The sequence below is a fragment of the Molossus molossus genome, unplaced genomic scaffold (assembly GCF_014108415.1).
Source record: "Molossus molossus isolate mMolMol1 unplaced genomic scaffold, mMolMol1.p scaffold_m16_p_4, whole genome shotgun sequence".
In the NCBI taxonomy this organism is placed as follows: Eukaryota; Metazoa; Chordata; class Mammalia; order Chiroptera; family Molossidae; genus Molossus; species Molossus molossus.
This window is the reverse complement of record NW_023425377.1, coordinates 21,793,457-21,936,132: the sequence shown is the minus strand read 5'-3', so window position 1 is coordinate 21,936,132 and position 142,676 is coordinate 21,793,457. Positions and strand designations below refer to the sequence as shown.

General features: G+C 49.0%; 2 protein-coding genes and 1 pseudogene across 3 annotated transcripts in view; 1 reads left to right on the top strand and 2 right to left on the bottom strand.

Moving 5' to 3' along the window:
- LOC118615245 (proton-coupled amino acid transporter 1) overlaps positions 1–41,175 on the top strand; it is a 41,483-nt gene extending 308 nt beyond the window's left edge. The window contains exons 2-11 of one of the 2 annotated variants that reach the window (XM_036240002.1): positions 10,048–10,195; positions 16,138–16,228; positions 17,067–17,155; positions 17,546–17,641; positions 19,646–19,730; positions 20,181–20,399; positions 24,721–24,819; positions 26,357–26,523; positions 29,800–29,969; positions 37,104–41,175. In XM_036240002.1, the coding sequence (XP_036095895.1) occupies positions 10,053–10,195; positions 16,138–16,228; positions 17,067–17,155; positions 17,546–17,641; positions 19,646–19,730; positions 20,181–20,399; positions 24,721–24,819; positions 26,357–26,523; positions 29,800–29,969; positions 37,104–37,375 (1,431 nt within the window). In that variant the 5' untranslated portion in view covers positions 10,048–10,052 and the 3' untranslated portion in view covers positions 37,376–41,175. Of the gene's footprint in view, positions 1–10,047; positions 10,196–16,137; positions 16,229–17,066; positions 17,156–17,545; positions 17,642–19,645; positions 19,731–20,180; positions 20,459–24,720; positions 24,820–26,356; positions 26,524–29,799; positions 29,970–37,103 lie in introns of those variants that run through there. The other variant, XM_036240003.1, reaches the window with a different exon arrangement.
- Positions 41,176–53,178: 12,003 nt separating this feature from the next.
- FAT2 (FAT atypical cadherin 2) lies at positions 53,179–120,885 on the bottom strand. The gene is made up of 24 exons (XM_036240143.1): positions 120,719–120,885; positions 98,515–101,791; positions 97,337–97,651; positions 92,645–92,703; positions 90,986–91,297; positions 89,830–90,040; positions 88,048–88,187; positions 87,165–87,446; positions 85,886–86,096; positions 79,691–83,749; positions 77,727–77,923; positions 76,830–76,983; positions 74,392–74,625; positions 72,739–73,122; positions 69,995–70,209; positions 68,874–69,011; positions 68,142–68,285; positions 67,642–67,839; positions 65,303–66,113; positions 61,882–62,027; positions 57,400–57,841; positions 56,612–56,765; positions 54,622–55,079; positions 53,179–53,992 (listed from the first exon to the last, which is right to left on the bottom strand). The coding sequence occupies exons 2-24, from the start codon at positions 101,768–101,770 to the stop codon at positions 53,460–53,462; spliced, it is 13,053 nt and encodes a 4,350-aa protein (XP_036096036.1). The 5' UTR covers positions 101,771–101,791; positions 120,719–120,885; the 3' UTR covers positions 53,179–53,459.
- On the bottom strand, positions 84,496–85,406 carry LOC118616359 (annotated as a pseudogene).
- Positions 120,886–142,676: the final 21,791 nt, after the last annotated feature.

Below are 142,676 nucleotides of genomic sequence, written 5' to 3'. Positions count from 1 at the left end.
TGTCCCTCACCCGGCTCCCTTGCCCTCCGTCCTGTTTGACAGGTGGAGAAACTGAGGCTCCGAGATGGGAAACCTCGCGGGGACGGCCAGCCCGGGCGGCTAACGCGCTTCCCGGAGGAGTCCGGCCGTCTCTGGCGAGTCCCAGGCCTCTGCGCGGGCCGCGGCCGCTCGCTAGTCGTGGGGCTCTGGGTCGTGGAGCGCCTGCACCGCGGGGACCCTGGAAGCCGCCCGTGCACCCGCACCCCGGAGTCGGGGAAGTCGAGGCCGCGAAGGGGTCGGGGCTGGCCGAAGGTCGCGGGTGAGGGCGTCGCAGCGCTGCAGCAGCTGTTTGCTCCCCACCGCACAGCCGCCTGCACAGCCGCCTGCAGGACACCCGAGCGGCGACGCGCGCTCCCCTTTCCCCCCAGCTCCGCGTTCTCCACCGCCCCCTGGGCGGCCCTGGGTGTGTCCTCTGCCTGTGTTCTCCTTCTTTTCTGCAGCCTCATCATTCCCTAGGTTTTGTTTCTGGCCGTCCTGCAGTTCTCTGTAAGTCATACCAAAATATGAAATAATCGAAGGGCGGGTAAGGTCCCCGCTGAGGCTGTGGGGAGCCCTGGCGTGAACCCCAAGCGCAGAAAGATCACCGCTTTCTTTTTTCCTGTAGCGCGTGGGATTTGGGGAGTAGTGGTTATCTGAGTGGATGTTTTGCAGCTGTTTGAGGCTTGCTGAAATAGGATCGCGGCGTGGTATCCTGGAAAGAACGGAGATTGGGGAACCAGGGGGTTTTGTTCTAGCTCTGACACTTGCGTTGCAGCCTTGGGTGACTTCCCGGCCTCGCGTGGGTTTAGGTTTCCCAGTCTGTGCAGTGATGGGGTTGAATCCCTAAGGACGTCTTCTGCTCTGACATTCCCTGCATATCTAGGTCTGTTTTCTAACCAGAGAGGTTTTCTCCCCAGTGTGCATGAATATCTTCCTTGTGACAGGGCTTAATCCAGTTGTCCGGGGAGCAGTGTCCCTAGTTAACTTCTTTCTTTCCAGGTAGCCATGAAACCCTTCCCCTCTTTCTTCCTGTCTCCGGACTATGGCCACACTCAATGATGACAGCAGAAAATGTTTTTGACTGTTTCTTTTCCTTTATCATTTTGTTATTTATTTTTTATCCTCACCGGAGGACACTTTTTCATTTTTTGTTCAGATAGAGCAGGAGGGAGAGAGAAGAAGAGAGAGAGAGAGAAACATCGACATGAAAGGGACACATCGAGTGGCTGCCACCTGCACGACCCAACCAGAGCCGGGGACAAACTGCAACCAAGGAATGCACCCCTACCGGGAACTGAACCTGGGTCTCTCTGGACTGCAGGCCGACACTCTAACCACTGAGACAAACCCGCCAGGGCTATTTTGTTATTTTTTTATCCTTACCCGAGGACATTTTTCCTTTTTTGTTCAGATAGAGTGGGGGTGGTGAGGGGAAGAGAGAGAGAAACATAGATGTGAGACAGAAACATCAATCTGTTGCTTCCTCAACCTAGGTATGTGCCCTGATGGAAATGGAACCCAAAACCTATTGGTGTACCGGACATTGCTCCAGAGCCATCTGGCTAGGGCTAGAACACATTTTCTTTAAAGATGTTCTTGAAGGCAGAAAGTAAGGGGACACCAATGGCTTGGTCATTTGCTCTGTGCTGGAGACTGATTGTATGGGCTAAAGGCTATATGCAACAGAGGCTGCTCTGATGATGGTATTAAGTTTATCTCCCTTTGTTTTCTGATTGTGCTGTTTATAATTGCCTGCTCTTGGGTTCTTATTTTCCCTTGACTGACTGTTCATTCGGCCCCATCCTTGTGGCAACTTGAAGTGCTCAGAACTGTCCTTGTCTATTTTTAAAACAATATGTTTTCTTTTTTAATTCTCATCCGAGGACATTTTTCCACTTTTTGTTCAGATAGAGTGGGAGGAAGAGAGAGAGCAAGAGAGAGAAACATGGATGTGAAAGGGACACATCGAGTGGCCGCCACCCGCACGACCCAACCAGGGCCGGGGACAAACTGCAACCGAGGTACATGCCCTTAGCGGGAACCAAACCCAGGTCTCTCTGGACCGCAGACTGTCGCTCTAACCGCTGAGCCAAACCGGCCAGGGCAAACAATATGTTTTTATTGATTTTTGATAGAGAGAGGAAGGGAGAGAGAGATAGAAACATGGATGTGAGAGAGAAACGTTGATCGGCTGCCTTCTGCACGACCCCTACTGGGGATCGAGCCGAAACCCAAGCCTGTGTCTGACCAGGAATCCAATGGGGACCTCAGTCCATGGGCTGATGCTCAGTCCACTGAGCCACACTGGCTGGGCTGTCCTTGTCTATTTTAAAGGCAGTGTAAGGAGGCAGATTCCATTTCTTTTGCAGTAGTCCAGAGACTACAACCAGGACCAGTGGATGGAAGTGACATAACGGAAGTGGTTTTTGGGTGAGCATAAGAACTTTCAAAGAATTAGCATTCTCTCACATTGCAACATAGAGCATAGTGGTGGTGGTTTGTGGGGTGGGGATTCCCGTCACCAAAGCTAATTATCACTGGGGATGTTGTAGATTAGATTATTGTGTTGCGTAGAAGGTTGGACTAGGTAAAGTTTTAAGTTTTCTTCCAATTGAGAGGTTCGGTGCAATTCTAGAACTGGACTTATTAGCATGTGGAGTATGAAGTAGACTAGATAGATGTCTACTTTTGGGAATGCTTTATTTGCCCCCCTTGCTTCAGGTAACTATTTTCATGTTAAGTACTTAATGCTTTTTTTTTTTTTCTTTCCAATACCCTCTTCCCCTCCCAGTGACTATCACTTCTTTAAATGCTTGTGTCTTCAAGGGTCAGACATTAAAGAGTCATTGCTCTTAATAATACATTTCTTCTTCCCACCTTGACCTGAATCAAGATCCTAGAACTGGGTTGAGTGAATAGACTTTAGTGTTTACTTTTGCTAGCATGGTTCTATTAACACCTTCCAGAATAGGTGACTAACCACTAACACCTAGCTTTTCTCTTTTTTCCATAGGAGAAACTCATACTGAGTCTGTTTCCCTCAATCTAGGCCTTAGAGGAATCGTGAACCTCCCTAACTTTGGCCAGACCTTACTGGCTGCGTCTGAGCACACAAATCTAGCCTCTGTTTAATGGGTGTGGGATCTAGTGGATGGGACATTTTCAGAAACCACATGATGTTGCATTTGGTGCTGGCTCTTTTTTACCTTCTAAACATTTCTCTTGGACGCCTTGGCACCCAGGGCCAGTTCTCAATGATCTTGTCGAGTAGGAAAGATTCCTCTGTGCTTCCCTTTTCCAAGAAATGCAAGAATCCATCTGCCTGGGTTACTGGGATGCTCATGGCACGTAGATCACCATTTTCATGTTGGGGACCTAGCTCAGCACCCCAGAGTGATGGAATGGAGGAAGGACTGTAGCGCTTAATTTATACAGTGAACTTTCTGACTTCCTGTCCTTGAACTTCTCTGAAGTAATAATTACAATTGCTACCATTAATGAGGGTCCATTATGGATCAAGCAACATATTTAACACCTTCTCTTTCTATTTCATAACAGTGTTGTGATGTAGGTATTATTAATATTTTTCAGATAAGGAAACTGAGGCAAAGGGAAATTAATTTGCTCAAGATCACCCAACTAAGTTCTGAACTCATGTATTTTTTATTATGCAGAAATCCCTCCGCAGACCTAATCCCATCCCAGTTCTGTTCTGAGGGAGATTTTAGGGAGGGTGGATCATTTATGGTATGGCAGAAAAACACTGACTAGGAATCTGGTATGCTGGATTCTAATTCCAAATCGTTAACCAGCTGGGATCTTGGTTTTCTCACCTCTAAATGGGAAGCTGGAGCTCCGTCTTCTATAAGTCACACCTGGTCCTAACACTTGGTGATTTTTATGAATGTGGGTGAACAGTGAGTGTGTTTGCCTATCCAGCTTCTTCTGTACAGAGCCTGCTGAGGTTGGCAGCTGCTTTGTGGCTGCCCTCACGCAAGACTCTTTCAGACAGGAGTCTCAATTTATGGAATGTACTTCTGTGGTAGGTTAGATGGAGTCCTTTCTGATGGTCTTTAAAAATAAATCATGTGGAAGTCAGAAATTCTCACTTTTCTCCCTGTAGACTGCACATAGCAGCATGATCTTCATCCTTGGCCAAGTCTTTGAATTCCAGCAACAGATAAGAGAAAATGCATCTAGAGAATCTGCCGCTTCTCTGGGTTCCAAAGTCCAACCCAATGTAATTGTTTGAGAATAATGGGTGACACTCGTAGTCTGCATATATCACCACTCATGAACTCTGGTAGGAGGTGTGGCCTGGGTGTATACATCATAATGAGACATAGTTGTTTTTAGTGCTTTATATAAATCTACCTATAATTGGAATCATCTGGCTGGTTAAAAATAAAATGCTCAGGTTGAGTCAGATTGGGCCTAGAAATCTGTTTTGTTTCTTTTTAGCAACTTTATTGAGATATAATTAACATAGCATACAGTTCAACAATTTTAAAATGTATGATTCAGTGGCTTTTAATATATGTAGTCACAGAGTTGTACAACCATCATGACAATCAATTTTAGAATATTTTCATCACCCCAAGAGAAACTATCTTAGGTATCACCTCCTAATTCCTTCTAACTCCCTACCCCTGGGCAACTACTAATCTACTTTCCCCATTCTGGACTTTCATATGAATGAAATTATACACTAGGTGGTCTTCTGTCGTTGACTTCTTTCAGTTAGAATAATCTCTTCAAGGTTCATCTATGTTGTAACATGTGTCAGTATTTCATTTCTTTTTATTGTTGAATAATATTCCATTGTATGGATATACCATATTTCATTTATCTATTTACCAGGTTTATTTCCACTTTTTGGCTATTAGGAATAATGCTGCTGTGAACATTTGTGTACAAGTTTTTCTGTGGACATACGTTTTCATTTCAATATATACTTAGGAATGGAATTGCTGGGTCTTATAGTAACTATGATTAGCCTTTTGGGGAACTACCGTACTGTTTTCCAAAGTGGCTGTGGTTTCAGGTGCACAATTCCACAACACATCACTGTACACTGTATTGTGTGTTTACCACTCCAGGTCTCCTCCCATCACCATTTATCCCCACCTACACTGTCCTCCACAGCTGCCCACCGCCCCCCCAGCCCCGCCTGGCAATCCCCACACTGTTGTCTGTGTCCATGAGTTTTTTTCTTTTTCTCGATCCTTCCAACCCCCACCTTCCCAGTAGCTGTCTCAGCCTGCTCTCTGTCTATGGGTCTAATAGTTTTTAGAGGATAATTTTCTATGTGTTTACAAGCCTATCTCAAAAATATTGTTTAGCTTTTGGTAGTGAAGCTAACTAACATTTTAGTACTGCCTCTTTCTCCCTCCTCTTCTTTCTCCTCCTCAGCCTTCCCATATGCCCTGAAAGAGACCTATAAGTACGTAGAAATGGATTCTCCCTCCTTGTTGGAATTGACCTTGCTTATTGTACTGAATTTGGAATAGAATCCAATGAGTAAATTCCTAAGTAGCTATCTTGAGAACGTGTTAGTATTTTCAAAAGTGCGTTTAGTATTTTCAGAAATACCACTCTGATAGGTGGGGGAGAGTTGCTCTTAAAGTGTTTTTATCAGTGATCCTCACTGGAAATTAAAGACATGTAAAATAAAACAAGTATGAGGAGCCACCCATTCATCTAAAACAGAAAAAAAAACAAATGATAAAGTCCAACATTGTCAGGATCATGAAGAGACAGTCATGTCCATATATTGCTAGTGACACTATAGGTTAGTTAAATCATTTATACGGTAAGAACCATAAAATGAGCCTGTTCACCTAGTTTTACACCAAGGATATGACTCAGAAATTAAGAACTATTCATGTGAATTCTTTTTAGCTGTGGTATAAGCTAGTTATTTGAAAAAAGAAAAACAAAACAAAACAAAAAAAACAGAAGCCCCAAATCTAACAATTGGGAGCTAGTGAAGCAAATTATTATATTAATATAATGATGTACCATTATATTACAATTAAACATTGTTACATGCACTATGTAGATTCAAGGAATATGAAATAAGTGGGAAAAAACTTAAGGAGAACATTCATAACTAAAAATTATATAAGGAAAAAGAAGAAAACTTATCAAGATTATACAGTTTATATTTCAATGCAATTTTGGTTGAATGTACACTTGAAGAAACACACACACACACACACACACACTTGCTACCAAACATGCAGCCTTTTCTTACTTAGTAGTTCACTCCTTTGGATCTAAATGTCTTATGGGGATTTTGACTTTGTGTTGATGGGCCACACATAATGTTCATTGTCCTCAAGAACATGAAGGACAAGCTTGTCTTGAACTCTTACATATTTCAACCCCTCATTTAGACAGTCAACAGGTTCTATTGTTAAAACCTCCCACATGGCAGGAACTGGCTGTTGCAGCAGTAGACTTGGGAACCAGGTTTCATCAAAGGGAGCCCAGGGGCAGGGTGTCCTTGGAGGCTAGCACTCAGTGGGGACAGCTAGAAAGCAAGAGGAGGAGGACTTAGTTGCTAGAAGGAACTTGAGGGAGTGACTGTACCCACCCTCTGTGGTACTTGAATCCCTACTTAACAGCTCTGAGAAGGGTTTCTGCTTGGACTTTTCCAGGGATGGGAAATATACTATGTCCCAGAGCAAACTATTCCATGTGGACTACTCCTTTTTTTCCCCCCTTTTTTATTGATTTTTTTTAGAGAGAGAGGAAGGGAGACGGAGAGAGAGATGGAAACATTGATGAGAGAGAACATCGATTGGCCACCTCTTGCATGTCCCCCACTGGGGATTGGTCCCACAACCTGAGCATGTGCCCTGACTGGGAATCGAACTGGCGACCTCTTGGTGCATGGGTCGACACTCAACCACTGAGCCACACCAGCTGAGCTGGACTACTCCTTTTGATAGAAGGTTCTTCCTTATGTCTAACCAAAGACCTGTCTCCCTTTACATTCTACCTACTGATCGAATTTCTGACTGATCTTTGAGGCCCCACAGAACAAGCCTTATCCACAGGACAGCTTTTTTGTTGTTGTTAATTCTTCCTCAAGGATATTTTTCCATTGATTTTTAGATAGAGTAGAAGGGAGGGAGCGAGAGACATCAATGGGAGAGAGACACATTGATTGGTTGCCTCCAGCACAGTCCCAACTGGGGTCAGGCATCAAACCTGCAACCCAGGTACGAGCCCTTGACCAGGAATCAAAACCTTGACCTTTTGGTCCACGGTCTGATGTTCTAACTGTTGAGCCAAACTGGTCAGGGCATAGGACAGCTTTTAATGGTAGTTTTTATGTCTAACCAACGACCTGCCTCCCTTTACTAAAGTTCCACCTCTCAAGTTGCCATTCCTCCGGGTTGATCCTTCTCCATGCTTCTAACCATTCCTCATTTAGTTGGCTCCCATCCCTTTCTTGATCCTGCTGCTGACTCCTGGCTGCACCGCAATTTGCCATTGTTGCCTTTTATGGTGTGCTACCTGGAACACAAAATACCATGCCTGGCAACACTGAACAGTGCTATATATCATCTACCAGAATCTCTCTCCTAGTGCAGCCTGGAATTGCATTGGCTTATTTGGTATCTATTATTATATCATTGACTTCTGTTAAGCTTATCAACTAAAACCCATATGTAACTTTTTTTTTTTCCTTTTCAACATTCACACAGTTGCCAGGCCACATCTCCCACATCCTGCCGTTGTTTCTTGGACTTTTAGATCTATAGATGTCATCCTCTTTTTGAGCAGTTTTCTTAGCAATACTTTGCTGTGGGTAACTTCAGGTTTTATACGCAATATAAAGAGGCACCTTTACAGTGTTTGAAATGAATTGAATATCTGTACCAAGTAAGCAACAGAGTGGTTTCTTGATTGAAGAGGAGGGATTGGGGAACTTGATGGGGAGGGATTGTATACTGTCTTTTCTCCTTCAGTAACACGCAGGATTCACTTGGAAGGCTCTATTATACAGACACTTTTGGTATATTGGAAGAGACTAAAAACTAGCTGTTGTTTGCATAAGTAATTACATTAGTTGGTTCCTGGAATATTAGAGCTTGAGAGTTGCTGAGAGATTTTAATTTACCCTTTCTGCACGTTTGGAAAAAAGACCCTAGACATATAAAGAGAATTGTTCCAACTTACTAAGCAAACTGGTGATAGAGGCAGCTTTAGAACCTAGGTATTCTAAATTACATAGAAGCTAGCTTATTTATTTTTGCCTGAATAGTAGTTTTCAACTACTTCACGATTTTTTTACCCTGGCCCCTTCATGAGCTTAACTGCCCCAGAGCTAGATGGCTTTAATTCCTCCAGCATGTGAGTGAATGACACCCTCTTAGATACTTGGCAAAGTTGCTCTGGTGGTAAAGCTGGGCAGGATCCCCTTCCTAGCTTCCAAGCTCTTTACTGGCTTTCTACTAAGCACTTTCCTTATGAGATTTGTGGGGTCCCATCTCCATTACAGTTGGTGGGAGAAAATAAGGTCACCCTGGATCACTCAGGTGCCAGGGTGGGGGCAGTTTGTGAAAAGTTCCCTGGTGCTAGACCTGTGGGGGAACTCAGTACAGACCTATCCTGTGGCAGCTAGTGTTGGGTGCATGGCATGCTGTGATGGCTGTCAGAGGTCCTGTCTCCTCACCGGTCTCTGAGAGGACATTAGACTCAGGGTGGGCATCCAGCTGGGGGAGCATAACTGCCCTTATAGGTAGGCAGTTATGCCAGTCTGCCAAGTGTCAGGAGGATTTTTATTTGTAATTTTTAATGTTAATATACCTTTTTTTAAATCACTCAATTGCAGATTCTTGGAGGTCAGGAAGTTGAGTCTTTTTCATTATAATATCCCCTCATGGCAACTGGCACTGTATTCAGTCGATGTTCCAGATTCAGGCAGAGTGTCAGGAGATATGTTCACTGCTTTGCTGCTCCCTGGCTGGGGCTGAGCAGGTCCCTTCATATTTTGGGGATTGATTCTTCATCTGTAAATTGAGCAGTTGGAATGACCTCTGAATGCTCTTTTAGCAATAGTCTCTAGGATTCTGGAGCCTCTCCGACTCCCAAAATGTACCCTTATGATTACGTACCTTAGAGAAGTCGGTCTCAGTACCATTATTGAGAAAGTCTGCCCAGGGGACACCACCCTCACCATCCTTCTCCAGCACACAACAGGAAGGGTCTCTTCTTTCACCATCTTTAAAAAATTGGCAAATCTGTAAAAATAAAAAGGAAGAAGGATTGTGGAGGGGAGCTATTGAGACAAGGGCCAGTGGTGAACACACTCGTGCTCCTGGGCTCCCTCTGTGCTGCTCTCGGCGGCCAGTTCTCAGGGTTCTGGCTGCAAGAAGAGACGGTGAGCGCCACTGACGACCTCCAGAGGGTGTGGGATAGCCAGAAGCCATGGCAGAGAGAGTCATCTGTGGCTTTGGGATCTGGTGGGAAGTTGGGACAGAATTGGGTCATCCGGAGGGTATTTCTTGAATGCAACAAGGTTCTTTCTCTAATGAACGCAGAGGAAAAATGGGATACAATTAAGAATATTTAGGTTCCTGTCCTCTGAGAGCTTGCTCTTGGGGAAAATGGAAGTAGATACCATTTAACTGTTGTTCAAGGTCCAAACAATTATCTCAAAAGAAGGGGTAGTTAATCTCAACCGAAGGATCAGGGAAGGCTTCCAGGAAGTGTCAGTTTACATCTTGCCTCACCTCTGCTCTGTCCAGGTGTGCTGTGACAAATTTAGAATCGGATGAATGTGGCACCAACTGGGAAGGCTGAATGTTAAAAGCTGAGTCAGCTCAGCCTGCCCATGTGAACTTTGTACCTTTTTCATTTTCATAAATACAAGCACTCACATTGTACTTAACCCATAGTGCAGCCGTCATTGAACTACTGTGACAATGGCTGCTTTTGCCCCAGAGCCCACCCGAGGCTTGGAGTTAAAGGCCCCAGCCACTGGAGGTCTTAGCACTGACCCTGTCCCCACAGCTACCATGTCCACACAGAGACTTCGAAATGAGGACTATCCTGACTACAGCTCCACTGATGTGAGCCCAGATGAGAGCCCATCCGAAGGTCTGAACAACTTCTCTTCCTCGGGCTCCTACCAGCGATTCGGAGAAAGCAGCAGCACAACGTAAGTAGCTGTTTCTTCTACCCTCCTGGGGGAAATTCACGTTCCTAAATTCTGCATTAGTAACATAGTATCTCTTGGAGTTATTTTTGCTCCCCATCTTCCCAGTTCCCCCACTTTATTGATGAAAATAAGATATAAAGAGGTTGGGCAATTAACAGTGCTGAGATTTGAGCTTCTTGCCTGCCACTCTGTAGTCTGTTTCTTTCTTTCTTTTTTTTAAAATATGTTTTTATTGATTTTTTTAGAGAGAGAGGAAAGGAGAGAGAGAGAGAGAGAGAAACATCAATATGAGAGAGAAATATTGATCAGCTGCCTCCTACACACCCCCTACTGGGGATCAAGCCAGAAACCGGGGCATATGCCCTGACCCAGAATCAAACCAGGACCTCTCAGTCCACGGGATGATGCTCAATCCACTGAGCCACACTGGTTGGGCTATAGTCTGTTTCTTATCTTTGTTCATTTCTACTGTGTTGGTCCTAGAAGGCTAGACCAACTCATGCTGACTAAGAGCATGAACATAAGAAAAACTTGTAGAGAGAACATTCTCTTAATTTAGAACCATGGGTCACCTGTACTAGAACCTCAAATACCTCTGAGCCCAATTGGAAGCCTCCTTTGCAAAGTTTCCCTCACACTTCTGTCACTGTCACCAAACAGCCAATTCATTTGGCTGAAGAAATAGGAAGAGGGAGGAATAACTTCTGCACTAAAAAAAAAAAAAAAAAAAAAATCAAGGGGTTAATAGAGGAGATCTGCTTTGCATTCTCTAAGAAGGGCTTATGTGTCATCCTTGGAAACTGAATCCCAAGGCTTATCTGGGCTGAGTTTGGCCCTCAGTTCCCCCAAATGTAAGATAAAATTGAGGACCTCACTGTGAAGCTATGCTTACTGTCTCATGCTTTCCACTCAAATGACATGATTCAGAGGAGCGTTTTCTATTCCATTGAGTTCTCCAACCAGGTCCCCAATCTCAGCAGACCCTGACATTTTCTTGGGCATCCCAGCATCCCATCCTTTACAGACCTTCTGTTTATTCCTCAAGCTTAGCTATCACCCTTTTTGTGTTCCCTTGTTGATCAAGTATGATTTATTGAGGGATCCCTTGTGTCCTAGACTTACGCTGTCCCCTGTGAAGGCCCAAGGAGACCATGGAAGCTTCTCTTGGAAGTCATTAATAGTGAAACTCCCTCTGGCTGTAATCTCTCCTGGTGTAGGGCACTTTCTCTGGTGAACTGGACTGTTCACATTAGCAGCCCCCTGCTCTCTGAGTTCTGCTCAGAACGCTTCAGTCTCTATAGCTTATTTATCTTGTGGCATGCTTTTATAGATTCCCCCCATTTTCTTGCATTGTTACCTGATGGAAAAGATTGCATAGAGCACAACTGGGAGCAGTGAGGACCATCTTTCCCATCTTTCCTCCTAACCTTTTCCATCCATGTGGCTTCCCCCAGGCGAACGAGCTCCAGATGCAGCCAATGACATGTGATAGCTTCCCTTCAGAAGTCACACTCATTATTGTGAAATATTTCTTTTAAACTTCTCTCTCTATAGTTCCCCTCTCAGTTTTTGCTCCTTGTTCTCAGGCATTAACTTGTTTATGCAATGTTTGCCATCTGGTCTAAATTTTCATTTTTAAAGAGACATCTCTGAAGTTCGATGAGAACCAGCTAGCAGTTTCAGGATGGTAGCTCATAGGTTTTATATGTATTGAAGCTAATGCATGCCTATTAGCTATTCTAAATGTTTCTTTTTTTCACATTGAGTTATAACTAGTAGTCAACCCCATATTATTTACCCTTGTTTGTTGGAAATTGAGCAAATCAGAAGATATCTTTCTTGGGCTTTTTATTGGGATGTTTTTCAGGGTATACTTTGTTCTGAGGGATGTCCTGCCTTCACTGTGATGCAAGATAGGTGACCCAAAAGCCCATCTGTAAGTGATGGCAGGTATCACAGTCCCATCATAAGGAGATAGTAACCTCAAGAAAAAGAGTCAACGGTATTTGTTGCCCACAATAAAATTTGAGCTTTCAATATTAGAAAAAAAACGTGTATCCAGCACTGTGAGCTTGGACAGCTCCCCTCTGCTTAAAGATTTTCTGAATGAGATCAGTGATGATATTAATAAGTGTGATTTTTTGACATTATATAAGGTAATATGTCATCATTTGGAAGATTTGTGTAACCCAGAGAACCAGTATCTTCCAAATGACCAAAGTGGGATGTTAGAAAATTGTGTGTGGGTAAAAAGATCATTCAAAGAGCAAAATTAACAGTGGGTTTTAATGTAATAGAGGATGAAAAGGTCAGATTCCACATTACAACTAACTTCTAAGAAACGACCACATGTTGAGTTTTGGTGTAGTATCAATAATGATTACCACAATTTTCTGAAGAGGCGATTAAAAGACTCCTTTTCCAAATACATGTCTGTGTGAGGACAGATTTTCTGCATACTTCAACTTAAACAACATATCACAGTAGGGTGAATGCAGTAGATGATCTAGCTATCTTCTATTAAGCAAGACATGAAAGAGATTTGCAAAAAAGTAAAGTAGTGCCATTCTTCTTCCATTTTATTTTTTGGAAAATAGAGTTACTTTTCATTAAAAATCTGTTATTTATTTATATTAACATGAAATATGTTTGTAGCTATTTTAAATGAATAAATATTTGTACAATTTCTTGGTTTTAATTTGTAATATAGTATATATATATCAGCAGATATAATCTATGTAAGCAAAAGCTATTTGGGATCCTCAGTAATTTATAAGTATGTTAAGGGATCCTGAGAGCAAAAAGCATAAGAACTACTGATTTAGAGCATAAACAGAGCCACAAAGATTTGCAAGGCTTATTAAGATGTTATTTGCCTTATTAACCACCTCTCGGATCCCCAGTTAAGACTTTGCAGTCCCTGGAGTTGAATTAATGATACTCATGATTTTGGGTAATCCCAGCTGTGGGCCACTGAGTAAAAAGAGTAATTTTGGTCAATTGCCTAGAATCCTGGTGTTTCAGAGCTGAAGGGACATGGAGAATGTGTTGTCCTAGTCCAGTCTCCTCACTCTGCAGACGGACAGCAGGCCCGAGAAGGGAAGGGAATTGTCATGGAATTAGTGTCAGAGTCAGGGCTGGAGGGACCTGATCTCCCACAACACCCAGCTCAGGCATCTAGGGGAGGGCTCTGGGAGGCAGCTGGGTTTGGTACAGTGCTTACCTTTGCCAAGATAGAAATTTTATTGGCTCATCATCCTCCCCATAATCTCCTGGTCACTGGCTGCTGATAATGGAGTCACTCCTGGAACCCTGCAGTCTGTCCTTAAGCTGTCTCCTCAGAACAGTCCAGAAGAACATTTAGCGTCTTGTTTTTATTTTATTTTATTTTTTTTTCCTCACCCGAGGATATTTTTCCATTTTTTGTACAGATAGAGTGGGAGGGAGAGAGAGGAAGGGAGAGAGAGAGAGAAACATCGACGTGAAGGGACACATCGAGTGGCTGCCACCCGCACAACCAACCAGGGCCGGGGACAAACTGCAACCGAAGTACGTGCCCTTAGTGGGAACCGAACCCGGGTCTCTCCGGACCGCAGGCCGACGCTTTAACCGCTGAGCCAAACTGGCCAGGGCTCAGCGTCTTGTTTTTAGAGTCGAAGCAGTAGCCTTAAAAACTTGGGGACAGGAAATTAGAGAAGTTTTCTTCTTGGAGGTAGAAGGAGAAAGGTTACCAGAAGTAAAATTCCTTTCCAGAGGATAATGGTGAGTCTAATATGGTCAAATAGCATGTGTTATTTGCTTTCTGTTTCTCCTGAATTGCAGAAATGTGTATAAGTATCATTTAGGAGGAATTTAGGTTATTTTCACAGAAGAATTTCAAGACAGTGCCAGGGGACACTGTGATCTGTGAGTGAGTCTGTGATCTGTGTGAAAACCATAATATTTATGACTTGATCCGTATCCTTTTGGAAGTAACAGAAGAATAGAAAATGCTGAAGACAAGGCCAGTCCTCTGTTGTCAGTCCTTTGATGAGTTCCCATTCCCTAGGGAAAAAGTAGGACTTCCTTGTCCATTCTCACTCCTACCTTAGTGGCTGCAAAGCCGGCTCACTCTTTCATGTTGGTGCCCCATGTTTCTCTCTAGACTCATGTTCCCAGGCCTGCCTTCCTCATTGGCACACTTACAAGCCCTACCTGCTTGCTGGGTTCTGCTCAGGACTCTCCCCTCTGAGCTCTCACCTGCCCCCTTCCTGGGCATTGTTCCTGGCTCTTCAGATCAGGATCTTTCTCCCTTGAGACATTATTAGTTTCTAGAGACTGAGGTCTGTGTCTGATTATTTATTTCCACCACTGCATTAACACAATGTTTACCCATGATAGCAATTGGCTGAGTGAAGAAATAAATGAGGAAGTGCGCGAGGCTTTACAATTACACCCTGAGGGGGATAGTCTGTATAACAGGTGAGGGAAACATCTGTCCTCAATGCAGATGGATAAGCCAGGTGATTGAAGGGGGCGTCTCTAATCCTAGTGGAGAATTGGAGAATTGTGTGGATTGCCCTTCTCTGTTATGAGTGAGAGCGGGGTTCTTGGGGCACTGCTGGAGTAAGCATTTCTGGAAACCCCCACGGAAAGAGATGTGGTAAAAAGCTTTATTTGTGTGAAGTTATATCCCTCGGTTTCTAATGTCCCAGTTCCCTTAAACTGGTCCCGGAAAATGTGCAACTGGGGATTCAGCAGAGCTAAAAGCAAAGCCAGCATCCAACGTTTCCGTGCCATGGTGGAGTTGGGTCTCAAGTAGCATCAGATTAGTTTCAGTCCACTCGTCCATTGTGTGTGGGGTCCACAGGGCTGTGAGCCGAGTGGGCGAATGCAGGGCTCGAGAGCCCCACAAGGCAGGATCAGGCATGAGCAAGCACGAGAGAACCAAGAGGACGGAACTCCTTTGTCAGGTGTTTAAATATCAAATCTTCCCAAGCTTGCAGCGGCCACTTCATTCTGGCCAATGACTTGTTTCCAGGTGTGACTGATAGGCAAGCATCTTCCCATGTCACCCAGACCTCACTGGGCATGCACCTAAACTGCCTCTGTCCAGCCCCTTCCCCCATGGATCTGTGGGAGCAGACCTGGAGAGTGTTAAACTGCAGTTTCCTGGCAAAGCTGTGTAAATGACATGCCTGTGTTGTCTGGCCTTCCCTTTGCTCCTTTCCCTTTAATTAGTAACCAGATTATTACAATGGTACCACTAGGACGCTGTGGCATTTGACTTTTTTTTTTTAAAGCAAAGTATGCTAGGGACTTCTGGCCTGTTGAGGTACTGTGTGACTTTTATTCTGTTCACTTCCCATAAAACTTTTTTTATTTAAACAGGAGAAAAGCTTTAATATGTGCACAAGGAGAATTCAGATAGGCATGAAAATTCCCTCCATAAAACTTTCTGTTAAGGGTTTGGGGCTTCCTTTTTTTATTTCCCCTGTTCTCTGATACTGGTATCTGCCCTACACAGTGAAGCTTGTCATCCTCTATTACAGGATGGGATCTGATTCTTTACAGTGGACAGGTCTGTGGTGAAAACCAGGCCCAGATACATTAGGGAAGGATAGAGTGCCTGGAAAGAATCCTACCAGTCCTCTGGTCTAATCTCCAAGAAAGAGGGGGTTCTCAGAGATGCCATAGGGAGCAGAGCTTATAGCCCAGTGGCTAGGAGAGTGAGCTTGGGGATGAGACCTCCTCACTGAATCCTGGTTCAACTCTTCGCCAGGTGTGTGACCTTGGGCAAGTTATTTCCTCATCCATAAAATGAAGTTAACACATATCTCATAGGGTTGTCCTGGAAACTGAATGAGGTAATACATGAAGGCATTTAGCACTGTGCTAAGTGCTTAATCAATTTAGCTTTCATTGTTGTTAACATGCCCTTGTCTACCTTCTTCCCACTTCAGATGGTTCCAGACTTTGATCCACCTGTTAAAAGGCAACATTGGCACAGGACTCCTGGGGCTGCCCCTGGCAGTGAAAAATGCAGGCATCTTGGTAAGGGTCTGCATCGGTGGAGGGAAGTTGCATGACATTTTTAGAATAGTGGGTTTTTAAGCAATTGTTTACTTCATTTAAAACATTGTAATGAAAGCCTTAAAAAGCACTCAGCTGAGAAAAAGAAAAATTCGGATGTTCATTTATCTAAAGATATTTATTGAGGGCCTTTTGTGCGCCAGGCTCTGTTCTAGGCTCGTAGGATACTATCAGTAAATAAAACAGATAGATTCCTGCCCTTATGGAGCTTCCTTTCTGGTGGGGAGGAGGTACTTGAAATAGCTCAGGCAGTTTCTATCAATAATGTTAACTAATGTGTTAGTAACAGAAGTCTGTCCATTTTCTACACAGTCCTTCCACACCCCATCTCTAGATGACCAACTCTGAGAATGTTTTTCTTTTATGATTTACTTCCTATAGACTCCTGTCCAAAGCCATCTGATTTTTGTTAGAGTTGGAGAAAGCTCAGAGATGTGGGGTGTCCTTAGCTGAGTGTGGTCTTTCTTGATCTGGTCTGGCTCTTAAAAGAACCTTTGCCGTCCCCCACACTCCTTAACCCATCTCCTTTTTGTAAACAGTCAGAGCCTTCTGTTCTGCTGATGGGCTACAGCCTTGGCACAGCCTTATCTTGTGTCATTCTCCACGAGATTAATTCTCTCGAAGGCATGCTAAGGTTCAGATGATGCTCGTCTCACCAAGCTGACCTCCACGATCACATTTCTGTCGTTGGGTAGTGCCTTAGTGTAGCATTTTTGATCATTTCAAATCCAGTCTGTTTGACTCACGGCTAATTCTCCTGCTTGTCTCTCCCTCTCTTGCCCGTAACACCTGTCCCCAGATGGGTCCCCTCAGCCTGCTGGTGATAGGCATCGTGGCCGTGCACTGCATGGGTATCCTGGTGAAATGTGCTCACCACTTCTGCCGCAGGTGAGAGCCCTCTGAGCCGCCTCTTGTCCTTTCAGGTTTCATTGCCTGAAAGGTCGCTGTGATTAACGTTGCCCGTTATTGTTGTGTCCTTTTTCATCCTGTGTCATCTGTCACATTTACTTATGTGCAGTGGACATAGTAAGTTATAATTTTATATGCTTTGTAATATTTACCTATTGAAATGGTTCTGCCAGACGGTTTTTAATTATAATGAAGGTAAATGTCCCGTTGACTTGCTACTTCTGATCCCTGAAAGCATTTGACCCAGGACTCAGTTATATCTCCGAGGTGACAGATGGGGAACTGGCCCAGGTCTCAGTGAGCTGCATTTGTTCTGTCATTGTCTAACCCACACACCCTGCCCTTCCTCTCTCCCGCTCCTCCTCCCAGACTGAACAAGCCCTTTGTGGACTATGGGGAGACAGTGATGTACGGACTGGAATCCAGCCCTATCCCCTGGCTCCGGAACCACGCACACTGGGGAAGGTAACTGGTTTCCTCTCTCATTGTGGCTGTGGACGCCCGGTGGTAAGGCCTTCAGATAGGGGGTGAGATGTGCGAGACAGTGTATGTAGTGGAAAGACCATCGTTTGGGTCAGTGAACTTGCGTTCCAGTTCAGCCTTTTGGTGCTAATCTCTGCGACCGTGGGCTCTGTGACCCCTCCCTTCTCTGGGCCTCAGTTCCCCCATCGGTAAAATAAGGGGCCTGGCCTGAAAGATCTCTATAGGTTGTTCCGGCTTTGACGGTCTATGAACAGGGATAATTCCCTCATTGTTCAACAAATATATATGAGCACTCTCTCTTAAGTGGTATCAAACAATTCTCAGTATAGGGAGGGGGAATTCTCTGAGATAAACTGTGTGGTCCCGGTGCTGCAGGAGCTTGTAGTTTTTCTAAGGAGAATGGGGCGTGAGAAGTTTGTGAACAAGGGATCAGGAGTAGTATAAACCAGTAAGAAGAAAGTGTCCTGAGCTATAAATACATGCTAGGCACTCAGAGGGGAGAAGCTTTCCAGATCTCTAGTCCGCTGTGCCGGATAGAAGTGCACATGGTAGGTGCCTTAAGGGCACTGGCAGGAGGAGGAGGACTTCGAGGAGGAGGGGAGGAGCTAGAACAATGGGGTATGTTAGGGAAAGATATTTCAGGAGGTGGGGATTCTTTTGGAAATTTTTCCTTATGGTAACTTGTCAGATGCCTGAAGGGAAATATCCCTTTTAGATATAGAGAATTGATACCATTCAGGGCTGAGTCCTTTAAAAAAATTGAATTACATTAAAACTATATTCTTCAGAAAAACTCTTTTTTTGTGGTTATAGGAAGACTTGCACCTTCACTCATTGCAAACTTCCTCCTGTGATGCAGGTTTATATACTCCTTTCAGCAAAATCATTTTCTGTGATTGGGAGAACCCAGCTTGCCCAGTGACCATTGTTGGTTGGTTGGTTGGCTGTTGATTGATTCTTCTCTCCCTCTATCCCTCCCTTTCTCCCTGCCCGCTTCTCTCCCTCTCTGTCTGTCCTTCTCCCTCTTCTCTTTACTCTTTCTTTCTCGCCCTCTTTCATTTTCTCCCCATGGCTCCCTCTGCCCCCTTCCTTACCTTCTCGCTCCCTTCCTTACTTGCTTTAATAAAATTAATGTGTACTCATGGTAAAAAATAATTTTTTGAACAAAATAAAAGGACATAAAGCAAAAAGTAAAATATATATACTGGTTACAGTTGTATGGGTATCCTTTGGATTATCTGTAGATATACAAACATGTACATGTTCTTAAAATTTTTTTTATAAATTGACCATATTATGCATACTGTTAGGAAACTAAATTTTTCCCTTAAAGGCCTTACTCATTTCTCTATCAGCCCGTATAGACGTAATGTATGCTTTTTAGCTACTGTATGCTGTTCCATTTAAGAACGGTCTATAATTTAACCATTTTTCTTTTGACGACCCTTTAGGTTGTTACCAGCTATTGCTGTTGTAACAGTGCTTCAACCAGCAGTTTGTTTGGGTACATCTGTTTCTGTGTACTTATGTGAGAGTAGATTGTTTCTTGGATTCAAGTTATAGAAAACGACTGTGAAGGGGTCCACACTTCCTGGCTATTATGCTGAGGTTCCCTGTAGCTTTAGAACAAACGGTGTGAGATGGGATAGATGGGCCATGGGGAGGGGGAGGTCAGGGGGCTGGGCAAGTTGTCCTGGTATGTGTGCTGTGCTCCGGCCCTTCCAGTCTTGGTATTGCCTTACCTCATGCAACAAGATGCCAGGAAGGGGACCTTGGAAACCACACAGATAGCACCTCTTTCACCTTCCAAAGCTCCAGACTGGTGGCACTTAGCACAATTTCTCCTTGCACCAGGGCACACTCATTCTTGTCACCTGATGGGAAGGGTCTTTGATGACTGGGGCAAGAGCACTGTTCAAACTGTCTCTCGGGGAGTCTTGCTTTATATCGTCGTAATCTTTGTATTCCTTCCTTCTCCACCTTCAGGCACATTGTGGACTTCTTCCTCATTGTCACGCAGCTGGGATTCTGCTGTGTCTATTTTGTTTTTCTGGCTGACAACTTTAAACAGGTGGGCCCCTTGTTGAGAGACAGAGAGAGAGAATGAATGAGTGAATGGCAAGAGATGAGTGAACTTTCTGTTTAGGATTTTTTCCAAACCAGTTTTTTAAAAAAGTAAAACCAGTTTTGATCAACAAAAGAATTAAGATTCTTTACTTGGAACACTTTACATAGAACAATGTCTTTTGTTTGATTTCATCTAAAGACCTAGGGCATTGAGAAACTAAAAATGTCTTGTCCTCCTTCCTGTCTTTAGGTAAGATATGGTCAAACCCAGCTCAATAATTAGGTTGCCATGATAATTATGAAGATCTCCAAAGACACTTCACCAACCACAGACTTCTGTATGGCCTTTTTCATACACTGAACAACATTAGTCAGGAACCACTTCTAGTGGGAAGTCCACTGACCACAGTCATTTGAGAGGCCTTTTCTATTTCTTGTCTTCCCCTTACTCTAGGTGATAGAAGCAGCCAATGCAACCACCAATGACTGCCACATCAATGAGACAGTGATTCTGACGCCTACCATGGACTCGAGACTCTACATGCTCACCTTCCTGCCGTTCCTGGTGCTGCTGGTGTTTGTTAGGAACCTTCGAGTCCTGGCCATCTTCTCCCTGTTGGCCAACATCACCATGCTGGTCAGCCTGGTCATGATCTACCAGTTCATTGTTCAGGTACAAGCCCAGGCTCTCTCCTCCCACCTAGTAACTAATCAAAGAAACAAACAAAACAAGTAAGTGGAACATAAATAGGAATATGTTACTTATGCGTGGTATATTTACATTAGGGGTTCTCAGCTTCAACACTATAGACATTTAGGGTGGGGTGATTGTTGTGGAGGGCTGTTCTGTGCCTCTTGGGATATTTAGCAGCCTCGCTGGTATCTACCCTCTAGGTGCTAGTAGCAATGCCTCCCCTCCTGCTGTGACAATGAGCATGTCCCCAGATCCTGCCAAACGTGACGGGGTGGGGAAGGGGGCAAAGTCACTCCCCTTGAGATCACTGGTTTACACTGTTCCCCAGTTAGACAGTTAATACATGGATCATTTTATGAGACTGGAAAATAGAGAAAAGTATTAAGATAAAAATAAAAACCAATTCTTCTAATCTATATTTAGATAAAATAATTCCCCACCACTCTAGTTTTATATTTGTCAAAATTATAAATCTAGTTATTGTTCCCCCTCCCGGAGCCCATGTGGGCAGGCCTGTGGGGTAATGCGTGAGAGGATGGGTATCTAGAGGGGTGGGAGGTCAGGCTGAGAAAAATGTGCCCTTAAACACTGTGGCTGTGGGCAGTATGTTGCATTTTGCCAGAACTTGAGAAAAGAACAGAGTGACAGCAGTTGAGTAAAAGTATAACTCTTTAAAAAAGTATCTAAATTTAATTCCTCTGCCCTGGCTTGTGTGGCAGAGGTGTGGCTCAGTTGGTTGGGTGTCGTCCAGTGCACCGAGAGGTCGCTGGTTCAATTCCTGGTCAGGACACATGCCTGGGTTGCAGGCTGGATCCCCAGTAGGAGGCTTGCAGGGGCAGCCGATTGATGTTTTGCTGTCACATTGATGTTTCTCTCTTCTCCCTTCCTCTCAAAAAAATCAATAAACTATTCTTTTAAAAAAAAAAATTTCTTCCCGCCCTAGCTGGTTTGGCTCAGCGGTTGGAGCGTCGGCCTGTGGTCCAGAGAGACCTGTGGTCCAGAGAGACGAGGGCATGTACCTCGGGTGCAGTTTGTCCCCAGCCCTGGTTGGGTCGTGTGGGGGGCAGCCACTCAATGTGTCCCTTTCACATAGATGTTTCTCTCTCTCTCCCTTCCACTCTATCTGAAGAAAAAATGGAAGGGTATCCTCGGGTGAGGATAAAAAACATATATATATTTTTTACATTGTCAGGTTGCTTTTTCTAAAAATTACTGATTTCATATAGACTCTGTTCCACAGCACCTAAGTTTCCCATCCTAGCCAACACTGGATATATCAGTCATTCTAATTTTGGTCAGTCTGACAGGTGAACTGGACCTCATTTTCACAGTTACCCACTGATGTGCTTTCTAGGACAACAGTGGGTCAGAAAAAGTAAGGACTTCTGTACTGAAGAAATGACAATGAATTAGGTTGTACTTAGTGAGCATTTACTGTTTTTTCCTTGTCCAAGTGAGTCAGATGGGTGGCAGATATTGACTCTTCTGCAGAATTATTGTTTAAAACGAAAAATAAACAGCTTTCCATGTCCCATTTTATTGTGAGACTGGAAGATGGACCTGTGAATGCACAGTGGATCATTTCCAGAGAGTTTTCCCCCTGCCTCAGCAAATTAAGTTAAAACAGAGAAGGGTAAATAAATTCTTGATTTAATTTTGTAATTAGAGATCTCAGTGCCTAGGAAATACTGCAGTGGACATTAAAGAGTGACACACAGACCACATGCATTATAAACTGGTGCAGGTAGTTGGACTGTGGTCGTGATGATCAGAGGGCTGGGATCGGAATATGAGTGTGATAGCATCTCAGTCCCAGTTGCAGGAAGTGTCTCACTCAGAACCGTTGTCTGTGCATAGGACAACCTGCACTTTTGGGTGAGGCAGTCCTGCTGATTTCTTGAGAGCAATTCTGAGCCTGCCTCTCGGCTCAGCCAGGCGGGGTGTTGTGATAAGTAGTGCTAGCTGCCCGTGGCAGATTGCTGGTTTGGCTGTGTTGAGCAGCTTCGTTTTGACGTGGCACGTAGCTAAAGATGTTCCCTCTGGGTCGCGTTTGTTGCTGCTGCTGCTGCTGCTGCTGCTGCTAACTACTGTCCTGTCTTGGCGCTTTGCTCTCTGTACCAAAGGATTTCACCGCTGTATGATATTCCTGAATTTTTACGTAATCCTGAGATGTACGTGGCTGGTGCTCTTGTTCCTTGTGCACATGCCGTCTTAGGAAGCCGACCGAGCTCTTCCACCAGAGCATGTTTTCCTAGAACAAATGGATGGCAGCACAGTTCTGAGCAGAATGCTTGCCCAGATGAGATTCGCAATAAATATTTTATCACTGCATATCCTTAATTCTGAGATGCATTTGTTCACACTTACAGTGTTTCCAAAATTGGAGTACATCTTTCAGTTCTTACATGCACTTAACAGCACTTTCTCAAAAAGCTGTTATTATAATTGATAGTGTAGAACTGAGGAGATAATATATTGATAGCTGATTTTAATTTGTATGTTTCTTTGCATGTTAAACTTTCTTCATTTAGGTGTTTGGGTTATAAGTCAGTAGCGATGATTAGATATGTAGAATTTTAAATTCCTTTTGCTGGTCTCATTTACACCACTATTCCCAGATGTATTCTGAAGTTCCCTCTCTGCTGCGTCAACCTGACCTGATGTGTGAACCTGAGCAGTAGTCATCCTCTAACCAACAGCTTGCTCCTGTTTCCAGGAACTTAAGTCACACTGTGACTCAGGGATAATTACTGGGTACTCTCACTCTCTTGTCTCATTGTATAGCAGAATTATCTATTGTTTGTCTTCATCCAGTTACTGAAATGCTTCTTGTGAAGAGAGCTAACTGATTTCTTAGCAGCGGTTCAGGAAAAAACGTATTTTTAAAATTCTTTATGTTTTAGGGAGATGATAGTATAATTACTTTGAATCCTTTCAAAGAGAATCCCATTGCAGAGATTAATATTAGCTCTTCTTTTGTTCACTGATATTATTCTGTCACACTGTTAGAACATGCCCCATGTTTATCTAAATGCCTCTGTAGTTAAATCAGTTTTAAAACATTGTAAAAGGCAGTTGCAAAGTCAATCTTTATTTCAGTCTAAGCCTTGTACACACATGGTTTAAAAAGCCAAATTGTAAAAGGACGCTTTCTGCTCCATCATTGCTGTCTGTTACTGGGTGCTGCTGTGCAGTGTGAACCAGTAGGATTCTGTGTCTGCATCTCCTTGCTTGGGTTGTATATCCTTGCATTCTACCTGCAGTTCACAATTGCCTTGGTTTTTATTTGCCTATTTTTTAAATGCTCTTTTTGCTATTTTTTCCCAAGTGTTTCAATACTCTTGTCACCTGTCAATAGTTTCCAAGTACACTAAACTTATTCATAAGAATTTTTTTAAAAAGAAAGAAAAGTAGGAAAAAAAGAGAAAAAGAACACATCTCAGAATTTACCATCTTCCCCTCCAGATTTATCTGTGTGGAGTGTTTATGTAGTTGTATCATAGTGAATACGTAAATTTAAATTTTGTATTTTTTAAATTATTATTTTGTAGGCAGTTTTTCATGTGCTACTTAGTTATCTTAGTTTTTACTTTTTAAATAGCGCATGATATTCTGTGGTATAGTTGATGTGAGTAAACTAAATATTCACTTGTTTGGAAACATTTAGGTTGTTTTTAATTACTAATAGCTTTGTTCAACTTATTTATTTATTTATTTTATCCTCACCCGAGGACATTTTTCCATTTTTTGTTCAGATAGAGTGGGAGGGAGAGAGAGAAAGAGAAGGAGAGAGAGAGAGAAACATCGACGTGAAAGGGGCACATCGAGTGGCTGCCACCTGCACGACCAACCAGGGCCGGGGACAAACTGCAACCGAGGTACGTGCCCTTAGCGGGAACCGAACCTGGGTCTCTCTGGACCGCAGGCTGACGCTCTGACCGCTGAGCCAAACCGGCCAGGGCTGTTCAACTTTTCTGTATTCCGATTTTTTTTCTACTTGATTAAATTTCCAAGGATGTGATTACCTAGGGAAAGAACGTGACTATTTTTATGCAGGCTTCAACACTGGAGTTTTTTATGGTACATTGGGCTAGTCCTTTCCCAAAGTAAGTAGGGTTTTCTCAGCCTGAAGGGAAAAAGGTACACAGGCTAAATGTCCCCCAATCGTTTGTCAGGTGTCAGGCCTTCTCCCTTCAGAGAAGCTAGGATTTAGGAAAAGTATGACCTGTCTGATGTTGGGATTCAGATCTTGAAGCTCTGTATGTATAGGCTTTGCTTTGTTTTATTTTCTCTCTTTCAGAGGATCCCAGACCCCAGACGCCTCCCCTTGGTGGCATCCTGGAAGACCTACCCTCTGTTTTTTGGCACAGCCATTTTTGCATTTGAAGGCATCGGGATGGTAAGAGCTGCACTGTGATTCTCTGGTGTCCTTGGTGTCCTTGAGGTCTGCTTTAAGGAATGCCGAGGAAATGCTATTGGAAATGGTTTGAGACTTAATGGCGAGTTAGTGAATAGCATTTCAGCGATTTCATTGATGTTCTCAAGTGTAATTTGAGAATGTTTACATTCAAACCAGCTCTTTTGCACACCCATCTTCTGCATGTACAGTAAGCAGTAGTACATGGCAATTAGGAATGCAGAAGTTATTCTTTGCTTCATTTCGTTAGCCAAGACTTGAAAACGGAGTCATTCTGTAATTAGCGCCATCTATTACTTCAAGATTTTTCTGTTTTTACAGTAGAGAGAACATTGCTATTTTGACCCTTAGTTTGGACTTGGGGGCTGTTGAGCATATCCGGGTAAAGTACCACTGCTCACTGTTCACTGTGCGCTCTCTGTGTTTGCACCGCAGGCCCAGGCCTGGCAGTCATGGAGGAGGGGGGCCCTGCCTGCTGTCTCTTCAGACTCCATAGGAGGACACTGAAGGAAAGCTTAGAAACTGACTCTGATTGGATGTGGATCAACTGTAGCTTGAGACCCTTGAGCTGGTGGCATGGGGGTTGAGGAAGGCCAGCTGGGAATGCAGAGCTGTGGCACCCCTCAGAGCACCAGGCTTTGGCTCTGGTGTCTGCTGGGGTGTGTCTGACACAGACCTGCTCTGCCTCGTGGCCACAGGCACTGGGGACAAAGGAGTGTATGACAAGGTCAAAGATAGTTTGTAGTCATTGTCCTGCCGTTGCTTTTCCTTATGGGTCATGCCAGAAGCAGTTAATGGCAGATTGTGAGATTGTCATAGTTATTCCTCCGGTCTTCCCTGTTCCTCAGTCAACCAATCCTTCTGTTCTCTCCTTTGCTTTAGTGAAGATTAAAGAACGTTCTCTGCTGTGAGGGAGGAGGCGGCGAGGGTCAATGGTTTGAAATAGGAGTCTGGAAACTGGGTTTTGTTATACATATCTGAGATCCTAAATATTCAAGATCCTTTATTAAATCATGCCACCCCAAGCACCTCGGTTTCTCTAACTTGGAGGTTTAACTTGTCACTGCTGGTGCCTACCCCTTGTGAGGTAAGGAAACAGTTTCTGTGGATGAGAGTGGCAGTTTTTCCTGACCCATGTGTTCTTTGGACAGGTTAGCAAAGCTGTGATCTCAGGTGAGGTACAGCTGGCCTGTGCCAGCACCAGCATCTGTTCCAGGTGGGCATGAGGCATTAGGGCCTGCTAGTTGCCAGGTGGCTGCATTCAAGGGGCAAAGAGAATGCCCAGCCTACAGTGGTCTCATAGCAGGAGGCAGAATGCTAGTCTGGACCAGGAGTCCTGGGTTCCAGTCCTGCCACCCTAACCTCTCAGGACTTTCCAGCAGAGACAATGAGCTGTAAGTCTCAAGCTTTGGGGAATTCTAAAGATAAAGAAATTACTTTATTTCTGAGAATATTACTTTTTTTCTTGGCCATTAATGTTCTTTGCTGTGCTTTTTCTTCTCTCTCAATACTCTTATAGGTTCTGCCCCTTGAAAACAAAATGAAGGATCCCCGGAAATTTCCAATCATCCTGTATGTGGGAATGGCCATCGTCACTACCCTCTACATCAGCCTGGGGTGTCTGGGGTACCTGCAATTTGGAGCTGATATCCAAGGCAGTATAACCCTCAACCTGCCCTACTGCTGGTATGTTGGGGAGGATGGAAGCCCGGAAGCACTAGATAGTTTTTAAATCACTGTAATAGGTCAGAATGTAGATCCTTTCTCCTACTTATCTCTTCAGTCAGCCCACTTCACTGTAGCCCACTGCTCCCATCACCCCCAGGCCCGCCCGTCCCTTTGTGGCTACTCACCGAGCCTTTTGACCCATCGCCCTGCCTGAATCTTTCATTTTATTTTTTACATGTTTTTATTGATTTTTTAGAGAGAGAGGAGGGGAGAGAGATAGAAACATCGATGTAAGAGGAAACATCGATCGGCTGCCTCCTGCACGCACCCCACTGGGGATTGAGCCTGCAACTGGGCATGTGCCCTGACCAGGAATTGAAACCTCTCAGTCCGTGGGACACCACTCAATTCACTGAGCCACATCGGCTGGGCACCTGCCCGAATCCTAATCCTTCTCCAGATCTGGGCTCCCCCTTCTTCCCCCTGCAAGCTGCCTAACACTCAGTCCAGTCACGTATTCCCCTGTTGAGAACTCCTCAGAGGCTTCCCCTTGCCTTCCTTAATGTGCCTCGGGGCCCCTCAGGCTCTACCCCCCGACCCCCAATCCCACTCTGTGAGGAGCACTTGGTCTAGGAGTCACACACTGTGAGAAACTGGTATTGCGCTGATAGCAGCTTCAAGTCTCAGGGGCCCCTTCTCTCCGCTCCCATAGGATCCCATTAGGATTCCATCCTAATTTTCATTCCATCGTGTTGTAATTGTTCGTTTACCTGCACTGTGATCTCCTTGCACTGTGACCTCTGTGAGGGCAGCAGCCATCCAGTTCTCCATTTTATGCTAGCATCTGGTACGATCATCATCCAGTGAATGAATTTAAAAAAAATTATTTTTCATTTATTGATTTTAGAGAGAGAGGAAGTGAGAGGGAGAGAGATGGAAACATTAATGAGAGAGAACATCAATTGGCCGCGTCCTGCTTGCTCCTCACTGGGGATCAGGCCCACAACCTGGACATGTGTCCTACCAGGAATCGAACTGGCGACCTGTTAGTGCGTTAATTGACATTCAACCACTGAGCCACACAGGCTAGACCAGTGAATGATTTTTGAACAAAAAGGAGGAATAAACACTGAGACTGAGGCATTAGTTCCCAGCTCCTGCTGTGCCTCTCCCGTGCAGTCCCTGACTTGGTGTGCTCATGGAGGCCTCTCACCGTGGATCAGGGGTTGTTGGGAGCCCTTCTGTGTCTCACTTTTCTTAACTCTTGGTTGCTGTATTATATGGAAACACTGAAACACATTGAAATGCTTCCTAACAAGGTAGATGCCACAGGGTGTGTTCTAAGCAGCTGTTCTGTTTTGGAGATTAACATTTCATGGTGGAGAATAGCTGTGAGCAGACACTGAGACGCTAGCTGAGTGCCCTGGGGATCAGAGTAACTTTTCGGCTGGTGGTTGATCTGCCTCTGTTTTTCAGAGCTCTGATTGGTGAGGCATTATGCAAGGACAGACTGAGAAAACTGAGAAAAATGTTTATTCAATAGTGTTTAGCAAAGGATACCCTAGTCAGCAACTGTCTGGGGGCTAAATTTGCTGTAGCTAGTCAATTGGTAGTCCTGAAATGGGTTGTTTTTAGAAACTCTTTCTTTCTCTTGCTCTCTGGTGCCTGCTTTTAAATTTCCAAATGTTCTTACCCTATCAAGAATCAGATGGTAGTTTGGCATAAATGGATCAGGTGCAGCAGAAGTAGCCCACGTACTCTAAAGCTGTAGGTGGGCATCTGTCTTCTTTCCTCTGATGTTTCAAACCCAGCTATACTAATCTTTCTGCCACCATTCGGTTGCAGTTTATTTGGCCATCCCTGCAGGTGACTATCCTGATTCCAGACTTCCCAGCACTCCAGCAGGCTTTGGTGCTACACTGAGTGTAATTACAGAGCCACCAGCTGATTTTTCCAAAGAGTGTTTATTATCTATTCTTGGAGCAAGTAAGACCTTTTGTCAAACTCAGTCTCTCCCAGGGTATTCTCCTGCTTCTAGCATAAGAACATCTAGGTATTCAGTTCAACCACAGAGAAATTCATTGCATATTATACACAATATAGTCCGCACTTCTAAATAGATTTCCAACAAATGAGGTGGGCAGCCAGTGTTTCTTGTTGCTTAACGCATGAGGGTCTGGTTTGATGTGGAGTTTTGCTTAGGGGCAGGGTGGTCTTCCCTTTAATGATTATGGGAGATCCATAGTACTTGTACAACTTTTTTTGTACTCCGCATAGTGCTAAGCATGGACTAGATAGAGATATCGCATGGTGAGTTAATGGTCTTGAGAAGCTACAGATGATGCAGTGGTAGGAAGACCGCTGCAGTGGGGTGGAAAGATGGATATGCTCCTGCCTTTTGGTCTTGTGTGGTCACCATCTGATTCTAGGGATCACTGAATTGGATGGGGAGGATATAAATAAACAGGCTTGTTATATTTAATGGTATTTAAAAAAATTTTTTTTCTTTTTGTTGATTAAAAAAAATTTTTTTTTCTTTATTGACTTTGAGAGAGAGAGGAAGGGAGAGGGAAAGAGATAGAAACATTGATGAGAGAGAACATCGATGGCCGCCTCCTGCATGTCCCCCGCTGGGGATCAGGCCCACAACCTGGGCATGTGCCCTAACTGGGAATTGAATTGGCGACCTCTTGGTGCATGGGTAGATGCTCAACCACTGAGCCACACTGGCCGGGCCATTTCATTGTATTATTGTTTTTACTTTTGAAAGGATATATGCCCCTGGTAAAGATTCCAAATGTTCAAAGGGTACACAGAAAATGTTAAGTTTTCACTCACCTCCTTTAGTTCCCATTTCAGAGGCAAACATATTAACCAGTTTCTTATATTTTCTTCTGGAGATGTTTCATGTGTGTGAGAGTGTCACATATATGTGTATGTGAGGAGGAATGGCTTTTCTCTTTTTAAACAAATTGTAGCACACTGTAGACACTGCACTGCTTCATGAGGACACCATGATTCATTTAACCAGTTCCCCACTGATTAGCATTTCAACTGGTTTCAGACTTTTGTACTTAAATAATGCTGCAGTGACATATTTTGAATGTAAGTTTTTGTGCACATGTGCAAATATATCTGCAAGATAAATTGTTAGAGATGAAATTGCTAGACACATGCGTTTGTGGCTTGGATAGATATGGCCACATCACAACAGGACTGCACCATTTTGCACTATTCCTGCTAGTATATGAGCGTGCAGAGTGGCTTTTGAATGTATCTGGGCTCTCTCTGCAGGCTGTACCAGTCGGTGAAGCTGCTCTACTCCATCGGCATCTTCTTCACCTACGCCATCCAGTTCTTCGTCCCAGCCGAGATCATCATCCCCTTCTTCGTGTCCCGTGTGCCCGAGCATTGGGAGCTGGCGGTGGACCTGTTGGTGCGCACCATGCTGGTCTGCTTGACATGTGAGTAGAACACGGTGGGTGGGGGGGTGTAGCCTTGTTTGTTTTTTCCCAAAGGGCACCCAGCCTCCAGGGCTTTCACAAGGGAGACCTTGCATTGTAGTGAAGTTGCCAGTCTTGGCATGCTCTCTGTGTCAGAGTTGAGGTGTGTCCAGATGGTGAGGTGAGTTGATGACATATATACTCTTATTATTTATTCTATCTTTAGAATAATATAGGACTCTGTGATTTCTTTAATTGAACCAGAATTGAGTGTTTAGGGGTAAAATATGTGAATGTTGTCCAGCTTTCACTCATAGTATGGGAAATCAGAAATGATGTAATTGGTCACCTGTTAGCAAGAGAAGGGCAGGCAGGAGACTATCCTCTTCAACCACCCAAGAAAAATACAGAGAACAGACTGGTGCCTATCCCAGAATGGAGCTTGTCAGGGGAACAGATTAGTACCTACCTGAGGATAAACCTCTTCAAGAGAATAGCCTAGTGTCTGTCCCAGAATGCACCTCCTCAAGGGAGCAGACTAATGATATTGCAGAATGCACCTCCTCAAGGGAGCAGACTAATGATATTGCAGAACGGACCTCCTCAAGGGAACAGACTAATGACATTGCAGAATGGACCCCCTCAAGGGACAGACTAATGACATTGCAGAATGGACCTCCTCAAGCCACCTACAGTTCCTTTTTGTGGTACTTCAAGGATAGTGGGCAGAAGCTTATCATTCTGGATATCTGTGTGACAATAACTCCCTGGAACAAGGAACTAAAGGCCTTTCCATGACTTTCTGATTTAATCTTGGGGAGCATTCCTTCTGAGGATTTATATCTGGGTGGGGCTGGTTAGGAGCTGGGCAGAGGGTGGACACTGATTTTTCCAGGCCCAGAGAGCTGATGGCAACCATGAATCTGACTTCTTGTAGCCTTTATTTGGTAGGCCTTCAGCCTCTGTCTAGTCCAGCCTATAGAAATAACAAACTTAGCAACTAATCGAGGGCAGCCTGCTGGCCCAGAGCTATTGCAAATGAAGGAAGGTGATTTATTTTGCTTTTCCAGTAAATTGCCTAAATGCATGCCGATAGGATAGTTGGATTCTGGTTTTACCTATCTTCCGCCAGCAGCTCTGGATGCTTTGATTCAGATATGTGTGTTTCTTCTGTGGTGGATTAGTCATAAGTGTTGAGGAGACGGATTCCACATGCAGGTGTTCATAATGTCAACTATCAGAGTCCCAATTCTTGATCCAAAGGGCATTGGGAGAAAGGGTGAGTGAGGACAGTTCACGTCATTGCCTTTGTTTCAAAGTGTTCCTCTAGAGAAACTAGGTCTGTCTGGGTGAAACGCGCTGTCCCTGCCTAGAGAGCAGCTTCTCCCTGACCGAGAGCTGGGGCGGTGACGCTGGGCCTGATCCCTTCTGCGGCCCCATTTCCTTCTCAAGTCTGGCTTTAGCCTCCGGTAGCATATGCCTTGCTTCCTGCCAGGTTTCCTTCCACTGCTCCCTGCAGGAGCCACCAGTCTCTGATTCACAGACCTCATGCTGTCCTTAGATGACTCGGTTTTTGTTTCACTTTTCCTGGCTCTGGCTCTGTTTCTGGGTCTCACCTTTCTTCTACAGCATGATGCTCAAAGGACTCGAGCTGCCTTTGATCTTGAAGCGCATTCAGTTGTGTTTTTCCCTTCTGTGATCTCTTCTGATTTAGCATTGCATTGTCATCCTTTAAAAGGATGCAGCCCCTTCATCTCTGAGCACTCTGGCTTTCTGGCCTTCCCTGGAGACTCTGAAGCAATTGTGGGATTCAGGAGTGGCCTTTCACTGTAGCACCAATTTAAATGTATTTATGTGAGTTCATTTTGTTTTTGTTTCTTTGTACTTTCAGATCTTTTTGCACAAGATCAGTTGATATATGATTTTATTATTATTATTTTTTTTCTTTTTATCCTCACCCAAGGATATTTTTCCATTTTTTGTACAGATAGAGTGGGAGGGAGAGAGAGAGAGAGAAACATCGATGTGAAGGGACACATCGAGTGGCTGCCACCCGCACGACCAACCAGGGCCGGGGACAAACTGCAACCGAAGTATGTGCCCTTAGCGGGAACCGAACCCGGGTCTCTCCGGACCACAGGCTGACGCTCTAACCGCTGAGCCAAACTGGCCAGGGCGATATATGATTTTAGAGCTTTGATATAACTCATTATTTTCATAACCCATAAGTTTTAATGGAAGCTTGTTTTATGTTTATTTCTGGTGTTTTTCTTGTCTTTTCCCCAAAATTTTCTCCTCTTCCTCACCTTTCATTCTCAAGGAAAGTAGGGTAATTTGGTCCAGCCTCAATTTTTTTTTTCTAATTGGAATTGAACTTTCTCACCAATCTTCTCTGTCTCCCAGAGATTGCTCTGTCTGCTTTTTGATGCTGAATTTCATACTGCTAGGGAGAAGGGGCTGGGGAACTATGCATGTCAGAGTATGGTGCTCATTCTGTTATGATTTCATATGGGACAGTATTTACTTCCAGCCCATATGTTTAGAAAAGTCAACTCCACAGGTCACCTTATGACCAGGGCTTGTGTCAAAGGAGAGGCTAGAAGAGTCTGGCTCCACCTGGGGACCCCACAGATGCAGGAAGAACAATTTCTTAGGATTCCATGAGGCACTAACCTGTCCTTCAGTAGTCGCTACTAATTCTGTGTGGCATTTGCCATGTGAAACATTTCACTTCAGTTAGCTATGAGAATTTCAGAATCCTATTGTTGAAGATGTAATAACACAAAAGCCTATCAAATGAGAGGCCTGTTTAGACCAGAAAGCATAGCTGACAACATTCCAGCACCCAGGCCCTTTGGAGCACATAGCTTCCAGGTCCAAACAGAGTGGCTTCTCTGCCTGGTTTGGCCTTTCACAGTCTCGGCCTTGCAGCTCTGTGGGAAAGGGTAGCAGCGTAAACTAGCTGTGCCTGTGCCCAGCCCCAGGCACCCTTGTGAAGCCTGTTTCCTCAACTGTAAGATATGAAGGGTATCTCATCACCGAGGTTTCTCTCAAGTTTAAAATTCTGTAATTCTGCATAACTACTTTGAGCCTTATTTTAGATTTTGACCAAAATATTGCTTGGAAAAATAAAGTTAATGTAAAGATATTTGGAGAATGTCTAGATCTGGGGTTATTGAAGAAGAAATTCTCAATATCCCACTGACTTAACAAAATAATTTTCTTTTGCATTTTATCTTCTGTGTTAAAACTCATGGGTGCATTTTATTTTATTTATTTATTTATTATTATTATTTTTTTTATCCTCACCCGAGGACATTCTTCCATTTTTTGTATAGATAGAGTGGGAGGGAGAGAGAGGAAGGGAGAGAGAGAGAGAAACATCGACGTGAAGGGACACATCGAGTGGCTGCCACCCGCACAACCAACCAGGGCCGGGGACAAACTGCAACCGAAGTACGTGCCCTTGGTGGGAACCGAACCCGGTCTCTCCAGACCGCAGGCCGACGCTCTAACCGCTGAGCCAAACTGGCCAGGGCTCATGGGTGCATTTGAAAAAAAGTTTCAATCATAGTATACATATAACTTTGTCTTTTTAATTTTATTTAATATATCATATATATATATATATCCATCCTTCATAAATATTTTCATGACTGTGTGATATTCCGTTATATTGGTGGATCATCTTTACTAAACTACTTCTTTAGTTTTGGATATGTAGGTTGTTTCACTTGCTTTTGTACTTTTTGAATTTATACCCCTATTACATGAAATTATATATTCTCTCTATGACTATATAATCAACTTAAGGTAGATTTCTAGACATTTAAGAGTAACACGTGGGCTTTCCCAACATCAGTCATAATAAAACAGCAGAAAGAGCTTCTGGACACAGGAGCAGTAAGTGTTCAATTGGGATATTACTTTATATCATATTTCTGTGTGTGTTTGTTCTCTTAAGTGCTTTCTCTTCTTGTGCGTTAGTCAGCTCTTTCTGTTGCTGGTCTAAAACCACAGACTTCAGAATCCCAATCAGTTCCTTCTCTGAACATGGCCATTTGCTTCAGCCATTACACGATCCTGTTTGTAGTCTTTTAACCCAAAGGGAAGATGTTTTGTAATACCACTGGAGCCTCTTGAGTAATCATGTGGTCCGGCTGAGCTGTCCTCAGCCCCTGCTTTCTGTACAGGCCACCTCTGAGCTGCTGCAGAGGGCTCTGGACCTGCCAGGGGGCAGTGTGCTGTCTTCCTCTTGTATGGGGTGTTCTTTTGTGAGAGAGAGTGGGGGGAGGGCAGAGAGGGTATTCCCAGTTGGCTGCCTCCTGAGATCTCTACTTTCTTGAGTTTCTCTTTTTAGAAGGCTTTAACTCGTAAATACATTTACTGGTAAAGACATTTAAAGGTTTTAGTTGTTCCCATTTCTTTCCTAAGTACCTGATTCCTGCCTCTGGAGTTAGCATAGTGGCCAAACAGATATTCCTGCTGCTGAGCCCTTGGGGCTTTTATGCTAATTTGGATCCTCATCTTTTTCTCTTCCCCCATATTAGCGGGAGGCCCACTCTTATAACCTCCCTCCATTATCTTTCTCCAGTGTCAGGCTTTATTTAGGGTTCAGTTATGGTATCTGGTCCGGCTAGGAAGAGGGTCTTTCTTTTACAGCCCTGTGGTCCTGGCTTTAAGAGAAGTTTTCACCTGTTTGAAAATCTCTCTTAAGGATATTTTTGTTAAGTATGCTTATCTTGTTTATTCTTTGTAGTAAAAACAAGAACACATTTCTAGATTGCTTTAAAAATACCATGATGAAGCAGAACAACCCTATCTAGTCTGAGAAAAGATTCTGATCACAGAAGCTTCTGTTTCTGTTTCCACTTAATTCTTATCTCAGAGTAGATAGAGCACATCTGACTTCACACTATCATGACTGTCCATCTGTCCTTCAGGTTGATGTGAGACAGGGAGAGAATATGACAGACTCTCAGAGCTTGAAGGGGCCCGCCAGGTCATCTGTCTCCTCTTGCGTCTCACTGTCTCTGCTAAGGGCCTCCCTTCTCTTGCGTGGGCTGGAGCAGTCAGGGGCTGGCACCAGAGGAGTAACTCACACTCCCTTTAATGGCACAACATCGGTTGGGCTACAAGCTGTGTTTGGCACAGTCCTGTGTTCGAGGAGAGGAGTCCTACCTCTCGCTCTGCTGTGCCACCCTTGAGCAGCACACTGCTTCCCAGTTGACAGTGAGTTGAGGTACACAACCCAGGACACATTCCTAAGTTACTGAATGTGCATGTAAGTTGGGTGAGACTTCAGCAGTCCTTCAGTATTAGTGCAGTCACCTGTTCATGAGTAAAGAAACTGAGTCTCAGCATGGTGAGCCGATTTACCCTGGAGCACAGCCTGCTATTGAGCAGGGACTGGTAACTGTATTAGCTAACATTTTTTTTCTTTAAATAATCTTTTATTTTTCCATTACACTTGACATACAATATTGTGTTAGTTCCAGATGTACAACCCAGTGATTAGACATTTATAAAACTTATGAAGTGACCACTCTAATAAATCTAGTACCCATCTGACACCATATATATACATAGTTATTAAAAATGGCATTAGAATGATCATAAATATTATGTACAGAAGGATATAATTTAGTTGTAAAGTTTTTTGGTTTTTTTGGTTCCTTGGATATCTGAATTTATTTATTTTTGTTACAGATGTTTCTCCTTTTCCCCCCACTGACACTCCCCTCCCCCTCCCTCCCTGTCCTGTCCCCAGCTTTGTTGTCCATGTCCATTGTTCATGCGTACATGCATATAAATTCTGTGGTTTATCTCTCCCCCCACCCCCTCTTCTGGGGATTGTCAGTCTGTACCCCACTTCTATGTCTCTGGGTCTACCCTGTTCCTCAGACTGTTATGTTCATTATATCCCACATTAGCTAACGTTTTTGAAGCATTCATTATGTGCTTAGTCCTTTAAGATCTTTGCATTTGACAATCCCTATTTAGCAGTAGGGGAAATGAGTCAAAAAAAGGTTAAGTAACCGAATGGTTTGTGGTGGAACAGGAATTGGAGCCTAGGTTCTGAGTCCAGAGCCCGAACTCTCAACCACATTCCTGTATGGGCAGATCCCAGAGAGGGCAAGTGTCTTATTCTGGGGTACACTAGATCAACCCTTGTTGAGCATTAGGTTATCCATGATGAGAAGGCCATTTTGTCATCAACCTGCACTTTCTCTCCAACTTCAAATTCAGGGTTGGAGGAATATCACCCACTCTGTTTATTTGGAAATAGCTAAGGGCCGAAAAGGACTATTGTTAAAAGCCTGCACTTTTTGTAGACCTACTGGAGGCTTCAGAACCGTGAAGGGTGAATGCCCGTGGAGGATTGCCAGGAGGACAGGGCTGTCCCGAGGCTGCGAAACCACGGCAGGGCCAGGTTAGGCCCAGGACTCCTGTGCTCCCTTTGTTATCAGGCTTCGAGATCCTCGTGTTATTTCCTTTGTAAGGCCGAGAATGGTCAGGGCCGACTGTGTGCCGGGTCCTCCGCCAGACCACCGTGGTGTCTCCCTGGCACAGCAACCCAGTATCTGACTCCCCCAGTTCTTCACAGACAGGATCTTCCTGCTGATCAGCCAGACCCCCTGTTCTCCCTTCTTTTGTGGGTATGTGCGGTAGTCTGTATTTTCTTACTCAAAAGGTCTATGTGACTGTACCAGGGGCTTGAGGTCCTGGATTCTAGTCCCAGTGCTGTCAGTTTATATCATGTGACCTCTCTGGGCCTCTCTTTCCACAGGGACAGTCATGTTGTGGAGTCATATACCCATGGAGCTGAGGCAAATTCAGCTTAATGAATAGATACTTTGCTGTGCTGTCTGCTAGACACTTGACTGGTGATTTTCAGCTGGTGTGCTGCAAGAATTTTTAAAATATGTAATACCTGACAGTCCTAGTTTTGCCGGTCTTGCAGCGAGACCCAGGTTATCCCACCTCTTTGGGCATTTATTTTCTCATCTGTGGAACAGGATTGGGTGGGGTAATGCCTAGGTTTCCCTAGAGCTCTCCATTCCATGACAAGGATACTTGCTAAATTAGCAGAACAGTGAGGAGGTCTTTTCCGGCTCTGGGCAGCCTTGAACACCCATGTCCTCTCTCCCACAGGCGTCTTGGCCATCCTCATCCCCCGCCTGGACCTGGTCATCTCCCTGGTCGGCTCCGTGAGCAGCAGTGCCCTGGCCCTCATCATCCCGCCCCTCCTGGAGATCACCACCTACTACTCGGAGGGCATGAGCCCCCTCACCATCGCCAAGGACGCCCTGATCAGCATCCTGGGCTTCGTGGGCTTTGTGGTGGGGACGTATGTGGCTCTCTATGAGTTGATCCAGCCAAGCAATGCTCCCATTTTTATCAACTCCACCAGTGCCTTTGCCTAGCTATCTGGGTGCACCCCTGCACCTGCCCACCCCTCCCCTGTGTGTTCCCCAGCACCTGGCCCCAGAGCCTCAGGAGGGTGCTGTCAGGAACCCTGCTACCTGGCACCCAGGTGCCCTGGGGCAGGTAGACTGAGGGCAGGGGGAGAGTGGGTAGCAGTCACGCAGGAGGGACCTTTAGTGGCAGTGCCAGCATTGTCCGTTTGTACTTATTTTAACCCAGAACTTTACAGCTGTTTTCCCTCTTCCTGCCTCCTCCCTTACTTGCCTCTCTCCTCTGACCCTCCTCCCCCAAATGATTCTTGTTGCACAGCTCACTTTATTTAAACATTTTAGCATCTTCTTCCCTGGTCCAGGCCCAGATGAAATAAGTGAGAACTCTCCCTCTTTATAAAGCCGGGCCTATCTCTTTCTCATCTCTCCCCCAGATATTTTACCTCGATATTCACCTACCTATTTAAATCTCGAGTGGTGTCTGGATCTACCTAGTGGTGTAAAACCAGCCCCCAACTCTGGAGTTTTTAACCTTGACTCTCTCTGGCTTGCTGTGACCCTCAGCAACACCTTCTCCTCTCTGATTCCTTGTGTGGGTCACAGTACTGTATTCTTGGTTGCTTTAGCCCCCAAAGGATATTAAGTGCTGCCTCAATGGAAAATATTTATATTTTATTTAAAATTAGCTTTTGTTTTTAGACTCTCTAGATCAGGGCTTATTGTGAATTGTTCCTTCCTCAGTAAACTCGTACTCAGCTTCTCCGGCTGAAAATTGCTGCAGGAAGTGTCTGCCGAGGTCCTCAGCCCTCGCGGCCGAGTGCCTCACGGGTTTAATCAGGATCATCTAAACACGTACCTCTGTGGGGAGGCATGGCCTTTGCCTGCCACTGACCAGCCTGATGTCATTCTGAGCAGACATGAAGGACTCAGGAAGTATCGCCAGTGCACTAGGCTGAGGGAGAGGACGGCCGAGTGGGATGTGTCTCTGCTCACGGGAGGCGTGTAGAGCGGTGGCTTTGTGCATTCGGGCCTGTTTCCGAGCCTCAGCCCCTGACAGGCACACGGCATGGTGGCATTCAGTCACCATCGTGCTGGGAAGACACCCGCACTGTTGCCACGGATGAGACGATGAGGTCATTGTGCACAGAGAATGTGAAATTAAGTTCAGAGAACTTACAGCAGCTGGTCTGACACTAAGTGTGGTGCTTGGCTGTTCACAGTCAGCGGGGGACAGGGCAGACCGTGTCCTGTCCTGGCTGCCTCCGTGACCTGGACTCTAACGGAACCACTTGGTCGGGATTTTGGTTTCCTGTGTTCTAAACACTAATTGTGATGCCTGACCCTCCCCCTGCGTGTCAGAAATAGTCTCAGGGTTGGCTCACCTCGAGGTCAGCCTTCAGATCTGGGAACAAACTGCAGAGAAGGCAGAGGGCACCTTGCCTTGCTTTGGGCTGCCCCTTCCCTCTTTCAGAAGGGCGTTGTCACTAACTCTCCATCTCTTGAGCTGTGCATGTGTATGTGTGTGTTCATGCACATGTGGTAGGTCTTGCTTCCTCCATTCCTGTCGCTAGGCTTTGCTTACTTACCTTCGGCTACAGTTCGCCCTGAAGGTTGGGAGAGCAGCACAATTTTATCAGGGTTTTTTGTTTTGTTTTGTTTTGTTTTTAAAGCATATAATAATGATTTAATGTACATTTTTGTCAGGGGTTTTGTTTTTGTGTTTCACCAAAGCTCATGAGGGCTGTGATCCACCTTTACAGCCCCTGTTTTTTCTTCCTCTTCTGTTTGAAAGCCCAACTCTCTCGTTGCAGTGACTTCTAAGCAACCAACCAACTTATTAACTTTGGAAGATTGGTGGTAACTTGGTCTCCCTTAAGGGAATGCCACTTTCCATCCACCATTTCTGCTCTCTGGCGGTCTCTAACAGGTGCTCACACGACCAAGGTTCTAGCTGGAGGTGGCAGCGGCCCTGCACTCTGAAGCCTCAGGCTTAGAACTCCCCAGAGTGGGTTCAGGAACTGTTGTCTCCCGTTTGCAAGCCTGGGCTCCAGCGGAGTTCCCGCGTGGTCCTGGCTGTTTGTACGAGAAGATGCACGCCAGTGGAGGGGTCAGAGGGGTGTCCTGCTCGCAGCTTCGGCGGCGCAGGCTTCCGTGCATGCAGGGGCTGCCTGAGGCAGTCCTGTCCAGGTGGGCAGTGCCACGGACCGTGTGCTGGGATAACAGCTGGATAGCAGCACAATACGGAGTTCCTCTGGCCCCAGGTCTTAGTGAAATGCAGGCTATTGCTTCAGGGTCCCTCACCCAGAGAATGTGCTGTATAGGAGAGACAGCTAGTGTTGGGGCTTCTGGAGGCTAATTTGGCATGGCCCTTACCCTGTTTGATCTCTTGCCTGTACTCCTGCTCTGACAGCCTGATCTCAGCCGCTTCAGAAGACCAGGCAAAGAGGACCCAGTCAGTGGGCCTGTCTGGTTGTGTAGTTGCACTGCAGTTAGGCGTTGAGTAGAAGGCCAGCCAGAGGATGGCAGTGGAAGGGAGCCCCTCCTCCCCTTCTGGAACCCGCCCTCTGGGCCAGCTGAGGGAAGCTTTTTCTTCTGCTGCCTGTGGGCCTTCTGCAGTTGGTTTCTTCTCATGCTCGTTAGGAGCCAGCTAGCTGCCCAGCCTCTTCCTGTGCCTTGCTGGGAAAAGAGCTCCAGCATAAGTAGGATCTGATCAGGAGCAACAGAGCAAAGGCTTTCTGGAGTGTGAGGCTGCATCTACCAAGCCAAAGGCCAATCCTGGATTTTCTGGCCCAACACTGTTAGGCTCTGTGCCCCTCCCCAACCTCCCCAATGCAGCCCCAGATTTTATTAGCTCAGAGGTAGCAGCTCAGAGCTCCTTGATCTGTCTGCAAATGCCTATTGAGAGCTGGCTTCCAGCTCCCTGTCGGCGATGTATCTCCCCTTAAATGCAGGTGCTTGCTGGGAAAAGCATGACCTGGCACTTTCTATTCAGTTTGCCTATAAGTTGTCACCCTTCACACGTGGCATTATTTATAGTGTGCTGCTGTCCGGCTGCTAGGAGCCCTTCATCGGCACAAACCCTGGCCAGATATATGTGAATGTATGTATGGCAGGTCTTAGCTGAGAACCTGCAGCTTGTGCCCTCCCTCTCTGTCACTCACCTCCCCGGCCAAATTCATTGGCTGACGCTTGCTACCCACTCTCTGCACTCAAAAAAGGTAACAGTTTGCAATTTTAGTGATGATCCCACCAAACAGGTATGTTAGGAAAATCTTCCCCATACCCCCATATTCCTGTCTTGCTTTTTTTCTCCTCCAACTTTTACCAAAATTATAGAATATCATTTTTGTTTCACACTACATGTTTGCTTCATGTTTTTTTGGAAATGCAAAATCTCAGTTTATGTCTATTTATAGCTCTCTGTCCTCACTGTTCACAGTCAGGGGGTTTGTTCGGTGGGTTTCATTTCGTAGCTGATCGGAGGGCCCCAGCCTGGGCCCTGGTCAGAACACGAAGCTGGTTCCTCACAGTGGAGACACAAGTACAAGAGGCACAACTTGGTGATGAGGGGGTCGGCTCCAAATCTGCCTTAGAATTAAATTTCCCAAAGTACATTACAAATCGCCAAGACTATCAGGGGAAGAGGAGACAGTGTGGTTTGTCTTTGAAATCATGGTTGATGCTTCTAGGCGCTAGTGCTATGTCTGCAAGGCTGTTAGCGGTGACAGCTCTCGCTTGTCGCTTCTTCCCTGTCCTGTGTACATGGAGTCATTCCCTGGCCAGGGGACGTAAATGGTGCTGATGCCAGGTTGTCAGTTGGGGGGGGAGGGTAATGAGGGTGGAGGGTGCCTGTCATAAACTGTGTTTTTTTTTGTTTAAATCAAGGTGATACAGGGGAAGCTATTTTGTTTCAGTGAATGATGAATTATGTGACTTGTAAAACGTGTCAGTGAATGTGTGAATAAGAGGAGTATGAAAAACTGCGGTCCAGCAGAGCGTGGTAACCACCCAGCACCGCGCGTGTTGTGTGCCTGCGTGAATGTCTGTTCCCTCGTGGTGTGTACAGAGATCGGATCAGGCAGGAGCTCAGAGACGATCTTGTTTTGGGTTCTGCACACGGATCATGTGTTAAACTTTTCCTGTTCAATAAATGAATTTTATTTTTTATTTTTGAAGGTTGTGGTTGTGTCTTTGTTTTCACTTTTTTGTATATTTTTTAAATGTATAAAAATACCCTGCTTGATAGATCAACATGTTTCTAGTTTATTTCACGGAGCTCATCCGGAAGAATAGTGTAAACAACAGAACCATCTATGGAATTGAGAGTTCCCCCAAAAGAGGCCAGGTAGTGATTTTTCTGTTAGATAGTCCTGCCTCTCCTGTCTGCTCCTGCTTCTCTCGAAAGCTTGAGTAGGAATTCTCACCCCTCCTGTGCATATCCGGATCACCCATACCAGGTTTTATGCATCAGTGTGGCTAGGCTATAGTGTTGAATAATTCAGTTACTCATTCAAACACTAACCTAGGTGCTCCTCTGAAGGTATTTTGTAGATGTGGCTAAAGTCGATAATCATTTGCCTTTAAATAAAAGAGATTATCCTCAAAATGTGGGTGAGCCACATCCAATCAGCTGAAGGACCTTAAATGCAAAACAGGTTTGTCTGAGGAAGAAGAGATTCTGCCTCAAAACTGCTGCAGCATCAGGTTTTGCCTAAGAGTTTCCAACTAGCCAGCCCAACAATCAAAGTCAATTCCTTGGAATCCCTTCCTCTCTCCGTCTCTATGTGTACGTGCGCGCGCGTGTGTGTGTGTGTGTGTGTGTATCTCCATCTTACTGGATTTGTCTCTGAAGAATCCTGACTGAGATGAGAGGTAACACTCAATTTTCTTGAAATTGGGGGGTTGATTTCAAGGCAGTGGAAGAGACGACTTCCCTTCTCTTTTTTGTCACATTTAAGAAGAAAAACAAGAACATCTGACGGACCCTGAGATAATTTGAAAACAGATCTTTGTTGGCTACGGAATTAGACTTGTTCAAAAGCAAGGCCCTCAAGGAACACTGTTAAAGTGGAACACTTTCCCAAGAGAGGATGGTAGGGAATGTATTATGTCCATTTTCAATTATATTATTACTGGAACGGGGGTGGGTGGGGGTGTCAAAGAGATCCAGGGATTGTTCCAAGTGGCAGAACCGGTACACACAGGCCCTGTAATTCCAGAGCCCCAGTGCTCCCCTGGGTATTGGCTGCCTCCCCCTCTTTGTTACTGCCTCAGGAGGGAGATCTTTAGGGGCTGTTGTGAGGGTTAGTGTTACAAGGTGCCTGGCAGGAAGGGCTCATGAAATATTTTTTGAAATATTAACTGAATTGAAAAAAAAAACAAGACTCAGAAGTAGTTTTCTCGTTTTTTGGTTATGCACACATTGTAATTGGGTCTTGCTCACTTATTTTGTATAGAGCATTCAACCCTTGTTAGATTGTTTGCTTCTTTACGTTTTTATTGTGCTCATATCCTGGTCATAATCCTTCCTTCCGGGTAACCAGAGCCATCACGGTAAGTCCATCGCACTGCTGGAGACACAAACTTGAGTGACAGTGAACTGAATTTGCACCCTGTTCCTGGGGCTCTTTACTAGGTAGGCTGGCTTCCTTAGACTCAACCCATTGCAGACAGGTACTAAGAAACTGTTTCATTAATGTTCTTTGCTACACCCTTGGCTATTGGTCTCCCTCCACCATTTTTTTTTTTTTTAAATTAGGGTATAATCTACATATAATAAAACAGGTACATATAATGTACCTGTTTTTTTTAAAGTATACAGTTTGATGGGTTTCGACAAATGAATGCAGTCATTTGACCACCACTTCAATGAAGATGCAGAATGTTTCCTTTATCCCCAAAGTCCTCTAGAACCCCTTTGCCATCAATACCATCCCCACGCCACTCAGCCCTTGGTAAGAGCTGATCTGATTTTTTTGTCTTCAGTTTTATCTTTTCTAAAATGTCATATAAATGGAATCATTAAGCATGGAGTCCTTCCTGTTTGGCTTCTTTCACTTAGCATAATGCTTTTTAAATTCATCCTTGTGGTTACATGTATCAATCATTTGTTTCTTTTTGCTGAATAATATTCCATTGCATGGATGAACCATACTTTATTTTTCTTTAGTTCGGGGGTTCTTTGTCTTCCCATTTTAGTTGTCTCCTTGGGTTTGTATCTATGTATTGGATGGACTTGCTATGACTCGCAGTCTCTGTGTGACGGGCTTTTGTAGTAAATGTCCTGTGGGACCCAGTGGTGTGGTCTTGTACTACTGCGCTGGATGCTCTAGGAATGACCCCTTTGTAGGTTATTTTGGTTCTCCTGTTGCAATTGGGTCTTGACTGTTGTCCTGTTCGTGGGTGGCTAACTGTGGGGCTCAGCCACAACCACATCCTGTGAGCCATCGCCCAGGTGCCGGGGCTGTCAGCGGGAACACCTGTATGTGGCCTCTTCCTGTGTCGGGCTTCCTCACAAAACGCTGGCCAAGTTCAAAAGCTGAGCATCTTTTGCACTGCCCTCACCCCAAAGGCCCTGTCCTTCTTATTTATTTTTTAAGTTGAATTTATTGGGGTGACATTAGTTTACGAAACCATACAGGCCTTTAGTATACAACTTAATAAAACATATTAGCACACTGCATCGTGCGCCCATCACCCCAAGCAAATCTTTTTCCATCCCCATTTTCCTTCCCTTTGTTCACCTCCACCTACTTCTTACCCACCTTTCCCTCTGGCTGTCACCACTCTCTTGTCTGTGCCTTTGTATTACATATACATGCGTGGGTTTTGTGTGTGTGTGTGTGTGTGTGTGTGTGTGTGTGTGTTTGCTTAATCCCTTCACCTTTCATCTAGTGAACCATAATTTATTCATTTTGCAGTTGATGGATGTTTGGGTTTCTTCTAGCGTTTGGCTGTTATGAATAAAGCTGCCATAAATATCCATGGACAGTTCCTTGTATAGACATATGTTTTTATTTCGCTTGGGTAAATGCGTAGGAGTAGAATTGTGGGGTTGTATGTAAGTGTATACTAGCTTTATAAGAAATTGGAAAGTTGTTTTCCAAAGCGGCTGTGCTATTTTGGGTTCCTTCCAACAATTTATAAAAGTTCCAGTTGTTCCATATACTCACCAGTACTTAAGAGTATGGTCTTTTTGATTTTAGCTGTCTTAATGGATATGTAGCCAGTCCCTCATTGTGGTTTTAATTTGCATTTGCCTGGTGACTAATGATGTTCTACATCTTTTCCTGGGCTTATTTGTCATTGGTCTGTCTTCTTAAAGTATTTGTTCAAATACTTTTCTTCTTTGAACATTTAGTCTGTTAAAGAAATTTTAAGCTTCTTATTTTGAAGTAATTATAGATTTGCAGGAAGGTACAAAGAAATGTATAGGGAGGTCCACCCTTCTCCACGGTTCCCCCAATGTTGACATGTTGCATAACTATAGTACATGGTCAGAACCAGGAAATTGACATTGACAAAATCCATAGAGCTCATTCAGCTCTCTCCAGTTACATATGCACTCATTTGTGTGTGTGTGTGTGCATGTATGTGTGTGTAGCTCTAAGCAATTTATCACATGTATAGTTTCCTTCACCACAATTAAGGTGTTTAACTCTATCATCACCACAAGACTCCCCATGCTACCCTTTTATAGACAAACCCACCTTCTGCACTCTCTCCCATATCCCTAAATCCTGGCAATCACTAATCTCTTTATCTCTGTTATTTCACGAATGCTACATCAATTGAATTTTACTGTATGTGTCCTTCTGATTGGCTTCTTTCACTACGTATAATTTCCTTGAGGATCATCCAAGTTGTTGCCAGTATCAATTATTTGTTCCTTTTTATTGCTAAGTCGTATTCCATGATATGGATGGAGGTACCAGTCATCATTGAAAGAAATTTGCAGTTACCTGGTCTGGCTATTACAAATAAAGCTGCTGTGAATATTCATGTACAAGTTTCTGCGTGAAAATAAGTTTTTATTTCTCTGGGATGTGACCACAATGGTGCGATTCCTGAGTTGTATGGTGAGCCCATTTTTAGTTTTTAGAAGGAACTTCCAAAGCATTTCCCAGAGTGACTGTACCATTTTTCATTTCCACCAGCAATGTGTGAATAATACAGTTTCTCTGTGCCCTTGTCAGCATTTAATGTTGTTATGCATTTTTTGGCCATTTATTAGATCTTGTAAATGTTTTGTTAGATTTATGCCTAAGTATTTACTTTTCTTTGTAACAATTGTAAATGGTGATGTTCATTGTTCATTGGTAGTGTTTAGAAATTGATCTTTTGAGTGTTAATGTATCTTGTGACCTTTCTGCACTCACTTAATCATAGTTCTGTGGGTTTCTGGTTAGATTTCTTGGAATTTTCTATGTGAACAGTCATGCTGTCTGCAAATACATAGTTTTATTTCTTCTTTTCCAAAATGTATACTTTTTTTTTTTGCCTTATTACAATGGCTTGAGCTTCTAGTACTGTGTTAAAAAGAGAGGTTACAGGACTTCCGGTCAAGATGGCGGGTAGGTAAACGCGGTATCGCGTCCTCCCATAACCACATCAGAGTTACAACTAAACTACAGAACAACCATCATTCAAAACCTCCTGAAATCAAGCTGAATGGAAGTCCTACAACTACGGAATTAAAGCAGCAGCCGCATGGAGACTGGTAGGAGGGGCGGAGGCGGACGGGCTGGTCCCACACCCACGTGTGGCTGGGAAGGTCCTCCCTGAGGACTGAGGGGTCCCCATCCCACATCAGGCACCCAGCTCAGGGTTCCAGTGTCAGGCAGAGAAGTCCCCATAACTTCTGGCTGGAAAACCAGGGGAACTGAGTCTGAGGCTGCTGGAGCCCCCAGGCAGCTCCTCTTAAAGGGCCCATGGGGACTTACTCTGACTCCCAGCCTCCAGGCTCCAGCGAGGGGGAGGCAGCTCAAGGGGCACCAGAGACATACAGGGAAGAACTGAGCTGTTTGGCACTGGAGTGAGGGCTGGAGAGGGGGCTTTCTCCAGGACAAACGTGCTGTCAGAGGCCTTTGTTCCTTTGGTGAGCCTTTACCTGAGGCAGCAGACAGAAGCCATATCTGGGACTCCAGCAACCTGGCTCACACTGGTAGCCCCGCCCTGGTGACTCCCTGAAGCCCCACCCCACCCAGCTTTCAGGCCCACTCAAGCTATCGCCAGTTGCTTTGCCATAGGATTGGCCTGTCTTGGATCCTGCTATAGGTTTTTCTAACTTTTTTCAAACAAGCAGCATCTGGTCTCAGCGAGCCCCATACCTCTTGTTAAGTAATACATAGAAACAAACAACAGAAAAGCAGTTACTTACCTACAAGGGAGTTCCCATAAGGCTGTCAGCTGATTTCTCAAAAGAAACTTTGTGGGCCAGAAGGGAGTGGCAAGAAATATTCAGAGTGATGAAAAGCAAGAACCTACAACCAAGATTACTCTATCCTGCAAAGCTGTCATTTAGAATCGATGGCCATATAAAGAGTTTCCCAGATAAGAAAAAGCTAAAGGAGTTCAACACCACCAAACTGTTATTATATGAAATGTTGAAGGGTCTTTTTGAAGAAAAAGATAAAAAAGATGAACAAAAAATGGCAATGAATACATATCTATTGACAATTGAATCTACAAACAAAATGAACGGGCAGAACAGAAACATTCTCATAGATTCAGAGAACATTTTGTTGTTTGCCAGATGGGATGGGGTTTGGGGGAATGGGTGAAAAAGGTGATGAGATTAAGAAGTACAAATTGGTTGGTAGACTGACAAACCTCAAAGGGAAGGGGTTTGGGGGGTGGGAAGAAATAAACCAAAGAACCTATATGTATATATGCATAACCAGTGGACACAGATAACAGTGTGGGGAAAGGCAGGAGGGGGATGGGAATGGGGAGGAGGGGTCAATAGGGGAAAAATGAGAAACATCTGTAATACATTCAACAATAAAGATAAGTTTTAAAAAAAGAGTGGTTACAGTGAACATTCTAGACTTGTTCCTTATCTTACATGGAAAGCATCAGTCTTTCACCTTTAAGGATGATGTAAGCTGTAGAATTTTTGTAGAAGTTCCCTCTGTTCCTGTACTGAGGGATTTTTGTGTTTGTTTTTTTTTTGGTCATGAATGGGTGTTAAATTTTCTTAAGTGCTTTTTCTGCATCAGTTAATAAGATCATACAATTTTTCTTCATCTATTGATACGGTGAATTAATTACATCAATTTAATTTTGAATATTGAACGAGCCTAGCTTACCTGGAATAAATCCTACTTGGTCATGGTATATTATTCTTTTTATGTATTGTTGGACTGTCTTTCGTTTTCCACTCACCCGGATATTTGCTCTGATAAAGGTAGAATCCAGAATTGTGCCTTTCTATAAATGCTCAAAACCATCTGCTATAACTGCTGTTCTTGATATAAGTGTACTTTGGCCTCAGGCCAGGTTCCCAGCTGCTGTGATCCTCATAAAGGCAGCATATGTTCCTTAGGTCAGAGTTTCTCATCCGCAGTGTTATGAACATTTCGGGCTGGAGTTTTCTATTGTGGGGGCCGTTCTGTGCACTGTAGGATGTTTAGCAGCTGCCCTGGCCTAAACCCCCTAGAAGCGAGTTGCACCCTGCCAGTTGTGACAACCAAAAATGTCTCCAGATATTGCCAAAGATCTCTGTGCACATGGGGGTGGGGTGGGGACGAGTGGTGGAAATCATGCGCCTACTCCCACTGAGAACCAACCACTGCCTTAACGTATGAACCTCCACCTACCCCTAGTTGGGAACGTGGCCTTTTTTTATCTTGGGCATGGGACCAAGGTAGGATGTGGTCATAGATACTACAAAGTATCTTCCTTTTTAATATAACAGTAAAATATTTAACATGTCTTGAGCATTTTACTCTGCCAACCACGCCAAGCCCTTTACCTGGATTATCTCCTTTAGTACTCAGATCCAGTGAAGGAAGGTACTGCAATGGTCTATTTGCAACTGAGACAGAAGTTGAATAACTTGCCCAAGATCACACATTGTCTAAGTGGAGCCAGGTCTGTTTGACTCCCAGCCTCACGTGTTGGCCCCTGAGCTCTGCTTCCCTGCTGCTGATTCTGTCCCTCCACTCCTCTGTCCCTCCGTGGACGCAGCGCGTTTGCAGGCCCTCATCTGGGCACCTAAGTCCGCCCATGTCCCAACCCAGCTGGGCAGAAAACCCACCGTTGCCCAAATACTCAAAACACGTAGGCCTTCTTTCTGGGCTGTTCTCTTGGCCTTTCGGGCTCTACTCTTAGTGCTAAATCTGAAGTTCAACTTGAAGACTCAGCTCCCATGGCTGCTCCTCTCTGGAACCTTCCCGAGCCTCGTCAGTCAGAATCTGTGGTGCCCTCCCCAGCAAGGCTGTGACATTCTCCCTCTGGTTAGCCTCCTCCCTACTTATGCTAGAGATGCGATCACTTGGCCACTTCCGGGTCATGAGCTGCTTGAGGCATTGAGCAGGTTACACTTGGTCTCCCACGGCCAGTCCGTGGGGCTTGTCGTGTATCTGGAATTGGTTGGTTACCAAATTCAGAGTAGTTTCCTTCAGTAGGGGGTGTGGTGCCTTGGCCTATAAGGAGTGGACATCACTATTCATTTTGAGTTTTGTACCAGTTTAACGGAGCACTTTCCTTGGTGGGGCCCCTGTAGATTAGTGGAGGAATCTTGAGAAAATTCTAAAGCTTGTCTCTCTCCAGCTCAGTCCCTGAGAATGTTTCTGTTCTTCATTCGATGGGATAGCAGGGGCCCCTCCTCAAGATGGAGCTGACAGAGGACGCCCAAGGACTTCCAGAGTCTGCCCTTGGGCACTGCAGTGTGGGTTACTCAGCACCTGGGCCCAGTGCTCTCAAAGGTGGCATTTGACCAATTCATCATGTGGTGTAAAGAAGTAAGAAGAGGGGCCTGCTGTTCCACATCGAATTAGCTGTCAGCCCTCGGCAAGTCACTCCATATCCGAAAATGTGACGTACTGTATCTCTCTCTGCCCCCTCTGTCTGTCTATTGATTGATCGACTGATTGATTGGTTGGTTGGTTGATTTTGAGAGAGAGAGAGAGGGAGATTTGTTGTTCCACTTATTTATGCATTCATTGGCTGATTCTTCTGTGTCCTGGCCGGGGATCAAACCTGCAACCTTGGCGTATACCCTCTCTCTTTTACTTACTTATTTATTTAATTTTTTCCCCTCTATCTTTTAGAATCTCCATAATCTTCATCCAAAAGAGAGTGGTTTTCCAACCAAGGCCTTTGGCTCTGTCCTTCTTGCTCCCCAGATACTCGTTTTTCGAGGGTCTGGCCATGGCTTCAGTCTTTCCCCCATGACCTCATGGCTCCCTCCAGCGCTGTTCCGGGCTCTGGAATGCACATTTGCCGTCTGAATAGGCCTTGCGGAGCCCCACGTGCAGGCGGAGCCTCCCTCCACCGCCGGAGGAGCAGCCTCAAATCCCTGCGCCCTCTGTCCCGGAGGACTTGGTTGTAAGTCCTGCCCCCGCCCCCCAGCTGCCCTTCTCTAGCAAGGCCCAAGGTTGCTGTGTGTCTCTTCAGGACCAGCCTCAGAACTGGAGCCAGGGTTACAGGAGGGAGTTGAGCCCCAGCTCTGAGCAGACTCCACCTCCCCAAATCCAGACGCCCTGGTTGTTGTACCGCCTAGAACCAGAGCGACGTCCTCGGTTTCTGCACTCAGGTGGATCATTGGACTGAGCCCTCGCGGTCCTTCTTGCTGCTGTTCCTCAGCCCTCTGGTGTCCTGTATTTATCATTTGTTCTATGACCTCAAATGTAAGGTATGAGTCTGGAGTCAGGCAGCTCTGAATTGAATCCTGGCCCTGTCACTCGTCAACGGGGTGACTTCACTTTTAGTTACCAACATAAACTGATTTACTTGATTTCTGTGCGTCTCTGCACCTCCATCTGTACAATGGAGATGACAGTACTTACCTTGTGGGGTTTGTGAGGATTAAATAAGATAAGACATGCCAAGTGCTTGCACAGTGCCTGGCTTGTAGCAAGTGTCAGTAAGAGGTGGCAGCGAGGATGCTTATGGTAAACTGTAAAAACGTCCAGCCTGGAAGTCAGGAGAACCGGTCTCTGCCTGTTTCTGCCGCTGTTACGCTGTGTCCTTCACAGGGCATTGCGGACCCCCCCCCAGGGCCTGACCTGGGAGGATTTCCCTGAAAAGCTTTGGGTCTTCCAAAGCCTGGTGGGTTGGGCCTTGGTCTCAGAGAGCCCTCTGGTGGCTCATCCATGAAGGTACAGGCTCCGGAGGCTAAAGGGAAGGAGGCCCTGGTCAGTGGAGAGGTGGGCTGGGTGGACAGAGGCTGAGCTAGTGGTTTTGTAGGGAGATCCTCAGGCCGGGTGTCGGACCTGAATGTGGGGTTCATCCCTCTGAAGTTCCAGCTGTGGGACCTCAGACAAACACCACCTCTTCTATGGGCCTCAGGGTGAGGAATATTGGGAATAGAGATGGACTAGGTTAGTGTATCCCAAAGATGATTTAGGGGGCCCCTGGACAGTCATTTAAAAAAATCTGAATGGTTGTGTATTTTCATGTGTGCTAGAAGAAATAGTAAATTTTAAATCTTTTAGCTTGTGAATATTATCATTTTAAGGTGAGTGGCAAATTAAAAAATCTAAATACACTAAAAGAAAAATATTAAGTAAATAATAGTACAGGTGGTATTCCATCAGAGCAAAAATCATAAAAATGATCAACTCAACAGAAGTTTAGGCAACACTAGACTAGATTATGTGTGATTTCCTGCACACTTCTGATAAGTTAATTCTACCTGTATAGTATTTGGTATTATTTCTTAGCATAATAATCACCATTTATTATTTATGTGGCTATAAGCTCTTCGTGTTTATTGCTCAGAACAGTAGCTATTATTTACTGTCTTAGTTTTACTGAAAAACGAGAGGCCAAGTCATACCTGCCTGAGTTAGTATGTGGCAGAACGGGTTTGGGACGGAGCCTGTTTGACCCGAGAGCCACAGTCTGCAGTGGGAGCCTGAGGGCTGGGCCGGGGTTTTCTAGTCTCAGTGTTACCTACCAGGCTTGCGCGGACCACGGCTGCCTGGTGACACTCACATGTAGCGGGGCCCCAGTGGCCAGGCCGACTCAGGCTGGGGGGAAGGAGGGCGGCCGCGGTGCCTGGCTTCCCAAGACCTGCGACAGTGAACCCCTTTCCCGGGCCAGTGCCACGTGGCGCAGGGGTGCTGGCTGGGTCGGCCGTCTCGAAGCCTTGTCCTGGGCCTCTCGCCACCCTGCTGGTTAGTGAGCCTGTCCACTGTGGACAGTTGTATCAGACTCGGAGGCATTTTTTCCAAGCCGTGTCCTGGGCTCCATCTGCAGAGGTTCTCATTTTGTACGTCTGAGGTAGGGCTCAGGGGTCTTTATTTTAGCCGTTTTGCTAGAGTTGGGTGTTTGATGACTTCCAGGGTCCCTTTCACCCCCTAAATTCTGTGAACTTCAGCATGGGAGGGCCTGTAGATCCTTGTGCACCTTCCCTGACTCAACCCAAACGGTAAGTGACACAGAAAATAGCGGTAAAAAAGATACTTTATTGTTTAAAAAAAAAAAAAAAAAAAAAGACCACTGAATCAACACACACCGTCATTCACGTGCAGCCGCACGCGGAGCCGCGGACACTCACAAACACGCTCTCACCACACAGCACGGCCTCCCCACGCTGTAAGCAGCACCCTGGGGTGAGAGTCTCTGCTGCTCTTCCTTTTGACTTTTGTCTCCAGAAACAACACATGAAAAAGAAATGGACCAGCGAAGGGGATGGGGGGTGGGTGGAGTAGCAAGGCCACCAGAATTCTCTGATTGCTGCCACTCCTGGCTACATACACTCTGCACATGTGTACCAACATAACTAATCATGGGTTGCCCACATGTGTAGGCACGTGCCCACATTGACCCTCCATGCATAGGGTTGAGTCACTGCAGGTAACACTTAGATTGGCAGGCTTCTGAGAGGGAGGGGCAGGCTGTCCAGTCTGGATACCCTGCTGTCCGGCTCCCTGCCTCCACCCTGCCCTGAATGGACGTTGTAAGTTCCTTGCGTCTATGGAAGAAAAATCCCTTTGGGGCAACTCATCCAGACAGCAAGGTTGAAAAGTGCCTAACATTTTTTTAAATGATGAATGATATCCTTCCTGCCTTTGGCCCAAAGTGCTTGAGAAACTTGGGATGAAGAACCCACAGTTCCATGAGGTCTGAATTCTTTAACGAAAGGCCAGGGCTGCAGGAATCCTGGCTGGCCCTGGCTGGTAGAAAGTCACGTGACTTTAAGAGGCAGAGCAAGGTGCTTGGTTGGAATCTGGACTAGAGGAGCAGGGCCTCCAGGAGACCGAGGCCGAGGTGATGCTCCTCAGGTGCCCTTGCCCCTCATGCCCCATCTCATCCCCGGTGCCCGGCACGGTGCCCGGCCCGGAGCAGAGGCTGCAGTGGACACACGGATGAGGCAGGGCACATAAGTGACTTCCGGGAACTGCTCCCTGCTGCTCACTTCTCAGCCCCTAGGAGGACGCCCTGTGGCCCTCCAGGGTCCACGACCCTGGGACCCCCTCTCCATAGTGGGTGTGGTGGTAGCCCCGGAGGCATGAGCCTGCCTCTGCCTCCAGAATGGGGCTGTGAGCAGGTGTAAGAAGTGCCCCAGAGCTGGCCCAGTAGACCAGGCCCGGGCTCCCTGGGCGCTGAGGGGGCCGATCAGAGACAGCCTGCCTCCCGCCCATCTCAGGTCAGCCACCCCTGCTTTTCCAGGGTGCCTGCTCTGTGCATCCCCTCTCGCTGGGGCCCTTGTGCTGCTCTTGGAGCTCTACCCTCAGCTTCCCTCCACCCGCAGGGACTAGCTGGGGGTCTGGAAGAGCACATGTCAAGGTATGGCGGCCTGGACTGGGGATGGGAGCCTCCCTCCCACGTTCCCAGCCACGCTCCACCCTCTCTGTCGATGGGAAGAGGGGCCAGGCCTTGGCCTCCGCCTGCCTTCCTCTGAGGACATTCATGAACATGGCTAGAACATGACCTCCTCACAGCTCCCATAATCACTCTCTACCATGTCAGAGCCCTCGTAGTTGGGGGGTGCCTGGGGCTGGCCTCGGCCTGCAGGAAGCCCACCCCCCACCTCGCACTCAGCGTAAGAGGGCCCAGCCCGGCTGAGGCGCATGCTCACCCCCTTGTAGCCCCCTTCTGCCAGGCAGGGGGCGCCCCCGCCCTGCCGGAGCTGCGAGTGGTAGTAGCTGATGGCTGTGTACTCATTGAGACAGGGGGCCAGCAGGCGCTCCTGGGGGCCGGGGGGCCGTGGCGGCATCAGATCCTCCAGGTTCTGGTTGCTGTAGCGGGGCGGGAGGGGTGCCCGCTTGTTTTCCAGCTCCAGTGGGAAGGGGAAACCCCCATAGAGGCCGTTGGGTTCTGGCATCACAGCCGGGTTCTGGTGGCAGTGAGGTGAGGGCGGCAGAGGGCCTGGGGTCACTTCAGAGTGGGGGTACTCCCAGCGTTCACCCCTGGAGTACGTAGGGGGCCAGCCCATGGCTCTGCCTGGGTACACTGGAAGAGAACATGAAGACAGGGTGAGCTGTGAATTTCCTTGGTGAGAGCCCGGGAGTCTCGGGTCCCAGCTGTGTCCCTGCTCCTGAATAGTTGGGTGAATTAGAACAGGCCACTGCATCTTTATGGGTCCTAGCTACCCTATCGACAAAAAGTTAGTGAAAACATCTGTTTTAACTCCTGGTGAATAAGCCGGGAAATACAAAGTGCTCACATATTCACCTCCTTTTGAGCCAAAGACAAGAAAGGGGTGAAGGCACCTCCTCTCAGCCAGCCAGGTCCGGCCGGAGGTTGCTGCACCTCCGGACTGGACAATCAGCAGGTTGGACCGCCGCTTCTCCCCTCCTTCCCAGAGAGGCACGGATGTGCAGAAGCCTCCTTTTCCCCGGGGATCCTACCCACTCCTACCCAGAGTCTGTAGGTTTCTGCCATGGACACGGAGCCTTGGAATTTAGAGGAGTGGATCATGACGTGGCAGGACGAGCCCGAGAGCTGGCTTCGGTTCTGGCCCACTAGTGCCCTGTGACCTTGACCACATCCCTTCACATCCCATTGCAAGGGATTGGACTGAATGGCGACCAAACCCCCTTATGCCTTCCCCAAGGTGAAGGGCCTCTGGCTGTACTGACCCATCTCCTCTCCTGACCAGGTCCTCTTAATGATGGGCTCGTCGTCCGAGCGGGAAGGGACGGCAGCCGGTGGGAGTCTGGGAGGGACGCTGCAGACCACTGGCTGCTGCTTAGAGCTGGGTCCGAAAGTGACGAATTCATTTGGACCCGAGGTCTTGCTGGGTTCTAGCTGGTTCACGCTGTTGCAGGAGTTGGTGCTCAGAGGGTTGAGCTCGATGGCGGGCATGGCTTGGGTGTCAACACCCACGCTCCTGGCCAGGAGGTCTGGGTCTTCCATGGCCACGGGCTTGTGAGACTTGCAACTGCGGCAGTAGAAGAAAAGCCCGGCCGTGATGGCAATGGTGCACAGCAGGCCCACGGCGATGATCGCAATCTCCCGCTGCCCCCAGTCCCCCTTTTCAATCTCAGGGGTGACTAGGCAGGTTCCTTCCAAGCAGCCCATTGCCTTCATCTCACACCTGCAGAGACAGAGAAATAGGTTGGGGGCCGAGTCACGAGCTGCCCTTTCCATGTCCCCTCCTACAAAGATCCGTGGGACGGAGACCCCTGCAGTCAGCCTACCCCCTCCAGTTTGAGAGAGAGAGAGGGAGAGAGAGAGAGAGAGAGAGGAGAGAGAGAGAATGAATGGATTATCAAACATCAGCATATCAACTTCAGAACTGTTCATCCTCCACCAGTCACGTGTAGGACTCAGCTACACCCTCGTTTCTGACCATTTAGATCTGGACTCTGACACATCCGTTCTTTTCGCCCATGAGGTCTCGACCTTGGATACACTCTCCAGCAATGAGACGAGGTTCCCAGCTGTCTACAGCCGTAGAGGCGCCCACATAACTAGCTGTCCTCTCGCAACGATGTCAGGGTGCCACCCAGCAGCGGCGGACCAGGCGTCACCAGCGTGGCTCTGCGCAGACCTCGCACTGGACAGCTGTCTCAGAGAGCACCCGGACTGGATGACCTCTCGGGCCACCCTCAGCTTAGTGTTCCACGTGGGAGACTCGGGAGACTTGTATGGCCGGCTTGATCCCCCTTTGAAAGGATCCTGGGAAAAGCCCCCTCCGTTCCACTTGCGTCCCAAACCTCCCCCAGTGCCTGAAATGTCACCACCAACAGTTGTTCCCGTGGGGTTTAACGTTGTCCTCCCCAAGTTCCCCTTTTCAATCGCAAACACCACCTCGCGAGGAGTGCCCTCCGACACATCCGCGGCGGGAGCGTCCGGGCCTGCGGAGCAGTGAGGGAAGTGGCCCCGGAAGAGGACTTGGGTCGTACCCCTGCATTCCCCCCGGGGATCTGGGTGGGCCTCAGTTTCTCCATCTGTAAAATGAGCGGGCAGACTACCTCGCTGGCTCTCACGCACAGGCCGGCAGCAAGGGCTCCCTTGGGAGTTTGTAAAAAAGTCGAGTCCAGGGCTCGTTCCTCAGAGATGCCGAATTAGTAGCCCAGGACTGTGTTTTTCACCAGGATCCCTCAGGATTTTTTCAAGGCTCCCATCAAACCAGACTGCCAAACCTCTCGACCCCCAGGGATCGTAGGTGATTCGCACCCCTCCACCCGCCCCCACGCCAGCACAGTACAGACACAGGCAGCAGCAGTGGGGTCCGAGGCCCACAGCCGTGCCTGGACCGAGTGGTCATTGTCTCCAGGTCGCTTCTGGAATTCACGATCCAGAGCAAACGATGAAGAACTGTAGCTGTTTTCAGACTTTCTCAGAGATCAGAACCACCCGAGGAGCTGGATAGAAGTGCAGATTCCTGGGCCCCAGCCTGGGGTGTCTGAGTCCCTCGGTTCAGAATAGGGCTTGGGAGGCCTCTTATTAACCAGCACCTCCCTCTCCCAGTGTCCTGAGGCAGGCGAGCGGAGGGAGAAGCCAGGCCTGGAGCAGTCAGCCCCGTGCCTCCCATCGGCCTTTCTAGGGTTCAGAGGGCAGAGCTCACTCCCTGATGGTGCCAAACCCCGGGCGAGGAGCCAGGGTGGCCTGTCCTGTGCTCACCTGTCTCCTGGGTGAGGCTGAGAACAGTTACAGGAGGCCCCTTCGGGGGAGGAGGTGCAAGCTCCGTCTTCCAGGCAGGGTGTCAAAGTACAGTTCTCCTTTCTGTGTTCACAGTGCTCCCCGTGGAACTGTGGGGGACACTTGCAGACGTAGCCTGGGAGGAGGAGAAGGGAGGGACAGTGCATCAGCCGGCAGCCAGGAGCCCAGGCTGAGAGGCCCTGCAGAGCGGAGGGGAGGCCTCAGCATGTGTGCAGACACCCGTGGTCACGTTTGTTTACTGAGTCCCAAACAGCACGCTGGGCAGGGGCACCCTGCTGGACGGGAGACTCGTTCCTGGCCCGCAAACAACCTAACGCCCGGCAGAGAACGGTCATCTAAAAAACAACACAGACCCCTCGTTTACCAGACTGTGCTACTCTGCATGAGAGCTCCATGGGTGAGCTAGATCCCCACAACTCAGCAGGCAAGAAGGGAAGAGAGGGACGTTTGGAACCAGGAGGCAGAGCACTTCCCTGTGATCTGGACCCAGAACGTGCCTCTCACTTAACTGCCAGGTGACCATGTCCTTTACTGCTCGGGGCTCCCCTTACACGGCCCACAGTGTCCTGGGCTGGAAACCGGAGCGATCAGTGGCTCTCTTCCCTCCCCCTCCCTCCCCCTCCCTCACGGGGCTGTGGTGGAAGAATATGCTGTGTAAACTCTGCGGTGGTATTTGATGGCTAGTCCAGCGGGTCAGGGTCCTCTGAAGAACCTCCTGGAATACGCCTTGGTGCCGCCCCAGCCCTCACCTGTCCTGGGGGCCGGTGAGCACTTCCCCCCGTGGAGACAGGGGTTCCGGCTGCAGCGTGGGCCGTGGGAGCAGCACTGGGTGAGGGCCTGCCTCTCCAGCAGGCCTGCCGCCTTCTTGTGGGGGGCCAGCAGCTCCAGTGCCTGGCCATTGATCCTGACCACATCTAGGCAGCCCTCGAAGCCCTGGGAGACATTTGGGGGAGAGCGAGAGAGGACAAGGCCGCCTAGGAAGAGGTCTCTTTCGGGCCTCAGACTCCGGCAGTTCTCTGGGAGGACGAGGGAGCCGTTGCCTAAGCTGTCAACCAACAGGTGGATGGAAGTGTCCGTCTCCTTCAGCAGAACGGAGTGCCACTCCTGGTCATTCACGTGGAGCCAGGAGGAAAGGGTCCCATAGAAGCCGCCTGGGCAGCGGTATTCCAGCTGGAGCACTCCTCCGAGCAGCTGCAAAGAAACCCAGACGGCATCAGCCGAGCCAAGAAGTTCTACTTTTTTAACCCTCACCCGAGGACATTTTTCCATTGTTTGTTCAGATAGAGTGGGAGGGAGAGAGAGGAAGAGAGAGAGAAACATGGACATGAAAGGGACACATCGAGTGGCTGCCTCCTGCACGACCCAACCAGGGCCGGGGAGAAACTGCAACCGAGGTACGTGCCCTTAGCGGGAACCGGACTTGGGTCTCTCTGGACCGTAGGCCGACGCTCTAACCGCTGAGCCAAACCAGCCAGGGCCAGAAGTTCTTATAAAAAGCCCTGCTAACAGGCTGCCAGTGTAAAGAATGTTGGTTGTAATTTCATGGGTGGGAAAGGTAGTGTTTGGTGATTTTCAAGGCTGTTTTAGATACTGTGTTTGTAGAGAATCAAAGCCTTCCAAGTGTTCTTCTGTCTGTAGGTTTATTTGACCCTCATTGCACTCCATGGGATGGTCTGGGCAGGCATGACATCCCCATCTCGCAGATGAGGGAACTGAGGCCCAGAGATGCCTTGCTGTCTTCTGGATTCTTCACAGGCCTCCCCAGTGCTCTGCCTTCCTGAACATCGGCCACCAAGGATGACAAAACCTCCCCTCCCTCCCACGCCCTTATCCATCAGTTTAGCAGTTCTTGAAGTGGGTTTCCAAGATCTGTTCAGGGGATCTGCAAGGGGCAACTATTTTCATAATAATCTGAAGACATTATTTGCCTTTTCTACTCTCATTCTTTCACAAATCACGGTGGAGGTTTCTGACATGTGCTAGCACACAGATGAGGCAGAAGTTGGTGTGAAAAACCAGCTGTCTGCTATTAAGCCAGACATCAGAGCGATTTGCAAAAACGTAAGACAATGCCTCTTTGTTTTATTTTGGAAAATGTAATTATTTTTCATAAAATATGGTTTTTATGTGAACGTGTAATGGTTTCCTCAGTTTTAAATGCATTAACAAATAAAGAGTTTAACATGTTTCTGTTTTAACTTCTAATACTGGACATGTCGATGGCGATATATAAACCACATAAACAAAACTTCCTTGAGATCGTCAATCATTTTTCAGAGAGTAAAAAACCCCAAAATCAAAAAGTCTGAGAACCACTGGGTGAAAACATCTTAGTTTCCCTCACGCTAAGGAGCGGGGTGACTTGGAGTGAAATCTTTTTCTGGTCACTGTAGGTCAGAGCTTTCTCTGGATGAAATTTGAAGATACAAGCCAGTGTTTTCAGGAGTTAGCCATTTGTACACAACCTTCCTGACTTTTGCCCTGATTCAATACTACCTATAGCATTATTTACTTAAAAAACAAATAAACCTTACTGTTATACAGTAAATAGAAAAGCAGAATGACAAAAATAAGTGCTACTCAAATCGTGGTGCTTAAATCAGTCCTGTAACTTGACACAGGACCACAACCCATTGGTCCTACCACCTTCCCAGTCTCCCGTCCCCTCAGCAATGCCCTCCCCGCTCTCCTGATCCAGCTCAAAGTCCACCGCCAAATTCCTATCCCTCTCTTACTTGGCAGGACTCACTTGGCAAACCCACAAATCTGGTAAAACTCCACTGTCCCCCTTTTCTGTTCGAGCGTCATGGAGCTGAACACGGCTGGAGCGAAACACGCGTCCTTACCTGTTGGTCTCCCTTAAATTTCATGACCAGGAGTCTCAGAGAAACCCTGCGTGCTGCTCAACAACCGTGCTATCTTCCTTAGTCCATTTACTCTCCCAGACGACTATCTTCACAACATCTCTCTCCTCAGCCCCTAATGCCTCCTCCTCCTTCTTGCTCTCAGCAATCAGATGGGGACTTGAAGACACCTCGCAACCGCGTCCGTCCGCCTTGGCGAAAGCCAGTCCCCCCGTTCCTGTACTAGATCCCAACCCCCTTACTTCCTCGAGGACAAGATTCCACTGACTCTCCTTTCTCTTTCCTCCATCTTCATTCATTCTCTGCTGGGTCATCCCAACGGTCCTACAAACATTATCGCTCTAGTATTTTAAAAAAGTTGACTGGAACGTACTTCTCTTGTCAAATAGCACAAGACATCTGGGGGAACAGCATTCTAGGTGGAGGGAACAGCAATTGGCAGGAGATTCTTTAGCATGCTCAAGGCACCCAGAGGTCTGCATGGCTTGATTGAAGTGGCTTCGCTTTCCTTTGCAACAAAATTCCACCCTCACCCACCACGACGCTGAAACCACTGGCGTCAGGGTATTCAGTGACCTCTGTGTCGCCAAAACCAGTGATTAATACCACTTCCCATCTTAGCTGACCTCTCAGCAGTGTGTCACCCAGCTGCTCACTCCTCCTTCCTCCTTGGTCCATGTTCTTCGTGTGGCTTTCCGGATAGATTGTCTTGGTTTTCCTCCACCATCATTGGATGTTCCTTTTCAGTTTCCTTGGTTGGATCCTCCTCTTCCCCTGACATCTCCGAGTGTCTCAAGGTCTACTCTGTTTTTAATCTACACTCTTTGGTGATCTTCATCTCCAGCCCAGACTGTTCTCACAAACACTAGACTTGTTTACCCAGCTCCGCGTGGAGGTCTAAGAGGCATTTAAGACTTACATGTCCAAAACTGAGCTCCAGATCTTCCCCCCAAACCTGCTTTACTCCTTTTCTTTCCCAGGTCTGTTGGCGGCAACTCCATCCCTTCTAGTTGCTCAAGCCGCAATCTGACTCCTTGCTTTCTCTCCCAGCCCTCAGTAACTCATCAGGAAATCCGGTGGGCTTTACCTTCAAAATCTGTCCAAAATCTGACCTCTTCTTCCCAGTTCCACTGTCATTGTCCTGATCTAAACCACCGTCATCTCTTGCCTGAATTATTGCTCTTCTGGCTGGGTCTCTCTGCTTCTATCCTTGTTCTTCTAAGGTCTATTCTTAGCACAGTAGCCCCAGGACCCTTTTTGCATATGTTAATTTCCTGCTCAAAACCTTCTGATGCCCTCCATTTTGCTCATAATGAAAGCCAAGGTCCTTAAATAGCCTACAAGACCTTTATAGATCTACCTCCATTTCATTACTTCTTTGATCTCAACTCCTACTGCTCCTGTCCCCCTTGCTCACTTCAATCAAGCCATGAAGACCTCTGGATGCCTTGAGCAAGCTAAAGAATCTCCTGCCAATTGCTGTTCCCTCCACCTAGAATGCTGTTCCCCCAGATGTCCAAGCTACCTCCCCCACCTCCTTCAAACTATTGTCAATTGCCCCTCAATGAAGGCTTCCTTGACCACCTTAGCTAAAATTACAACTCCCCATACTCTTGATTTCCCTTAACCTTCTTTTTTTCTTTTAACCCAAGGCACTTACCCATTTGGAAAAACTCTATAATTGTCTGTTTCATTATGGTTATTGTCAGTCTGCCCTGTCAGATGAAGGCTCTAAGGGTTGTTCTTTTTGGTCTTATTCACTGATGAGACCCAAACACTGAGAACAGTGCCTGTCACATAGTAGATGCTCAATAAATACTTATCGAATGAATTAAATTCCAACTAGCCGAAGTCTGTTTCTCTTTGTCACAGTGGGAGACTGACATGTGTGCTAGAGGTGTTACAATCAGGAAACTGAGACCTTCTGGATGATGCAAGCAAGGCGGACTGAAAGACCATTAGAAAGGAAGTTCATTTTCTCCTAGGTAACGGAATAATGGTTGTGTCGTCTTGAGCACCCCAGTGGTAGCCAGCTCCCCCTCTTGGGAAACACTATTACTCTGCCAAAGTGATAAAAGCGCCAGGGCTAGGTGACCCTGCCCATCTCTCTTTCGATCTTCAGAGACTCTTATCCCACAGAACAGACCAACCTCTCTTGTTGTACTTGGACATGTATCTTTAGGTAGGGTGGCTTTGGCCATCATGACTAGAGAGTCTCGTGTCCTGACCCAATAGTCTGACCCGACAATCCGGAAAACCATGCAGAGATTTCTTTGTAGAAATTGGCCTTCTCGGCCATGCTCATGCTGCCCCACCTCCTCAACCTGGCCCGCTCACACGACATCTCGGAGGCTGGCAGGTCCTTACCTTCAGGGAGACACACGCTGTCCCGTTGCTGAACAGGAGGACGGCCTGAGACTGGAGTGTTTTCAGACGGAAATGAATGTGCCAGTGCTGAGCCTCTGGGGGGACGTACCGCCCGAAGCTCTGACCGCTGAACCTTGCAGCAGTACCTGTGAAAGCAACCAGAGGTGTCACCTCCGTAAGAAACGGTCCGCACGGGGCCCTCGAACCGACGGCCCATTCAACCCTTGGGTGGCAAGCAGAGGCATTGCTCATTTTATGGTTGAAGAAACAAGGCTGGGGGTTCCTCGTCCAGGGTCACACAGCTGCACACCCTCCTGTGGCCCCGGGGACCGTTGCCTTAGGTCCGAGCCTAGGTCAGAAACTATAAGCTCAAACCAATAGGAAAGCGGGAATCAAGCCAGAAATGCAATCAATCAGATGCGTGGAATTCAAAATTTCTATCCTACGTAGTATCCATGTTATCTCTGACATCAATTAGGGAAAGAGGAAGTAGAATTGAGGATTTTGCATGTATATGTGATTTCACGAACACCATAAGGTTTTGTGTTTCTTTTTAAACATTTTTTTTTTCCTTTATTGATTTTTACAAAGTGAGGAAGTGAGAGGGAGAGAGAGACAGAAACATCGATGAGAGAGAACATCGATTGGCTGCCTCCTGCATGCCCCTCACTGGGGATTTGGCCCACAACCTGGGCATGTGCCCTGACCGGGAATTGAACCAGCGATTTCTTGGTGCATGGGTCAATGTACCACCACTGAGCCACACCGGCCAGACAAAGTTTCAGTTGTTTTCTTTTTGCCTCAAGATATCTCCATCATTAGGAATGTGACCATTTGGGTAAGCCCTTCCCGAATGAAATGCTGAGAGGCCAGGACACACTTTGTGATAGAGGAAATGACAGATCGTGTATTCAGAACTTCTGTCTAGTCCTGCACACTCCAACCCCCGCAGAAATGCTAATGCGCAGTTGCTGGAGGCGTCCGAGACTTCACCTACACTTGAGTTTCTCAGGCTTATTTGACCATGGGACCCTCTTGTGTGGACCACCTATTCATAGCCCTTGGAAATAGCATTCGTTGGAACCCCCTCCCTGGGATTGTTAAAATCCTCCCCTCCCCAGAACTGAGTTCAGATAGTAAATCCCTGTGAATAAACTTATGGTTGTCAGGGAACGGGATTAGTGAAACAGGCCTGAGCCCTCGGGAAGAGGAATTGTTGAAGAGGGAACAAGGCCAAAAGGAGAAGAAGAACCAGAAAGCCTGAGGCACATGGGATTATACAATCCTAAGAGGCTGCCCTGGCCAGTGTGGCGCGTTGGGTTGGGCCTTGACCCATGCACCAAAAGGTTGCTGGTTTGATTCCCAGTCAAGGCACATGCCCGAATTGCAGGCTTAATCCCCAGTAGGGGGCGCGCAGGAGACAGTCAATTGATATTTCCTTCTCACCTTGATGTTTCTCTCTCCCTCTCCCTTTCTCTAAAAAAAAAAAAAAATCAATGAAAAAAAACCTTAAAAATATCCTAAGAGGCTGTCCTGCCATAGGTCTAACCCTCTCTGACACTGGCAGTTCCGGTGCAGTAGCTCACTGTTGGGGGAGATATGGACGGTGGTCGAGATCAGAAATTCTCAAACCCCGCTGAACATCAGCATCAACTGGAGAGTCTTTCAAAGCGCAGCTGCCAGGCTCTGCCCTCAAGAGCATGTGGCAGTAGGTCTGGGGGCACATGAGGGTCCGTAGTTTCAAACTCCCCCCAGGATGGTGTAGTGACTGGAAGAGAGGCCCTGGGAGGCTCTGTGCTGGTCACGTTCTGACCCTTGATCTAGGTTCTGGTCGCACCAGTGGATTTGGTCTGGGAAAACTTGTTGAGCTGTATGTCCTATTTCCCTAAAATTAAAAAACAAAAACAAAAACAAAAATCCAAAAAACAAAACTTCTTTCCAAGTGATTAGGTTGATCTGTGAGCCAGCCCATTTGGTATCTCTTAAAGAGCAGCCCTTGGACTGCACCCCTCCCACAGACTCAGTCCAGTGGGCCCAGAGGAAGTCCACGGATCTGGGAATTTCCCTGCTGCAAATGGGCAGACCCATAGCAGGTCGGCCATGCCAGGCAGGGGCGATGGTGAGCTGGAGGCAAGGCCATTCTCTTTGCCAATGCCTGTGCCCACTGGTCTCAATGCCAGGAGTGCTGGGGGGAAGCCTGTCAGAAACCGAGCTCCTGCTAGCTGGGCAGAGAGCTCGGCCGGAGAGTGGGCTGCACAGGTATTTGAATCACCAGCCCTCACGGGAGGCTACAGTTTCAGGCAAATCAATATAATAGAATCCCCATCCTTCAGTTTCAACTCTAGGTGGAGCCATGACCCTGCTTCATAGGGCTTGGTGACAATGACTTTAGGTAACATATGCACACAGCCTGGCACACGAAGTCTGTTTTGTGAATGAATGACAGCCGCCCCTGATGGCGTGCTTATCATGGGCCAACCAGGAGTCACGTGCTCTTTTTTTTTATCCTCACCCGAGGACATTTTTCTATTTTTTGTTCAGGTAGAGTGGGAGGGAGAGAGAGGAAGAGAGAGAGAGAGAGAAACATTGATGTGAAAGGAACACATCGAGTGGCTGCCACCCGCACAACCAACCAGGGCCGGGGACAAACTGCAACTGAGGTACGAGCCCTTAGTGGGAACCGAACCCGGGTCTCTCTGCACTGCAGGCCGACACTCTAACCACTGAGCCAAACCAGCCAGGGCGGGTCACATGCTCTTATACCCATTCAGTAATTCACTCCCTACACCAGCTCAAGGAGGCAGATGACAATATTTTCATTGCTTTATGGATGAGAAACTAGAGCCCAGAGGATGTTAATAAACCCTCAAGGTCACACAACCAGTAAGTGATAGAGCTGGGGCCTGAACCTGAGCCCGCTGGTCTAACCCTTGAAGCTATAACCACCAGCTACAGTAATAATAGTGGTAGTTTTAGGAACCATTTACTGACCACTTTCTATATCAGGCGCTTTTTTAAGCAAGCCCTTGCTGTTTAACGCTCATTTAATTCCTACAACTGCCCAAAGGCACAGGGGGGTTAAGTAATTTTCCTAAGGTCACGTGGCTAGCAAGTGGCAGAGCTGGGATTTGAACCCAAACAGCTGGGTGCCAGAGTCAGTGCTCTGAGCCATGATGCTCAACCACCTCTTGTATTTTTATCATTATTTTCCAAATTCCAGAAAGTGACCAGAAATAGGGAGCTATCCTATGACTAGATGTTGTGACACCACACCTACTTCATGGTGGTCCCTGGCCTGTAGCCCTGTTAAAACTTCCCTCTAACTACCCCACAGCCCCCCTCCCCCCCCACTGGGGTCTCCATCCCTAGAGTCAGGCTGGCGGAGCCCGCAGTGCTGGCCTGGGGAAGGCCCATCCCTCACCGTTGCAGGAGCAGTTCCTCTCCAGGCGGTGCCGCGGGGTCAGGATGCTGAGCCTGGCTGTGCTGTACGCGGGCCCCACCCTGGGGTCCAGGTGCACCGTCTCTTGGCAGATTTGACCCTGGCAGCTTGGTCCCTGGCAGGGCACCACAGGCATGGCTGACCTCATCTGAATTCCCACTGAGTGCTCCATCTCCCTGGCTGAGTGAGCGATGACGGTTGCCAGCTCCTGCAGCTTGTGGAAGGTTCTGGAGTGCCCCTCAAAGACCAGAAGCACATCCACCCCAGCCGTGGCCGCTGCAGGCTGCAGGCTGGCCAGGTGGATGTTGGCTCGTTTGATGTCCAGCTTGTTGCTGAGGAACCTCTGCAGGTTCCTCCAGTGGTCACTCACCAGCTCCTCCGGGGTGAGCTGGTGGAAGCCCACCCACATGCTGTGCTGCAGAGCCTCCCACCCCACATGCCACACGTGGACGTGGACCCCGGCAGTGGCTGTGAAGGTCCCGTCGCTGACTGTGACATTGAACATGTAGCGGCCGTGAGGCAGTCCCTGGGCAGCGATGATCGTGCCGTCGGACGCACCCACGGAGAAGCGCTTGCCCAGGGCCTCCTCTCCTGCCAGGCTGTAGGTCAGTGTGTCCTGCGGGTCTCCGTCGGTGGCATGGATTTTGCCCACCATGCCGCCCTGGAACTCCTCCTGCCCGACAGTGATGAAGATCTCCAGTGGGAGGGCGGAGGGAGGGTAGTGGCTCTGCTCCTTGACATGGACTCTGACAGACGTGGACGACGAAAGGGGAGGGAGCCCGCTGTCTGACACCTGTGGGCGAGAGAAGCACTCATTACCTGCCGCAGGACTGTGGCCCCGAGGCGGGCGGGCTCAGCGTGTTGTCACACTTGGGGATAGAAAATAACCACTCCAAACACACTGAAGGTTTTGTGGAGGGAGTCACGCCCTGCACCACACAGTAAAACGTAACTCCATTTGCTCGCTTGACATCTCTGAGCCTGTCCCTACATCCCTGCAGCCTCAGGATCCGGCCTCCTTCCCCTCGAATCCTCTCATCCTCTTTCTCTAAGTGAGTCATCAAGGGTCTCCTAGTGATTCCAGCGGGCGTCCTTCAGGGCCCCTGTCAGCCTCAGGGGGTTCTCTTTGGGATCCCCTTTACCCCGCGATTGGGCTCGGGTGGGGCGAGCATTTGTTCTTTAGTCCAGCTAACCAGTATCGGTTGAGTGCCTTCCATGGGCCAGGCCCTGTGCTGTGATCAGGAGAAAAGAGACAATAAATAAGTTGCTAGCCCTGGCCAGTTTGCTCAGCGGTTAGAGCATCGGCCCACGGACCAATGAGTCTCGGGTTCCATTCCGGTCAAGGGCACATACCTTGGTTGCGTTTGTCCCCGGCCCTGGTTGGGGTCATGCGGGAGGCAGCCAGTTGATGTGTCCCTTTCACCTTGATGTTTCTCTTCTCTCTCAGGACTCATCTCAAAGTGTCCCCACTTCATGAGGGCAGCCGTCCTCTGAATATGTGTCTCCCCTCGTGGGAGGGGAGCCTCGGGAGCCTCTCATCACTTTCTTTCTCCATCTCTTTATTGTTTGTCTCCATAATTAGAATCAAAAGCCCACGAGGGCGGGACCTGTTCCCTTCTTTCCCCTGCTGTGCTGCTCGAAGCTGGTACAGGGCTCAGCACATGATAGGCGCTCAGTAAATATTTGTTGAAAGACTGAATGAATGGATGAATACATCATCCTGAGCTCAGAGAAGTTCACAGATGAGCAGGGTTCACTGGACTTGAGATTTAAGAAAGGGGGGGGGGGATGAAATGAGAGAAATGTTTGACCACCATCTTGGCCACTTTCACTGGACAATTCTCATACAACCCATAGCAATACCACCATGACCCTCACACGTGTATGTGTTCTCTCAATGACCCCACACCGATTCTCTGGGGTGGGTGTTTAATAAGACCCGAGATTCACAGAGCTGTCCTGACCAACCTCAAGGAGTGAGAAGCAGGGCAGAAATTAGGGGCTTGGATTCTGGGGTCAGAGTGCTTGGGTTTGAAGCAACCCACCTCTGCCACTTACTAGTCGTATTACTTTGAGCCAGTCAGGTAACCTCTGTGTGCCTCAGTTATGACATCTAGAGAGTGGGGGTGATAATTACACCCGCCCTACAGCATGTTATGAGGATTTAATGCAACGATGCGCATTTGGCACTTAGCCCAGTGCCTGGCACACAGCAAGAGTTCTGTACATTGTTTGTTTCTAGTAATTGAAGCACTGGTAGTTTTTATCTAGCACATGTACTGTCCCCGTGGTCACCACCGCCGGCCCAACACAGCTCTCACCTCGATCTGAAGCTGATACCATTCCTGGACTCTCCTGCTCAGGTACGCAGTGGTCACCAGCCATCCATCCGAGGTCACTCGGAAGGCAGAGCCATCATTCCCCTTGGTGATTTGAAATGAGTAGGGGGGGCCATTCTCTGGGGAGTCCGGGTCACTCAGGATCAGCTGCAGGACTTTGCTGCCGACGGGGCAGTTCTCCTAGACCAAGTGACAAAAAATCAAAGAGCAAAATGAGTCCCAGTTCTTCCTCTCATATCTCTCTGGATCCCCTTTTCTGGGATGAGTCCTCGGCACCCTGGCTGCTCCCAGACCATGCCTGCACCCTGAGCTGTCATTCACTCATCTGCCTGCCTGTGAGTTAGTCGCTGACTCTGTCAACATAGACCGGTGCAGTGTCACAACCGCTGTTTGGGTAGACTGGTACCAGTGGTGAGCACCCTCCTGTGGGAGGGAAGTGAAGGGAGGGTGGGTTCAGGATGCCTTGGGAAGGTCGAGCGTACCTGGACAGAGGTGCTGTAGTTGAGCTGGAAGAATCGTGGTGGGTTGTCATTGACATCAGCTACCTGGACGGCGATGTCTACGTCCTCATGCAGTGGGGGCCGCCCGCTGTCTGTAGCTCGGATTCTCAGGGAATAGCTAGAAGTCTACATAGCACGATACCCAGTAGAGAGTGAGCAGCGAGACCCCTCAAGTCTGCCCCCTGATTCATCATTCATGTTTTCAGAAAAATAAGATAGAGACACTCCCCTATGCCCACCCTCCCCCCATTGCCCAACCATAGCATTTTAGGGCCCAGGTTCTGGAGTCAGGCAGAAATAGGTTTGATTTCCAGTTAAACCATTTACTAGCTGTAAGACCTTGGGAAAGTGACCAAACTTCTGCGAGGATGATATCAGGAACCCCTCTCCTAGGATTATGTTAAGGACCAAATGACATAATGAATGTAAAAGACTTAGCAAAGTTCCTGGCACGGAGCAGGTGCTCGATGAACCATAACTTGTTATAATGATCTAATGATCCCTGGTCCACGGTGAGAAGCTGGCCTGAGCCCCTCCAGGGAAGGTTAAGTGTCACTCAGGCCCTCTCCTGCCTCTGGCCTCATAGGCCAGAGCGGCCCCACCGAGAACACAAGTGTCAGGATGGGGCATCGAGCACAGTTCATTCTCTGGACCTGAGGCAGGGCTATATTCTGCTTTGAGGAGCTCAGGTTGGGCTCCTCCCACATGACTCACCTGTTCCCAATCCAAGGCCTTGGCCACTTGTAGCTCCCCCTTCTCGGGGTGGATGGCAAAGTGCCCAAGCTGGTTCCCTCCTACCAGGCTGTAGGTGATGGCACTATTCAGGGGTCCATCTTCATCAGTAGCTGACACCTGCAGTGGAGGGGGTGATGGTTGTGAATTGAGGGGCAATAGGGACCAGAAAAAAATTTTGGCCCTGGGAGTGTAGGGGGCACAGATATGTCCCCTCCCCAATGACTTGACCACAGTCATCCTTGCCAAAGGAATCTCATTATTGATATCCTAGTATGGACTTCAGCATGCCATGGTTCATTCATTTATCCATTCATTAATTCATTGACCCACTGACCCATACCAACAGGGTGCTAGGTCCTGTGCTCGGAGGTGAGGGATGTGGCAAAATGAGCATGCCCACAAAAAGCGTTATTGTCTAATTGTATGGATAATTCTAATTTGGAGGCAAAGTATAATTAGCGTTAGAAAGCTGATCGGCATAGAAAATGCAGCAATACATTCCAGCTGGGGAGATTAGAAAAGGATTCACGAAAACTTGGAGGATGAGGGTGGAAGTGGAGCCAGCATCCCAGCAGAAGCAACAGTATGAGCCCAGGGGTGTGAAAGCACAGAGGATGTTTGGGGAAAGCACATCTTCAGGGTGGTTGGAGCACAGGGGGAATGTCAGGGGGGTGGAAGGAGATGAGCCTAGAAGGCAGAAGAAGGGTCGTAGAGAACCTGGAATGTGGGCATCCAGAATTGCCCTCCGTGCAGTCGGGGACAATTACATGTTTAAATGCAAAGGTGTTATTTGATGTCTCCTCCCACACTGACACCCCATGTCCTGCACTGTGGCCAGGCCTTTCTCAGGTGTTGGAGCCTCTGATAATCTTCTGGGCCTCCCCCATGCCCCATTCCATCAGCACTTGATCTATTTCTCAAACATGTTCCTGAGACATCTTATCATGAGAAACGGTTTGGCTGAGTGGCTGCAAGTCAGAGTCAAGTCTGTAGTATATTAATTGACAAACTAATCCATGCTCATAGATGGCTGGGGAGGGAGAGATAAAAGTCCACCCCAGAGTCCATTTCCCCCAAACAGTGAAATCGCAGGCCCTTACTGTGAGCACAGTGTCGCCCACGACGGCATTCTCTGAGACCCTCGCGCTGTACCGATCCTGGGGGAAACTGGGTCGGTGTTCGTTGATATCAGTGATGTTGACCACAATTGTGGTCATGTCACTGAGGGAGGAAGAACCTTTCCGGCTGCACTCAATGGACAGGAAGTACTTGGGGCTTGTCTCAAAGTCCAGGCTCCTGTTGACGTACAGGATCCCTGAAAAAAAAAGAGGTGATGGGAGCATTGAAGCAGTTGGGACCACAGAGGCAGAGGGCTGAGAGGTCTTGAACCAAACCCCAGGAGAGGCAGCTCAGTAGGGGTAGGAGAGACAGATTTCCTCCATCACCTCCTCCATCACCTCCTCCATCACCCCCTCCATCAGCTCATTCATCACCTCCTCCATCATCTCATCCATCACCCCTTCCATTACTTCATCCATCATCTCATCCATCACCTCCTCCATCACCTCCTCCATCACCTCCTCCATCACCTCCTCCATCACCCCCTCCTTCATCTCCTCCATCACCTCCTCCATCAAACCCTCCATCACCTCCTCCATCACCTCCTCCATCACCTCCTCCATCATCTCCTCCTTCATCTCCTCTATCACCTCCTTCTTTATCTACCCTCCCTCATTATCTTTCTTTCTCCCTCCATCTCCTCTCATTTTTCTTATCGTTCCCAGTGCAGTGTTTCCCGCATCTATTTCTGTAATATTTCATTGCAATCTCACTAAGTTTATAGTATTAAATCTACCTATAATAGATCTATAATAACCAGTGGAGCATAAAAAAGTGATTCCCATTTGAAGATGAGTCAACAGATGCTCCCAACAGCTAAGTGACCTGCCCAAGCTCACTCAGCTAGTGAATGACAGAAATTAAATTATAAAGAGTTTTATAATACCCAAAGTTGCTCAACAAATTGTTAGGGCATAGATATATTATCCTGAAAGATGGAAAAGAAAAGAATGAGGGTTTTCTCCTGACATTCCTGCATAACCAAATAATTAATGGTGGAAAACTCTTCTTTATAAAAGGATTCCAGTTAGTAAATGAATGATGAATGATAGGATCAGAAAATCACCATTTTGAAGCTCTAAATGAAATAATATATCTAGAAAATAATTGTCAAAGTCTACTAAAAGCATTAGAAGAAGAACTGATGAAGAACTCTATATTGGATGAATGAGCCAGATGACCCCAAGCCCACCGTCAATCTTAACCTAAAAGGAACCAATCGAACTCCCAACATAGTGCACAGGAGAGACCAACATTGTCTATGAAGCATTGCCAAAAAACTGAGCTTCAACCTGATCAAGGTCTTTGATCCAAATGCCATTTTTTTAAATCCTCACCCGAGGACATTTTTGCATTTATCTTCAGACAGAGTGGGAGGGAGAGAGGGAGGAAGAGAGAGAGAGAAACATCGTTGTGAGAGAGACACATCGACTGGTTGCCACCCACACAACCCCAACTGGGGCTGGGGACAAATTGCAACCAAAGTACATGCCTTTAGCGGGAACCGAACCCAGGACTCTCTGGGACTGGTCTGCGGGCTGACGCTCTAACCACTGAGCAAACTTGCCAGGGCTGATCCAATGTCATTTTTAAGACCTATAGGGGCTAGTGAGATATGTTATATGATGACATCATATAGATACAGCTAGCTAATCCAAAACATAAACACTTCTGACCAACTCATGACCCAAGTTTTTCATTAAATAAATGGCAGGGGAAATAAAGAGGGAGAGAAAAACATCAGAGATTAAAAGAGACCTAAGATATCCAAATGCAATATGTGGACATCTGGGAGAAGTTAACAAACCGACTTCAAAAGACATCAGATAATCGAAATATGATCTGGCTAGGTATTAGACAATATTAAGAAATTACCTTTTACGTGTGATAATGGCATTGTGATTGTGTTTATAAAAGGGGCTCTTATCATTTAGAGATACACACTGAAGTATTCATAAACTAAATGATATGATGTCTGGGGTTTGCTTCACAATAGCTCAGCAGTGGGTCGACGCGGGGGGGGGGGGGGGGTGACAGGTGAAGAGGGAACCAGCTGGTGCGTGTTGATCATTCCTGAAGCTGGGTGATGGGAATAGGTTGTTTATACTGTTTTCTATTTGTTTAAAGTCTTCACAATACAGACTATAAGATATTGCTCAACAATAAGAATCTGTTGCAGACAGCATTGCTGCAGGGGTGCTGTGGGGCGGACCCCGCATGCGGAGTGGTCTGACCTGGGGAGCCTCTTGGGCCCTTCCGTGAGGTTCTGTGTCTGATTTAGACTCTTCTATGGCTCGGAGCAAAGACGAGAGCAGCTTCCTAGTTCTCTCTCTCTCTTCACTAGAATAAGGGGAGCTTCAGGGGTGCCAGGATATTTGGGGAGGGCTCTAGGAAGGGAGCCGGCAGCCTTGTCCCGGGCTGCGTAAGCCCCCCATTTCCCTGGGCGCTTCCACCTCTGCAGCCGAGAATGGAGGGTGGCCGCGGCCTCCAGGGCAGGGTCCGAGCTGGAACCACGATGCTGCAAACTGGGAGGAGAGTGAGTGGCCCGGAGTCCTGGGTGGCGATGTGGGAGAACAAGGGAGCTTCCCACATACACTGGCCCCAGGGTGCAGAAGGGACCCGGTACCCCGAGAGCTGCAGAGTGATGAAAGGGCCGAAGGAGGCTGTAAGCGAGGGATCCACGGTTCCCCAGGACCGGGGCGGGAGCTGCCCCCAGCACGCTCACCCGTGCGGGCATCCAGGCGGAACCTGCCCTGCTCGTTCCCGCTGACCAGGAGGTAGCCAGTCTTCTCAGAACCCGGGCGGGTGAGGGTGGCCAGCCGCAGCACCTCTGTGCCAAGCGGGGCATCCTCGGGCACCCGCACGCTGTGCTCCGTGTTCAGGAACACGGGCAGGTAGTCTTCGAGGCCCACTACGGACACTGTGACGGTGCCCAGCGTGGACAGCGGGATCGGGGTGCCCAGGTCGGAGGCTCGGACGGTGAGCTGCAGTGCTGCCTGCGGCCTGAGCCGAAGGGGCTTCTCCAGCCGGATCACGCCCGTGGTGGCTTCGATGGAAAAGTGGCCTTCGGCAGAGTCCATCAGGGAGTAAACCACCTGGGCGTTGGCACCTGCGGGGAGGCCGAGGGCATTTGAATGGTCAGTGGTAAACTGGTGCAACGTGAGAGGACGTGTCCTACAAGGGTGGTGGGCTGGGAAACGGGGCTGACGGCATTCGGGCCCCTCTACCTCGAAAGGGGAGGCTGGGGCTGAAGCAGGAGTTACCACCTCCCAGGCCTGGAGGGGCTGTTGTGGGTGAGGGTGTGGAGATCTGTGTGGACACAGAGGGCAGGACCAGGACTGGTGATGGTCAGCTCCAAATAGGTAGCACTTGATAATGATCCGAGGCACCAGGGAAGGAAGGGGCTGGCTAGGAAGTAGGGAGCTTCCTGTCTCTGGAGGTGAGCAAGCCCTGGCCAACTGAGCATTGACAGGGCCTTGTAGCCATTAGCTGTGTTTGGAGTGATGATTTGCCCTCCCTAGAGCCCCTGCACCGCTCCAACACCTCACTTCCTTCATTGCTAAAGCTCACTTCCTCTAGGAAATTTTAAATTTACTTTGCTGGGGTCAAACAAAAGAGGATATTTTTATCCCACTTTTATTATCATCATCATCATCATTATCATATCCTATTTTGATCTGGCTACTCTGACCCCAGGGTATTTTTTACCTCAATTATTAAATTTGACTCAAGGAAATTGGATGGACACACACACACTCAGCGTCGTGTGTGTGTGTGTGTGTGTGTGTGTGTGTGTAACCACAATAAAGCGCTTGATGGCAGAAACTATAATTGGCACAATATGGAACAAATTCTCCCCGATGAGTCCAATTTGCCTTGTAAATTTTAAAAGGAAAAGAATTAAACCTAATGAAAACGATGTCATTAAAATTAACATGTAAAATATTGAAAAGGATTCCACTTCATTGTATAGAAAACTGATCAAAGAATTTAGTGGGCTTAATGGAGCTTGTGCCCCAGATTCCTTTCTCGTGGCAAATTAATCTGCATTGAATAATTCTGATTGGTGTAGCTCCGATGAAGTGTTTGTATTCAAAGTGTCCTCGAGGTTAAATGGCAGGATTTAAAGCTCTCCAGGTCTAAGTGACAAGGAGAAACAATGAGGCTGAAATGTTCTGTACTGGCCTCAAAAAACTGCCGTGATCTTGTGTCATATAGCACTGAGGTATGCGGCGTGTGGATAGACATGTTCCACTTGTAGGTGTCCATAGACTCAATGAGGAGGCACAGTCCTTACCAATCCCAGAGCAACACACAGCCAAACCCTCGCCCAAGCTGACCCCCTGAGCCGATGGCTCCCAAGCCTTCTTGCTCTCACCTTGGTCTGGATCCCGAGCCAGTACCACAGCCACGGGGGTCTTAATCGTGGTGTTGTCAAAGACAGCCACAGCACAGTGGCTGGGGAAGAAGCGGGGGGCGTTGTCATTCACGTCCTCCACGTGGAGCATCACATCTGCCTGGCAAGACTGGCCGCCTCCGTCTGTCGCCTTGGCAACAAGGCTGTACACATCCTTCCTCTCTCGGTCCAGGGCTGTGAGTGTGGTCAGCACCCCTGGTCAGAGAAATGACAGCAGGTGAGATTTCTCTGGGGGAGACGTAACCCCAGCACGTCTTCTAGATATCTATGCTAGACAACGCCAGCCATACACAGTCTTGTCCCAGAGAAAAGAAGTCAGTCCTGTGTACGCACATTTAGGAGGGAAGCTCAGCCTATATCCCCCACCTCACCCCCATCTATACCTGCTCACTTCCCTGATTCTCCCAAACACGCTCCACCACCCCATCACCAATATGACATCCACACCAACAAGCTACCAAGAGGCACAACACGTTTAAAGGGCAATTTGACAATTTCTAACAACACATAAAATGTGTCTGTCCTTGGACCCACAGTTTCACTTCCTATAGAATAATCAACCTAATAAAGATATTGTTTATGATAGCAACATACTGAAAACATCCTATATGTTTTTCAAAAAAGGACTGGTTAAATATATTATGATTCAGCCACACAGTAAAATACTGTGCAACCAAAAAGAAATTATGATAGGGCTTTATGTACTTTCTTGATGATTTTCCAAGATATTGTTACGTGAAAAAAGCCAGTCACAAAATAGTACTGTGTATAGAGATTTTGGAGATGGGTGGGAAACCAGTCTGATCGACTATACACCAAGAGTACTTATCTTTGGGGACACCTAATTATTATGTAGACTTTCCAATTTCTGCACAGTATACACCTACATTGTTTGAATTTTTTTACAATAAACATGTATTATTTCCATATTCAGAACCCCTCCCCCCCTTTTTTTTACTCTGCTGATCATCCTGCAGCTGAACAAACAGCAGCAGAAAGAGATCAGGTGACCCACCTGGGGTGACTCGGCAGGCCCACTCTGGAGTCAGGAAGGACAATGTTGCCTCCTGTCTACTCAGACAGCTTTCTGGGACACCACTCTCACCTGCCACCTCCCTCTCAAGAAACTCCAAGGCTGCTGGTTCCAAGTCAAGTGTTGGCAGCTGGACCTCCGTGACCGGCCCCTGGTGTGCTAGCCATCCCCACCCCCCCCCCCCAGCAGCCGGACAGGGATCCCGCCTCTGAGGGCTGCTCTGCCAAAGGAAGCGACCCCGCCCTGTCTCCTCCACCAGACTCCACAGCCCAGCCTCCCCCAGGTACTCGTGGTCTCTCCTGCAGGGCTTTCTGCTCGGCTCTCTGCTTTGTCCCCTAACTAATGATAATGACAATGGCAACCACATCTGTTAAACTCTTATTATGTGCCAGACCTGGGCTAGGCTTCCACATACTTTATCTCTGATCCTTACAACAATACAGGTTTTACCCCCAGTCTGCATGCCTTTGACCTGCACTTGCTCACCTGCCTAAATCCTCCATTGGCTCTAAAGGTGAGATTTGCCACCCCCCTTCCTCCCCCACCCCCTTCCTCCCCCACCCCCCTTCCTCCCCCACCCCCTTCCTCCCCCACCCCCCCCTTCCTCCCCACCCCCCCTTCCTCCCCCACCACCCCCCTTCCTCCCCCACCCCCTTCCTTCCCCACCCTCCTTCCTCCCCCACCCCCCTTCCTCCCCCACCCCCTTCCTCCCCCACCCCCCTTCCTCCCCCACCCCCCTTCCTCCCCCACCCCCCTTCCTCCCCCACCCCCCCTTCCTCCCCCACCCCCTTCCTCCCCCACCCCCGTCCTGAGGGTCTCATCCCTTGCCCTCCCTCCTCCCCTTCTGTGCCCCAGCTTCTGGCCCTTCGTCAGGTCCTGATATGCACCTCTTTTCAAAAACTAAGTGTTTGTATAAATTCTCCTGCTGTCTTGAATGTTTGTTCCTACTGCTTACTACTCTTCTATCCCCTGGCTAACTCCTGTATGTCCTCAGTCTCATATAAAATGACCTTTCTTCAGAGGGCTTTTACTTAATTGGACTCCCAAGCCTAAGTCAAGTTCTCCTATCAAAATTCCCCTCAAAACACTGCATTTTCCCCCCTTAACTCAGCACATTTCAAACCATTGATTCAATGACTGCCTTTCCTATTAGATTATAGAGACCCATATTTTGCCTTATTTGTCTATTGATTATGTCCCCAACATTTAATACAATGCTCAGCACATTGTGCTAATATATGTTTGCTGGGTAGATGGATGGATGGATAAGTCAATTCCTGTTTCTTTCCCCAAGGAGCCTACCATAGTACCAGGCACTTGGCATTCAGTAAATAAATGGCTCAATCCTGTAGCTCAGGAAACCCACCAGTGTGAGGATCTAGTTTAAATTCATCTGCTCCAGGACCATGCAGAGTATATGTGATCTGAGCATTGGTATCAGAATCCAAGTCCGTTGCAGAAACTTTCAAAATGAAGTGTCCTGGAGATATATCTTCACTGACTTTGCCAGTATAAAGAAGCTGGAGAGGGAAGACAAAAAAGAGGGTAATTGTAGGACATACACTTAGATCAAGAGAGAGGCAGGGTGACACAGAGAGGGACAGAAGCAAAGGAAGAGACTGGAGAGGAGAGATGAATACACACACACATATACACACCCACACGTACACGCACCTCAGGGAATTTAGGTCTAATTCTATGAGGCCTTAAGGAAGTATCCCTTATCAAAAATGTAACTGCCGTGTCTGCATGTTTGTGAATATGGATAACCTGGACGAGGTTATCTGTGTTGGTCTGCATTACCCATGCAGATGTGGGCATAAGCATATATGAGCATGGGGGACACAGCGAGGTGTCTCTCGGCGCAGTCTCTATGGATGTATTTGGTAACAATGACCCAGCAAACAAGCTGGGCCGTGAAAGGGGTTTCTCCTTCGGCATGGCAGATTGTGTCTGGAGAAAGAAGAAGTTAATTTATTTCTGGGTATGTTTTGCAGAGAAATAGTTCTTTGTAGGGAGTGTAGGGGGAGAGGTATGGACCATGGGTCCTAAACAGCTTGATATCATCCCGATGGAGAGTCCAAAGAATTACCTAGAAGAATCCCTCCCAAGGCACTAGTTTGAGGCCAGCTGGGCAGAAGCCAAAGCAGGTGTGGTCAGTGATGGCCAGCCTCAGAGATGGTCTCCTGTGTCCTTCTCCTCCCTCTTGCCCTTCACTCCAGCGTCCTCGCCTCACCCCAGCCAGCCCCTCCCCGGCCCTCACCTGTGTGCACTGAGGGCTGTTATCGTTGATGTCCAGGACAAAGATCTCCACGATGACTGACGCCTGGAATTTGCCATCAGAAGCTGTGATTCTGAGCAAGTACTTGGCCATGTGCTCACGGTCCAGGATCTTCCTTGAGAAAATCCTCCACTCATCTCCAACTTGGCTAATGCCAAACTGGCCCAACGGGTCTCCGTCTGAAAACATAAGACAGGGTCCAGAAGCTGAGCAACCGGAATGGACCACAGGTGGCTGCCCACCTGACACTTTTAGAATTGCCGGAAAAAACAACTTTTTCCCCTCTTACCTAGGGACCCACAATTCTCCATTAAGTCAGTTATTTGCGGTTATGAAGCATAACCATGTTTCTGACTTCAAGGGCCACCTGTTTAATGGAATTATTAGTGCAAGAGGCACCACTCCAAAATATGTGGCTAACGGCAGGAAGGAAGTAGAGGAAGTTAAGGGAAGCACACTTGAATTCTATACAAGAACCTTCTAGGATCTGTTCAACAGCAGAGGAGTGGAAAGTGATCGGCAATTACTAAACTCTCTGAGGTCTTATTTTACAACTGAGGACATGGAGTAAGTGGAGGGTTATATGATTACTAGGTTTGCTTCTGAGTCATCTTTTCTTGACACCAATCATTGGTAAAGGAGATGGATTTCTGAGATTCTAAGATTCCAGAGTTCCAAGATTCAACTATTCTAAGAGTTGATGCTATATTGACATTATTATTCAGAGATTTTAAGACTTTTGTGTATTTATTTATTTATTTATTTATTTATTTATTTATTTATTTATTTAATTTTTATCCTCACCCAAGGACATTTTTCCATTTTTGTTCAGACAGAACGGGAGGGAGACAGAGAAAGAGAGAGAGAGAGAGAGAGAGAGAGAGAGAGAGAAACATCGATGTGAAAGGGACACATCGAGTGGTTGCCACCCGCATGACCCAACCAGGGCCAGGGACAAACTGCAACCGAGGTACGTGCCCTTAGCGGGAACTGAACCCGGGTCTCTCTGGACCTCAGACCGACGCTCTAACCGCTGAGCCAAATCGGCCACGGCTAGACTTTTGTGTTTTTAAAAGTCTGATATAAGATGATAACATTCTATTTTCCTAAGACTCCACATTTCAAACAGCTCTGATCCAGGATGTCTCCAGGAGTCTATGATTCTTGGTCAGAACTCAGGCTCATTAACTCTCCTGCAGACAGCTGTGATAGCCGAAGGACCCACGTCTGTGGGAATGGGAAGAGGGGGAAGGGACACTGAGAAGTAGAAAAACTCTTTTGGTCACTGGTTAGCTGGTTCAACCACTGGACAGGAATTGAGGTAATTTAGGTTTGCAATAGATATCCGCTGAGGGAAGCAGTTTGTGGGGTGTGGCTTTAATCCCAGTTCTGATGGAAGCTTGGAGTGTGACCTTGGTTGAGTTTCTCCCTCTCTCTGGGCTTTGGTTCTCCTATACTGAAAAGAAGGGATTGGGCTGTTATCCTACTTAGGGAAGTGTTTTTATTTTAACACTCAGGTCCTGTTGCTCTAGGCAAAATACTACTGTAAAAGAACAGTCACCAGATAGTTTTCATGGATCACTTAACTGTTGATGCCTCCTCCATCTCGCAGAAGCTGAGAACAGTTACAGTGTTTCATTTCTACTCTATCTACTCTGCCTAAAGTAATAAGAAAACCTCTTTGTAAAGCACTTTCCAATTTATAGGGGCTCTCAGAACTTTTTCAAGTTACATTTTATCAGCATCCCTGTCAAGTCAATTGAAAACAGGCATGGCAAGTCTGTAGATGGAGCAAATGGGGTTCTGGGAAGGTAAGTGATTTACCCAAGGTCACACTGTTAATAAGCAGCACAGCCAGGACTTAAACCCGTGTTTTAGGGCACCTCTTACTGGACGACTCTTTTCAGAGCAGCCCAGTGCCTTCATTCCAAGACAGGCATCCTTACCTGTGATATAGCAGGTGACCTGTCTATTCTGCTCAGAGATATCAGCGTCAAAGGTTTTAAGAGTGGCCACAGGTTCGCCAGGTTCACTGTTCTCAACCACAGATCCTCTGTAGTCTTCAGAGGCAAACTGAGGAGCATTGTCATTCTCGTCTGTAATGGAGACTTCAACCAGGACCTGAGAAGACAGCTGGATGGTCTGGCCATGGTCATAGGCCACCACATAAAAGTGGTAGGTCTGGCGGGTCTCACAGTCAAGTTCCTGGAGTGTGGTGATCCAGCCAGTCTCACTGTCAATGGCAAAGAGCTCATGGATATTACTATCAGGGTCCACCGGCAGCCTGTAACTCACCTGGCCATCATTCCCAGTGTCCTGATCATTGGCAGTCACTTGAATGACTGCAGTCCCCACTGGCATATTCTCAGTAAGGACAGCCTTATACGGGTCAGCCTCAAATATAGGCCTATTGTCATTGACATCCTTCACTTGGATGTTGACAGACACCAAGGAAACCAAATTAGTGTCATTATGGGGGCAATATGCCATCAGATCAATCTGGTACCATTTAGTGGACTCATAGTCCATGGCCTTCCTCACCTTAAGAGCCCCTGTGTTTCGGTCCAAGGAGAAGACACCATCCCTGTTGCTCTCTGGTGTGGTGCCCTGCACTAGACTATAGATGACTGGATCTTGAGCTGCCACTGCTTTGACAGAACCAATTTCTGACCCTTCTGGAAGGTCTTCAGATGCAGAGAAAGTATAAAGAGGTTCAGAAAATTTGGGCAAGGATACTTCATTATCAACTACCTGAAGTCGTAACAGCACCAAAGAGTCCCAGTGAGGAGGGCCCCCATCTTGAGCTTTAATTTTTAAGTCAAAGACCTGATTTTCCAATCCTACTAGGCTCTCTTTCACCTTAACAACACCAGTGATTGGGTTGATGTCAATGATCTGTTCATGAAAGTCCTCTATCGAATCCACTGAGTAGGTGACATCTGCATTGCGACCTTCATCTGCGTCATAGGCCAGCACCTGGATAACTGGGGAGTCTTTACTGACATTGGATGGAATGGACACTGTGTACTCAGAGGCTTTGAACTGTGGGGCATTGTCATTTTCATCTGTGAGGATGATCTTCACAGTGCAGAAGGCCACTTTCCCTCCTCCATCCTGAGCCATGACCTTAATAGCAATGACTCTTTCTGTTGAATTTTCCCGATCCAGTTTCTTCAGAGTGGTGATCTGGCCGTGGGGGTTTATGGCGAACTTCTCACTTGCTAGTTTATTGATGATGGTATAATCTACAGTGCCATAGGGACCACTATCTTTGTCTATGGCTAGCAACTCAATCACCTTGGTTCCTACCCTTGCATTCTCTGCTAACTCTGCTTCATAAACATGCTGCTGGAACTCTGGGCTATACTTGTTGGCATTTGTAGTATTGATATACACAGGCACAGTTGCTCGGAAGACCCCATCAGAAGCACCTACCCTCAAATTGTAAGAAGAATCCAGGTGCTTTTTGCAAAGGTTTAACATAGAAATTATTCCTGATGAGCTGTTAATGGAGAAGTGCCGGTCCTGGTTGCCAGCAAGAATCAGGTACTCTAGGCGAGAGGTGTCCCTGCTGTCGGGGTCAAGAGCTTGTACTTTGAGAACCAGGTGTCCACAGGTTGCCAGCTCACTGACATTGGCTTTATACTGAGGTTGCCTGAATTCCGGAGGGTTGTCATTGATATCAGACACACCGACAACCACAAGGGTTTCACCAGTGAGTGGAGGGTTTCCTCTATCCATGGCCCTGACCTTCACATGAAAGTGCTGTTGGGCTTCATAATCCAGCTCTTGGACTGTGGACATCTCCCCTGTGCTCCCATTGATCTGGAAGAATTTGGAAACATCCGAGCCATCCTCTACAATCTGATAGGAGACATCACGGTTCTGCCCTGAGTCCTGGTCAGAAGCCAACAGCTGGATCACAGGGGTCTGAGCAGGCAAACCTTCCGAGACTGAAGTGGTGTAGACCAATTGGGAGAAAGTGGGAGGATTATCATTGACGTCCTCCACCAGGACTTCCACAGTGGCTTCAGAAAATGAACCCAGAGCAGTGTCTGTGGCTCTGACTGTGAACACATGTTTGGTCTTAGACTCATAGTCCAACGGGCCTGTTACTGTTAGGACACCAGTCTTAAAGTCAATGGTGAACAGCATCAAGGGCTCTTCCTCCACAATGTTGTAGATGAGTCGGAGTCCCTCTGGACTCCGGGCCTGAGTGTGGAGAATTGGGGTATAGAGTGTGATATTTTCAGGCACTCTGACTTTATAGTAAGGACTCTGAAACAGTGGGTTAGATTTATTTCTTACAATGACAAGCACCTCTTCAGTAGTCTGGAGGGATGGGGTTCCTCCATCCTGAGCAATGACTTTGAGGTGATACTTATTTAAAGCTTGATAATCAAAAGGTTTCTTCAATGATATGTCCCCAAGATAGGGGTCAATTCGAAAATATCTGTAATCTTCTGCAAATGCATATGTGACAGCACCATTTACCCCCAAGTCTGGGTCATTGGCAGATACCTGAAAGATGACATCCCCTGGCTCTGTGCCATCTTGGATGATCGTGTAATAAGGCAGGTGCTTAAATACAGGGCGATTGTCATTGACATCCTCAACAGAAACTATAACCAGAGCCTGAGCTACCCGTTGAGGGGTTCGATTGTCCCTCAGTTCCACTGCTACCTGATGCGTGTCCTGCTGTTCTCGGTCAAATGCCACACCTCTTGTCTGCAACACACCTGCTGACTTGACCATACAAAACATGTCGGTGGCATTTAAGAGGAAGTAGTAAAGGGTGTCATTCAAACGATTGCCCTGGACACCAAGAATCACCAGTGCCTTTCTGTCTGGCAAGTTCTCTTTCACTGTTGCTCTGTAGATATCCTGGTCAAACTGTAAGCTTGTGTTAAGAGCTTGTGTCAAAGAAATTTTTACCAGTGCAGTATCTTGATACAGGCCATCAGAAGCCCTAATGGTGAGCTCCCGGGAGTGTCCCAGGAGAACAGGATTCAACACAGATATTTGACCACTGATGGGATGGATAGCAACAGCTTCATCAGCATTGCCAGTTTTGATGCTATAATTGACTTCTGAGTCATCATCGCTGGCCCACACCATGAGGAGCTCCATACCCCGATGGATGGGCTTCACTATTGCTACCTCATATATCTGGTCTGAGAATCTGGGGGGACAGTCATTTACGTCTCTGATATAGATGATGACCTGGGCGGGCCTGGGTGCAAATAAGATAGGGCTTCCTTGGTCATGGACGTAGATGCTGAATTGCAAAGAGGGCATGCTCTCATAATCCATCTCTGATATGATGGTTAGCGTTCCCATGCTGGGATCAATTTTGACAAACTTCAAGGCCTCTTGCTCCAAAATTTCATAGACTAACAAAGAATTAGCTTCTTTGTCACTGTCAGAAGCACGAATCACAAAGGGGTTGTTGTTTTCATCCATGATCATGCTGTACAACGGAGCTGCTTCACTAATTTGGCCCACAAAAGTCGGCCGCAAGAACATGGGCGCATTGTCATTTTCATCAATGATGTAAACAAGAACCATGACATCAGTAAATGCTCCTGCCATATTGCTGCCTCGGATTTTCAGCTGGTAAGAGGAAATTTTCTCATGATCCAAGTTCTTCTGGGTGGAAATGAGTCCAGAATATGAGTTCATGGAGAACACACCATCCTTGTTTCCCTCTCTTAACTCATAGGTAACTTCAGAGGAGCTTGTAGCTGAGACAAGGAGGATTGGAGAACCAACAGGGATTGACTCAGGAATTTCTACAAAGTATTCTGCTTTTGAAAAGACGGGGGCACTGCTTTCTGAAGGGTGGACGTGAATGATCACTGTAGCCAGGTCATGCCAACGTGGAGAACCTTGATCTTCTGCCTTCACTGTCAGAGTATACCGGGCGTGATTTGCCGGATTCAATTTCTGGGCTAGAGTGATGATGCCTAATCGGGCATTGATGTTGAAGAAACCCTCGCTGTTCCCTGAAACAAAAGACAAGTTGAAGTTAATCACACCCTCAAGAGGTACCAACTAGGCTTTCTAGATCAGCAAAGAGACTATCACACAAAACTTGGAGAGGGCAATATTCATATCCCATGCTATCCTGGATTTAGTTACGATATAGTATATAGGGTGTGTATAAATATAAATTTTATTATATATATGTATATTCATATATTATATATATTATTATATATGTATATTCATATACATATATAAGGTATATTATACATTAATATACATTAACAAATAATAAATGAACATTATGCTCCTTGAGGGCAGAGAGTAAGTCATGTTCATCTCTGTTCCTCCATAGCATCTAACTGAAGTATTATTATAAAAGGCAATTATTATTAAATATCATTAATTATGAATTATCAAACATTACAAATTATCATTAAAACTATTTGGATACTAGATACTATCATTTCTGTTACATTAATTACCTATAATTAACACTTATCAGTGATAGCAATAACCCCTGGCATTTGTATAGTATTCTACAATTTACAACATGTATTAGCATACATTTTCTCTTTTAGTCTTTTTTTTTTTGGTTGAAATTTTAAGGTCAATTTATTAAGTTCATTGATGAAAGCTTTGAGGAGAAAATGATTTCTCCTGAAAATTATTTCTTCTTGGAAAAAAAAGAAAAGACATCAACACTCTCTCAGCATAGCCACAGATGCTGTAGCAGTCAAGCCTCTTGGCAGACGGTGGTGGTCCATCAGTCGGTCATGTCACTCCCTGGGTCAGCAGGATAGTAGTCTGGATCATCCTCATCATCTTCCAGCTCCAAGTCATCCATTTCCTGGAACAAGACCCATCTCCCTCTACATTGTTTGCAGCACCCTCCAAGAGCCGGATATCAGATGTGTCAAGATTATGATCTGTTGCAAATAGCTGTTTCCCACTTAATTAATTTTTTCCTGCTTGTTCTTCTTCTTTCATTCGTTGCTTTTTAGTTTCCAAAAGTTTTGCCTCAAACTTGGCTTTCCAACTTAAGGGATTCTCCATTGTAACAGGCGTGCCATGAAATAATTGCTTTTCGGCTTCTTCTGCTTCTTTTTGTTTCTTTTCTTCCTCTCTTCTAGTTTTTGTTTGATCCACTATTTCATTTAGTTTTTCTTGCACAGCTGTTAGCAAACATCACCACCGATACCAAAGTTTTCTTCTGCCTAAAACGCTAATAATTTTTAAATGTTTGAGACGTCATTATCGTCTAGATTTTCCTGGGAGAATATTTCATAAAGGGGGGGCTTCATCTGGGTACGTCTCACTATATGTAAACTTGGGGGTAGCCTGGACAGTTTCGTCCTTCTCTCTAGCATCAGATGTCACAGTAATGGGGAAGCTGGGAGGATTTTCTGATAATACTGTAAAGGAGTCAGGATAGATGGACTCCAGCACCTCCAACTCGTTGCGCTGCTCCTGGCCGTCACCTGTCCTCCTGGCCCTCGTTGCAGCCCGTGGATCGCCCAGGCATCCAGGCGGCGAGCTGCAGCCGGAACCACGGCTGCGCGGGGAAAGCGGGCAGTGGCCGGGTGGGCGCAGGCGCAGAGTCCGCGGCAGGGAGGCCCGGAGCCCAAAGCCAGGCCCCGCCTGCTGAGCACCAGCCCCGCGCCGGTCTCTCTTCATTTTTACAAAGACTTTCTGGCACAGGCAATATTATCCCATTTTTTGAGATGAAGAAAACTATTTAAGAGATACAAAAGCATGATGTGGCCTTAGCAAGAAATGAAAATTATTCCTAAAACTATGCCATGCATCGTATAAAGTGTTTATAGGTCCCTTATATTGTATTGGCACAAAGATATTCTGTTTTAAAATTTTGCATGTACTTATAGGCATCCTCTACGTGCATGGTCATTGGTGGGTTTATATAACATATATGTAAATTCTCCTGTAACATGAGTAGTCCCTTAGTTGTTGTTCTTAACCATCTCTGGACGTGCATTAATTAGGTCACTGCAGTCCAGGGAAATGCTCTCTCGAGGGATAGCTTGCCAAAGCTTAGAGAGCCTGGCCCTTGGTTGACTTCCAAATCCATGCCTCTGGTGCTTCTCCTTATTACCAAAGCCCCTTCTCCCTTCTGGACTTATAGCCAGGCCTCTCACCTTTCAGAAAGGAGTAGTGGACCTCAGCATTGGCTCCCCGGTCACCATCTGTGGCTCGGACTTGGAGCAGCTCTGTGCCAGGGGCCGTGGTGTCAGGAGCACTGGCCTTGTAGTGGAGCTGGGTGAAGTGGGGTGGGTGGAGGTTTCCATCCTCCACGTGAATGGACACCCACACGAAGTTCCTCTTGATGGGCATCTCCTGGTCTCGGACCTATGGGCCCAAGGAGGTAATGGGGTGAATAGCAAATGGAACGGGATGAGGCTGGGTTAGAGTAAAGTCAATGAAATGGAATGTCAATGAAAAATATACCGAATTGTCGCTCTGTTCCTTTCAATTTTGCTTGTACTTATGCTCTTTTTTCTCTTCAAATAAGTCTATTAATTATTGGTTACTTAGTTATTTTCATAGATAATTTTACTTTAGGAGAAAGGCAGAAATGAACAGAGAAACAGTATTTTCCAAATTAGGTCTCCGAGAATATTAGTTTTTTCAAGATGTTAACATGTGCATGGGAAAAACATTCTATGGTCAAGTAAATTTAGGGAGCACTGAATTAAATGAAGTTAAAGTTTTCTTTGCTGCAGGACTTCTCAGAGCTTTTAATACATATCAATGTGCCCAGATAAACTAACATATAAGAACCCTGAACCTTGAGTCAGGAAGGTTAGACTCTGGTTCTGGTTCCATCAGAAAGAACTGGATCGTGGTGAGCACATCTCTCTTCCTTCTCTTGGCCTCAGGTGTAAGACAAGAGAAATGGGTAGGACGAGGGCTTGGACCAGAGGGGGCAAGTGAGGCGTGTAGAGCATAAATGTAAGGAGGACTCTCTCTCAGGGCCCTAAAAGTGCAAACACAAGACCCTGAGAGCGAGTCCTCCTTAAATATTGGGCCCTACATAACTGGCTCACCTCACCCTAGTGTTTGCTCCGGGTGGGATGGTCTCTGGGTCCCTCCCAGCTCGGACACTACATAAATCCACACTGTGGTCATGCAGTTCATGGAACAGGGAGAGAACTTTTGGGGGATATTTGGAGCAGGTCTAAGATTGCAGGAGTTTACTTGGCAGCTGTCCCATCTCTTTCTTCTCTCCCAGGCATCCCATATGGAAGGCACCTCCAGCGGGCTGTGAAATGTCACAACTCATCTCATGGGTTATCACTATGAGCATCAGTACACCTGGCCCATGAGGGGAAGGGGAACTTTTAGCATGCCCCCAAGCATCCACCCCCACACATCTGTATGCAAGTACATCCTTACCCAATGTTTCAGTGAACTCACCATAACTGTCAGTGTGTGCTGGGAGGGCCCTGAGCTCAGGTCCAGTTTTCCCACAGTTACCAGAACACCACTGCTTGGGTCCAGCTGGAAGAGGCTGGCACTTTCTGGGTCTTGGCTGCCATGTATGGTGTAGATGAGGCCCTTGCCCTTGTCTTGATCTATGGCCTGGACTTGGAGGAGTTCAACCCCAGGCAGCGTGCCTTGGGGAACTCTGACCTCATAATGAGCTTCCAGAAACTGGGGCCGATGGTGGTTGATGTTGGCAATCATGACAATGTAGACCTAGGAAGGAGAGTAAGACCAAAGGTAGACCGAAAGCTGCGTAAGGTCAGGGACCTTGTCTGCCTGGCTCCCCACCTTATCATCTGTGCCTAGCACAGTGCCTGGTGTGCAGCACTCGGTATTTGTTAAATGAACGATAAAACTGCAAAACCACAAGGCTTTCCGGTAACATGCAATCTAGTGGTTTTCAAAAATAATTTTTTTTGTTTGTTAAAGGACGTTTTCTTTACATGAAATGTGTGAAATCTCAATACATGAAACAGATAAAACTCTGGGGGAAGCCAGAGTGGAAATCCAGAGCCCCACTTGCCTGACCACCAATCCTCATACGAATGGTAGCTCCATGGCCCGCTCTCTTTCATTAAAAACTGCTAATCTAGACAAACCCTTGATATACAGAGATCTACGGTAGGAACAAGGACACCCCCCAGCCCCAAGATCACAGAAGTAGAAAGTGTGTCGGGTAAGACCGGGATGCGTAACCTTGATTCTAATGTAGCATTCTTCAGGTATGCCACACCTACAGAAAGCCCTCGTAGTCTCATCCCAACTAAGCAGGACTCCCATTTCCTCTTGGGTGTTCCCTACTGAGGCTTCTAACCTGGGTGGCGATGGTGTGGAACCCATCGGTCACCTCCACGGTCAAATTATAACTCGATGTCTTCCTTGTGTCGAGAGGCTTGGCGATGATGATGCTGCCCGTCGTCTTCTCAATGTCAAAGTCCATGTCTTTGTCCCCACCTGGAGTGGGAGTGGAGGGGAGCATATACAATGTCAGTGCCTTAGGCAGCAGGAACACGGCATGGAATCGGCTGGCAGACATAGAGGAGGTGGGAGTAGATGCCAACCTTGGCGGGAGGGACTGTAGGCATTCGAAGAACCTGAACCAGGGACTCTACCACTGTTCAGAAAATGATATCTGGGTGACAAGCTGGAGCTTATTCCCCAGGAATCTAAGAAGCTGTCATTTATCTTGTTAAGTTACTGTCAAGTTATTATCAAGATCCAAGTGATGATATGGAAAAAGGTGACTTTGTGTGAACTGAAGAGTCCCAGAGGAAGACCAAAATCAGTCACAGAACATACTCTGCTACTAGGATTGAGACCTGCGGGAGTAATGGGGCTCCGGGGCTCTGCCTCAGGGCTTCCAGGCAGTTTGCATGGCCCAAAGGTGCTGAGGCACAGGAGGAAATGAAAATAACTCTGTCAACAAGAGGAAATTGATTTAATGAACCATAGAATCCAAAATATAGAATTAGCATGCAGTTATTTAAATGTCTACTAAATAGAGATCTGTGACATGGAAATATGTTTATCATATATTTTTTTAAAGTTAGAAAAAATATTTTAATATAACCCTCACTGTGTGTGTGTGTGTGTGTGTGTGTGTGTGTGTGTGTATGAAGAAAAATGACCAGAAGGAAACACATCAAAACTGTGACAGTGGATTAGCTTCTGGTTAGTAGGAGTTTAGGTGATTTTTATCCTCTTCTCTGCATTCATTTGTGTTTTCTAAATGTTCTTTAGAGTACATGTATTCATTTTGTATAAAAGAAAGCAAGCCAACAATGAAAAAAAGCAGTGAATCAGAACTGGAAGTAAACCCAGGAGGCCAAAAGCTTAGGACAGGTGCATACCCAGTCTCTGAACCAGGCTGGGAAACCATAATAGGAATTCATGGCTCATGTGGTGTAGTGCTGAAACTCTTAGATTACAGATTCTTAACCTGGAATCCCTGGCTGGGTTTCAGAGAGTCTGTGAAACCCCAGATCTATGTTTGGGTGTGCAACTTTCAGAGAAGAGGGCCCCAAGCATGCACCCGATTCCCAAAGGGGTCTATTCTAACAAAATCTCGGGTTAGAGACAGAAAGGATTTTCAGAGAAGGCCATCAGAACTTGGACCCAAGTAGCTTCTACAATACGAATGGACACTCCCCTGATCTTGAAGATGGAACCTGGGATCAGAACAGGAAGCATGGTCCCAGCGTACAGCTGGCCTCGGGCTCATGGTCAGTGAAGTTAGCACCACACCGATTTGCACATGGAGGCAGAAGAGGAAACATACAACTTGTGCTTTATCCTCTGGATCTCTCGGGACCACCCTCTTAGGTCTCCCAGGCACCTGGGGTAACAGACACTGCCCAACCCTGGCTGTGGTTACCAGTGAGACCAGGAGAGTCCAGCCGAGATGATAGCTCGTGCGGAAGTTCGGCACAAGTGGTGCTCCTACTAGTCACTTCCCCGGAGAACCAGGGAAGAGGCAGTCGCCACTCGTGGCCCAAAGAGGGACTGCCAGGGAGCGGGCCCTTGAGACGGCCCAGAAGGACTGTGCCGTGAGGACTAGGGTTGGTCTGGGAGGGGCTGGCCTTCCTCGGGGCCTCACCTGAGATGTTGAACCAGAAGAGGCCGGGTCGGCCCTCGACACTGACGACTCCCACCATGTGGTTCACGGGGTCTGTCTCCATGACTGTAAAGCTGTAGTGGGGCTCGTCAAAGGCCAGTGGGACGGAGGAGGGTCGGGGCTGGGGGATCCACTCGATGTGCAGCCGGACACTGGTCGAGAGCGGTGGCTGCCCACTGTCTGTTGCCTGGATCTGAGAAGAGGCCACAACTGAAAGTGAGGCTTTGTCTGGAGGGTCCAAGACACAAGAAGACCCAGGGGGCCAGGCAGGAGCCAGGCTGCCCGAGACTGACCGAGCCGGCCTCTCGTGCACGTTCACTCCTTCAGCACACGGTGGAGGGTTACTGTAAACGGCACAGGGACTGGCTGCAGGCACAGAGGTGACCAGGACAGAGAACCTGTGCTCAAGAACCTCATGAGTAGTGAAAAAATAACCGAGTCACGATTGAACACTTACTATGTGCTAGTTCCTAAACCAGGCTTTACACACGTGGACCCTCTACCCTCCCGACAACTGTAAACACAGTGAACTGGGATTTATGAGCTCTCCTCATTATCAGGCCCTGCTCTGAGAGCAGTATGTGCCACGTCCAATTTAGTCTGCATGACAGCCCTGAGAGGCACCACTATCGCCCCCTTTGCAGGAGGAAACTGGAGCTCAGCACGGTGAAGTCACCGCCTGGGTTGCCTGCCTGCCCGGCAGGGGGCTGGGTTGGATTTAGTTTGTCTGATATGAGATCCCACCCCCTCGCCACTTGCTGTATTGGCTTCCTGCAAGGAAAAGGTTCTTAGCCCCATTTTACAGATGGTAAAACAAAGGCTCCAAGGGGTTAAGTAACGTGTCCAAGGCCACACAGGTGTAAGTGGCAGAGCTAGGATTGGCACCCGGGCTTATCTTGATTCCAAAGCCCCAGCTCCTCTCACCAAAATCCGTATCTCTAAGAAGAGAGCCGATTTCCCATGCAAGGACCTTATTGCCCTCAAAGAGAAAGGCTCAGAATTCTGATCCTTTGGCCGATGTTAGGGCTCCCAGTCTCTCTGGGAGTACCACTTTCACCATGCCTGGCGGCCGGCTCCCTCCTCCAAGAAGATCCCTAACTGATAATGTCACACTCCTCCAGGCCTCCCTCCCCCTCACCGTCAGGATGTTGTACTCTCCGGCAGTAAAGGTGTTGCTGGATGACACCACACCCGTGACCGGGTGGACACTGAAGCCCTCCTTGTCACTCTCCTCAACACTGTAGGTGACCCTGCCATTGAGCCCCTCATCCAGGTCTGAAGCCACCAGCCTGTACACAGGCCCAGGGGTCACCGGGCTCAGCCTCTCTGGAAGGCGGACGTTGAAGAGCTTGTGGGAGAACACAGGGGGGTTGTCGTTGACGTCCACGATGCACACCACCACCCTGGAGGTGGACCTCAGGGAGGGCTCCCCGTTGTCCAGCACAGTCACCTGGGGGAAGAATTCGGCCTGAGTTGGCAAACACAAAGCAAGCCCACCACCACCCTTGCTTTCCACAGCCTGGAAATTCAGCCTGCTCTCTGCTATTCGCTTGTGACTTTTAGTATCCCAACCTCGCCTCCTTGGAACCCAGCTCTCTGGCAGCCTCGCCCACAGGAAAGCCAGCAAGGGCAGAGAAAGAACCAGAAGGAACCGGAAGAAGACAAAGTCATGGAGTCTGAACAAAAGCTGGCTCCCTTCACGCAGGAGGCCTTCTGGGCCGTTTCTCAGAGACCATTTTCTTTTTATTTGCTCGTAATTCTCATAAGCTTTGTTCTCCATTTTCTTTAAGCTACTGGAGGTTAGAAAAAACAAATGAGAAGATGTTTATGAAGGAGTGGGTGGTGCCTTTTGAGTCAGACAGGCGGCTCGATGCACGAAATAGAACCCAGAGTGAGAGAAACGACTCCCAGACGTTTTAGATCAGGGAGTACTTCATGTAGGGGCGGGTTGTCCCGTGCATCAGTGACCCGAGGGGTCTGAGACAGGGCCTTTCTGCCTAAATGGTTCCAATTTTTAAAAATACGTTGGAGTTTAGAGAGAAATGCCTTTCCTGAAGTCCGGAGAATGCTTCGGTCTCTGAAGGCCAGTTAGCTGCGGCCTGTGAATCATACCTGTTTCTTGCAAAGGGAATGTGCAGAGCCTGGGAGCACAGAAGACAGAGTTTATGCAGTTCTGCCGAGGAGTGTGTGTCCCTCCCACCTGACGTCTTTAAGACTAGAAGAGAGATGCCTGTTCGTTGCTTATGGATAGCTCAGGAGGGGGCCTAACTAGAGTCCTCGGATTTAATTCCCTTTGGTGAAGATCGATGCCTCGCGTTGAAATGGGCACCAGGTGGGGATGCTTATGTGATTTTAGACACGTCCTAGAAAGAGCACAGATCTAAAAGACAAGGGTCTGGGTTTTCATCCTGGCTCTGCTACTGACCTTGTGTTTGACCTTGGTGACTCTGGATCATGGGGATGGGCTGGAAATCAGACTGAAGTGTAGAGCACGCGTGTACCGCTCCTTATTCCTGCACTCACTGCAGACATTACTAATCAATCCATGCTTCCTGCCCAGCCTGGACATGGTTTCCGATCCCTTCCCTTCCCAGTGCTAAAGAGCCAGCAAACGCCCTGAGAGTCCTCACCATCAACCACAGCAAGGCTCAGCTTAAGTAGCAACGCCTCGGAGCCTAGCACCCTCCTCGGCCACAGTGCTTGGAGACATGCGTGTGGCCCTAATGCCCAGCTGGGCTCCATGGCCTCCTTCAGGAGGGTTTCAAATCCAGTGAGTGGGTTCACCACCATTACTCACCTCCAGGATGTGTTCATCCTTGCTCTCTCGGTCCAGCTGCCGGGCTGTGGTCAGCAGACCTGGGGGAGAGATGGTAGGAGGGAGACCTGAGCTCCCGGGGCCACATCACTGGGAGTAAGGTGGAGGGTTACGTTCAAATCCTTGATCGGAATTCTGGTCTTTGGAAAACGAGAACATGAGGGGACGTGGAACTTTAGAGAAAGGGACGAGCAAGTGGGAGAAGACAGCGGAGGTGCTGGTGTCTGCAGAGGTCCCACCTATGCCTCACTTTCGCCAGGAGGAGGGTGCTGTGCACAACATGTTGTTGAGTGAAAAAGGCGGCTTTTCAGGAGTTACAACGGGGACCACAGTCACTGTCTTCAGTTCACAAGCAATCACTGACTAAGTGGTAGCTTTCGACTCCTTTTACTATTATTTATTCACCTGGGTCCTGGTGCCGGCTCTTCCATGACCCCTGGGGCAGATGAGCCAGAGCGGGGCTCCTCTCAGCTCATCTGCAACTTGAGGAAGGGGGGCGTGGTGGTCTGTTAAGTCTAGTTTTAATTTTATGAGGCGCTATGGCTGTACACGGAGGCCACAAAGGGGAGAAGGTGCCAGTTCTTTGCAAGCATTGGGCAAGTCAAGACCCGGGTTATCAGGGGCCCAGGGGCATCCAAGTCCATAGACTGAGAGGTCACAGCTGGTAAGGAAGGTCTCTTTTAAATAAAAGCAGACCTATTCTGGAGTCAGTGGGTCATCCGAAAACTTTCAATACATTTCTTGATCTTGTTTAGGTGATTAAATAATGGAGTAATGGAATGATGTGTGGGCACGGGGGCCCCATGAATGGAAAGGGGTTCGGTGTTGGGGTGGAGATGCCAATGGAAAGGGGAAGGTGATGTGAGGGGTGGGCTCTGCCAGGGACATGTTCCTGCCTTGTGCGGTAGGACCCAGTCATCCCGACTTTTTCTTCCCTAACTGAAGGCAGGCGTGGGAGGGATCATGGACAGCTCCTGGGAAGCCCACAGCCAGAGGCCCCTCCAGTCAGAGAAGGAAGACACATTCCTCTGGGGCAGTGTGAATATTGTCCCAGGTCACTCCACCCACGCATCCCCAAACTAAGGAGCCAGATGAGGAAGGGCCCAGGGTCGGCCCCTCCCCCTCCCTGGAAGAGGACAGGGGCCGGGGGGCTTTGGCAAGTAAGCCTTCCTTCTCGCTCAGTCCGTGATTCTTTCCTGCTCCATCTCTCCCTTTCTCTCCTCTTCTCCCTTTCTCTCTTCTCCCTTTCTCTCTTCTCTGTCTATCCCTCGCCGTCCTCCTTCTCTTTTCTTCTCCGGGTCTTCCTCTCTCCCTTACCCCACTTTGCCTCTGAATCTCAGCCACTTTCTGTCCCTCCGCCCCTCTGGTTTTTCTTGCTCTCTCACCACCGCGTTCTGTCGCCTTCTAAGGGCCAGGGTCCCTGGACTTGCTGCTTGACAGTGACCTGTTATCCCCCACATCCGTGCTCGGGGTCGGTGTCAGGGAGCCGGTGTAGAATGGGGACACGGCAGAGCCACCCTGCGGGGCTGTGTGAGGGGCCACTGAAGGTCGCCCTGGCCTGAGGGGGACGTGGCCAGTTCAGCTCGGGTCATTTCTGTCTCCCAAGCAGAGTGTTCTCATCGCCTCTTCTTAGGCCCATGTTGAGCCTTTCCTCCCCCTTCTTCTCGTCCAACAATTGTCCAGCTGCTGTTGCTTCCATCTCTAATGGATTCCAGAGCCTTCTACTCCTTTCGCCCTGGCCCACCCCAATCTAGGTCTTACCTCGACTCCCTTCCCATCTTCCCCTCCCCCCTCTGCCCTCCATCAGGTTCCTAACAGCCAACCTCACTGAACTCTCACATGTCCAGATGTTCTTCTGAGCTCCCTATATCTCTCTCTCTATTAACTTATTTAATCCTTACAACCACCCAGGAGGTAGCTATTATCATCTCCATTTTACAGGTGCAAAACTCAGGCATAAAGCAGTTAAGTAACTCTCCCAAGATCTTACAGTTAGTAACCGGTAGAAGCAGATACGCCCTTAGAAAGTTGACCTCCGTGCTGTGTCTTTAGTAAGACCTGGGGCCTCTTCTCTCCAGGCTACTCCTCCTGCTGCCCTCTGTGCCTGAGGCCCTTCCAGACTACTGCCTGTCCAAGTCCTCCCTGTCCTCCAGCTCGGTACAGCCACCCGAGTCACGAGGCCACCGCGGAGCCGCCACACGGAGCACTCCCAGCACCTACACACGCGTCAGCATGTGCTCACTGGCCCTGGTTCTACAGATGTTTGTTTGGACCTTCATGCTCCTGAGGGACGGAGTTTCTCAAGTCCTGAAATTGCTTGATATTTTTCATCACATCTTTCCACAGCACGTAGCTTAAATGCCTCATAAGGGCAGGCACCTTGCACCTTTGCCAAATAAGTGAATGAATCCTGGGCTTAACAAAAGATTGTGGATGCTGGCAGAGATTCATTCATTCGCTTCCCAGTTATTTACTGAGGTTCCACTGTGTGCCAGGCACTGAAGATATTATAGTGGGCAGAAACAATCAAAGCTCCTTTTCTAGAAAGCCTTTGAAGTCTCGTGAAGGACATGGTAATTAATGGAATAATTACACAAATGAATATAATGCTCTCTGTGATATGTGGTTTCTGAGAGGAGGAGGGTAGACGGTGCTAGGGGTGTTTTATAGTGCTAGGAAAAGCTTCACTAAGGAAAGACAGCTGGGCTGGGATCTGAAGAGGAGCAGGAGTTAGCCAGATAAAAGGAGAGGAGGAGAGACTCATGGCAGAAGCAACAGCTTAGGCAAAGGCTTGGTCCAGGAGAGGGTATGGCCTGAAACAGGCCGTGCAGCTCGAACCAGAGAGTGGCGGGGGGAGAGGCCAGATAAAGCCAATAAGGTCAGCAGGGGCCAGGTCAGGCACGAGTTTGTGGCTTTATCCTAAAGGCGTGGGGACACCATCCACGGTTTCCAAGCAGGGTAGTGGGACAATTCCTGGTGGTGGTGTTAAGAAAGCTGGGCTGGGAGCTCATTGCTGATTATTTTATTTTTAGATCTTTATGCTGGTAAAAATGTCTTGTCTTCAGCTGCAGGAAGACTAAGAAACATCTCTGCCCTCTGGCATTTTGCCAGACCCCCTGCCAGGGAACTGTTGACAGTAAACAGAATAGGGATTGGGAAGACATGGAGAAGCTAATGCCTTAGGTGAGAGATCCCTTCCCTCTTCGGCAAAGGGAAGGACAGGGTGGAACCGGATAGAGAGGCCGCCAGGCCTGTTTTCCAGGGTAAACGCATCCTTCTAGGAATTCTGGTCTATTCCCCAAGGTCAAAGGTTAATAGGAATCATTCCAAACACACGTCACTGAGCAAGTAGACACGTGTATCCCTCACCCCCTACCTGCCCCAGGACCCCCAGGCTCGTGCTTTTCTTAGTGTCCTTGTCTGAAGGACGGGGACTGCCTGCTGGTTCTCACCCCTCTCTCCAATGTCGCCAGAGTGAATCGTGCGAGCCGGAGGATAGAATCTGAGGTTCAGAGGACAGAGCGTCAGCCTTCTCTGCAGGAGGGTTGTTGTTAGTCCTCCAGGAGGAGGATGTGGCCTTGGAGAAGGAGCCTCAGCAGTGGGGCCAGCGGGAGCCAGGCAGGGAGCACAGTGGGGACGAGGGGCTGTGGGACCAGAGGACATGCACCTGCTCTACCAAGGGAGCTACTGGGCAATCGTGCTCCTGAGGGAAGGCGCGGAGGGGGGGTCTGTGCTACCAGATCTTTTAGGTTTTTAAGAACAACCAGAGCCCTGGTCGGTTTGGCTCAGCCATTAGAGCGTCAGCCCATGGACCAAAGAGTCGTGGGTTCTATTCCGGCCCAAAGCACGTACCTTGGTTGCGGTTCGGCCCCCAGCCCTGGTTGGGGTCATGCAGGAGGCAACCAATCAGGGTGTCTCTCTCACATCAATGCTTCTCTCTCTGTCTCTCTCCCTCCCTCCTCTGTCTGAAAATAAATAGAAAAATATCCTCAGGTGAGGATTTTTAAAACAACAACCACCAGAAACCTGGGGTGTTTTGTGGAATTTTCTAATTTTTAAATGTTGGCAACAACTTGAAAAATCATTATTTAAAGCTTGTGCAAGCCAAACAGAACACCTGTGTGGGCTATACCTGGCTCACTGCCGCCAGCTGGTGGCCTCTGGGACCCTCTAAACCACACGCGGCACTCGCCTCAGGTGGCCTTGGGCCAGGGACAGGTATCTGTGAGACGGTCGTCTCCGCTGAAGCGGATCTCTGTGCGCAGGCTTGAGAGCAGTTTGGAACTCGGGTCAAGAAGTTCATCCTGTGGCTTGTGACTCAGGGGAGTCATCAGCTGGGAGCACTTGGAGGTCTGAAACTGTCCCAGGCAACCTGCCCGCATCCCAGGTCCCCAGGAAAGAAAGCTGACCTATCTTCTTTTCCCATAGAGACGGACTTTATATTTGAGGACAGTCATTCTCAAACTTAGCACCCAGCGGAATCTCCTGGGTACCTCGTTAACACAGATTTCTGGGCCCCACCCTGAGTTCTGGTTCGGTCAGTGTAAGATTGGACCGGAGGATGTGAATTTCTAACAAGTTCACCGGTGATGCTGACTATGCCGGTCCAGGACCATACTTTGAGAAGCATTGTTTTAAAGGGTCCCCCTCATTTCAGATTTCTCAGGTCCTTACCTGTGAGGGGATGAATAACAAAGAATCCCATATGGTTCCCACTGGTGATGTTGAAGGTCAGCTTCCCTGTGGAGCTGGAGTCCGGGTCCCGGGCCTCCAGCTGCAGCACAGAAGTGTGCAAAGGTGCGTCCTCCCGGACGGAGGGGTAGAACACGGGGCTGGACATCCGAGGTGGGTTGTCGTTGACATCCATCACCTCGACGTAGACTTCAGTTACAGCAGAGAGGGGTATGGAACCCCGATCCACTGCCAGCACCGTCAGCCAGTAGCAGGACACAGATTCTCGGTCCAGGGGTACCAGAGTCTGAATCATTCCTAGGGACAGTCGATCACCAAACCCAAAATATTTTAGAGCTCAACGTAGCTTTAGAAACCACCTTACCTAACACTCCCCAAGCTGTTCTCTGGAAAGGATATTCATGTTCCACGAGCAAAGGAAGCCCTTGGCAATATGGCGGGGGCTGCTGAGTTACACCCGGGGGAGTTCATGTCCGCACTGTGGAACCTCTCAGAGCCTTTCTCTGCTAACGTGGGCCCAGGACTCTGGCATGTGGGCATCTGCAGGGTGTCCAGAAGACAGTGGTGGCTGACCTACTTTCTCCTGGCTGCTTCAACCCAAGTCCTACTGATTGCTTTATTTTGAGGGATTTCCTGACAGTTGTCCTCAAAGGGGTTCCTTCATGCTTCAAGCATTATAGATATAATTTAAGGGTTATGGATTTGATAAATAATTGCGGTTCCCCCCTCCATTATCTTCATGATTTTAAAGACATAGCTCCACAAAGTGCTTCCTAGGGGCCTGCACTGTTCAAGAAGTTGAGGGTTCATTAGAGAGCAAAGAGGCTTGCACACATACACACAGGTGCTCAAGTGCTAGTGATACGGTTCAGTCGACTTAAATGGATACACACACACATGCATATATCTATGCATAGCCTCAGTATGACAAAAATAGATGAAAAATAAAATGAAAGGTCGATGGGGAAAATAAAGAAGGGACAGCTGTCATACTTTCAACAATAAAGATGAAAAGTGAAATGAAAGGGACAGAAAGAAGAGTCCTAGTTGTTGCCTTTCTTTCCGGCCTGCAGTCTGACTTCCTTCAGGACGGTCCCCGACGCCCCGTAGGCCCGTCCTCTCCCGGCACCGGGCACTGCCCCCCTCCCCGCTCCGGGTACCTGTGTCTCGGTCGATGCTAAAGGCTGTAAGACTGGTGCCAGCCCGCAGGAAGTACTGGAGCTCCCCATCCAAGCCACTGTCCTCATCGTGGGCAGCCACTACTGTCACCTGGGTTCCGGGGGGGCTGTTCTCCTGCACCTGGCCCTGGTGCACAAAGGAGGCGAAGCGGGGAGGGTGGAGATTCTCATTCACATCCAGGACTATCACCTCCACGTGGCAAAGGGTCCTGCGAGCCAGGGGCCTCCCACTGTCACTGGCCCACAGGCTCAGATTGTACCCAGCCCTCCTCTCGAAGTCCAGCTCTTTCTCCAGAGTGAGGGCACCAGTTACCAGGTCCACCTGGAAGGTCCCATGGACGTCATCTAATAGACCATGGTGCACTTCTCCTGCTGGGCCCAGGTCAGGATCAAAGGCATCCAGAAATGTCAGGATGGTTCCTGGGGGCAGGTCCTCCGGGACCTTCAGGCTGCTGAGTTCTGTGACGCACTGGGGAGAGTTGTCATTGACATCTTCCAGCGTGATGGTAAGGTCAGTGACAGAGAAGAGCTGGGGGTCCCTCCTGGGCTGATCCCTGGCCTCCACCTTGAGTATATACTGAGGTTCCGATTCCCTGTCCAGCTGTCCTGTGACAACCAGTTCCCCAGTGAGGGGATGGAGGGAGAACTTCTCTGTGGGGCTTAGCAGGGTGTAGAGCACCCTGCCATTGTCATCTGAGTCAGCATCTTCCGCCTTCAGCTCCGCGATTGTGGTTCCGACTTCTGTGTCCTCTGAGACGGTCATCTGGTATCCACCAGGGGGAAAGCGGGGTGCATTGTCATTCCCGTCTTTCACGTTCACCGTCAGCAGCTTCCAGGAGGACTTCGGGGGAGCGCCCAGGTCGTACACGGTTACATTGAGGATGTAGAAGTTGGTGGTTTCATAGTCCAAGGGGGCAGCTACAGTGAGCAGCCCCGTTTCCAGCTCGATGTCGAAGCAGCCCTCTTCATTGCCATCTGCGATCACATAGACCAGTTTGCCATTGAAACCAGCATCGGGGTCGGTGGCTGCGAGGCGGGCCAGGGGAGTGTTGAGAGGAACACTCTCCTGGATGTCCATGGACTGAGGGGCGTGGTCCTCAAACTGTGGGGTGTGATGATTGAGCTGATATGCGCTTAAGGAAGTGAAGTACTCATCGTCGGAGTCCTGGTTTGAATGCTCAACAGAGTGGAGGATGGTGTTTGTGAAATGGGTCAGTACCCCTGTTTTATCACATGTTATAGGAACCTCGAAACGAGGGTCCTTCACTACGGTAAGATCCAACGTTGTGGGCGTGGCATAGTACTTCCCATCCGAGGCTGTAACTTTCAGAGAATAATTGATGGGTTGACCAGCTGTACGATTCATCAAAGAACGTTTGAGGAATATCACTCCAGAGAAATGATTCAGATCAAAGTACTCTAGTTCATTGCCTGACACAAACTCATATTGTAGGTTCTGAAGCTCATCCACATCAATGGCTGACACAGTCATTACTGGTTTTCCTACTGGCCAGTCTTCACGGATAGACCCGGTGCAGTTGACTTCCTCAAACATAGGCTTGTTGTCATTCAAGTTATTGAGGCTGAGAAAAACAGATACTTCCTTTTCCTGGTGAAATGGGGATCCCCAATCTGATGCCCGTACCTGGAAGGTATAAATTCTTTTCATGAGCTCATAGTCCATGGGTCTGGAGGTGGAGATGATCCCCAGGTAAGGGTCGATAGAAAAGGGCACATCTTTTGGGTGAGCAATGGAATAGGTGACATACCCGTTCTCTCCATGATCCCGGTCTGTGGCAGCAACCGTCAAAACACTGGTGCCTGGAGGGATGTTCTCATCAAAGGTGCCAGTGTAGGACGGCCTGTTGAAGATGGGGGCGTGGTTGTTGCAGTCCACGATGTCAATGATCACCGTGGTGGAGGCCAGGCCCGGTGAGGTTTTGATGTGCAGCTGGTAGTGGGCTTGGTCATGGAAGTCCATGAGCTTCGTGGTGGTGATGAGCCCAGTGCGAGCATTGAGTTTAAAGCCTGCACCCTCTGAGGATGGCTTTAGGACATACTGCAGGTTGGGGAGGGCTCTGGTTACTTTGACCATCACCACGCGGCTGCCGGGAGGGGAAGACTCACTAAGCTGTACTCTGTAAACATCCTTCTCGAACTTGAGGGAAACCAGTTTGGAAGGGGGTAGGCGAAAGCCCCTGATCTGGGAATAAAAGGAAGGACTGCTCCCACTCCTGGCCTGCAGGCTGAGGTTGAATCCATGAAGGTGCTCCAGCCAGTTGATGTCTTTGACAGACACCAGACTGAACTCACTGCTCCGGGCGTAGGACTTGACAGCCTTGAAGTACCTCCCGGGGTCACCACCAACAATTTCCAGTGAGTCCACTTCAGCACCTGAGCTGTTTGCATCGACCACTACGGTGGCATAGGCGGCACCCTCACTGCTGTCTGGGGGGGCCACCACCACAGAGGCGATGGCCGGGGGCTTCCTGAGAGCAGGCTCAACATGGATGACGAGTGCAGCCAAGTTGCCAAACCCATTGCCCTCTGAGATTTTGCGCATGCGGTCCACGGCCAGCACCTGGAGCTCGTGCTTCCCTCGCCAGGTGACGTTGAGCTTCCCCGCCAACGTGACCACGCCGCTGGTGGGGTGGATGGCGAACACCTCCGATCTTGTGTTGAAGGTGTAGTAGAACTCGGCGTTCTGGCCCAGGTCGGCATCGGTGGCGGTCACCTTGCAGATGGGGCTCTTGAGGGGCATGTCCTCAGAGATGGTGACTCGGTATGAAGGTGGGGAGAAGAGGGGCCTCAGGTCATTCTGGTCCAGGATGTGGACCACCACGCGGGTCAGAGCTTCGAACTCCAAGGTCTTCTCCGTGGCCTGGACGATGAGGGTGTAGCTGTCTCGCACCTCCCTGTTCAGGAGGGCCGTGGTGCCGCTCTTCGTCCTGATTCGCAGGAAGCAGAAGTTGCCCACCACGTGCTCCTCTGTTTTAAACACATTGGCCACGTCCCCCGAGATGATCCGGTACCTCACCGCCCACTGGGGCTCGGCCATGTACATGCCCATCTTCACGGAGCTCTCCACGTAGGTCTTGGGGGCAGAGTTCTCATAGATGGTCGCATTATAAAGCGGGTGTGTGAAGTGCCAGGGCGTGGAGGTGACTCCGTCCAGGGGCTTGTCACAGGTTGTACAGTGGAGCAAGCAGACGACAAAACCCAACGAGGCAGTAATCATGGTGGGAAAACTCCCGAAACCCTGAGGGAAGAAAAGGGGGGGGGGGTAAGTTAGGAAGAAAACGGTTTCCAGTGCTGTCATTCCTAACTGAAGGTGATTTTGCCCCCCTCAGGGGACACTGGCCATGTCTGAGGATACCCTCAGCTATCCCAGCTTGGGGACGGGGTGCTAATGGCATCGAGTGGGCAGAGGCCGAGGATGCTGCTCAACACCCTACAACACACAGAACAGCCCCTACAGCAGCGGTTCTCAACCTGTGGGTCGAACGACCCTTTCACAGGGGTCGCCTAAAACCATCAGAAAACACATATTTCTGATGGCGATTCACAACAGTAGCAAAATTACAGTTATGAAGTAGCAACGAAAGTGATTGTATGGTTGGGGTTCACCACAACATGAGGAACCGGATCAAAGGGCCGCGGCGTTAGGAGGGCTGAGAACCTCTGCCCTGCGGCAAGGAACGATGCGGCCCCAAAGGTCAGCGCCGAGACGGACACCCCGTGTTTGAGGAATAACAGTAACTGACGAGTTCAGTGCCCTCTCGAGGGTACCTGGCAGATACAACGCAGTCCCAGCCCCTTCGCCGCTTTCCCCCAAAACCTTCCGTGGCTCCCCAGTGATGGTAAAACAGTTCCGACCAGCTTAGCCCTCTGTCCCTCGGTGCTCTCGGGACCCCTCCAGCAGGCTGAGCTCCAGTCGGACTGAACTGCCTCCATGTGCACAGGGGCAGCAGAAAGCCAAGGAGCCGAGGCCCCAGACCTGGCAGCAGGCCGCCCGCCCCTCAGCCCTGGCTGCACCACCTACTGGCCGGGCGACCTTCCGGGCAGGCCGTTTCATCTCTGTGAGCCTCAATCCCCTCTTCTGTAGAATGGGCATGAGAGTATTACCCACCTCATCAGACTGTTGTGAACATGAAATGAAACAGCGAAGTTAATGACCTAGCAGGGTGCCTGGCACATAGTCCGTTCTAACGTAGCATTAGCTACTATCAGTCCTGGAAACAGTGTCACAGAGGGAATGTGACTGCTCGGCATCAGAGGAAGGCAGGAGTTCCGCCTGCAGTCCTTGCATCGCAGGCCAGGGCTGCTTGCCCTGCCCCCAGCTTCCCTCTCCCTGTCCCACCCCAGACCCCCCTGGACAGCAGGGTTGACTCTGACTCACCTTGTGACCTTGAACATAGAAAACTCCTCGACTCTTGGGATGTCAGTGCTGACAGGGACCTTAGAGATGATGGAGTTCTGACCCCGCTGCTCGTGCACAGCCGGGGACATAGAGCTCTGGCGGGGGAAGGGTCTTGCCCTGGCACATGGTGGGTGCCAGGTGAGACCGGTCCCCGGGAGCTGTTGAGCTAACCTAATGCTCCGTCCCTCTAACAGCTGCTGCTGTCCCCGTTCTCTCCCTTGCTGTTTCCCAGGGGGTTTGTCCCTGAGCTCAAGTCTGGGTCACCATGTCAGGCTCATCGGGGACAGGGACAGGACAGGGACAGGGCAGGCAGGAGGGCAGAGTCGGTTGCCAAACTGGGCCTCTGAGAAGCTGGTGCCTGCCCCAGCGTGGTGGCCGCCAGCCAGATGTCCCAAGCATTCCTGGATGAAACAGGAAAGACTTGTTTTGCCAGTCGCCTTGCTCTTCAAAGGCAAGGAAGAGTTAACTTCCAGAACAGGGGGCAGAGGGGACAGCTTGTTCCTTGTCTTTCCCGAGTCTTGAGGGAACTGAACACAGGTTCTTTAAGACCTTGCAGGTGGCATCCCAGGATGGGGGGCCGGAAGGGAAAAGGACCGACTGTGGGATCTGAAACCTGTGACAGAAAGAATGTGAATGTGCCCCGCCTTCTGGCCTCCCTGCCACCATTCCTCACGGAAGGTCTTGTTGGTGGTGCCCTCCGTCCAGGCACCTCTGGAAAGAGGTGGAAGCAGGTTCTGTGCCTGTCACTGTGCCCTCGTGGAGCCGGCCTGAGTCAAAACCATACCTACCGTGTCCTTGACATAGTCCCCTGCAAGCAGGAGGGGACCCCTGGGTTATTGGGACCCCAACCACTCCCAGAATGGCATTGCTTTTGAAGTTGAAGCCCAGGGGGGATGAGCCCTTACCCCAGTCCCACGTCCACTCAGGCCATGCTCGGCCCAGCGAGCACGGGGTGCACGCAGCCGCCAGCTGCACCTCCCCAGCCTGCGGAGAGCTTCCTGTGCACCAGGTCAGCGCCCGTGGCAGGCAGGCCTCAACACGACAGCCTGCGCAGCAGCTGCACGGCACTTGCAGAGTGGGGAAGCCGTTAAGATGAACTGTAGGGAAGGGAGCAGGGGTGGAGTCGCCCTGGAGGGGAATATCTGCAAAGGGAATGCACCCTTGGGTGGGGGTGGGGTGCCGATGGCTGTATTCAAACTGTGAGACCTGCAGACCTGGCAACCAGTTTACTGAGGGAAGGACCTGGGTCTGGACATTAGTTTCCTGGGACCAGGTCCAGGTAAGTGAACAGGTTTGCAGGGTGCAGAGGCATGTTGGGTCTCCTGAGACACCCTTCCTGCCCACACCACCTAGGACCACTGTTTTGAAACACCCTGTGAAAACATAAGTCAATTTGTATCACTTTCCTGCTTAAAATTTTTAGTAGCTTCCCATAGCATTTAAAGTCCAAACTCCCAACCATGTCTAGGAAGGCCCCACACCATCTGGGCTCTGCCTGCTTCTCCAGTGGTACCTCCAGGCACTCCCCTTGTTCACCAAACTGCAGCCACGAGGGCACTTTTTCCTCTGCAAACATACCAAACTGGGATCTGCCTCAGGGCCTTTGCACTTGCTGTTTCCCTCTGCTTAAGATTCTGACATGGCTGGTGCCTTCTTGTTATCCAGTTCTCAGCTCAAATGTCACCTCCTAGCACTCAATTTGATGTCGTGTCTGTGTCCGTGTCCTTCTAACACCTTCTTTATCACACCACTCCATTTTCTCCATGACAATCATCACCACACAATATATGCTTGTTTGTTTGTTTAATGGCTAGCTCTTGCACTAGATATTGGGCTCCATGAAGACAGGAGCTTTGCATATCTTATTCATGAATTCCCAGTGCCTAGATCAGTGTCTGGTACATAAATACTAGTTGAAAAATGATAGTATCTGGACTTTGGAAAAGCAGGAAAGCTGAAAGAAACTTCAGTGAGCATCCCTTACTCTTTGAAACTGGAAAATAGTCTCAAAGCAAGAAAGGAACTTGCCCAAGGTCATATGGTGAGAACTAAAGCCAGGTTCTTTCCTCCCAACCATGCTGCCAGAAAGACAAGCTGTGTTCACATGAATCCAACGGTTTGGGTTCAAGTCCCAGCTCCACTGCTACCTAACACACTGGGTAAGTTACTCAACATCTCTGAACCTCAGTTTTCTCATCTGTAAGATGGGGCTATTAAGAGTACTGCTTCCATGGGGTGTTATGAAGACTGAGTAAGTCCATGCACACGAATGTGCTTAGCACAGTGCCTGGCCCATAGAAAAGCACTCAATAAATATTAGTTATTACTTGTTTTCAAAGCCAAGGCAGAATCAAAGCCTGAGGTCGGGGTGAGGGTGGGGTCTCCTTAACCCTCTGGAGAAGGACCAGCCTGCAGCCCAGCGGATCAGGAAGCTCTGGTCGCTGGTCGAGTCTAAGCTTGCTGGCCAGCCACAGGCTGTTCCAGGAAGCTGCGAGCAGGTTCTTGTCTGGGGTGGGGCTCACGCTTTTGGCTCCCAGGCCCAGGGAGAGATCTGCATGTTGGTGAATGTGCACGTTTGCAAGAGGGCACATTCACATTCTTAGGAGGCAGTTTTTGAATAATTTTTGTGGCTGCATTTGTTGTGCATGCCTGCTTACAATGAATATGATGTAAGTAAATAAATTGGTAGCCATGGGGCTTGTGTGTGCACAGGTGTGAGCAAGCGCAGGTGTGGGGTTCATGAGTGGATCCTTTTAGGACTTGGGTGACTCAAACTCTGCCTCCTGGTCACTCCCAAGCCCATTTCAAAGATGGGGAAGGCGGCAGAAGGTGATTCACAACACACGGGTTTTGGCTGTGTGACCTTGGGCAAATGGCTTACCATCTCTGATCCTAAATTTCCCTACTTCATAATACCATGTTGATAATGAAATTAGTTAATACGCACAAAGGTTCAGTACAGTGTACAACCCGGTTTTCAACAAATTCCAAATACTGTTACCTTCTAGCAGCTTCTAGGCTCGTACTACTGACTGTTGAGTTTGTGGGTAATGAAAACTCTCAGGTGTATTATCATGTCACCCCCTCTCTGATCGTGTGCGGCTGGTTTTCTGCACCTAACTGCTGTAGGACTTTAGAGAGACCGAGGTTAATTTCACCCAGTGTTTCAGCCCATTGCTCCAGCTTCTCAGAATCTCGGTTCTGACATTCAGAAACTTGGTGGTTGTAACATCCATGTCTTAACCCAAGTCACTGATGAAAGTCTGAGTGTAGCTGGGAGGAGCAGTACTCTGAGACCTTTCCTGTGTTCTTGGTTAGTGATCTCAAGTGCAACCCAGGAATGAGTCCACTCAGAATATGGAGAGCTCCCCGTCACTGGGGGCATCCAAGCCCTAGGTGGCCACCTGGAAAGATGTGATACTTTAGGGGGATGTTTGCTCTTGGGGGAGATGAAAAGGGCGCAAAAACCCCTTCTAACTTATGCAGGTATAGGTTTGGGCTGTGTGAGCCTATGTTCTCTCTTAGACCCTCAGTGAGCTCTCAAAGGCAGCAATGGGATTTCCTGGGGCTGTGGGTCAGGGTTTCACCCTCACCGACACTAGTTCCGTCATCAGTGCAGTAAGGCGACTTGGCTCTGGAGAGACCTACATCTAAGGTCACTCTTCCCTGTGTGGCTTTGGTCACCAAAGCCCCGTGGAACCACTTCCCTCATCTGTAATGACATGTGCATGTTGAGGGGAGGGGCTGGGATGGAGTAGTGATTTCACACCCCTCTACTGCTTTCAGAGGCAAAATCCCTTTTTTCCTGCTGAAATTGTACCTGGAAGCACAATATAAAGGGATAAAGGCAGAGCTGCACAATTAGAAGCAGGGTTGGAGGCCCAGGACCCTGCCCCAGGCGTGTCCCTCATCCCCACAGTGAGCACAGGTTTAAAGAACTGGACTAGACGACCTCTAAGAGCCCCCCAGGTCTGGGAAGCTGGGGCTCTGCTATTCTGATGTTCCGTGTCCTGTCGTGGAAAGTTCTGAGACATGCGTTGGATGTGCTATGATCATGATGCTCTGTGATCTGTATGTGTCATGCTGGTCCCTGTGCGGTGACTCAGGCATTTTCCTTCTAGAAACCTGTCACGAATTCTGTCCCCTATCCTCGGAGGAATTCAACGCGAAATCAAACTTGACACGAAAGAAGCTCCTACCAGATTTGTTCAAAATGTCAGGCTTTGTTTCTGAGGATGAAATTCCTCCCTGTCACTCCCAGAAGTACCCAGGCCCAGGTCAGCGACATTCTCCCTCGTGGCCCAGCGCCCTCCCTGTTCCTCGGCATGACACAGGTGTTAGTTAACGACCCCCACACCGCTCCCAGGGGACACTTCTGCCCTTCTTCTCCCACGTGTAAGGTAAGGGAAGCGGAGAGTTACATGTACCCACGGCCACCCAGGAGGGTGATGGCTAAACTGAAAACAGCCAGATCTCCTAAACCTGGGTGCTCCGGGCAGAAGCAGTAAGTTACGGTATTTTTTAAAGTTTGGAGAGCCTTTCATGGAAGGAAGAGTCTCTGGATTCATCCTCTGGATTGGAGAATGTCCGCACGCCACTCCCCCAAACTCTACATGGAAAACGACCACGGACTTGGGGGCGTCAATATGTATTTTCCGACCCCGCTCTCCTCCCCACCTCTGCATCTGACTCAGGCCCCCGTGTCGGGCTGGCTTCCGTGGCTCCCCCGAAGGAATCCTAAACATTCCGTATGTCACAAATGCTTACAGGTGGTGGTGGTGGTAGGGAGAAGGCTTAGGAGGAATTGTGCCTTTGAACCAGAATTTAAATAGTAAGTGAAAGAATAGTGACATTCCAGGTACCTGCTAGACAGGAAGTCTCTAGCTACCGAAACAAAATTTCCCCTTAGAAGTAGGGAGCCATTGATGGTTTTTGAGAAGAAGCAGGACCACAACAGAACCACATGCTGGGAAGAGTAATCTGACGTCGGATCAAAAAGGAGAGTTTCCCGTCGAAGGCCCCACTCTGCTGTGGCCTGGGTTTGAGCACCAGCTCTACTGGCTCAGGCTTACTGGAATTCACTGTGGGCAGGGAGGCTTGAATTACTTGCAAGGAACTTGGATGAACACTGGGGTCATTTGCTGGTTTGTAGGCGGCAGCCACTGCTAGGTTCTCGTGTAACAAAACAAGTCAAAGAACCAATATGAGCTGGAAAAGGGCCGGGGCTCGAGCCCTTGATGGGCCGTGTGACCTTGGGAAGGCCACAGAGCCTCTTCTGAACCTCAATTTTCCTGTCTGTAAAGTGGAGATAATAATAGCTACTCCTACCTACTTCCCAGGGCTGCAGGGAAGACGGAATATGACAGGTCAAAGCACAGGGAGGAAAGACGCAGAATAGCACCTTATTAGTCCCAGTCATGGCGTGGCGCATGGCAGCCAAGCCACCAGCGGGCTGAGAGCTGGCTTGGGAGAGTGTCTGTAAAAGCCAGGCCGGCCCAAGGCTGGAACTAGAGGGAAAAGAAACCACAGGAAAGGAAGTCCTAGGGCGTGGCGAAGGGAGCTAGGACTGGGCCCCCTTCTTTATCAGTATCCTAATTATTATTATTGATGACAAAAACGACACTGTCCTATATCCGTATGGTGATCTATAGTTTTCAAAAACCATCTTCATGCATGATCTCACTTGGTCCTTGGGTAGGAGGTACAAGTCTGGTAGAATTAATAGGAAACAAGTGGACCTGGGGTCAGATGGACCTCGTTTCAAATCCCAGCTCTACCACTCACCAGCCATGCGGCCTTGGCAGCTGTTAAGTTCTCGGTCCCTGAAAGACGGAAATGATGATCGCGCCTATCTCATTGAGAAGGCCCAATGAGTTGATGCATGGCAAATACCCAGGACTGGAATGCACTCAGTCCAAGTCAGTTCCTGTGCCAACCTCATCCTATTATGACGCTTATAGTTTTGTAAATGAGACCCTGAGGCTCAGATCATTTAAAGGTTCTGCCCAGGTTCTCTCACCTAGTAGGTGGTGGATTCAAGTACTGTCCCAGAATAGGGATCCATATTCCAAGAAGACAGACTCAGGAGGCTGGAGTAGCTGGAGTAGCTGGAGTAGCTGGAGCGAATAGAGCAGCACTCTCCAACAGCACTTTCTGCAGTGATGGCCGTGTTCTATAGCTGAGCTGTCCAGGGTGAGAGCTACTAGCCACAGATGACCATCAAGTATTTAAAACGTGGCTGGTACAATTGAGGAAGTGAGTTTGTAATCTTATTTAATTTTAATTCACACAGACACGTGACTAGTGACTCCCAAGTTGGCCAGCTCAGCTCTAGAGAGCACGGCGCAGGGAGCAGAGATGCATGGGATTCGGAGGAGGAGTCAGGGTCCACCTATCCGGTAGGCACAGTGGGCATACCCAGGGCCCCCAGTACTTTTAGGGACCTGTGAAAGTTTCCCTTAAATTCAGAAGTCAGAAAACAAGCATTTTGGTTGAAGAACATGTTTTCATATATAATTATATACTCATCTTTATATCAATGTTGTTAGAAAATATTTCTAATATATATATATTTTTTTAATGGAAGAAGGGACCTGCAAAGGCTTAAATGCCTAGGACCCTCAAAAGCCATGGTGTGACTCTGGGAGATGGACATTTGAAGGAAACAAAGAGCCTGGGCTTTGGGGAAGAAAATGGATAAAGTGGGAGATGAGGAGGAGAATTTTGTTATTGGACTTCCTCTGCCAAAGTCATTCACTCATTCATTCAGTACATTTTTATTGAGGGTTTACCCTTTGACAGGCATTCTAGAACAGAGTACAAGACAGATGAGGTCCCTGCAGAGATTGTATTCTGGTGGGAGGGAGGGAGGGAGAGGGAGAGAGAGAGAGAGAGAGAGAGAGAGAGAGAGAGAGAGAGAGAGAGAAGAAATACACTATATGACGTGTGAAAAGTGATATGAAGAAAAATTATTATGCAGGGCAAGGTTAAAGAGTGATGTGTGGGAAATACTGTTTTGGAAACAATGGTCAGGGAGTCCTACATGACAAGGCGACACTTGGGCAGGGAAAGGGCCACAAGCCACTGGAGAAAGAGTTCTAGGTAGAAGAAACAGGCAGTGCAAAGGGCCTGAGGCGGGAATGTGGTCATGTGGATAGACTAGAGGGAATGAGGAGGGAAATCAGGGAGGTGGACCCGGGCCTTTCAGGTCAAAGAAAGCCTTGCAGTGGGGTGGGAGCCCATGCAGGATTTACATGATGGTTACATAAGAACCAGAGGAGAGAGGGACGTGGTATTGGACATAAAATCCTAGAATCACTAGAACTGGAACCCAGGCTTCCCATCCTAGTGGCTTTGTACTGGCCAAGCTGCTTCCCTCTTCCAACTCCTCTTCCAATCTGAGAAGCCCCTCGGGAACCCACAATTCCTTAGTCCTTCTACTCATTAGTCAAGAGACGGGGCAAGGAACCAGGCTTTGGGGTCGGACCTGCCCGCAGTCTTGTCTCTGCTTTTATCCAGGGGTCTTGCTTGCTCCATCTTAGCCTCGGTTTTCCCATCTGTGAAATGGGGCTAGCAATGCTTACCTCACCGGAGGACTGAGTGAGGTTATACATGGAAAGAATTGAGCATAGTGCCAGGAACACAGTAAGTAGTTAATGTTATCACTATTATTCCTCTGGTTAGTTACTACTCTTACTATTATAATTATAGCAATGTGATTAACTATTAAAATAGGTGTTCAAAAATACGTGTGGAGTGAGGGAGCTATTTTCCGTATTTGTACTAACCCCCGCCCATGCCCACGAGCCTCTTGCAGGAACATCCTTCTACACACACACACACACACACACACACACACACACACACCTGTGGGTCTTTGCAACATTGCTTCTCTCCTTACAACAATTTGTGGTAAAGCTCAAGCCACAGCTTATGCAGCATTAAAATAATTGCCATTCCTGTCGCACTGTGGGTGCAGAGAAGTCACAGGTGTGATCTCATTCCGAGTTTGAAGGGGCAGGCGGTGGGCATGAAGTGAGGAGAAGAGTGTGGGCAGTGAAAACAGGCAGAGGAAGGTCATGCCCCACAACAGCACGGGTTTCCTGATCTCTTCTATTATGCCGCTGGGGTGACCGCTCTCACGTGATTCGTAAAATGAGGCCATTCGGCACCGCCCCCTCTCTCTCCAGGACCAGACACACTTCCCTCCCAGGGAGCCAGTGAACCCGTCCCTCTCAGCTGGTTCTGAGCACCTGCTGCGACCAGAGCCTCTGCTAGTTCCTTGTGCATGAGACCATCAGCCACCCATGGCCGTGCTCCACCAGGTCTGCCTCTGACGCAGGCACCCTGGGATGGGGAGGTTATAGGGCCACGTAACATGGTGGCCACCTGCTCACGCTCTGGAGTTAGCAGTCTGCGTTTGAGTCCTGCCTTGTCCCGTTGCTGGGCTTGACCTTGAGCAAATCACTGAACCTGACCCAGCCTGGAAGGGAGTCATCGGGCTGTTGTGAGGAGTAGTTAAGACGAACAGGGGCCAAGGCCTAGCGTGTGCGCCCTCATGTGGTTGCTGTGGTTCTGAGGATGGGTCAGGGGTTGGAGACCCTACTCCTTTGGTGCCATGGTAACATATCAGCGGGCCCAGCAGGGGACCAAGTGGGAGACCCCTGGGCAGCCTCCTCTTTTCACGGGGCTTCCACGTGTCCATCTGGGAATTGGGATTCGTCCCTGCTCTCCTGTCTTACTGAGTAGCCCTCCTCTGAGCCAGTGTCAAGTGATGCCCTGCAGAGGGTGAGGTCTGAGGTCGAGGAAGGGCGTACAGAGGCACAGGCACTGGTCACAGCCAGCACCTATTGAACATTTACCATACGCCAGGGCCCGCGGTAAGCCCTTGGCATCCACTACCGCTTTTAAACTAGCTTTCAGCAACCCTGTAATCGTCCTCATTTGGGGGATAAACGAGACTCAGAGAGGTTACCTAACCTCCAAGTCCACACAGCTAGCCTGTGGCCAAGGCAGGATTAAAACTCAGATCCCCTGTGTGTCGAACACTTGCTGGCCTGCCTCCCATGCCCTCGGGTTAGAAAGAGCACTTGGGAGGAGAGAGAGTGGCCTGCTCTCTACCCCACACCAGGACCCTGTAAAGTCAGCAGACACAGATTCGCAGCAAAGCCTTCATCTCTAGTTCCTCTCGGTCCCATTCCTGGCCTGGCCTCGCCTAGCTGTGTGTCCGTCCGCCCCAGGCCAATCCCCTCTGAGTGGAACAGTGTAGGGACACAGAGCCGGCAGGCAGGCAGGCCTGGGCAGGTGGGGAGCGGCTTCTAACTGGGGGGCAAGGTGGGCAGTTCTGCTGTCTGAGGCATAGGTTTTGCCTTTTTGCAGGCCCAGCCTGACTGAGGGCCAGAGGCACTAGAGGGGTCAGGGCTGATTTGGGAGCATCAAGGTACATATTAATGAGATGCAAACAAGCCTCTAATGGGCTCCAGACCATTGCCAGTTCCACATGTAAGTCCCCTGGGCTCTGTCCACACTGACTGCTCTTACCCATGTACCTCTGTGCTGCACCCAGCCATAGGCAGACGCAACTCAACCAAGCTCTGTTCTCACGGACAGGGCTGGACATTGACCTGAACCATCGGTTCCCACCATTGGAAATCCCCTAAGGGGGTGGAGGTGGGGCTGAAAAAGACATATTCCCAGCCCCACCCCAGATCCACTGAATCAAAATCCTTAGGGGTGGGGCTCAGGAATAGAGGTTTAACAAGTTCCTGGGGGTGATTTTGGTGCACCTGGTGTTTGAGCTCTGCTGCAAAGGGGAATCTCTTTCTTTACGATCCCACCTTCTACCGTGTGGTCCACTCCTAGGCCCCAGTGGAGAGGGGGTGGGAAGTTAGGAAAAGACCATAATCTTCATATTTATAGGCTAGAGAAATGTTTCTCAAATATCAGCGTGCTGAAAATCACAGCTCCGTCCTTGAGAAGTCCAATTTCTGATTCAGCAGGGCCACCGTGGGTCTGGGGTGCACGTTGTCCCCTGTAGGTGGTCCACTGACCACTCCCAGGGCCGCATTAGCCTTCAGGTTATCGCTGAATCAAATGGACGGGACAGGGAAAGCAGATCTGACTTTCACCCCGAGGTCTCTCGGGCTGCAAACCTGTCTATTCATCAGCATCTGAAACCCCAGAGGCAACTGCTCATCTCCCTGCAAACAGGTCTGTCTATCTCCCAGATAGGTGCGCGGCCCATGAACCATGTTCTGCTTGCAGCGACTAGAAATGAACCTGAAAATAAAAGGGTTCCATCCACATCCACATGGCTCGTGACCCAGCAATCCACTCCTGGTTATGCACACTACGGAAATGTGTGCATGCTACACTCACCAAAAAATTCACACGAGAACGTTCAGAGCAGCACTACTTACAATTGCCCTCCACCAGAAACAACAGAAATGTCCATCAAGAGCAGAATGGACGGATAAGTAAACTGTGGTATGGCCATACAATGGAATACTATACAGCAAAAAAAATGAAGTCTTGCTCTAGGCAATAATACAGATGAATCCCACTCACATAATGTGGGGTAAAAGCCATCATATATGAAAGAATACATACTGTGCTATTCCAACTATATACAGTTTACAAACAGGCAAAATCTATGGATTAAATTAGAATAAAGTTACCCGAGGTGGGGCAGAGGGTGGTGACGTTCTGATTCTTTGGGGGCTGGTTAGTTTCTGGAATGTTCACTGAGCTGTACACTTGGGATTTGTGCTCGTTCCTATATGCATATTATACTTTATTGAAAAGTTTCCTAAAAGTGCTAGTAAAGGACTTAAAAGAAGACTTGTGCCCTGGCCAGTCTGGCTCAGTGGTTAGAGCAGCAGCCCTTGGACCAAAGAGTTTTGGGTTCAATTCTGGTCAAGGACACATACCTCGGTTTTGGTTCCGTCCCCGGCCCTGGTCAGGTAGTACAGGAGGCAACCAGTCTATGTGTCTCTGTCACGGCGATGTTTCTCTCTCCCCCTCCCTCCTGCTCTCGCTGAAGACAAATGGAAAAGTATCCTTGGTTGAGGGTTTAAAAAAAGAAAAGAAGACGACGACTTGTGATAAGAGGGAAGACATTGAAATAATACAAGCATCTACTGGCAGATTGCACAGGGCGTCACAGCTAAGGGATCTGGGACTCGTCCTGCCCCGGGAACCGGGAAGGAGACAGTTCTCACAAGCCGAGCAGTGCGGGAGGTGTGCCAGGGCACTGCCAGGGCACTGCGCCCGCCCCGCGGAAACCGAAGCCTCAGCAGTCCCTTCCCCACCCCGGCCCCGCCCTCCAGCAGTCCCTTCCCCACCCCGGCCCCGCCCTCCAGAGCACCACAAGCACAGGGCCACCCGCTGCCCACCGGTTCCCAGGGTCGGCTGAGTTCCAGGTCACAGGGCCCTGGGGTTTTACTTCATGCCGCATTTTTCCGTCCTGAGAGCAGTTTCCTGGTCCATTTCCTTGTTTGATGCCCTCAAAGACCCCATAAGGGGAGCGAGGAGTATTTTCACCTTATAGATGGAGAAGTTGAGATCCAGAGGGGAGTGGTCAAAAGACTTGTCCAAGGTCATACTACTAGCAAGTGGCCCGGTCAGGACCCAAACACAAGGCTTCAGATTCCAAATCCTGCTCTTCCTTGGCTACACCGCAGGCGGGCTGTTCCCATAACAGCCGTGCTCATTATAGCACCGGTCGCTCAGGGGGCGCCTTCCCTGTGGATGGACCCAAGGAAGTAGGTACTATTATTTCACCCCACTTTGCAAATAAGACTGAGGGTCAGAAAATCCAAATGCCTTGTCCAGGGTCAACGGCTGGTAAGTGTGGAGCATGGACCAGAACAGACAGTCTGCCCGAATGGAGTCTGAGCTCTTAACCACTAGTCTAACGGTTCCCAAACCCAGTTGGATCTCACCTGGAGTTCCCTTGGGACTTGAAGAAATACAGGTTCCCTGACCCCACCCCAGATCCCACGTTTTAATTTTATAGACTTAGGATAGGGCTGAGAAAACTGTATTTTTATTTATTTATTTTTATCCTCATTTGAGGATATTTTTCCATTGATTTTTTTTCAGATAGAATGGGAGGGAAGGAAGGAGAGACAGAGAGAAACATCGATGTGAGAGAGAGACATCAATTAGTTGCCTCTTGCATGACCCGGAGTGGGGCCAGGGATTGAACCTGTAACCGAAGTATGTGCCCCTGAATGGCAATCAAACCCATGACTCTTCGGTCAGTGGGCCGATGCTCTAACCACTTAGCAACCAGCCAGGGTGAAATCTTTATGTTTAAATAACAGGCCTAGGCATCTGGGAAGCTCAGCTCTAAACGAGACTGCCCCTGAAACATGACAGCGAAAACAAACCAAGTTGAAGGTGAAGTTTAGTTTAGCGACTTCCAAATTAACTAACTCACGGAATCTCTCTAATAATTAGAGTTCTCCTCACGGTGCTACACACCCCACAGGCAGGTGTTGGAGACCAGCCCGGGGGGCTGGGTAACAGCTGCACTTGGAGTGGGGTGGTGACCAGGCAGGGACGGCAGGAGGGCTCCTGGGGGCTGGTGATGTCTGCCTTTGCTCTGGTTGCTGCTCAGCCATTGTTTGCGCTCACTTGGTAAAAACTCATCAAGCCGTAACTTAAACTGAGGCACTCTGGTTTTGAATATTTACAAAAAGGAAAAAAAAAATCAGGCTGACTGTTTGTCAGAGACCCTGTACAAGGAATCTTTGCACAGAGTAGAGAGGAATCCAGTAGTGTTCTTCCCACTGTTCCCTTCCAAGAGTGTGAGATTCTAGGATTTAAATGTTCCAAGACACTATGATTCTTGAGTCAGTTCCCAAGATTTCAGGAGCCCCCACATCTGTAAAGTAGCTAACGTGCAGTGAGCTCTTAGTGCGTGATGACTACTCTGCTAAGAGCTTTACATGTGTGGATTGGTGGCAGCCCTGTGAGGCAGGGAGCATGCCGCACCCCGCCCCCGCCCCCTCCGGGAGGTGAAATGATGTGCCCAAGGTCACAGTTAGGGCAGGAACCCCAGCACCCTGGCTCTAGAGCCCACGCGCTCAGCCATGGCGCCACACGGATGTTAAGCTCTGCGCCTTCCCAAGGCTGAACTTCTAAATGTCTAAAATGATGCGTTTTGTGCCATCTAGCCTTGCAGGTGTTGGGAGGGCCCCAGAGGGAAAGGGATGCTGCAAAGACAGCCAGCCAGCAGCCCTGACCTGGGACATGTGAGCACACACAGCCCAACACGCACACACACGCTGACATTACCCCACAGCTGGCATGTACAGTCCTGCTCAGCTCGCTCTGAGGCCGGCTACTGTGGGCACTGGAGCTGGACTGGAACTGGGAACTGGGGAACTCGCCAGTGGGGGCTCCCTGCCCCCAGCCAGGGCACGGACAGCTGCCCGGCCACTCACTGTCGCCTCCCCACAGGGCCAGGGCCAGGCTCAGGGATGGAAAAAGACTCAGCAGGAAGGGGGGCAGGGAGGGACTTTTCTCTTCTGCAGGCTTAAGGCATCACCTCTTTCAAAGGAGATGGATTTTAGGAAATAATTTGTTGATCAATGGGTAATGGTAGAATATCAGGCCTTGTACTTGGCCAAAGGGGAGACAAGACATCTGAACCTTCTACTCTGACCCCCCTCCTTAAGTTCATGCTGCCCCCCACAGCCACGTATGTCTAGCCAAGCTACGCTTATGATTTAAACTCTTTCAACATGGTCCTCCAATATTTACAAAATAAAACCATGCTCCTATGGTGATTTTCTAGAGTCCTTATGTTTTAAAGATATACACAGAAATAGTTCCAGATGCAACTATCGACCTGGGATATGCTTCAAAATAATCTGGTAAGGCAAGAATCAGTGAGGGTAGAGAGGAAACATAATTGCTGAATCTGGGTGATGGGGTTTTCAAAATACTATTTTGCTTATGTTTGTATATTTCTATAATTTCCCATTAATAAAAATTTACATATAAATGACAATTTTTTGAAAAGCCACACTCCTTGTCCTGGCACCCAGGGCCTACAGTGACCTGGCCCTACCCGGCTCATAGTCTCCTACACACACCTGCTGTTTTCTTTGAACCACTGGGCCTTTGCACATGCTACTTTCTCTTTCTGAATTGCCTTGTCCTTATTTAAGCCGTATTCAGCCTCCAAAACGGATGATCATTGATAGCTCCTCCAAGAAGCCTTCGTTGGTTCTATAACTGGGTACGTCACTCCTCTGGGCCCCCACGCCAGCCTGAGTTTGGCTCTATTTTACCACCTGCCTGGGTTATCTAAACCATCCAGCGACAAGCCTGCCTCCACAGACTGTGAACCTTTGTGCGCCTGACACATCGAAGGGCTTCCTCCGTGTCTATTGAACCAAGTGTTTGTTAAGAAAACAGAAGCTGTGTGGCTGAAAGGAAGTGGCTTAGCTTTTCTGAGTCTCTGTTTGTCTCCACGCTGGAAACAACAACGAGAGATCGAGGAGAGTGACAGACAGGCGGCAGGGCAGTTGTGCGGAGAGGAAGAGAAGGTGTGTGTGAAACAATCCAACCTGGTGACAGGTGCGTGTGTCCAACCTGGTGACAGGTGCAGAGAGGGGCTCAGGAAATCAGGTTTGCTCGGACATTTAAATCCCATGCTCAGAAATGACTCCATGGAATGACACACTGACCCAGGACACCAGCACCCACTAGCTATTGACTTTAGGCAAATAATTCAAGATCTATGGTTTCATCTGTAAAATAGGACCAATAATTCGTGAAGGTCGTTTCAGGGGACTCCTGAGGACCCTTCCGGCCGTACAGATAGGAGGTGGCATGTGCACAAGCGTGCATGCGTGCATGTGTGTGTGTGTGTGTTAGCGGGTGTTGCGAGAAGGGTCTGATTGATGTCCCCTGTCCTCTGAAGGGCAGCTTAAACTTGTTGTTGATCCCTAACTGTCTCCAGGGAGTGTGGGGGCAGTTTACTGGCCTCCAAGACTAACGACCCACATAGAAAACAGCATCGTCTCATTACCTGGATTCGGCAGAGGAAAGTGAAAAGATCCGGCTAATGGTCCTGCCTTCCCTGCTCACTCGCTGTGTGACCGGTCAGCTAACCAGCCTTCTCTGGTGAGGCCCCAGTGTCTCCATCTCTCGGACCCAGTCATCTCCAGGGTCCCTTCCACTCCCTACTCTTGTCTGTGGTTGGGTCGGGCTAACGCTTAGTCCCGCTAAGTGACAGTTCTCACCTATGATTTAGAAATGAATATTCATTCATTCTCGCAACAGATACGCAATGAGCTTCTTGTGCACCAGGCATGCTAGACACGGAGGCTCTAGCAGGACACAGCAGGAGAGAAAACAGCAAACAAAAGGTACACAGAACTACCATTCCAACCACGATGTGTCTTAGGAAGGAGTCCTTCAGGGCGCCGTGGGGGATCTCTGTCCCGGGGAGCAGAGAGGAGCTCAGTGGTGACTTCACGACCGCGAACATAATAAATAAGGCCCTGAGCATCTATGCGTTATCTCATGGAATTCTCACATCAAGTCTCTGAGAAAAGGACTATTATTAGCCAGGTTTTTCAAATGAGGAGGCTGAGCTTCAGGGAAGTTGTGGCCCAGGTCACACACGAATGCTTCCCGGGACCCGGACCCGCACTCTTGTACGCCTCCCAGAAACCCGCATTATCAACGTAAGCATCAGTGCCATTCTCCATAGAACCAGTAGCCTTGAGGTGTGGAGCTGGCTTAGCGTGTGCTGGGGGCCCAGGAAGCACAGGAAGCTTCCTGAGGCTCTGCCCTTCCCGCCCCGAAGAAACCCGAAAGGCAGGGCCCACCCAGAGAGTTCAGGAAGGTCCGAGCGCACCGCCTCGACGCCCTGCACACACTGGCTGTCTCTAAGGCTTGCCACTGGCCCCACGTTCTCCTCCCCCTGACCCCGCCCGGCCAGCAGCAGTGCTGGGGCCATGGCCTGTTGTGTGGCAGCTAGAAAGAGGAGCCCAGGCCAAGGGGAGGCCAGCTGCGCTCAGAGAACAGTGTGCAGGGAGTGTGGCAAGGTGGCCCGACTCGGAGGGTGGGTGTAGGGGCAGCTCAGGAATGTAAGGAGCCCAGCAGCCCCTCCCATAGAAAGCACGGGCTCTGAAAGGCAGTGTCCTTCTGGGTCTGGTTCCCTGGGTCTGTAAGGAGGCCACTAAGAGTCATGGGACCAGTGGGGAGTGCGATGGAGACCTCCGCTCCCTCTAGTTATTGCCCCATTTTACAGATGAAGAAACTGAGGCCCAGGGAGCTCGTGGAAGAGCGGGCACCTCTGTTTCACTCTTTCGGGCTGACCAACATCATGCACTCAGCACCTTCCTGCCGGAAGGGTAACCTGGTGCTCCTGGGGGAACCCCAACTGCCGTTTACTGACCATGGGACATTGAGCCCCTTGGGTCCCTCACCTGCAAAATGCAATCCTTCCTGCCCTGCCTACCTAACAGGCTTGTCGGGGTGAATCAAATACTTGCGGATCTTAATACTCCAACCACCTTATTTGACAAATAGGGAAATAGGTGCAAAGAGGCAGTCCAAGGCCACAGAGCCTGTGAGTCACAGGGACACAAATAATGACTTTCTCTTTTCACCTTCCCTGCTTAGAAAACTCAAAATTTTTCAAATGACCATGCATGCTCAGCCCAGGCCCCCCACACAGAAAGCACGCAGTGAATGTCAGCGATAATAATAGCTATTAGTGCGGAGAGGAGAGCGTTGTAAACCTGCCCGGGCTCAGCTGCCCATCTGTAAAACCCGCTGAAGAACAGAAACCCTGGAGTCCTGCGCCCACTTCCCCACCTCCCTCCTGTCTTTTGCGCCCAGGTCAGCTCAGGAGTGTGGCTGGGGACAGAGGCAGGCTTCCTGAGCCCTCAGCAAACCTGGGCACAGCCTCGCTGCTCCCCACATTGGGGCGACAGCATCCCCCCGCCCCCCAGTGGAGGGCGGAACTCTGGCCCGGTGGCTCAGCTCAGCGTTCCACTCCAGCTCTCCTGCCTCCAAAGATATGCATCAGATTCCTGCCTCCCCAGGACAGGGGAGCAGAGCTGCTCCCCCCCCCCACCTAACCCCAGTGTCGCCGCTGGTGCCTTGAAGACTCACAGCCTTTCATAGCCCTTAGAGACACCCCCATTCTACAGCCAGGAAAGCTGAGGTTCTAATCAGGGCGCCCCTCAAGAGTCGCCGGGGAGCCAGGGCTGGCCAGGCTATCTGACTCCCTCCTTCCCTGGCCTTACCAGGTGGCTTTGTCCGAGACAGGTCCCTGTGCCCCCGGACACACACAAGCAGCCAGCCCCTCTCCATTCCCTGCCCCAGACCTTCCCCCTAAAACCACGTGGAAAGTGGCCCTCACGTCCCCCTGAAGGCTCATCCCCAGAAAGCCCGTGCAGGGGATTTCATTCTTCAGGGACAAGAGTGCAACTTTCCACTCGTGCATGCATGACCTTGCTCCTCCACGAGATCCAAGTCCAGCCTTGTCCACTCCTGGGCCCCAGCCTCCCAGCCCTAGGCTCGGGCTGGCTACATCTCTGGCTTCATTCAGTGTACCTAGGTGATCAAGGCCCAGGTGTCCCTGTCCCACCCTCCGTGCAGGCTTCTGTCAGGTCTTGGTTCCGTCCCCCCTTTCCAAGAGCTCCCAATGCCCGCGCCTTCTCCAGGACAAGGCAGGGGAATGGATTAGCTTCGCACCCCTCCCCCAACAGCCCATCCTCCAGCAGTTCTTACCTGCGCCCTGCGTAGGGGACGGTGCCCCCAGCTGGGCGGCCGGGCTGCCGGGCTGGACCCCTTTGGCTAGCGCGGGGCTGCCGGGCTCAGGAGGGAGGTGCAGAGAGGGAGCAGGAAGGCACACTGCACACCGAAGAGGCTGCTGAGAAAGTTGGAGTAGGTGTGTCCCAGCCCAGGAGGAGGAGGAGGAAAAGGAGGTGGGAGAATTGAGGCGGATCATCCCCTCCTGCCAGCTCTGTCTCTCTGAGTGGGAGGGAGGGAGCCAACTGGTTTGTGGCCCAGAACTCACGGTGGGGAATCGAGTCATGGAAAATGACGGCTGGAAAGTGGCTGAGAAATCAGGCCCATCTCCACCTCCCTGCTCAGTCTTACAGAGGGATCCGCGAAGACCCCAGACAGGTAGCACCTGCCTGAGGACACACGGAGACCAGGACAGACCGGGAAAGGACCCAGGTGGCTGAGCTCTTGGGCCAGTGATCTCTCCACTGGCCCCTCCCCCATGCTACAGCTCGGAGAGCCACCCACAGCCCTCCCTCCCCCAAGGCCTGGTTCAGAACCCTGGCACTGCTGGTCCTAGCTCAGTACCCTCCGGTGAGTGACTTAATGAGCCTCAGTTTCCTCTTTTGAAAAGATGGAGATGATAAATCCCACCTCGCGAAGTTGCTATGGGATTAAACGAGATGAAGGTTGATGGAAAGTCCCTCATAAGAGGCAGTTCTTATTGTTATGAGCTGTGACTCCCTCCATAAATGACAGCCTCTCCAAGCTCTGGCTTCCCGTCTGTGAAATGGGGGAACAAGAATCTCTACTTCACAAGGTTGGACAGAGCCATGAGACAGATAATGAGTGTAAAGTGCAAAGCACAGTGCCTGGCTTCTTCCTGGGAAGCAAGACGTCTTGGTTTTGACATATTTTATGGGGTGCCTCTCTGCTCTGGCTCCCTACATATTCCAATGTGCTCCCCATGATGGGAACCAGAGTTTTAAGGGAAGGGAAGAATTAGACAGGAATTAGTCCGTCTCGCTCTCTCATTGCCACACTTTGTGTTATAGATGCATTCATTTGCTGGTTTCTTGCGCACACACAGGTGAGGCCCTGAACACCCCTTTTCCAGACACTGGGGTCATAGAGGGAAATGAAAGAGTTCCTGCCCCAGTGAGCTGAAAACGGCTCTGCAGCCATCCTGTCTAATTCCCCTCTCTCCCCAGGACTTGCAGCCCCTCTGCAGCTTTCCTGTGAGTCTTTGCTTGCACACCTCTCATTCCAGGGAGCTCATTACCTCTTCCAGCAGTCAGTTCTGACTGTTAACAATTCTACCTGATGGTCAGCTGAGCAGCCACCCTTGACCCTGGTTAATAATCGAGAATTCTACCTGTCTGTGTTATTACCGTTGTTAGAAGCTACATGACCCAAGGCCAATGGCTTGTATTTGCAAAGTGTTTGTTTCCTTATTTGTTACGTGGCTCACAGCTGCTGGGGTCGCTCAGGACACCGCTGCTTCCTCTGCCACGTGACGAACACCGAGGCCTGGCCCTGTGCCTTAGGACTTGGTTTCCTCGAAGTTCCGGCTGGACCTATGGGCACGTGGAACCGTTAAGGTTCATGAAGCTCTTGGCTGCATCCCAGCTCTTGGGACATGCTCATTCCTGGAGTTGCTGCAGCCGGTGTGGGCTGCGCCCTTGGCGATCTGTCACCAGCATCAGGAATGACCACGGGCGTCAAGCAGGCTGCTGCGGTGTGTTGCCCAAGATGTCCAGAGGTGCTCCCGGAGAGCAAGGTTCTCCCGGGTCTCCCTCCCCCAAGCTGCCTCAGCCCTGCATGAGGGGCCGAGGGGTTTGCAAGGTGAGGGGAGCTGCCGTGATCAACTCCAGTGGGGAGGCTGAGCCGGGCAATTATCCACTTGGCTGATGGCCGCCCGAGTCTCCGAGTCTGGGCCGGTTAGGCATTAACCCGAGGGAGGGTGGCTGAGCAGCCCCACGAGCCCTTTGACTAGTCATGTGTGGAGTGGCGGGCGACCGTCTTCCTTCGGGCCCCACCTGGGCCCAGTGCAGGGACTGTCTGCAGCCTGGGTGGGGGGGATGAGTGTTGGGATGGATTGCAGAACCCCATCATGCTGACATTCACCCCCTCCTCTCCAGTTCCCCTGTCACTCCTGACCCGGGCCCCCATCTTTCTCCTCCCTGCTGGCCCCAGACCCAGCTCGGTCCTCTGGCCTCTAGTTCCTATGCACCAGGAAATGGACTCCTGAGTGTCCCCCAAGCGTGCTTGGGAGCTTCTCATTCCCAGGCCCCAGCTCACGGCACCACCTCGCCTCTGTGAGCTCTCCTGACCCGGCCCTGTCCGGATCCATTAGTGATGATAACAATAATAGCTAATCTATATGCCAGGCGCTCCTCAGCACTCTGCTGGGATTATCTGCATTCTCTGACCACCACAACGGATGGGGCGCTGTTACCATTCTTTACTCTTCAGATGAAGAAACCGAAGCTCACAAAAGCTTTAATCACTGGCCCTAGGTGGCTGGTCTGAAGCCGGCTGAGCTTCCAGCCCCAGTCGGCCCGAACCTAACCACTGAGCTGCACTGCCCTGGGTCTCTCCTTCCGACCTGCACTCCCGTGTGACCTCTGCTGTGTGTCCCCGTCTCTGTGCTCCTCTCTTCACTTCAGGTCCAGCCCGACTCCATTTTAAGCCCCTCAGGGATGGATCTCTGTCTAACCCAGTGGTTCTCAGCTGAGGCTGCACATTAGTACCCCCAGGAGTCGGGGTGGGGAGGCCAAGGGGGGGCTTCTTCAAATCCTGATGCTCAGACCCCACCCCAGGCCAATGACATGAAACTCCCTGGGGGTGGCCCCGCATCAGGGTTACTACACAGGGGCAGGCATGTTGTAGGCACCAAAAGGAATGTCCTCTGACTCTGAATCCCCTTCTGGCCCCGTTTCCTGAGCTCGGGGAAGCAGGTATTGAACTCTGATCTCTGACATCTAGTTCTGAGGTTCTACGGGTCTGATACTAAGGAGCACGCTGCAGGCTTCTAACGCAAGGCCAGGAGCTCGTCGCTGTCCACGCCCTGCTTGCCAGGAAAGCTGCCCTCTCTGCTGCGGGCTGGCCGAGCTGTTCCTCCCTGCTTCCCAAGCCTTCCCGCGTTCACCGAGGGGTGGCGAGTATAAAGGGGGCCTGAGCCGTGGTGAAACCTCTCAGCAGGTAGCAAATTTCAGGGTGCCCGCAGAGTCTGGAAGCACAGATAGTATTATTTTCATTTTTAGCAGACTGAGCCCCTTTGCTTCCTTCTGGGGCAGGCTGAAGGCTCAGGTTCATGATCATAGACATAAATCATCAGAGACAGCACATACAGATGCGTGTGCAGCGTGGGTGGGCCAGTGTCCTCACTGGCTCAGGACTGAGGGGTTCCCAGGATGTGGGACTTTCAGTGCTAGAACTGGGAGGGCCCAGGGGAAGTGGACCGGTCGGCCCCCCAGGGGAGGGAACTGCTGCGTTACTACATTACCCACACCTGTTGCACGCCCAGAGGAGGTGCCAAGAGACTGGTGGTCCACCCTGGAAGACCAGTCTCGAGAGAAGAGTCCGCTCACCGGGAACAGTTGGCTGACAGACTGGTTACACTGAAGCGATGTGTTCAATGAACATGACATGCAAACTGTTGTTTTCTGGGTAAGGGCTCCTTCGTCGGACTGTGCTCTCCCCTGGGAGGGTCGCGTAGCAGGATGGGAGTGAGGCTGGGAGACAGGCACAGGGCAGAGACCTTAGAGTCCGGTCTGCGGACCTGTGGACGGAAAAGGCTCCAGAGGCCTGGCTGTCAAAGGGACATGATGCCTTTGAGGAGGATGAAGTCATCGGGGGCTGAGGCCACCTGGCTGCTTTCGGGCTGCAGCCGAGAGGGAGAAGCAGAAGGTGGAAGGCAGGTGGGACGTGGGGGCTGAGCCTGGGAGGCCAGCTCTGCGGCTGACAGACGGGACCCAGCGGGAGTGGGAACGGCCAGCCCTGGCGTTGCCTGGGGTGCCTGGGAATGTAATCAAACACCCAGCAGACCCGCTGGCCATGGGCATCTGGATACCACCGGGCTCTCCAGCTCATCCCGACCCCCAGCTGGCAGTTCTGACAGGCTCCTGCCAGGATGAGCGTCCGGCCCTGTTGGCCGGGCCGGTGAGCATGAGCTCATCTGCCACCAATCCAGCCTGCAGTGGGCCTGCCCCGGGCTGGTGCTGGTGGGCGGGGCTCTGGTGCTGAGGGCTCCTGGAGCCTGGCAGGCTGCTTCAACGGCCTTGGTGAGGTCACCCCATCAGGAAGCCCGGGAGGTGGACTCGAAACAGAATCTCTGATGTTCTCCCCACCCTGACCGGCCCCAGACTTGGGGCTCTGATGTGGCCCTGGCCCTGGGAACCAGTACCTCCCAGGCCCCCTTCTTACAGCCATGAACTACATTTCCAGCCTCATGTCCCATTTCCCCTATTATACAATAGCAACAGTAACCGTGGTGGCACTAAGAACTAATATTTGTTATAATTTAAGTACATCATTTGCTTGAGTCCTCAAATACTTCCTCCTCATGACGGTCTCATTTTGCAGAGGAAGACGCTGAGAGTCAAAGAGGTTTAAGTAACCTTTCCAAGGTCATCCTACCCTTAAATGGTAGAGCCAGGATTTGGACCAAGTTCATCTAGCTCCAAAACCTGAGCTCTTAGCCTCCACCCTAATGTTATGCTCCCACCAGGTCACAGGACTGGGACCCACGAGCATGCCACGTGCGTCCTGAGAGGCCCTGCACTGGATTCAGCGCTCTGCTGTCTCTATCTTGCAAATCTCAATTTATTTTTTTATACATTTTTTAAATTGATTTGAGAGAGAGGAAAGGAGAGGGAGAGAGAGATAGAAACATCGATGAGAGAGAACATCGACTGGCCACCTCCTGCATGGCCCCCACTGGGGACTGGACCCACAACCTGGGCATGTGCCCTGACCGGGAATCGAACCGGCGACCTCTTGGTGTGTGGATCGATGCTCAACCACTGAGCCACGCTGGCCGGGCGCAAATCTCAATTTTGAATAAGGTTCCCACATGGGTGTTTCGCCCTGGGCCCCGCAGATGATGTCCCTGGTTCTGCGGATCAGGCAGTTTACTGCTCCCCAGTCTCCGCCCAGCTCTCCATCCGCCCACACCTTCTTGGTGTCCACAGGTTGCTCGCTCAGCAGGCTCTCCTAATCCCGCCACCATGCTTCCCGATGCACTGCGAGGGGCTCCGTGCCCTTGCAGAGCACAGGTTGCTCTGTCCGGTCTCAGTGAGGTCAGGGCGGGATGTCACCCCGTGGTCCTCAGCCCCCGGGCCGCACTGAGCGGAGCACAGGGTGAGGGTCGGTCTTGAAGTCAGACAGCTGGATTCACACCCAGCTCTGCCGTCTCAGTCTCGCAACCGTGAGGCCTTGGACAAGTTACAAAACCGCTCTGGGAAGCTGCTTTCCCATCTGCCAAATGGAGGTGGTAACAGTTCTTACCTCGTGGGGGTTGTCGGGATTACATAGGTGCTGAATCGGCGAAACACTAAGCACTGTGCCTGAGGCTGAAATGGCAGTTTCCTGGATCAGTTTGGTGCCTGATGTATCCACGAATTTCCTATAGCTCTTCGCGTCCTGCTAATGAAAGGTGATAAGTGAAGAAGATGGCGAGGTGTGGAATTACTTTGGAAGAGCCACGGTGTCACACGGGTGGAGAAATAGGACATGATTTTACAGATGAAGAAACTGAGGCCTGGTGAGACGTGCTGGCCTGTCCAGGCCCCGCAGACCGCCCGCTGGTCTCCGGGTGCTTGGGCCCTGCGGGGTCACTGCCAGGCCAGCAGGGCAGAGGCCCTCGGGGCAGGAGTCTGCTTTCTGCTGCCTGAGTTTGGGAGGCAGCTCTGGCAGCCCAACCAGCCCTGTCTCCCTGGCAGCCGCATTCCAGACATTCTGCCCAGGCTAGAAAGAGGCTGGCCCTGAGGGGAAACCCTGGATCCCTGGCCTAGACGGGGCCAGGCCGCGTCTCCGGAACGGGCTCGCTGGCCACTCCGGATTCCTCAGCACTTCGAGCTCTCCTCCTGGGCAGGCCTCAGGCCCACCCCAGGCTCGAGGTTCAGGCAGGGTCGCTCAGGGGAAGACCAGTAGTCCAGGAGCTGTCTAACCTCAGACTGGCGGAATCATCTGGTGGGAGTGGAGGAGTGTTAACAATGCTCATTCTAGGCTCCACGCCCCCATCCTGGAGGGGCCCACGGCTCTGAATTTTTAAACGAGCCTCCAAGAGGGCGCAAAACAAGGTCTGGGAGCCATGATTCAGTCCACTGTGTACATGAGAGGAGGATGCTAAGGTCAAGAGAGGGAAGGGATTGCCCACAGTGCCCCAGCAACAAGGCTGTCCGGACGGAGCCCCTGCGCCTGCTGGACATGGGAGGGCTCAGGGGCAGAGGAATCCAGGCACGTAGCAGGGCTGAGAACAGAGCAGCTCACCGTTAGAGAGATGGGCAGCACTTGCGCCTTCTCCCGCCATCGCCGTCGCTGTGCCTCCTCCCCCGCCGAGGCTGCTAACCAGCCTAACTCAGGGTGCCAGAGCCCCAGCCTCTCACACTGGATCTGGGCATCCCCCCACCCCTCCTCTGTCTACTGTCCTGTGGGTTCCCTCTTCGTGTCACTGTGTACGAGAGACAGCACTACTGAGAGTAAAACATCCTGGGCTCACGTCGCAACTCAGTCACTGCCGTGCTGTGTGGCCTTAGGCAAGTTCCTTACCCTCTCTGAGCTCAAGTTACTCACCTGTGCAATGGCGGACTAGATCAGCTTGTCTCAAAGCGCAGTTCATGGATCAGCTCCACAGAAGCCCCCAGAAACTCTGCTAAAATGCAGACTCTCAGACTTCCAGTCAGATTTTGGAGAAATCTTTTTATTTAAATTTTGCACTTCCACAAGTAATACATGATATGTTTTCCTTATAATAAAACGTTACAGTAAAGGCTAAAGCCCTCTTTGCTGCCGCCACCAATACCTTCTCCAAAGGCAACCGATATGATCATTTAGGTGCATAACCTTTCTAGACATGTAGATTCATACATAAATATACCAGCAGGAAATACAGCCGGGCGGGGCGGCAAAAGTAGGTTTACAGTTGTTCACATGGAAAATAATGCAAAATCATTAATAAACAAAACAAGAATAAGCTCAGTGTTTCATGTAATCACAACTGTAAACCTACCTTTGCCCCACCCTGCCTAGAGCATTCGGGCTTTTGTTTGTTTTCTGGGGGGGGGAACGTGATTTTTAAAATAGTATGTTGTATGCATTCTGCATTTTTTTCACTCGACAGTGTGTCTCAACAGGGTCGAGACAGGAATTTTTCATGGAGTCCATGTAGATCTCTCACTCCCAGCTTCCCAGGTTGTTCTGGGGCTCGCTCCAGTTTGAGAACCTCTGAGCTCGATCAGTTCTGACATCACATCTTCAGAGTCTGATTTTGACGTCGGGTAGTGGGGGAGTCAGCAGGATATGTCCCAGGAATGAGGCGATGTCTGGCCTCATTGGAGCGTCCTTGGCCCTTGAAGCTGGATTTCACTGCTCAGATATTCTCTACGGAGGGTGTGGTCCCCTGGGATCCAGCTAAGGTGTCCTATTCCCTTTCCTGAGAATCCTCAGGGCAACCCCCTTCCTCCCATGCCAGCCCCTGGTCACCCTGATGTCATTTCTGCAGATGAGGCTGACTCACACTCCCTGCCACCCGGAGGCAGCTCCCCCTGGCTCTCGATGGAGCCTAACTGGTTTGACTTGGTGAGGTGCCCTGTGGTGTACTAACACCTCCTATTTGGGGACCTTCGAGCACACGCTGTCTGGCTCTGTGGGGAACTCAGGAGCTAGCTGGGTCCCAAGCAGTGGCGTTCTCTTCGCTGTGCCCAAGGTTCTGCCCCAGCTGTGGGACCTTGAGCAAGCCCCGTCCTTCTCAGGGCTCTCCTCTTTCTAGCCGTAAAACTAGGTCATGCTCATTCATTTCTATGCCTGGAAATGACCCAGTGAGCAAATCTATGCAGGGTTTGTTAAATGAACAAAAGTCGAAAAGTCTGTTCCAGCGCTAAGGACTATGAATTCAAGCCAACCAGTGGGAACAAAATGCTTACCATGTGCATAGCCCCAGTTTGGGAACTGAGGGGGACGGAACCCTAGACAAGCCACGCCTCCCGCCCTTGAGCTGCAAACAGTTGGGGTCAAGTCGTCCAGGGAGCCAGTCTTTCCCTGGAGTCTGGCATGGGGCAGGAGTGGGACCAGGTCAAGGCAGTCAAGGAAGGACAAGGGGGCCGCTCACCAGCGATCAGGGAAGAGTGTGAGTCAGGAGAGAGGCAGGTAGATCATGGTCACACAGACGAAGTGTCCTGCAAAGAGGTCAGAGGAGAAAGGGTCAGTGGGAAGGTGAGGTATATGGAGAGTGGAAGCAGGAGACACGCAGAAGAGCACGCAACACATGGCAGGCTCTGCATAAACATTTGCTACGCTGAATAGACAGATTGTTATAGAGACCAAATCATGATAAATGGATACAAGAAATAGACGAGTGTATTAAACAGATGACAGGAATTAGCTGACAAAAGTAAGTTAGCAATGCGTGGGTGGATGGACCCACGGATGGATAGATGGGTGAATGGATGATGGACAAATGGATGGGCAAGCAGAGAGACAGATAATCTTGGTCCAGGATCATTGGATTTAGGGTCCGATGTTCAAGTTTGGTTTGGGGCCCTTCTGCTTACTGACTCTTACTGGCCATGTGACCCTAAGGACTTTGAGCTGAACACAGGGATGACCGGTCCAGCTTATCACGTTGCCTGAACTAGCAGATGAGACGGATCTCTGCGTAGAGGAACACGCAATGGTCAGAGGATAGTGGTTAGAAGCACATCTAAAGGACTTCTCGACCCTAGACACACATCAGTAGCACAATACAGGAGACTCGCAATTGTATCTAAAGACTGACTGATAGAGGAATAGATGGAGGAGCTGGAATACGTATTACGCAACAGCAGCTCCTACCCCATGAAGTAACGGTTGAGCAGACCAAGGGCCTGAGTTTGGGGCTGCTTGAGGCCAGTGTCTGGCTTCCTTTTGTTTCACCATCCAGAACACGCCACTCCTGGCCGACCATCACACCTGCTGCCCGATGCTCCGCTCTGCTTCCCTCTTCAGAATCACCTTGCTGTCTCAGCCTCGCGGGCAGTATCCAGAGTCCACCGGTACCAGCATCACTCGGACGCCTACTGACACATCTGGATCCGGGGGTCCCACGCTGTCCGGTAAATCAGAGTACCTTGATGTGCCCAGGCTGACGATCCCACAATCCCCAGGGATTGTTCATTCACGGTCTGTTCATGTTGCTGCTGCTGTTGCCCAGTTTCACCGCTTGCAGCCTGGCAGGGTTGAGGCTTGAACCTAGCTCTCCTGCTGCCCCTGCCAGGGCCCAGAGGCAAGGAAATGGCCCAGTGACCTCTCCATGGCCCTCGGCTGGGAGATTCCAGACTCCTCAGCAGCTCCCAGACACAAGCCGCTCCAATTGCCTGAGGATTCGTGCTAAGCCCTCCAGGCTGCTGCTAGGATCCTAGAAAACCCAGGGATAAGGGAGGCCTAATGGAGATAAGTGGTTCTTGTTCCTCCTCCCATCTGGCTGCTGCACAGATGGAGGCCACACGGATGCCGACACTGACGTCCCAGGCGCGGAGCCATGGGGCCGTGCAGGAGAAGCAGAGCCGCTCGGTGCCCACAGGAACCCGGGCTGTCGAGGGCAGCTGTGCCCGGCCCCAGCCGCTCATTGGGATCATCTGTGGAGCGTTCCAGTTAGCGGGTGAGGCAGGTGCCCCGAGACAGCGTTACATTTGTGAGAAGTCATTGTAGGGAGATGTGAGCATGCAGCCGAAAGAGAGGCTACCTCTAGTGTTTCCATTCCGCAGATGAAGAGCATGACGTTCACCAGGAGGGAGGGAAGCTTGCCCCAAGGCGCACTGCGAGTTAGTGGCAGAAAGGGAAATCGAGTCCTTTTCCAGCCTCCACCTCTTTGCACTTGACTTTTCGTCCCTTCCTCCACTCACTCAGCAAATGCGATGGAGCTCCTTCGAGACGCCAAGCACTGCCCTGGGTGCGGGGAGCGCAGCAATGAGCAAGACAGACAAACATCCTGCCTTCTTGACCCCCCACTGGGAGGAGACAGAAAATAAACACAGCAGCAACTCGATCATTTGGAGGATTTGAGCCAGCTGTGTCTCTAGGAAAACTAAAGCAGAGAAAGGGCCACAGGAGCTCGGGGGCTGCTCCAGTCGGGCGGCCAGGGAAGGCCACTCTGAGCCCATGACCCCGGGAGGGCACCCGGGCCGATTAGGGGCCAGCCACCCAGACCAGAGGGGGAGCACTCCAGGCAGAAGGAAGAGCGCAGCCAGGCCACGTTCTGTGCTGTGTCCAAGGCGCGACCCTACGCCACTCTGAACCAAGGGAGCCACACACCGGAAGGTAGCTTGAGGTATTTATCTTTTCGGTTTCTGTTACGGTTTTTGCTTGGTTGGCGTCCATCTGCTGTACTGCATGGAAGCCTGGGAGAGAGGGGGCGCTGGGGGGTCTCGTTCGCCACTTCACCCCGACAGGGTGTGTTGCTGTGAAGGGAGGGGGACAGCGGCAGGGGAGGAGATTCTGGTGAAGATGTGGAAAGTAAGAGTGTTTACCTCCGAGTACTCAGCTGACAGTCAACAAGACTCTGCAAGATGCCAGTTGGTTACCCAAAGTAACAAAGCCTCCCTCTTACCTGCCATAATTACTCCACTTAGTTCATTAAAGGATTATCCCAAGACGGGGGTGGGGGGAGCCCAACCTGGGAGTTCTGGCAGCAGCACGACTCCTCCAAGGCTGCAGGGAGACCTGGGGACCTCGACTGTGGCCACAGCAGTCTGGCCGGGGTCCGAGGCGAGGCTCTACTGTCTGCTCCTGAGTGCCTGTGTGACCTTGGGCAGGTTTCCTCCCCCCTCTGGCTCGCTTCTCTCATCTGTGCAAGGAATGAGGGTGGGCCAAAGAGGGGTTCAGCACCCTGGCTGGTTAGATCAGCGGTTAGAGCATCGGCCCACGAATCAATGAGTCTCAGGTTCGATTCTGGTCAAGGGCACATACCTCAGTTGCGATTCGTCCCGGCCCTGGTCGGGGTTGTGTGGGAGGCCACCAGTCAATGTGGCTCTATCACATCGATGTTTCTTTCTCTCTCTCTCCCTCCCTCCCTCCCACTCTAACTGATGATAAATAGAAATGTATCCTCAGGTGAGGAATAAAAAAAAAAAAGAGTGGTCTCAAACTATGCTCGAAAAAGCCCTAGAGTCCCCAGGAGGGATTAGGGCTGCGTTGGTGGCAGGGCAGCAGATGGGAGACGGGACAGGGAGAAGTGAGACCCCACAATCCTCAACCAGAAGGCCCCAGTTGAGTCATCTCACACTCTGGGTTTCTCCATAAACAGGGATATGTGCCGTGATAATGAAGATGAACAGCCCTCCCCTGTTGTCGGCGGATTACATGGGTGATGCATGTGGAACGCTTAGTGCAGAACCCCGTGCGTGCTCGCGTCTCGGGTTTACAGATGAGGAAACTGAGGCTCTGAGCCATTAAATAACTTACCCAGACTCTGATCCAAGATGCAGACGCTTGCAGTGAGGCCCCGGGGTCGTCACTTTGAATCCTCCTTTGATTAAGAGGACAGCTGTGTCCTATTGAACGCACAGGCTCTTGGGGGCTCTACTTTGCACTCACACTGTGGGCTCAGGGCTTAAGGGTTGTTGAAGGAAACAGTGCACAGGGAATGCTTGACATAGTATTTGGCTTATGGTAAAGGCTTAATAGTCATTAGCCATTATTATGAGTATTTGTATTTTAATTTTGTGTGAAGACTGATTCCACTTCTCAGATGTGTCTGGAAAGGACTGGAGCAGCTCGTTCCTACGCTTCCAGCCCTGGCCGGCTCCTTCTAGAAGGCAGGGATGGGGCTGTGGGCCAGCAGCACCTGCCCCCGGGGGGCTGGCCAGCAAAGGCATCTCCGCTAGTTTTTACAAAATGAGAGAAAGGACAAGCCAGTGAGATGGTCATCAAGCTCACTTTATTTCATGCAAAGGACTGTCCGTGGATCAGAGATGACAACTATCTAACAATAAAAACGCTGGGTGACTTCTGAGCACTCGCCTATGCCCTGGGCACCTTGCACCATGTTCTCGTTTAACCCCTGCAACATGTCCATATAGTTGAGGAAACTGAGGCCCAGCACCATCAACCAGTTTGTCTGAGGTCCACGGCTGGAGAGTGGCAGAGCTGGAATTCACACCGAGGACGTCAGGACAGCGCGCTTAACCAATATGCTGTCTGTCCGGAGGCCCACTTTTATGCTCAACAGCTTTATTGAGATGTAATTTACATCACGTAAAGTGAACCCACTTCAAGTGTGCGAGTCAGGGGCTTTCGGTTTACTTACAGAGTTATGCAGTGATCGTCATACTCTAACTGTAGGACCTTTTCATCATGCCAAAAAGAAACCTCCCACCCATTACCGCACGGCCCAGTGCCCATCCCTCACCTCCAGCCCCTGCCAACCACTAATCTGCCCTCTGTCTCTGTAGATGAACCTATTCCAGACATTTCAAATAAATGCAATTATACTATATGCGTTCTTTTGTTACTGGCTTCTCTCACTGAGTATAATGTTCTTGAGGTTCATCCATGTGATAGCGTGTATCCGTATCTCATTCCTTTCTATGATAAATCAATTACATTGTACGGGAAACCTCACTTTGTTTATCCATTCATCAGTTGATGGCCATTTGGGCTTTTTTTGGTTTTTTAGCTATCGGGAATAATGCTGCTACGAACATTTGTGTATGAAAGTTTTGTGGTTGGTTTGTTTTGGGGTTTTGGTGGACACGTGTTTTCATTTCTCTGGGTAGATACGTAGGAGTAGAGCGGCTGGGTCATATAATGAGTCTATTCTTAACATTCTGAAGAATTGCCAAGCTGTTTCCCAAAGCAGCCATTTTGCAATCCCACTAGCAGGGTATGAGGGATCCGATTTCTCTACATCCTTGTCGACATTGGTTATTACCCATTTCTTGATCACAGCTGTCCTGGTAGGTGGGAAGTGGGACCGCACTGTGGTTTCGATTTGCATTTCTCTAAGGACTGAGCACGCATCTTTTCACGTGCTTATGACCATTCGTGAATCTTCTTTGGAGAAATGTCTGTTCACATCTCTTGCCCATTTTTAAATTAGGTTGTTTGTCTTTATGTTACAGAGTTGTAGGGGTTTTTTAAATATAATCTGGATACGACTCTGATCATATATATAATTTGCAAATATTTTTTCCCATTTTGTGGGTAGTCCTTTGACTTGCTTGATGATGTCATTACAAACACAAAAGTTTTTCATTTGGATGATGTCCAATATATCAAGTTTTAAAATTGTTTATGCTTTAAGTGTTATACCTAGGAAATCATTGCCTAATCCACGGGTATAAAGATTTATCCCTACATTTTCTAAGTGTTTATAGTTCTTTAATTTAGGTCAATGGTCCATATAGAGCTAAGTTTTGTATACAGTGAAATATAGGAGTCCAAATTCATCTTTTGTGTTTGCATAGCCAAATGTCCCAGCACTGGTTGTTGAAAAGACTATTCTTTCAACACTGAATTTTCTTGGCACCCTTGTCAAAATCAAGAGACCATAAATGTAAGGGTTTATTTCTGAACTCTCCATTTTCTTCCATTGACCTATACGCTTGACCTGATTCTCTAGCTTCTAGTGACTTTTGAAATGAGGAAGTATGAACCCTTCAACTTTGTTCTTTTTTCAAGATTGTTTTTAGCTTTTCTGGGTCCCTCGCATTTCCATATGAACTTTAGAATTAGCTTATTAAATTCTGCAAACAAAAAAAAAAATTAGGTCTCACTTTTAAGAGAGTTCTTTCTCTTATGAAATAAGATGGTAGAACACAGTAACTACATTTTTTTAAGTGACCATATTTGACAAAGAAAAGCAATCCTATATTGGGCCCCCAAAATTGTGAGGGATTTTACCAGTCTATGAAATCCAAAAGCGACTTAGAAAGTCCTGGAGGATGGGCCAGATTTTGAGGGAGGACAGAGAATGTGCACCGCCGGGGAGGAGGAGGAAGATGGGAGACACTGAGGGCATCCAGGAGGGATGGAGGAGCCCACCCGGGCCCATGTTGTCACTTTTATCTTGGGGCATCTGAAGGACTGAGGGGTAGGACATGGAAGTTCATATTTGCATAAAAGACCCAAGAGATTTCTGGAGGGAAAATCACCCCCAGCAAAGGGACCCAGACCTTGACCCCAAGTGAGGCAGCACTGGTCAAGGTGAGAGAAAGGAGTGATGTGGGTGCAGCCAGTGTCTGAAGTTCAGATGCAGCTAATGTTGACCGAGTGCTCACCTTGAGCTAAGTACATTACATGCAGCATCTCGTTCAACGCTCACCACAATCTGAATGCACATCGCAGTCATGGTTTAATTGCCTGACCCAGCGCTGTCCAATAGAACGATATGAGCCACATATGTGATTTTACATTTCCAAGAGCCAAATTGAAACTGTACAAGGAAACCAGTGAGATTCATGCTGGTAATGTATTTTTATTTAACTCAATATATTGCAAATGAAAATATTGAAACATGTAATCAATATTTAAACGTTTATTAGTGGAATATTTTTCTTTCTTTTTTCTTACTAACACTTTTTAATCCAATGTGTTTTTATATATGTTCAGCACACCTTGACTCAAATGCTAAATTTTCATCATCAATATTTGATCTGTGTATAGATTTCACAAGCTGGAAAAATAACTTCACTCCCTGGCTGGTGTGACCCACTGGTTAGAGCATCAGCCTGCTAACCAAAGGATCGTGGGTTCAATTCCCAGTGAAGGGCACCTACCTGGGTTGCAGGTTCAATCCCCAGCCCAGTCAGGGTGCATGTGGGAGGCAACCACACAGGCAGCCAATTGATGTGTCTCTCTCACTTCGATGTTTCTCTCCTGCCCCCCCCCTTCCTTCCTCCCTTCCACTCTAAAAGTCAATGGAAAAAATATCCTCGGGTGAGGATTAACAGCAACAAAAAGTAGCTTCATGTTCCAGGACTATTTTAAGCATACTTAAAAGCAAACCAAGCCCTGGCCAGTTTGGCTCAGCGGTTAGAGCGTTGGCCCGCGTCCCAGAGAGACCCAGGTTCGGTTCCCGCTAAGGGCACGTACCTTGGTTGCGGTTTGTCTCCGGCCCCGGTTGGGGTAGTGTGGGTGGCAGCCAGTCAATGTGTCTCTCTCACATCCATGTTTCTTTCTCTCTCTTCCTCTCTCTCTCCCTCCTGCTCTATCTGAAGATAAATGCAAAAAAAAAAAACAAAACAAAAAACCGAACCAAGTACATATCTGTTTTTAAATTTAAATTAATAAAAATTAAATGAAATTTAAAATTTAGATCCTCAGTCACAGTAGCCAGACTTCAAATACTTGATAGCCATGCGTGGTTAGTGGCTGTCTCGTTGGACACGCAGGCCAACACTCCGGTTACCTCCTGTGTGGCGAAGGCAGGGATGAAGCCAGTGGTTGACCCTTGCACTGTGTGGGTACATAGTAGGTATTCAATAACCGTCTATTGACTAAGGCATGAATGAATGAATCGATGAGCAAATTGAGCTAATGAACAAGTGAATTAACTAGTAAACAAATAAGTGAACTAACTAGGTCAAATGCCTACAGCTAGTGTCAAGGAGGGAATTCAAAGCCAGGTCTGACTCATTATTGGCTTCGAGAAACATATGTGGGTATAGGAACGGAAGACGGAAGCCTGGGCCACTGAGCCAGGGATCGTCAGGGTGTCCACAATGCCCTGCCAGGCTCCATAGGCTCCCTTTTGCCCACCTACCCTCCTCGACCTGCTGTGCCACTTCCCCCTGGCCAAGCTGCGGGGGTGTTCCAGGAGCCTAGTGGACAAAAGGCTGGGAGGGGCAGGGATGCCGTGGACATAATGACAGTCAGCCACACCAAGCACAAGGGCAAAACCCCGGGCACAGGAAATGGGCACCAGCTGCAGGGACAGAGCCCTCATTTGTCTTGAAATCTGCAAGACTGACCTCATATCTGGTCACAAGTCCTGGGGCAGGCCCAAATCTGGAACGAGAAGCCAAGAGGAGACTTTAGTTTCAGTCACAGGACTTCGGAGCTGGAAAGAGTTGGAGGGATCAGGAAACTGAGGCCCAGGAAAGGCAAGGCCCCGCGTGTGGCTGAACAATGGTCTCTTTAAAAGGAAAGGCCACACATCGGTTTTCCTATTGTTGGTGATACCACTGTTTCCTTTCACTAAAGCGATACCAGGTCCAGGTTCTTTTCCAGCCTTGCCCGTTCATCTGCTACCCGAAGAATGCCAGGCCCCAGCGTCTTCAGGGGAGTAGCTACAATGCCAGGACTTTTGGCTGGTTCTGCTTTGAGTTTGTGCTGACCGCCCCCCTTTCTCTGTTCAGCATCTCAAGGCGGGCTCGACGTCACTGCGTCAGCGAGTTTCCTCCTATCCCGCTGATCCTGTGCCTCTGCCCTTATTCCATGAGGCTCTCCATGGTGACTGTTGGACAACAGGGAAATCCAGGTGGCTTCAGGGACCCAGGGGGCACCTCCATGGCTGGTACCCAAGGTTGAGAGAAGTTGTGGGACGTGATTGGCAAGAAAGATTGGAGCTGGATGGGAGGGCGGGGCAGGTTGTAATCAGCTGATAAGTGAGGATGTGGAGGCCCTGCTGTATCTGCCTGGAGCAGAAGTCAAGAGACTGGTCCTGTAACAGGGACATTTCTCTGGGGACTCACTTGATCCCTTGCTCACAGGGAGATAGGAAACAACACTGCTGACGACAAGGTCCCTGGCCACCCAGAGGTTTAACTCTCGTAGAGAAGACTCGGGTCTTCATTCACATGCTTAGCAAGTACTAATGGAGAGTTTCACCTTGTGCCAGGCACTGTCTCGGGCGCGAGGAAAGAAGCGGGTTTGTGAGCGAGCAGGAGTGACGGAGTATGTGTGTTTGCAGAGGGGAAGGAGCAGACACCTAGCTATTCATTCTTTCGGTATGCTAAGTGCGGTTCTAAATGCTGGGGATACCAGTGGCTGTGGATGTTCCTGTCTCAGGAAGTCCCTGTTCTGGCGAGAAAAGACAGGTATCAAATGAGTCCTGACAAGTGCGGTGCTTTTTATGAAATCAGAGTAAGGAGCACTAAGGGAACGTAGCAGGGGAACCTATATCTGGTGTCTCCGTGATGAGATGACAGTGCATCCACCCCCGGAGATGAAATACCAAGATTCCAGAGAGAACCACAGAGAGCAGGGTACTTTGGGAGCACACCAGGAGGGCACTACACTTTGATGGGGTTGAAAGGAAGGCCCCTTGGAGGAAGTGGCATCCAGTGCTCACCTACCTAGATGTATAATTACAAATGGGAACAGATACAAGGAACAATGAGAACCTGCAACTGAGGGTCTGAGCTTTCCTGAGGAAGTGATATTGGATTTAAGATCTGAAGTGTAAGTGGCAGTTAACTGGTGAGAAGTGAAAGACAAGTGTTCCAGCAAAGGAACCAGCATGTGCAAAGGCCCTGGGGTGGGAGGGAGTATGGCTCTCTGAGAACCATTTTCCTCTCCAAGCCCTTTGATGGGGATCTGCAGGTCCAAACCACCAGCGAGAGCAGAGGGCTGGTGCTAGGAGGATGCCCAGTGGACTTGATGTGCTCTCTCCGTGGGGTTTCAGGGCACTGAGGCATCGCCCTCATACCTAATGCTCGACTAAGAGATTCCAAAGAAACTTTCCATTTTCACTGAATTTAGCGTCATCCCCCCTTTCCTGAAAGGGAGTTGAGACTCAGAGATGATCATGCTGATTAATCACTTACTGTGCACCAGCCACCCTGCTAAGCACTTTACTATTCAACATGAGGCAGAGGCACTATGGGTCTCACGTGACAAATGAGAAGACTGAGACTCATGGAGGGGATCTTGTCTAGGGTCACACAGCTAAAATTCCCCAAGATTTGAAACCCAGGTAGCTGACCTCAGAGCCTATGCTCCTATCCAGTGGGATCGTTGGCAGAACTTGGCAGGAGCCCAGGTTCTGACATTCAACCCCGTGCTTCTGCCCTTAGAATAGGGATTGAGCTTGGCATACCCCATTTGGGAGGCCTCCAGGACTGACTGAACTCAGGCAGGTCCACCCCTGATACTGCAGGACACCAAGCGAGAGAACAAAGGAGGGCCCGAGGCTCTAGCCCGCCTGCCTTCCCTTTCTACCTCTTCCCTTCCCACAGGAAGGTTCTTCTAACTCCCAGCCCAAGCCTCACCCTTATCACCCTAACTCCTGCCCAGTGAACACCTCAAGTACCCCTGGGGTGCACAGCTGGCTCTTGGAGGAAGATGCCTGCTGCACAGGCGTAGGAAGCTAGTTGGGGGCCTCTGACCATGAAATGAAGATTTGGATGACCACGCTGTGATCAGGAAGGGGGGAGGTTCACAGGCTTGGGGTGAGCTGTCCCCTTGGCTCCTGAGACCCTTGGCCCCCTGGGGAGAATGAAGTTGGGAAAGGGGCAGGGTGGGGCCCAGTACTTCCAGTGTGATGGGGATCCTAACTACAGACAATTCTGGGGTCCTCCTCTCTGACCCCACAAGCCCGCTTTCCAGGTGGACTGATAGGTACATATTCCTTGGGCCCCTGCAAGACTTACAATTCACACCCACACTACCTCCTGGGACTTTACCCAGTACTGACCCCCCACCCCCCAACAAAATCTCCCCAACCCCACCTAGGGTCCTGCCCCAACTTGTGCAAACCACAGGCCTCTGCACCGTGCTAAGGCAGGATGAGTCAGGGCAAAACTCAAGGTGCAGAGGCCTGGGAAGCGGCTCTGAGCTGGGAAGAGGAACTCTGCGGCCCGGAGAGGAGTGAATCAGGCAGGAGTGGCTGAGATCCTGGTATCTGGCCCCTACTCAGCAAATACCTGCAGTGGCGAGGGACGTGGGGGAGGGACGCAGGCACCCCTGGTGTTGGGTCAGGCAGCATTGAGGAAGTCTATTTTTCCAGGAAAGTGTGTAGATGTCATCTCCTGTGTGCAGAGACTGCGAGTTGCTTGTGGGAGAGGATGTAAGAAGGCTGTGTGTGTGTGTGTGTGTATGTGCGCACGCGCGAGCGCGCATGTGCGTGTTCATGTATGCATGTATCTATGAGTGATGTGTGTGTCTCAGATGTGGACACATATCTATGCACACAACTATGTCTTGTGTGCATGCATAGGTCACTCTGCTTATGCCTGTGGGGGCGTCTATATGTCTTTGCTTCTGTAACTTAGCGTGCATCTAAGTGCAGCAAGCAAGGGGCCCCCCAAGCTTGGCCCCTGGCAAATGATTCCAGACATAGCATCTCAACCACTGCATTTGATTGTCAGTTGCTTGAGGACAGGCACCTCTTCGGATTTTTCTCGCTATTGTAAGAATGTAGTAGAGATACTCGCTACATATTCATTGAATTATTATCTCCCCTGGCCCAGCTCCCTGGGAAGCTCCAGAAGCCCCGAAGAGGAGCCTAGTGTGGGAGAGGAAACAACTGACCCCATTCCTAGTTCAGGACTCAAGTGTCAGCTGACCTCTCATTGGGTATCCCCCTGTGCCCTACTCAAAAGTCAGGAAACAAAACCCTGAGCTCTGCCCTAACCTTGCCGTGTGACCTTGAGTAAGTCACTTCCTCTTTCTGGGCCTCAGTTTCCCCGTCTGTTCAAAGAGCGGATTGGATGTACGGACATCAGAGGCCACATCCGGTCTCAGCGTGGTGTGATTTTCACCCTCAAGCCTTTTGCTCAGCGGCCCCTGCCCGTCTAGACCCTGGATGGGTTTCCTTCCCCCTCTCAGACCCTTCTCCTGCCCCGGTGCACCTTCTGATCCCCGCGCAGGTGGTAAGCGGAGGTCCCAACCAAGTTCTCACACTGTCACGGGGTTCTCCCCATGAGTGCCCGCTGGTAACCCCCAGTCATTATAATTAAAATCACTTTTGCTAAAAGCACCCTAGTTGACATTTATAGGCCTGGGAAAGAAACCTCTTGGGAAAATGGTGAAGAAAAATGCAGTCCTCAAGCACCTTGGCCTCTGGGCCTTTCGGGGAAGAAGTGTTCGGGGAGCTGATGTTTCCAGAGAGCTGGGTTGGGGAACAAGGAGGGGAGATGTATTGCTGATTAACATGCTACATTTTTACAAAGTATTTCAGTGGGAATCTTCCTAGATGCTTGAGGAGGCAGGGAAGTGTGCAGGACAAGGCTAAGCATAGATTCGTCTGTACTTGATGACTCAGGGCCCTTATAAAGCATTAATGAGTGAATTGAGTTTTAATGCAATGGTGTCCTCCAGGGCTGCGAGGGTGTGTCGGGCTATTTGCCCTCCACTGAAAGAGCAGGGTTTTCTTTTCCATATTTTATCTTTGCTCATTGACAGCATGTCAGCTATCGCTTATTTCAGGGGCCCTTCTCTCTCTATTCTTTATAACAGTGCATCTGTTAGTTAACTACATGTCTACATAGTGTAGAAAATTAGTATATTATCTGTGGGCAAGGGACTCTCCTGTGAGTGAAATATAGGATAGAACCCATTGTGGTTACTTATAAACCCTTTTGTCTTATCAACCATGTAATCCTAAAACAGATCTTTCTGTGGCTCAGTTTTCTGAACTAAAAAGGGGACTAGTAATAGTATCTGCCTCGCTCTGACCGGTTTGGTTTAGTGGTTAGAGCATTGGCCTGTGGTCCAGAGAGACCCGGGTTCGGTTCCCGCTAACGGCATGTACCTCAGTTGCAGTTTGTCCCCGGCCCTGGATGGGTCGTGCAGGTGGCAACCACTCGATGTGTCCCTTTCATGTCAATGTTCCTCCCTCCCTCCCTCCCTCCCTCCCTCCCTCCCTCCCTCCCTCCCTCCCTCCCTCCCTCCCTCCCTCCTGCTCTATCTGAACAAAAAATAGAAAAATGTCCTTGGGTGAGGATAAAAAAAAATAATATCTGCCTCACAAAGTTATTGCAACTAAACATAAGGTTATATGCAACTAAAGCACTTAACACCGTGCCTCGCGATACCAGCTATTCAGTAAATGTTGTTTTGTCTTAACTAGCATTCTTGTCTGAGTTTTGAATCAGTGTCATTGCTGGATAGCTATTTGAGTTTTGCCTGAGTGAAATGACTCATTCATAAAGAATGTTTTGTGCTACAAGTAACAGAAAATCCAACTAACAGTAACTTAAACAAATAGGTGTTTGTTTTTATTATATTAAAATAAACATACAGGCAGATGGCTTTTGGCATTAATTCAGTGGCTCAATGATGTCTAGACTGGTGTCACTGTAATTCTTTCGCCTCTGCCTCATGGTCACAATCTAGCTGCTGCAATTCCAGTCATCACATCCTCTCTCAAGGCATAAACAAGGAAACACAGTGATGCTGACTGTGTGTGCTTTTCCAGATGCCCATTGTGTTTGTTTCCCAGCAGATATTTCCTTGCTTCATGATCTAGAACTGGGTCACAGGGCCACAATCAGTGAAAGGGATCCTGCAAAACAAGAATCAAGGTGTTGTGATTAGCTTAGACCAAACATAACATCTCCGCTGGGACTTACCCATCTCTCCCTGCTCCCATTCCCCATCAAGGGTTCTCTTAGTGAGGAAGGAGGTGAAATGGATTATTGGGTCCGCAGCCAACACCGTTTATCCCAGTAACTATCATCATTTTTGTCTTTGGTCTTCATTAGGAAATTTGATTGCAAGTGACAGAAACCCAGATCAGACTGGCTTAAGCAAAAGTAAAAGATTGGATAGAGGAACCGATAGAAAGGAAAAGGAAAGAAAGAAGGAAGGGAAATATAAA

Excerpts from the sequence above, each read along its gene's own strand:
- FAT2 (XM_036240143.1), bottom strand. The coding sequence starts at position 101,770 with ATGATTACTGCCTCGTTGGGTTTTGTCGTCTGCTTGCTCCACTGTACA. Across the intron at positions 86,097-87,164 it reads AGCACACACTGACAGTTATG|GTCCGAGACCAGGAGATGCC; the intron begins GTGAGTTCACTG and ends TTGGGCCCATAG. Across the intron at positions 76,984-77,726 it reads ACAGCCCTCAGTGCACACAG|CTTCTTTATACTGGCAAAGT; the intron begins GTGAGGGCCGGG and ends TTCCCTCTCCAG.